This window comes from Mus caroli, unplaced genomic scaffold (genome assembly GCF_978045245.1).
Source record: "Mus caroli unplaced genomic scaffold, Mus_caroli_1 scaffold_6, whole genome shotgun sequence".
NCBI classification, from domain to species: domain Eukaryota; kingdom Metazoa; phylum Chordata; class Mammalia; order Rodentia; family Muridae; genus Mus; species Mus caroli.
Genome location: NW_028227261.1, coordinates 141,522,078 through 141,666,256, shown reverse-complemented (window position 1 = coordinate 141,666,256; position 144,179 = coordinate 141,522,078). Strand labels below are relative to the sequence as shown.

The 144,179-nt window shown below is 36.8% G+C and overlaps 1 protein-coding gene across 2 annotated transcripts; it reads left to right on the top strand.

Moving 5' to 3' along the window:
- Nucleotides 1-58,174: 58,174 nt before the first annotated feature.
- Nucleotides 58,175-117,351, top strand: Triqk (triple QxxK/R motif containing). 2 transcript variants are annotated; one of them, XM_021161347.3, is made up of 5 exons: nucleotides 58,175-58,299; nucleotides 69,390-69,539; nucleotides 99,323-99,401; nucleotides 110,694-110,779; nucleotides 116,275-117,351. In XM_021161347.3, the coding sequence occupies exons 3-5, from the start codon at nucleotides 99,341-99,343 to the stop codon at nucleotides 116,386-116,388; spliced, it is 261 nt and encodes an 86-aa protein (XP_021017006.1). In that variant the 5' UTR covers nucleotides 58,175-58,299; nucleotides 69,390-69,539; nucleotides 99,323-99,340; the 3' UTR covers nucleotides 116,389-117,351. The 2 variants fall into 2 exon arrangements, with proteins under 2 accessions (XP_021017006.1, XP_021017005.1); XM_021161346.3 differs by having other exon boundaries at nucleotides 99,320-99,401.
- The last annotated feature ends 26,828 nt before the right edge of the window (nucleotides 117,352-144,179 follow it).

Sequence of the window (144,179 nt, the reverse complement as noted above, 5' to 3'; positions counted from 1 at the left end):
ACCTTACTAAACTAATACTTACAGAATTAATAGAGACCAGTAGGATAACATTTCTTATAATACAATCATTTCAGACAAAACAGCACACAAACTGAAAAGGGACTTCAGAGTGATTAGGAGAGGGGTTTTTTGTTTGTTTGTTTGTTGACAGGGTTTCTCTGTGTAGCCTTGGCTGTCCTGGAACTCATACTGTAGACCAGGCTGGCCTCGAACTCAGAAATCCCCCTGCCTCTGCCTCCCAAGTGCTGGGATTAAAGGCGTGAGTCACCACGCCCAGCTGAAGGAGAGGTTTTAATCCATCTGTAAACAGGTTTTTCTTGTGAACTCCACTAACAACACACATGCACAAAGAATTTGTTTTTAATTTGTACAATTTAGTACACAGACATCTTTGTTCTGTTTCTCCTTTTTGCCATAAAATATAAAGATCTCAAAGCAAATATTAACGCCATGACTAGAAATGTAACCAGTGTTCAATCTCCTCTCCACTCTTGGGTTAGGACGGTGACCTAACAACAATTGCCAGCAAAGCTCACCACAGAATAGATTCTCTCTTTAAAAAAAAAAGATTTATTTATTATTATAGATAATACAGTGTACTTGGATAAGTAGACTGTAGCTGTCTTCAAACACACCAGAAGAGGGTTCAGATCTCATTACAGATGGTTGTGAGCCACCATGTTGCCGGAATTTTGAACTTGCGACGTTCAGAAGAGCAGTCAGTATTCTTAACTGCTGAGCCCTCTCTCCAGCTCCAGAATATAGTTTCTTGTGAGACACATTCTAAGGTTCTATGGGTGCCATGTTATATTATATTGCCCTGGGTCTAATATCTACTCTATTAAGTACTTCCCTTTGTGCTTCCTTTCATGAACACATGTTAAGTTTCAGTCTTATTCATGAAATAGGCAAACCAAAGAGAAACTATAATACAGAGTAATATGGTGAGCAGTGGAAATAATTATAAAGGAATTGTAGTATCCCAAAAAAGGGGAACTTAATCTCAATTTTGATGTCAAGACAGGTCTGCAAGAAATGAGCAACATTAAACAAGGGTCCAAAAAACAAATGCGTTACCCAGTCAAAGTAGAAGGGTAGAAGGGTAAAGGTTTTAGGCAATGATATAATTCAAAGGACAAAGTAAAGAAGAACATGAATCACTAGGAGAACCAAAATTAACTCAGAGTCACGGCACGGCCAAGCATAAAAGTAGAAAAATAGCAAGGAATAGGTTTAGCCAGCTACTCAGTAAAAAACAAGTTCATCTAGAATTTTGGTCTTTCAAAGGCAATTAAAAGACATGGAAAATAATTAACATACAAGTTGTATAGGCAAATGTTCAACTGTCCAGCTATCACTGGTAGATCTCCTATTGGGATAATAGGTTGGGAAATCAGGTTGCAAAAGATGTAGAAATAGAATAAGTTCTTCAGGGACAGAAACAGTGTGAAGTGGGAATCAACATTAGAAGGGCTGTAGCCGCAGGTTTGGGCACAGCACTGAGCCATATGAATGGGGCTGTATTTAGGAAACGGCTATATAAAGAATATGCAGTCTCAGTCACCCCTTCTCCCATTATCATTGTTCCTAATCACTTCTTGACACTTTTGAAAAACATGTCAGACAGTCATTAAAGTTAGACCATGTTACTATATAAACCAAGTTGGTAACAAACATAGTCAGGCCAAAGCCCTAATCCCACAACAACTCCTGGGTCTTTTTCTCCTTTATAGCTGTTCTTCAGGTCTGACTCAGGGGCCACTATGGCTTTGGTCATTCAAAGGTTATCTTTCCCTCCAGAACAATGCATAATGTGTTTTGTCTGATAGTTAATTATTTCTCACATGCTTCTGAGGCCTCCTGTAGAGGCCTCTTCTGTGTCTTACCCCAGCCCAGCAGCCCGTACAGAGTAAATTTCAATGAATGTTTGTTTGTTAGATCATTTAAAAAAAAATGATTTCTAAAGCCTCATTTTATAGGAAGCACAATGTAGAATAAGCATTGGAGAAACTAGGTTTGTTAATCACACTGGCCTATTCTCTTCAACAGAAGGAAAAGAATGCCTGCTCCCCTGGAATGCCAGAGTCAGAAGTGGTCAGTCAGTTCTGTGACTCTTTGCTATTCTTCCAGGAGCCAGCCTCCACCCCGATTCTCACAATATCTTTAGTGTCGTTTTAGGGCCTGATTCTGCAGTAAATAGAACACATCTCTGTAAAAGAGGCCCCATGGACATTACATCCTCCACCAATAGAATCTATTTTTCCTCTAGGCCTACCCTGAGCTCTATTTATTAGCTAATAGAATTCATTTTTATTTTAACAGTTCTGAGTCATGAATCTTAGTATGCTTAAACATCTAAAAGAGTAAATCAGGAGGCTGGTCCCTGGAGTAAGTGACCCAGTGTTCTCAAAGATGCCACTGTCTCCATTCTGTCAGTGTCATTCTTTACCTTTCCTGGATTATGTCTCCCTGCTTTCCATGTAGTGATGCTTGCATGTAGGGGTGTGTGTGTGTGTGTGTGTGTGTGTGTGTGTGTATACAATGCCAGTTGCAGTGAAGATGCCAATTTTTAATTTTTGGTTTTGTTTTGTTTTGTTTTTCCACTTAGAATCCTGGAAAACACTGCATTTTAGCTGCTTGAAATTGTGATGTTTACAAGTCTGCCAGAAAGTCCCACAGGTGTGAGAAAGTTGCCCCTTGGGTTTCTTCAGGAAGGGAAGGCTGTGAGGGGCAGGAGGTCCTGCAAGGTTCCTACTTGCACTTCAGCTCAAGCATGTATCTCTTAACTTACATTTTTATTTCTCTGAAAGAAAAAACTGGGCAGGGTATCATCGGAACCTAAATTGAAGCTGCCTTTCTCACTGAGTGATAGAAATATTGCAATCTGAACAGGATAAAGTTGAAGCATCACGTATGACTGTGGCAGAAAATTCAGAATTTGAGCCCAGCAATGCTGCTTGCCAACTGCCTTAGTCTCTCTGGGATGCTGCAACAAAGTGTCACCACTTCTGTGGCTTACAGAGCCAGTGCTTCCAGCTCTGAAGGGTGAGAGGTAACAGAAAGAGTGACTGGCAGTGCTGGAGGGGGCTGCTTTCTGATTGGTGGAGGGCATCTCCTTGTACTTTCAAATGGCAGGAGGGTGAGACTGCCCTCCTCCTCATTCTTTGTAATGGTGCCCCCCCGCGCCCCCCACCCAGGCTTCCCCTGTATGACCTAGTCATCTCTCAAATTCCCTCCCTGCTAAAAGGTTCACCTTGGAGGTTAGATGCCTGCATTTGAATTTTTGCTGTAAACAAACCTTCATATCATAGCCTCAGACAAGTAACCCATGGAAAACAAATAAAATAAAACAAAATCAACCTCTTGGGCCTCAGATTCCTAATACATGATGAGATTATGAAAGGATTTGTCGAAGTAATTACATACCACAGTGGCTGGTATATGATTAATAAAATTATGCCATGTTTGTGATTTTTATTAAATAGGTATATGTTATAAGCTCATTGCAAAAATAACAGTAACTGATAAGTTAAATGAAATATATAGCAATCTCTGGCAGCAAATGCCTTTTAAACACTTGCAATGACTTGGGTGGTAAGACATAAATACAGAACCTCTAGACTCCATACCAGAAAGATCAATGCTAGTGTTCTCTCTTAACAAACACTTGTGTTTGGTATTAGGTAAATAGCTTTATAACATCAACTGAAACTAGTAACTCACAGTTAAGAAGTCAGGGAGGGCTTCTACTTATGTTTAATTTACATTTCGTGTCATTGCAAACAATTAGTTCTATGCTGCACATTCTTCCTGCAGAACTGCAGTGTTTGCTTAAGGATTCCTGAAAATGAATCAAAATTCCTTGGAGAACTTAGATTTCAGAAAAGCAATATTGAAAGATTTAGAAACTTCAAATCCATGCTCTTTCTTCTGGACTTACAGTTTCTGTTCATTTTAATAAAGAATGCCTATTTTTTTTTCTTGCAACACTGAATTGGTTTTGTCACTCTGGCAGAACCCTTCAGCAGTTTCATCAAGGAACATTCATTTAGCATCATCTTTCAAGGCTTAGTGATGCTTCAAATATCATATTGAAAAGTGAATGTATTTAAAGAAATAACTTTGATATTTTGAATGTAACCTGCATATAACGTTTCATCTTTCCAAGGAGAGAAAAATGTCTACAAATTTATTGAGTTTATATACACTAGTAATAAAATTGGTATAATTAAGCTTTAATCATATAATTAAGTTTTAATTGGTATAATTAAGTCATTTTTACACAAATTTGAAAACCCTTGTATGAGGCATCAAAATGTTTTTTAATAGTGTTGTTTTGAAAGAATTTATTGAGGGCAATATTTGACATGTAAAATGTATTAGTCCCATTAGACATTTAAAACAAAAAGCAAAAATGAATGGCTATTTTTTCTATAATGCATGTGTTTTCCTTGATTATTAATTATTAAAATGTCCAGATAAATTCAGGGCTTGTGTCAATGTTGAATTCAAGTATATCTAACAAGCTGAGTCAGGTAATATTGCTCTCATATTGCTCAAAATTGACTATGACAAACAGATGCTTGTGTTTCTAATGGCAAATTTTACTTGTATATCAAATGTTAAAATGTCAAGGGGTGTCTTAATGGCAAAACACCCAACAGATCAGGCTCTGGGGAGAAAGATTTATTTTGGCCCATGGTTTCAGGGGGCCCAGTCCATATGGGAGGGAATGCATATCTGAGTTCTGGAGTTTCTTTCCTACAGTGGACCAAGGATCAGTAGATGCCTAGGCTCTGGACCAAGGACTAGGAGATGCCCATGTTACAGACAGGTCTATAGCTTCCAATGTGATCTTAGTGCTCTGTTCTGTCTAGGCCCACCTCCTAAAGGCCCATTCCCCTAAAACCTGTTCAACAAGTGATCAAACAATGAGCTTGTGAGGGACATTCCAGATTCAAATATTAACTTAAAAATGTACAATTTTAACATATCAACAACACTGGAATAAATGTAGAAAATAAATAAAAATATTAACAATTCTTATGCCTCATAAATACTCAATCAGAACCATGCATATAACCACAGACTGTATTAGCCACTCACTGGGATTATCTCCTGAGAAAACAGAACATGATCCTGCCTTCTAGAATCCAATATTCTAGTGTCAACAAGAGAAAAGTGATAATATAAACATTACCTGTAATAATCAGAGGAAGGGAAAATAAACAAATAAATAAGTGGCAAATTGCACTTTATAAAACAGAAATTAATTCCAAGTGAATTAAACAATTAAATTTTGTAAAGAGTTTTAAGAGAATAGGTAGAAACTACAAGTGAACATTGCTTTGAATATGTATAAAAGAAAAATTAAAATTCTCAAATAAAATGATCAGCACATTATGTTTTGTACATATTAGTAACCTGTCTACTAAAATTGATGAAGTAAAACCACAACTGGCGACATCACTCTTTCGAAAATACTCAGAATTGAAATATAAAAAACACATTGACAGAAAAGATTTAGTGAATGTATAAATAACTACTAGTATAACAAATTAATGCCTACTTTGTTAACCATGTAACGAAGTTAACTTTCTCTTAACTAGTATGAAAAGTTAAATAACTTTAGATCCAGAAAAAATTCTTAAAAGTGAACACTCTGGCAGGGACATGGTAAGATTAGCAGTTTTACTTGAGAAAGAAGTATGAATCAGGGGCCTCTGAGGTGGTCAGAAGGTAAAGGCACTTGCTGCCAAGCCTGATGATGAGAGTTTGACACCTAAGACCCTAAAATGAAAGGATAACTGGCTCCGCCTAAGTTGTTACTAGACTTCTACATGTACAGCATGGCTTGCATCCATGTATACACAGACAGAGTAGGGAGCAGAGGAAGGGACAGAGAAACATAGTTTTTAAAACATTTAAATATGTAATTAGTTAGGAGTCAGTATCTTTAACTTTATGAAAAAAGTTACTGGGGCTGGAGAGATGGCTCAGTGGATAAGAGCACTTGTTCATCCACCACAAGGCTGATGATGTCACATCTCCAGAACCCACACAAAAAGCTGGTTTTAGCCATCAACATACCTGTGTTCACTGGCCATTAGCCTACTGCAAGACTAATCAGAGACCCTGTGTCAAGAGAAAAAGGCAAAGACAGACGCAGCGGACACCCTTTGTTCTTCTTTGGCCTCTGCACATGCCAGCAACCGTGCACTCACACACAGTCATGAATACACACCACATCACACTTCCAGGCACACACAAACACAAAGTTATCTGTGAAAGTTGTGGAAGAGCCTCATTTTTATTTTCTCACTAAGACTATTGGAAGAGTACAGTGACACCAAGACTCACCATGGTGAGATCGGAAGAAAGCTGATCAAAATTCAGACACATTATAGCAGAGTTAGAATGTTCTTAGTGATATTAATTATCTTAATCCATTTTGACTAATATCTTTATTTATTGTTTGAAAATTCCACGCAAGTATACATTGTCTCTTGTTCTTATCCATCAACTTTCGGCCCATCCAACTCCCCTTGGTATCACCAACTCACTTTCCTCTGGAGTTCATTTCATTTAAAAAATGTAATCACTATTTCTATCATTATTATTAGCCCACTGAGTCCAATTAGAGCTGACTACATGAGGATGAGTGTGAGTTACCAACTGGGGCTTGGACAATCTACCTGCAGCCACAGTCCTAGGAAGAGGAACTCCTCCAGCTGCCGTCAAGTGCCAACTGGTCTTCAGTTAGGTTGTGACTTTGGATTCCTACCTCCTCCCTGCAACTGGCTGGCCTCTGTGAGACTAGGCCTATTCAGGGCCATTCTGACACAGACGTTAAAGAGACCTGTTAGAATTCAGCTCTCTTGTCTCCCTTAAACTTTAGAAATTTGTGGGAAGGTTTCAAGCAGTTTTGCTTGGTTTTGAGTTGAAGACACACAGAGAAAGCTGCTTTTAGGTGGGATTGAAAAAGGAAGAGAGAAGAGAGGGAGAGAGGGTTACTGGGATAAACCACTTATTTCTATTTTAAATGTTTTATTTAAGTTCTTTATTAATCTCATAATGTAGCAGCATCATTGGTATTTTATCAGATTATTTTCTGATTAGGATTTAATTTAAACATGGCAACCTCACTGAATTCTTAATTTGTTTTCTCTGTGTTAAAATGTTGAAAAGAGCCCTCTTCCAATTGTTTGTCTTTCTTTTTCACATTGAAGGAAAAAAAAAAAACTTTGTTTTGCTTTAGGATTAACAAGGATTGATCTGGTAACTAAACAAAAGACAATCCAAATGTGCCCAAGAACAAATATAACTTTGAAATCAAGCATTGGTTTGTGTAGAGCTTAAATATGGAAAGCCATAAATAAAAGTTCAGTCTAATACACTCCCTACAAAACAAAAGCAAAACAAACAAACACCCATAGCACAACAGGAGTTAAAGCAATAAACTCAGGTTTGAATCAGAAATAATGCAGCTGAGAAAAGAGAAAGATATTAGCATGGAACCAGGCTCATTTCTGAATAAAACATGGAACTGTGGGAATAGAGTGTTGCCCAGTAGAATGGGGACCAATGGAGATGAAATTACCGTGAGGGACACTGAAGGAAGGGCAATTCTATCTAAAGTAAATGCAAAGGATTCTTGCTGAAGGTAGGTGGGAACATCACATATATTCTGGGAGGTGCTCACAGATGAACAATCTAAAGAGCTATTATGGATGGTGGAATATGGGGAATAATGGGATTTGAAGCAGTTAGGCCTAGGAAGAGGGTCAGGAGCCTCAGACAACCTTCCTCAATCACACAGTGTGCCAAAGTCTGTGTTTGTACAATGGAACCTTTCTAGGTCAGTGCTACAGGATGCTTGTGCCCTAACAGGGTCTCTCTGCACAGAACAAAGTTGGTTCTTTGCAACCCGTTCTTGGTCTAAAGTTTCAGAGAAGGTAAATGATACTATAGCTAGGACACTGCTTCTGTACCTTTCTTCCTGTAACTAGTGGAACATCTGAGATTACTTACATGGTTGCCTTACTTTAGGAAAAATACCAAGTTTTTAGTTCCTGGACCCCTGTTCTAATCAGTCAGGGAAAGTCTGCAATGGCAAACAGCACGGCAGCTAAGGTAGCCCTAACTACAGACAATGGTTAGAGTTGTCCTTCGCAGTTCTCTACCAATCACTGCACATATTCTCTAGGTCACTCACATTTCTCATCCAGGGTTCATATTTTCCAATAGCTCCCAGCAGCAACTTCTAGTGTTCAGAGGAAATGCCTATTCTTGAAGGGCAAGAGTTTCTATCTACTTATTCTCAGTACCAGAAATAATCAGTACCCAGGAACACTGTTAGAGCTACTGAATGAATGGGTAAAGTCATGTGTAAAATCAAAACAACAAATCAACCAACCAGGACCTCCACCCCCACTCCCACCCCCCGCCCTCAGAGCTCCCAGGGACTAAACTGCCAACCAAAGAGTACACATGGAGGGACCCGTGGCTCCAGATTTATATGTAGCAGAGGATGGCTTTGTCAGGCATCAATGGGAGGGGAAGCCCTTGTTTCTGTGGAGACTTAATGCCCCAGTGTAGGGGAATGCTAGGGTGGTGAGGCAGGAGGTAAGGTGGGTGGGTGGGGGAGCACCCTCATAGAAGCAGTGGGGGGTGGGGGTGGGATAGGGACCTTCTGGAGCAGAAACTGAGAAAGGGATAACATTTAAAATGTAAATACATAAAATACCCAATTTATTTAAAAAAAGAAAAAAGAAGCTTACTAGACATTATAATTTAATAAATTTTATATCCCATTTAAAACAAACAAAAAACAACAACAACAAAACATGCGTGTCTCACAGAATGTCTGGAGCAGTTACTAGGGATGGAAGTTAGCTGGCAAAAGAGGAAGACAAGCTGACCAATGGGTAGCAAATAGTTAGGTTAATATACATTCTAGGGGTGGGATGACCCCAGTCAAAAAAGCACGAAGAAAGGATTTTGAATGTTTCTTTTAAATCATAAAAATGATAACAATTTGAAGAAATATGTTTAACTTGATTTAAATGGAACACAATTATACATACCCTGAGGTGGAACACATCAACATACATAATGGGTTTTGGTTTTGTTCTTGCTTTTGTTTTGCACCAGTTAGAGTTAATTTAAAAACTTCTCTGACTGCAGCACCTTGTTAGGGATTTGCTGAGACACAGAGGTCAGGCTTCTCTCTTTACCATAAGGGGTAAACGGATAGATAGGTGAATGGATGGATGAGAGAGAAAAATCAATCTTTCTTATTGTCATTAAAGATTTCCAACTTGATTTTTAAATAGTTTTAACTACACATTGCATTATTACTGTTGATTTGTTTTAGGAAGTCAATAAAAAATAATAGACCTCAGATAAGTATAGAAATGTACAGGACTTTTAAAATACATTATCTTTGGTTCATTTTAATAGCAAAATGAAGGAATAGTTTATATGTCATAATTGGTTATTTTTAAGTATAGTCTACAGAATGATAGACAAATCAGACCAGAATCATAAACTTTTCAGGAAGTATGTTCAGTTTACCGAGCTCCTCTGACAACTATTAGTCTATTCAAATCACTGGTGTGAGATAAGTCTGTGCTCACCATGTCACTGAAAGCTTAATGTCTCTCTTGCAGATGTGCATGCAGAGTCCATGGCAAATATTTCACTTAAGCTCACAGTTTTCTTAGCAGGCTCCATTTAAGTTGTTCCTCATTTAAAGTTTATCTAAAAGACACATTCTGAGAAGCCTCTTCCTCGTGCAGGAATTTTTCTGTCCTGTTTACATAGGCATCATAGAGTGATGTTCTTGATACAGATTGGTTCAGTTGGAAAGAGCTTTGCCAAAGAAAGCAGACAGGCAGCTGTTTGTACAGTGCATAATTTTTTTTTGTTGTTAAATATGGCTGCACCTGTGTAAACATATACTTTATTTCCAAGAAGTTCCCTGCAGCTGCAGAGACTTTCAGACCTAGTCCAAGTAGTTATTTTTATTAAACCACATAATGCATTTAATAGCTTTTGGTCAGTTGTCAAATTTCAAAAATTATATGAGAAGGCTCATTTATTTTAATACAAACCTTTTATTGTATTTTTCTACAATCTTAATATGAGGTTGAATTTACTTCCTGTTTATGCTTCATAGTGCCTTAATTATACAAGTTAGATTTAATTAGCCAAAATGCTGTCATGAACAGAAAGTGACACAAAAAACTGTAGGGTTCCTTTCTCCTTCCTTCCTTCCTTCCTTCATTCATTCATTCATTCACTCATTTTCTTTCTTTCTCCCCAAAGCATAGTCAAGAAATGTAGTACTTGTCCCCATGCTTATGTAGCAAGCACTGTAGATGGAGCCACTACGCCTTCCATCATTTATATTTTTGTTATTGTGCTGAACACCTTTGTGAAAGGCTTCCTAAAATATCTGGCTTACAAATGCTTTCTTCTTCCATAATATAGGGCATTATTTCTTTTACCTGTTTTTTTTAGTCTCACTCATTGGTTTTGTTTTGTTCCCAATGGCTTTTTCATTTCCTAAATTCTTGTTGTTATTTTCATATTTGGATAATCAATATCACTTATTCTAATTTTTGGAGACTGGCTTAGAAGATAAAAATTCTATTTAATCTTTTACATCATTTCTATAGATTCATCATGACCCTCTTTTTTTTTTTTTTTTGAGTTGAAGGATGCCATGATTTCATTTCTGTTGCTTAACTAAAATATCCTGATAAAAGGAACTTAAGGAAGGAAAGGTTTATTTGAGCTCACAGTTTCATATAGCCAGCCATACTGGGAGACAAATCAAAATAGCAGGAACTGAAGAGAACTTGTCATATTACATACAAAACCAAGAACACAGAGCAATGAGCATGCATACATCCCACTGTGTAACTTGTTTTCTCTACTCTTATATAGTTTAAGATCCTCTCTCTACAGACTGGTACCACCAACAGTTGACTCTCCATTTGAATTAATGAAACCAAGGTAATCCCCAATGACAAGCCCAGAGGCTCATCTCCCAGATGATTCTAACATAAGTCAAGTTGACAATTAGCAGTATCTATAACAGGATTGTGTATCCTTTCTTTATCTTGTGCTGTCCCCAAGTCTCAGATATTTTCTCTAGGGTGCTGCTTTGCAGTATTCAAAGTTAAATATCTTTTCCACATCAAGCAGTGCCAACTCTGAGTCACGAATCTCTTCATGCATAGTCCCCTGAAGTTCATGTTCAGTATTTTCAGGGATGCTCAAAGAATACCAGTTGAAGGTGATAAGGAAGATGTAGTGGGCTGGAAGCCCATATGCAATAATTGTTGCATGTCCTATGGTTGAATATGTCCCAGAAGACTTAATGAAATGCCTCATGATGTAATTAGCAAGGTGGCAAGTAGATATTACAGTCTTATGTTGACTCTCCTGTCCTAGTCTCTATCAGACTCCAACTCTTTCACCATTATTAGCTCTTTTTGTATTGTGCAGCCATGGATCCCTTCAGTATTTTTAGTGTGAGACAGGAAGGTTGTCCCTTAGGGAACTGTGGAAACTGTACACTCACTACTCTCTTAACTTTCTTCGTGGGAGAAATATCAGGACCATGTGGTCTCTACTGGCTTTGAGCTGTTCTGCCTTTGGGTAGAGGTGACATGGGGCAAATAAAACTGTTCCTTTCAATACATGTGTTCATGGAAATGTTTTCTCTGGGACTAATCAGGATCCTAAAAATTGCTTTTACCTATGGTGATTGTCAGAGTTGATGTTTCCGTGGAGGAGGAAAGGTGAGGCATAGAAATGCCTATTCAGCTGTTTTGCTGACACATAACCTTCATATGTTCCATCTGTCCACACCCGTTTAAACTTTCCATCATCATCTTCAAAGATACTGAAAAGTATGCTTTTAGATCTGTATATAAAGTCAGTAGAATGCTAAAGAGTTACATCTAATCAAACAAAAGAATGTCCCTAAAATACTCTTTGTTTTTGTTATCTCCTTGAAGTCAGATGTTTTTATAGACTTCAATTAAATAACAAATCATTAGCAGGTCAGATGTAGACACAAATGCATAATTTAGTTGTTTTCTACGGACATAGACATGATTGAGATTGAATACAATGGAAAATGGTTATTCTCCACTGTGTTTATCTTTGCTTGCTTAGGGAAGTATAGTAATCTTGTCATGCACTTATAATTACTTAAAATAGTACAAAGTTAGTAGATTAATAGCAATAAATAGTATTTTAAAGTAGTAAGCAAATATTTATGAAATTAATAGCAATTATTAATAAGTACAACCACATTGAGAATCCATATGGTTTTAAGAATCTATGACAAGTTTTTTTTTTTTTTTTTTTGGTTTTTTCGAGACAGGGTTTCTCTGTGTAGCCCTGGCTGTCCTGGAACTCACTTTGTAGACCAGGCTGGCCTCGAACTCAGAAATCCGCCTGCCTCTGCCTCCTGAGTGCTGGGATTAAAGGCGTTTTAAGAGCATTTTTTTTTCAGAATAAGAATCTGAGAACTGCTGTTTTTCTACTTTAAAGAAACAGAAATATTTGAAGGGAAATAATATTGTTTTAAGTTTTAAAGACTTATGTTTATCTTTTATGTATGGAGGTTTTGTCTGTGAATATGTGTACCGTGTGTAGTGCCTGTGGAGACCAGAAGAGGGCACTGTGTCATATGGATATGGAGTTACAGGTAGTTGTGGGCCTCCATCAAGGTGCTGGGAACTCAATCTGAGTCCTCTGTAAACGCAACAAATACATTTAACGACTGACCACCTCTTTTACAAATAAAAGTATAGGAGCTAAGAACATATGCTAAGAGGTGAATCAAGTCATACATGAGGTCATCATTTATATACCTCAAATCTCATTTTCATAATAGATTTTCCTTTTTAAAACTGCATGGCTAAGATTACATGCTACTTTCATGGAAGCTTAACTAAGCAGTAATCCCGGACAACTGTGTCTCTGATATAGACATTACTCTTTATATTACCAAGAGTGTTAAAAAGAATACCTAATACAAATTAGCCTCTGCTTATCCTAACATTTCATTCAGTTTACAATTTATGGAGTTAAACTGTGTTAAACCAAAGTTCAGTTAGTGAATTACTCTCTCAAGACTGGAGAGGGAGATTTCTTGCCTCTCAAAATAACAGAAAATCTTTGGCATAAAATCTCTATGTTTATGTGATCTTTACATTATTTTTAATGTTTTAACATAGCTTTTATATTCACTTCTATATCCCACTGTTAGCGTGATCAACAACTTTGTTCTTAGGCACAGAGTATAACAAGGAAATTCCTGAGAGGATAATACATGGTCATTCATAAATGATTACGAGTGAAAATGCGCTCTTGGCTGTTGGGATAGGGAAATCGGCACTGGCTCTGAGTGAGTGTGCATTTCTCTGTTATTTCTTGGCTTTATAATAAGCTCAAATTCAGATTTTCCAATAGGAACACTGTCTCAGCCTGTGTGGGGGTCAAGTAAAACCTTTCTACGCTGAGAGCATGTTCCATATGTCTAAGTGTGATACTCAGCATCTTGCCTGGTGATGCTCACATCATTTCCCACGTTAGCCTTTTCCACATTGATTACAGTTCACATGAACTCATACAAGCAGCTTTTCAATATTCCCTCTGTGATTATGCTCCCTCTTTATTTCCAGATGTTCTTACATCTCCTCAGTGTCTCCTGTTAGTTTTCATTTCTATAAACTCATATCTGCAGAATAGAGTGGAGCTCTCCGTCCAGAATGGGCTGAGAATAGTTCTCAAAATACAGAAATATGATTCTTAGTTCTGTATTATTTAAATTTACTTTTCTTCATCTCTAAAGTTTTATTTTAATGTGAAATGGTTTACTATTGTTAAATACGTGTGGGTATCTTATAAGTACATATTGATATGTTGTGAATATATCTAAATAACTCAGTTTATTTTAATTATTCGATTATATTTCCTATGTTTCCTTTAAAATGTCATCTTGTATTTTTTTGCAGTCTTCTCAAACCTCAATTTGATTCACTAGACATCAAGCACTTATTGTTTCTAAGTGTTATATTCAATGTTAAGCATTTTCATAAGTTTTTCACATTGAAAATGGCTGGAAACAGCCGGGCATGGTAGCTCACGCCTTTAATCCCAGCACTTGGGAGGCAGAGGCAGGTGGTTTTCTGAGTTCGAGGCCAGCCTGGTCTACAGAGTGAGTTCTAGGACAGCCAGGGCTATACAGAGAAACCCTGTCTTGAAAAACCAAAACCAAAACCAAAACCAAACAAACAAAAAATAGAAAATGGCTGGAAGCAAACTTGGTTGAAATTCAAGTGAAAATGATCAAAAATGCACAAACCTAGAAGTCAAGGCTTTTTTCCCACCAGTGTTAACACTGGTAACTTTGGTGTGATTTTTCTATGCAACCAATAACTTTTTTTTTTTTTTTGGCTTTAGAAATTGCCTGGATTTTTTTTTTTTTCTTTTCTGCCACTCACCTTAAGCATAAAGAACCAATCACAAATGGCCGTACATCCAGTGTGCATTTTTCCTGGCTCTGAAAGTCTTTGGACTACTGGTAAAAGTGGCCTAAAATTTGTGTTCTTCTAAAAGAAATTTAGATCTCTAGTACCTTTCATGTTATCATAGATTTACTAAGCATATTACCTAAGTATTCATAGTGGTGTAGCTATGACATGATAGAGTGTAGTGTAACTTCAAAGGAGATATGATACAATTTTTGCTTTATTTAATGTAGGAAATGTTAAGCAAGACATTAAAGAATTATTAGAGATTGTAAAGCAATCTTGGTATTACTGAGTAGCACGTCTATACGTTATAATGTAGCCCCAATCCTTATCTGTCACATTTGTTAAAACAGGCTGGAATTATTATTATTTAGATAATATATGTCATTTGGAATTTATTTATTTTTGTTCTTTGTATTGCTCATTTATATAGTTTTCCTCTCTCTTACATGTTTTGAGGTTATAATGCATTTATGAAGATTGTAGACAAAGCTGCATTAAAAAATTGTACTATATAGTAATTTTCAAAGAATGAACATAAAACACAAAATAATCATAATTATTCCAAAATAGACCCAGAATGCTTAGCATAATTTTGCTGCAAACAAATAGTTGTTATTACAATTAAGCTTGAAAACATTTGAGAGTGCACTCTCCCCCAATGACTGTCATTAATCCCTTTACCCCAATATCATGTAGAAGAAAACCAATACCCAAGTGGTGTGGAGGTGTGTGTGCTCGGCCCAAATATTACTTGTAGCCTCCCATATCACATCTTCTTCAAGACCAGGCTCTAAATTAGTAATAGGGAATAATAATAATACTCTCAGGGTTTGTATAGTACAATTGTTTTCGATGGATTCTTCATCATCTTTAACAATAAAGTTATTGGACATTCAGTTTATAGTAAAATGCAGTTTCACTTTATTTATGATTTCACAATTATAAAGGTATGTCTCTGAGCTCATATTTTGGAATTTTTAAACGTGTCCTTAATCAAATTTATTGCTCTCTGGATGTTTCAGCCACTTGATTTTGAGTATATAAACCAGAACTTTTTTTATGCATAGAATCATGTAGCTAAACATCCAAATACATTGCTCACCCATGCATAGTGATTAATTTTTTATTGAGCAAAGCCTTAAAATATAAAGCATTAGTTGATTATGTGTAACCAAATGATGTTAGATGTCCACGGGCAATTATCATAAAATATTAATGCAAGTTTATCTCACGAAAAAGATAAAAATATACAGCCACATGCTTTTTGATTCAGTTCCTTGATTTTTTGCACATTAAAAATGTATATCAGAGCTTCCAACTCAATTGCTTCAAATATGAAGTTACTTTATTTTTGAGAAACTCTAAGTTTGCTGAAGTGCATTTGAGATAGTAGGAGTCACACAAAGTTCCTATGGTTATGCTTGCTGAAAGCTAAGGCCAACTCATGTTCCTTTCTTTAATAATACATTTAGAATCCTTATTAGAAAATGTGCTACAGTGTAGCACTCAGAGATAAACTATGTTGCAGTAGTCTCTTGAAAAGAAGATAGAAATAAGTTGCTTAATAAAGTCTAAATCATTCCTTAGGTTAGCTAATAGAAGCACCCGTGGTTATAAAATTAATCAGTCCCTGCTATTACAGCAAATTGGTGGAGATTGTATTGACACATCTTCATCTGCATGTCTCATCAGAGGTGTCCGTGCCATTTAGCTATGAAACCCTGGAGGCTTCCTCTGCACAGAATCTTATAACACTTCAATTAAGGGACACCAAGCTGCCAGGCAGACAGCAGCACATTTATTTCTTGATGACTCCTTAAGTTGTGCCACAGGCCTATCATTAAGAGAATATTTTTCACAGCAGGTTGCAAAGATCCTCGTGCCATTAAAAGGAATTGAAAAAGCATCAATTTGTTGTTCCCACCTAACACAGATATTTTTCATTGCTGGAACAGCCATTAAAAACAATCTGTTTTATTGCATTCTGAAAAGATCACATGAAGTACACATAATGATTTATTTTAAGGATGACATTAGGATTAAAACCACTGTGAAAATGTAGTCTTTGGAATAAATATTTAGGAAAACAAAGTTTAAAATACGCTTTTCTTTTTTACACCAAATTACGAGGAGACATCTATTGATACCTTGAATGACTTTGAAGGTGCCGTGAAAGAATAGCTTTTTGAAAAGGATGGGGGCCATTGGAAAACATGTCTCAGAAAAATGCAGGCCTTGAAACTGCCAATGGAAATTCTTTGAAAATTAGTAATATAGAGTAATATAGAGTTCTCAGGGACCTAATGGCGCAAGTGCTTCTTGGCGGGAACTGTGTGGGGATCTTTTGGAGGGCGGAGTTCAATGTCATTAATACATTGTAAAATTCTGACTTAAGAACTAATTTTCAGTCAGTATGGTAGCAGAAAGCACTCATCTCTAGTCATTTGGTTATACCAAGGCAGCTAGAAACTTTAGAACCCATACACCATTGTGGGAGACATTCCAATTTCCTTTGAAGCATTGCTCAATACCATACTTGGTCATGATTGAACAAAATGAGGAAAAACATACTTTGGTGTCTTCTTTCTCTTCTTGTTTATGAAACTTGAGATGTTTTTAGCAAAGTTTTTAAAGGAAAAGAAAGGAGTAGTTCATCATTCTAGTCAGAGCTAGCCAGAATTTTCAGGTTATTTTCTAGACAAAAGCAATTACAAAGCAGAAACAGCTTAATAAAGATGCATTTTATTCTGCCTTTGTATTATAAATGTGCACACCCCCCAGGTTGTATCAAAAAGAGTCCCTATAATGGTATTAGTCTGAGACTTGCCAGCTCTTGGAGGTGAGAGTCCAGAGAACATGGACAATAAGACTCAGTGAATCCTGTGGTGTGCCACTTCAGCCTGTGTCATCCTCCTTAGGTTAGTGGGTCAGTGGCTGACAGTGCTTTGCTGACGTCCTTTCTGCAGGCTATCTTTTTTTCCCCATTTTTTTATTAGGTATTTAGCTCATTTACATTTCCAATGCTATACCAAAAGTCCACCATACCCCTCCCCCACTCCCCTACCCACCCACTCCTCCTTTTTGGCCCTGGGGTTCCCCTGTACTGGGGCATATAAAGTTTGCAAGTCCAATGGGCCTCTCTTTCAAGTGATGGCCTATTAGGCCATCTTTTGATACATATGCAGCTAGAGACAAGAGCTCCAGGGTACTGGTTAGTTCATATTGTTGTTTCACCTATAGGGTTGCAGTTCCCTTTAGTTCCTTGGGTGCTTTCTCTAGCTCCTCCATTGGGGGCCCTGTGATCCATTCAATAGCTGACTGTGAGCGTCCACTTCTGTGTTTGCTAGGCCCTGGCATAGTCTCACAAGAGACAGCTATATCTGGGTCCTTTCAGCAAAATCTTGCTAGTGTATGCAATGGTGTCAACGTTTGGAAGCTGATCATGGGATGGATCTCTGGATGGCAATCACTAGATGGTCCATCCTTTCGTCACACTTCCAAATTTTGTCTCCGTAACTCCTTCCATGGGTGTTTTGTTCCCTATTCTAAGAAGGGGCAAAGTGTCCACACTTTGGTCTTCGTTCTCTTCAGTTTAATGTGTTTATCTGCAGGCTATCTTAAGCAGGAGCCACTCCTTATGACCTTATGACCCAGGCCATTCCTTTCTTCTAGAAACAGTCCACACTCAGAGACTGGTCCATGGAATGGGAGCCACATCATCCCTGTTCTCTTGCTGCTGCAGGAGAACTCTGAAAGGCCCTCTCAGCTGTGGTTAAGCTCTTTGTGATGAATGCCACACAATACAAAGCTTCCCTTCATCCAGAACAACTCCTGTAGCCGTAATCTGATGTTGACCTATTCAGCATAGTAACACACCGCAATAAACTTCCTACATGTACTTCTCCATGTCAAGTCCAGTCTCAAAGAATAGGCTTGAGATCATGACACCTCCCTAAGGTGGAAGGCTTGATTTGTTATTCCTGAAAGGGATAATAGAGACTTATGCTGCTATGAGAAGATGGTACCAAAAATATAGGTAGACCCAAGGAAAATCCTTTGTTGGATGTATGTTCTCATCACAAATAGAATTTCCCTTTGCTTTCTGAATGTGTCTGGATTGTGGTTGGGTAAGATCCTGGGGTTTGAAAAAATATCTTGAGGGCTGGAAAGGGTGTAAGAGGAGCCTAGGATTGTGCATGGAACTGCCCACCTCACCGTAGTTACAACTGAGATCACAGGTAGGTTTAGGAGATGCGACCTTGGACAGAGAAGAATTGTAACAGAGTTACCTAACTAAAGGTCTGGAATTATTTGTTTTGAGAGAGCCGTGATAGATTTAATCAGGACTGATTTAGCGTGTACTGTGCAACTAAACATGTGATAAAGCTTATGTTCATGGAATGGATCTATTCTCTCCATAGATGGTTCCCTTCCTCCACCTTCTTCCATCTTATTGTCTTGTTAACTCTTTTAGAAATAATGGAACATTATTAACTTGGCAATTTAAACTCTCTGATCCTCAATTTTCTCATGGGTAATGAGGGGATAAGAATTTATTTCACAGGATCATTTTTCCATCATTTCCATTAATTCATTCACTCATTAAACAAATATCTTTTGATCCTTCTGTCAGCGAACCTTCTATGTTGGTCCCCACTGTACTAAAAATGGGGCTATGAATTTAATGGACAGTAAAAAGAAATTTAAAAACTGAAAAATCTAAACTAATAAAAAAGAATCATGTACCCTTTATATAATAAACCAGGTGACAGACAAGCCATTAAACACATAACAATGCAAGTACATGTGACACAAAATGTTTCTTCAGTGCCAGAGAGGAGAAAGACAATTTCTACCCTTCACAGGGATTTGTATGAAGACCAGTGTGTCTGTAAAGGCTTGAAGGAAGTGCTGATATTATGGAAATGCTCATCTGAGAAGTCAATGGCAGTGGAAAGATCTCACTGCGATAAAATCCCAACTGCGTGCGCCTGAGGCTGAGGCAGTAGAATCACACATCAAGACCTATTTGGACAACTTAGTGAGGTCTTGTTTCAAACTAGAAAAGGGGAGTGTAGGGGCTGGGCATATACGTGATAGAACCAGTATCAAGCCCTAGTTCATTCTTTAAGCACTGTGAGAAAAAGAAGGACAAACAGGATAAGGAAGGAAGAGGGGAGCTATAATGTATTCTTAAATAAAAGGGGGAATGGATAGAAAACAATAGTGAGGGAGAGAAGCCAGAGAAAGGAGAGCTGGACCCAGACCATATAGAGATGCTCAGACCATGGAAGTCAGTAGAGCTAAGGAACAAAAGAAGTCAGCCAACAGATATTCCAAAAGGTAAGGGATCTGACATCTGGTCACCTATATGTGATTTGATGAACCTGGTATTCTGGAAAAGGAAATGAGGTCAGAATTTTGTAGGAAAGCATTGACTTCAAGAAACAGCCCAAGTGCTGAACTGCCTCAGTATCTGCATGGAGCTGGTAGAATTTGGGGGCATTTCTCTTGACCTCTTGTCTCTTGTGTGTCTTACTCCTCTTCTTTCACTTCCTTTCTCCCTCTATCCTATTAAGTGTTAGCATGTCTTAAGGAAACCATTAAGTGACAAAAATCACAGTGTTCATAAATGAGTCCATCAAACATAGTTTGTTGTGCTCCTAGAAAAGTTGTGCTTTCTAGATAGACAAAGGGAGTTCCCAAGCTGTTCTGCTAGGTTTTATGGGGCAACAGAAAGGAATCCTTGTGCTCATGGTGTTGGTGGAGGAGAAGGAAGAGAGATTGAAGGTCACTTGACAGATAAAATTATATATAAAGAGAGGTCAACGGTGTTGGGTGACCAAGAAGGGTGAGTTACAGGTGGAATGACAGTGATTTCTGAAAGGGAAGTTTGAATACCAGGGTATCAGTCTAAGAAATGAATATGTTCACTTTTAAAGAGGTATAATAGAGTCCTTTCTTGATAGAAAAAGGAAAAGATGAAAAAATAAATATTATGACTGATAATATTGGTAAGTAAAATACCTAGACAAGTATTTACATACAGCAAACCTTAAGTAGCATAAAATTATTACAACCCAAAAAATTATGAAAACATTTCTTTGAAATGTTTTAAGCAAAACATATTATTGAAAATATAGATGTGAAGAAATAAAACAGAAATAAAGAAATTTATAATATATAGAATTACCACCCCAATTTTTCATAAAAACAACAAAGAACATATTTACTTCTGGCTATTGTATCTGAACTTATTAAAAATTATCTCACTAGAGTTTTTTTTTTTCCTTTTGGATTTATTGACATACAAATTAGCAAATGTGTTATGTGTGTATTTTGGCCACTTTGATGTATGTTCCCCAGACCATCATACTCTGGGACAAGGCTGTTATCCACTAATTCCCTGGGGCTCCCTTTGAAGTTGGCATCTGTCCACAATCCCATCCACACATAAGCACTGAAGGACTTTCTTTGGTAATGAATTAGTTCAAATTTTCTAGAAATTTCTATGAACAGAATAATACAACAAAATTCTGGCTTCTTTCACTCAGTGTGATTATCTTGTGATTCATAATTTTGTTTCATGTATCATTACATAGTTTTATGTTTTGCTGGATTGTATTACATGATATGAGTACATCACAAATTGTTCCATTCACCTATTAATGGACACGCAGGTCATTTCCACAGTCTATCTATTACCAACAAGGCTGTTATCACTATCAATATACACATTAAATATAAATATACATTAAATTATCTGGTAAACACTTCAGCATGGAATGACCAGATGGCATAGCAAGTTTATAATTATCATTACATAAATTTCCAAAATGTTTCCCAAAATGGTTATACTGTGTTACATTTCATCCATTGTTTTAGATAAACATTTCACACAATAGCCTTGTCAAAGATAAAATCTACATGCAATAAAAGTGTTCCTGTAAAGAAACCAAGGTTGAGAGATATCAAGTAAACTGCTGTGTCCATGGGAAAGTAGAAGATCTCGGTAGGACCCAAGTGTGTGTATTGTTGAGTTGGAGGACCTTGTCAGAAGGCTCCTGGGAAAGCTCTTAGGGCTGGATGCTTGTGCTACCTCTCGCTCTGAGTCTATATGATTCTTATTTATGGATTTGCTGACGTTTCCTTGACTTGGATAAATGAATAGAATGGGAAATTATTTTAGTTCAGGAGATGGCTCATTGGTTGTACAAGGTCAAGGCAAAGCTTTCTAAGCTTGACTGGATTTCAAACCATGACGTGGTATTGATTGGTGAAGAGATATTCAAGACCCTGTGATAAACTAACAGTCTCCTTAATTTAAGAGAGTAGCTCTAATTCAGATGAAGTGCTACTTAAATTTGTAACCATATCCTCGATTTCATTGGTTTAATGGCTTTTTTACTTTCACTGTTGATTTTGTTTCAAGGAACAGATAAAGATTCAAGGACTGGCAGGAGGAAAAACAGCTGGAGAAGGAAGAGGCTAAGGCACCTGGCGGAGGTTAATGGATGAAAGTGCTCTCTCTTTGTTTCCATTTTTAATAAGACAAACACATTATGTAAAATTTAAAATGTGAGAACTGTACATAGATGTGGAGACACAGCCTGCAAGAGGCACTTGTGGTTTTTGATGCTACTGTTGGCACTGTTTCTTCTAACTACTGACCGGCACTTTGGTTTCTATTATGATTGCTTCCAATGCTTGCAGTAGCCCGAGACAGGGCAGAAACAATGTTAAAATCACTGCATCTGTCTTAGCGTAGCGTGTCAGCAACACAGCTCCAGCAAACCTAAGACCATTTGCTCTCCAGAGAAGAACTGAAAGGCACCATGGTAGACACTATTTAGGTGTTAGTATGTAGGGCTGCAAGTGGTCACCACAAGGTCACCATTTCTCATTCTTTTTATCACCAGCAGCTGCCATAGTCTCCTAAGGAGTCACAAATGAAAACACTAGTCAAAGTTTTTTAAAAAGGCTAATAGTGTAAGACCAGTCCCTGCAATACTTGGGAGATTATTGTGACAAATTATCATCCATTGTTTACTTTAAAGTAAAATTTCATTGTGCATCTTATATTTTTACCTGGCAATGTTCATGCTAATGCCCTCTCCTCTTCCCTGTTGATATCCCTCATCTCTGTAGAAGCAAATTGTAATATCAAAGCTTACAGAAGTAGGACAGTACGTTCAAAGTGAGCCACCAGAGACGGACAAACTGCAGTGAGTTCTTTCAAACAAGGTTACAGTGTACTCCATTTACAGAAACATAGCTCCAGTATTTAGAGAAGTTACTGTAACCAATGCCCCAAAATCATGCTGCGGCAACTATCTTTGGGAGGAAAAAACTTAAGTAATTAGAAAGGACAACACTCAACATAATGAATACACTAATAGTTCACAACCAATGTTCTTGTTCTGATGCTGTATTTTAGCTGCTGTAAGGGTATTGTAATAGCCCTACCACAACACAGCATAATAACTGGTGATGCAGTAGTAATAATTATTATTAAATATTCATTGCTTAGAAATAAACCAAGTAGAAGATATGAAGCCTGTCTGTTATTTTAAAATGTGAATGGCTAAATATATATTTTGAGGTTCTAAACATTTTCTTTATTTATTTTTGAGATTTTTGTTTGGCTCACTCTTGAATGTCATATAGTTATACTATTACTGATATACAGGGTAATAATTCAGTTCATGTCTAAAAATGTCGGTTGATCAAGTTAGAACAATTAGAAATTCTCTCACCTTAAACATTGATCACGTCTTTGTGTTGGGAAGCTTCCAAAGACTTAATGTTCACTTCAGAGTTGTTTCCAAATCACCACAAACTACAATGACATTTCAGTTTTCTAATCATAGCTGAAAACATTTGTGAAATTATTATGAATAGATTAATATAAATATAAGGATATTTGACGAAAGGAGAATAGAGGGATGCTTGCTATATAAAATATAGTGGGTGTACTGGCTAGTTTTGTGTCAACTTGACACAGGCTGGAGTTATCCCAGAAAAAGGAGCTTCAGTTGGGGAAATGAGATCCAACTGCAAGGCATTTTCTCAATTAGTGATCAATCAGGAAGGTCCCCTTATGGGTGGTGCCATCTCTGGGCTGGTAGTCTTGGTTCTATAAGAGAGCAGGCTGAGCAAGCCAGTAAAGAACATCCCTCCATGGCCTCTGCATCAGCTCCTGCTCCCTGATCTGCTTGAGTTCCAGTCCTGACTTCCTTGGTGATGAACAGCAGTATGGAAGTGTAAGCCAAATAAACCCTTCCCACCCCAACCTGCTTCTTGGCCATGATGTTTGTGCAGGAATAGAAACCCTGACTAAGACAGTGGGAAATAGACTTAAATATATCAGTTTTCCAGAATTCATTGTTAAATGCAGTGCAGTACCAGTAGAATTTCAAGAAGTGTGTGGGCACACATGTAAATGACTTTGTAAATGTAATAAAAAAAAAACCCTCACATGACTGAGATCAGTCAATGTCTTTTTTCTGTTTTATTCAATTACACTTTGCATTTAAAGAAAATCAGGACTCACTTTCTTTTAAAACATCACCATTCACTCTAATTGTAACCCATCCACCTGGTGTTCAAATGTCCAAGTGTTTCATAAATGTAAAAATAATTTTATAGTTTTCAAATTCAAATACGGTCCATGTATTTTAATTGATACGAAGTCTATTTTCCCACCACCTATGTTCCCTGTAATTTACTGAAGACACTAAGTTATCTCTCTAGTAGCATTTCTCATGGTCCAGAGTTACTAGTTGCATGTAATACTGTTTTCCAATTTCTCTGCCTTTTGATTTTTTTGTACATTAGTAATTTAAATAGAAGCTGCCAAGACTAAGTTAATTTTTCTTTATTTCTTATGGAGAAGGTATTTTTCTAGACTCTTCCATTTAGAGGCACACGATGTCTCATCTTTCTTTGGTAGCCATGAGTGTACAGTCTATAGTCAATGCATAATATAGATAGCAAAATAGCAATAACTCTAATAATGTAATAGGAATATTTCATCATTAGTGGAATGAGGTCTAAAAAGCAACATTCTTTCATCTGCTATTTAATCATCAGCCATGCAGTTTATCTAGAATGGCATCAAGAATGTGTCATTACCTTCACTAATGTAAATGTGACAAGTACAAACTCCTCCTCCTGGATATGAAGACTTAGTTTGAAACCTAGTAACTAATGTAGTAGATATAAAATAAGGGTCATCACAGAAAATTTGCATCAAAATTAAATTATAATAGAAACATTTAGTGTAATGGTGATAAACGTAATTAGTTACAATGAAGAGACATCTTTTTCTTCTCATGCTTCTCTGATCTTTCTGTATTTCACACATTTGGAGTGTCCTCTTCAATATTTGGATTTCTTTAAAAGTTGAGTGTTAAACTTTTACAAATTGGTGTTTTTATATTATTTTCCTATCATTCATTCCATTTCATATTGTAGCTGAGTAATAGTCCAATGGACTAGCTCCATTAATGACAAAGCAGATATCAGAGGGGACAGTTTTTATGACTAGGGAGTGCGACTTCTAATGAATACAGTATAAGAAGGTATCTGTATATAGGGATACTACAGAGATGTCCGTGCTGTCAGATTATGAAATAAAATGGGTGCTAAAACCACTAGTTATTCATTGGAAAACCCTTAAAATGGAATATTGTCTTACTGCATTAAAAAAAATCCAGGTTTAATTCCCAGCACACATAAGGCAACTGACAACTGTCTCTAATTCCAGTCCCAGGAAGTTCAGTGCCATCTTCTGGCGTCTATGGACACCAGGCACATACATGGGACACAGATATGCATATTGGTAAAACACACATACACATAACAATAAAATAAAATTTAAAAGCTACATGTTAAAACCGATATAAAGACAAACAATTATAGGCATGAAGCCTAAAAGAATTCTTTATAATAAAAATGTGATTACTATGATTTTTCCCAACTTTGTTCCATAAATTTTCTAAGTTACTTGCTTTAAAAGCAGGATCCTTGTGATTGACATTGTTATCTAAATATTCAGCATTTTTTTTTGTTTACTGAGCACCTATGTTGTATCAAGCATTGTTATAGGCACTGACATTCTAGTCATGAAAATATTTAGTTTTAATAGTACTCATATAAGAGAAAAAGGAATCACATACAATATAGTGTGTCTGGTTTTCTGAGAGGCTATCATTGAAAGGATCTGGAATTGAGTGGTGGAGCGATATATTTTAGGGAGACTGCCAAAAAAGGAAAGGCCTTTGGATGGGAACAAAACTAGCGTAAAGACCCGAGGTGAGGGAAGAGTCAAGCAATGCCGTTAGCAAAAGCGAATTCTCTGCATTTGTTATTAATGTACTCACCACAGGTTAGCACTATGTCAGTTTTAAACTCTAAAATGAAGGGCAATATGCAACCCTGAAAAAAAATAGATGTTTTAAAAATTCACACTCTGGCAAAAGGATGTTTCAAAAAAGAAGGAGGAGGAGGAGAAGGAGGAGGAGGGGGAGGAGGAGGCGGGGGAGGAGGAGGAGGAGGAGGAGAAGAGCTAGATATAGGTTTTAGTAATTCCTCACAATCTTCAGTCTTCTCTACCTCTGGATTGCCAATTCTTTCAGCTTTGAGTCACAGAAAAGTAGAGATCCCTTACAGATATACACAATTTTTATTCCCATAATATCTTTTTCTAGAGTATAATGTAAGAGATCTGATATTTTGATTAGTGTGTGTCATCTTTGTTTGTTTTTAATGAAGAGTGTTTATTTTGGATACATAGCACAATAACTGATTTTTGAACACCTTTCCCCTGAAATCCCTTTCTTCTCTAGATAAAACCTTAATGAACATTAGGTCTAGATAAATATTAGCAGAAAGCATATAGATTCTATGAAACATTTTAAACTGTTAGAGTAAGTGTATTTGAATGTTTGTGAGGACATTTAAGTTATAATAAATAATTTAAGGGTTGGCTTCTATAATTTTTCAGGTGACCCAAACACACTCTCCAACATCCCTGTCTATTTCTGTGCTCTGTCATCAGTAACTGTTGCACAAACTCACTGCATGGCCCCTGCCATACTACCTACATGTATAAGTTGTTTTGAGTCACTCTGTGTTTCTGAGTTTCTAAAGGCCAGCAGATGATAAAAACTGAACACCTCTTATCCACCAAAGTATATGATGTGAGCACATCAAAAGAAAGGACAATGAAGCCCTAATTTATGAAAATATGTCAAATTGACAAAACAAATTGTATAGAATGACTATATAAGACATCTTAATTACAAAGTACATCAAAAATCACCAGGAATCACTGGGCTACTTACACTTTATCTTCTGCATATCCAGTCACTTTTTAATTTACTACGCCATTCTCTCTCTATTCAATAAGGACTTGTTAAACATCAGATGTCATAATGATCTGTTATCAAGGAAAAATTTCAAAGCATAAGCATTGGTAGATAATGTAGAAATCTAAACTACTGTGGTATAATTTGATGGTTACAGTGTTAACTGTGTAACTCCTTTGTTTAGGAAAGTGGTGAGGAAGGCCTAAAACTTAATTTGAACTTGAGCGAGCCAGTGACTGAGAGAGAGAGAGAGAGAGAGAGAGAGAGAGAGAGAGAGAGAGAGAGAGAGAGAGAGAAATTGATTCAGCAAAAGCATCCTGAGAGCATTTTCCTTTGCGTTTCAATGACAATTCTAGTGTTACTAAATTAGAGCTCTAAGCTGAGAATATAAATTGTTCACAAGCATCACATAGATGATCATGCATTTCCTCTAATTCCATCATTAATTATAGCAGAGCAGTTGGAGTCACCACCTCTTTTGGCCATTCCCAGAAATGCTCACCTCCTCCCTTCTTAGCCAGTGGGTTTTCCAGGAATAAGCAATGACATAATCTGAACCATGTAACAATAGTATCAAAGCGTGAGGCCATTCCTGGAAATACAACATTCAGAGATTGAATGTTCAGAACCTGAACTGGGCAAATAGTTCACTTCATATGCTTGAGATGCCTCCTCCCAGGTTATCTTTCAAAACGGAGACATCATTTCTGTAGGGAACACTCTCGGACTTCCAGAAAGAAGATATAGTCAACTGGTTTATAAGATGCTGTTGATTTCTGCAGCAATTTCCTTCCGAAGAGTAGATGAGCATCAATAAAAGCTCATTCATGCTGAACTTTTGGTAATCGACTCACAAGGAACTTCAATGTAATTTGTTTTTACATAAGGCAGGGTCATAAAATGCATCATTTTTCTTAGCCAGTTCATACTTGGAAGATTTATCATTAAGAGGTTTTATTCAAGGCCAGGCACTTAAAAAAAAAATCTGAGCATTTCTTTCCCACTCCAGCAGAATCTTCCTGGTAAAGAACTGAAGTGCCTCAAATACCCTAGTAAATTATATTTTCTCATTTGGAACATTGTAATAGATTTCTCTACAGAGTGATTTATCATACAACAATTAGGAACCCAAGGGAATTAGATGACCATTTTAAATTTTATCAGCTTGTTTCAATAAACTGTTAATGTGACCCTAATGTTTGGGAAGCACTTTGATATAATCAGATTTCGGTTGTTCAATCTACTGACATTAATGGCTACCTCATTAATCATGGCACTCTCGCTGAGACCTTGGAAGCTGAGCTAAGTTCAGTGCACCAATTCTTACGATAATAAAAACAGGCAATTTTCGGCAGGGAAATATTCGTACTGTAACTACAAAATGGGTTTTGTTATTCCATAGGCACTAGCAGGGGTGACTGAAGCTCAAAAAACAACGATTAAGATGCCCTTAGACACAATTCCCAAAGTAGACATTTAAGTCAAGCTCTCCTTTGATCATTACTTAGTGGTGATTTTTATTATTTAAAAGTATAGATCTATATGACAAGATCTAAAATGGGCCAAATGATGAATACATAATAAATGTCTGTCTCCCAAGCCCTGGTTGAATTTGATGCTTTTGTGCAAATCCTGCAGAGACAAAATGTGTCCTTCTGTTTAGACACTCACAGCTAACACTCAGCACTCTGTCTTGAAGGAAGCACGGAAACTCAATTTATAAGTTTTTGTAAAATTGTGTGTAAATGTAGAGGTTGATTTTAGGACTTCTGATTTTTTCTTTCATTTTGATGACAGACAAATCTTTTAAATGTCAACAGAGCTGAGAGATGCAGTAAATATTGTTTTTATAGAAGTTTCACTAACTTTCCCACAAGGATTACTGGCAAAGAACAACTGTCAAATATATGTCATGACAGCTCCTAAAGTTATGGTTTTATTTTATTAATGTTTCTTGTTACATTTATTAGAATAGGTACCTATTGGAAGAAGTTTATAAAGCCTAGTGTGGTTAGCTGAAAAGAAACAAAAATCAGAAGTCTTCAAGTCAGCCTGAAATGCTCTGTGCTTTAAAACGATCATTTGCAGGTTCAAGGAACTCTCATCATGCAATGTGTGGTTTATTTTCTGGATTGATATTATTTTCAAAGATTAAACTGTAGGAAATGGAGCCATAAAATGGAGTGTAAAATTTATAAACATAGAAACAAGGCTTTCTCCCCCAAAATAATATTTTTAAAATGTAATATGCCTTAACTGCCAATCACATCTTAGTTTTCTTCTTATTTATGATATGTTATCTGAGTGCACATTCCAGGCAGACAATTTTATCAGAACTCTGAGTCAATTGCAAATACTCCAGCACAAAGAACTTCTCATATTGACATGGAATTGCATGTTATATGATGGCGCTGACTGATCCACTCATTCATTAATATCTGTTGAGTACTTTATGCTTATAAATGTTATATATTCTAGAATTTGTATTATTAAAATGATGATAAACTAATTTAATAAACTTTGTGATTGAAAATAAATTATATGTATTTTACTTCGTGTTTGGTAATCTATGACCATATGTTTGTTAAATAAGTAAATGTGTCCATAGGCTAACAAATTATGCAGAATATGAAAATATAGGCAAGTACAGTCCTCAATTGAAGACTCTGCTGTTTCAGGACAAACTATTTGTAGAGGAAAATTTATTTTAGGAAAGCAAAAATAATGCTTGTGTTGCTTTATAACCTGATAAGAAGCATAGCTGGATTCATTGTGTGTCAAGTTGTAACTGTTAACCACCCTCTAAAAATGTTGCTCTTCCTACTTGAAAACTATGGAAATCATGGAAAAACACTGTGTAGGTGTTCTTCAAGGAGGAACTCAATTGACTGACAGACCCAGCTACTGTCCTTGACAGCACACAGCCACTGGTTGTCCAGGGCCACTCTTTCCCCAAGTGGTTTCTAGTACAGGTATTGATCAGATGTTACAAAAGTCAGGATGCCTCTGAAGGGCAGTTTGGGCTGAGGGTCTCTACTGAACCCACCAGAGCATTCTTAGACCGGTGCTGCAGAGAAATACTCTTCCTGCATTGTACCTTCCTCCTCCTTTCAACACATAGATTTGTCCTGGGGTCTGAAGGCTGTTTTTCCAAGCTTCCCCCTTTTTCCTCCTCAAGTTTCCTTCTCATAGATTTTAACTGTGACCTTTATATCTTAGACATCTGCAAACACATATCTTCAAGCTCATATATGTTTGGTTTCTGTGGGCATGAGATATGTTCAATGGAAGCAACTCACAACTATCACAAACCAGTGCTGGCATATATTAGACAAGTTTTAATTTTGTTTGGCTTCAACTTAGAGATTGGTGATAAGTAGGAATGCCTTAGAACTATGTACCCATTTGATGGCCCTGGATTCTACCTTAGATTATATAATATAAACCATAGAGATGCAGTTTTATATATTTTGATTATTAGCCCTCTGCCAGATGTAGGGTTAATGAAGATCTTTTCTCAACCTGTAGGTTGCTGTTTTGTCCTATTGACAATGCCCTTTGCCCTACGGAAGCTTTTCAGTTTCATGAGTACCAATTGTTGATCTTAGAATCAGAGCCATTGGTGTTCTGTACAGGAAATTGTCTCCTGTTCTAATGCATTCAGCAAAATTGCTGGATATAAAATTAACTGAAAGAAATTAGTAACCCTCCTTCATACAAGTGATAAACAGCCACATAAAGAATTTATGGAAACAACACCTTTCACAATAACCAAAAATAATATAAAATATCTTGGTGTGACACTAACCAAGCAAGTGAAAGATCTGTGTGACAAGAACTTCAAGTCCCTGAAAAAAGAAACTGAAACTTGATTTTTGACAAAGAAGGCAATATCATACAAAGGAAAAATGTATCTTCAACTAATGAGGCTGGTTTAACGGGATGTTTGCATGTAGAAGAATGCTAACTCATCTATATTTATCACTTTGCACAGAACTCAAGTCCAAGTAGATCAAGCACCTCAACACAAAACTGTATACACTAAATCTAATAGAAGAGAAAAATGGGAACTAGCCTTGAATGCATTGTTACAGGACCATCAAACTCCTTCACCTTATATTTGGCTAATTTCTACTACATTACTCTTCTCTGATTATTCCTTTTGTTTAATTCGTACAGTGATCTCCAAATCATTTCTTTGATCATGAATTGTCCCCTGTAAAACAAATAATATCTACAAACAGACATTTTTCATATTTAAGGATATAGATATTCAACCTCTCTTTCCTGCAGGGACTTTTAGACTTTTTACCTTAAAGTTTGAAAGCTGCCATTCAGATTAATGCATTCTTTTGGATCTCAGACTAAATTTACACCCCCACATGCTGTAGGAAGGTATTTACGGACCTTACTCCATATGGTGTCTTTTTTCAACTGTGACAGAACCTTCTATGAATGACAGTAGACATTACATATCTGAAACTGCCACCAAAGTTCTTCTAGGGAGACAATTGCCTTTGTTTAGCAAAATACTTTGATAAGTCTTTTATAGAGTAGCATCTGAGACTCTCAAGTCATGGGCTTTGACATCACATTTGAAAGTGACAAGTAACATGCTCTGCCAAAGAAATGTATAAAACTAGAGAGTTTGACAAGTATGCAGGAGAAAGTTGGGAGAAAGAAGAGGCAGACAAGAGTCAAGCAACAGAGATGGGTAGAAGCCAAAAGGAATGATATTTACCAGAATAATTTCAACCACTTGGTATAATTACATAGGGCTTTCATTAAGGAGTGTCATCTATATGCTACAGATACTTTATTTTATTGAATTATTTTCAATTTTTCAAACACTTGGTATAATTACATAGAAATCCCATTTAGGGAGTGTAATCTATATGCTACAGATACTTCAGTTTATTGAATTACTTTCATTTTTTTAATCCCCTAGGATCAGATAGGTTTTTACTTTATTAACAAAGTAAATAAGATTAAGACATCCCATCTATGTATTTATACTTAGAAATACGTGCTAATTGGCATGTTTCTAATTAATATATACTAGTAAGTAGGGGACTATGTTAGGTGGATGGAGGTGTCATTTCAGCTTCAGGAATCATGTTTATCTGCTCTATGCTTGTGAAGGAAGTGTCGTGTTGTCGTGTGTGTGTGTGTGTGTGTGTGTGTGTGTGTGTATGTGTGTGTATGTGTGTGTGTGTTTCAAAAGGAAATAAGTTCTAATAAGTCAAACTCTTTCAATAAAGCCACTGCTGAAGAAGTCAGAAATCTTGGCTTTTCTACTTCTCTGTCTTATAATAGGCTCAAAGTGGGTGGATAACCAACGAGAACTGTACACCTTCCCATGTGTCATTGTTACTTTAGGCACCTTTCATAGCTACTCACAGGACTTGGAACAGTGCTTTGAATTTCAAATGTCTTCTTCTGTGCTTGATGTGCCTAATTATGTCAGCACCAGCTGGAAGGAGATATTGACAAGACAGTTCAACACGGCTATGTTCCCTACATAATTCAAATTCAGTGGCAGGCTTCCACCTCCGTCTCCTGCTTCCACCTTCATCAGCATGAAGTCGAGCAAACATAGTTCTCCATATTAAGTGCACACAGAAAAGAAAGAGCACACAGGCAAGCTCTGCTATGTTTTCCATTCCTCAGTATCAAAGGTCACTAGTATCAAAAGCATCATCAAAATTAAAGTCTGTAATAGCCACAGGAAGTGCATGTTATTGTCCATTTCAAATGGTGTTTTGATAGCTTATTAGCTTGGCCCTCTGATAGCAAATTTTGATTGTTTTTTCTCCTCCCTAGAATGAAACAGTGAACTATTCTATCTTTCGTTGTCATCTTTGGAGCATAATGGCCTCCTAAGTCCAAGAGTGGCTTTAAAAGTTGTATTTCCTGGAAGCAGTTAGTTGCTATCTTAGAATAGCAATTTTAGTTCTTTAAACCAAGGTTATTTACGTATTTTCCATGTGTGGCTTAGCACACATTTAAAGGATGCCCACTAGACTGCTGATCCCGGGGACACAAGGAACAGGAGACACAGATTTACTCCTCTAGAATGCCCTACTACTGAAGGACACTGACAAGCACATAAATAGGTTGAGAGGTATACTATGACAACAAAAAGACAGGCAGGAATTTCTATAATACAAGGGTATCAGCTTGGAGAGCAACCTATTCTTATACCGGGGCATTCAGCTTTTCTTTTTACCTTTTTTTTTTAAATAAAATTTACTCACAAACACACATAAACACACACATGGACACACATACACACAATCACACACACAAACATACACAGATGCACATACACAATATCACATGTATATGTCAAGCAAAAGCATCACTTTATAGTCTAGCATATGGATATATAGTTATCTAGAGGATATACCTTCCTATTATATAGATATAGTATATCATTTTAGTAGCTAGTAGAAGATTATCAAAATCTACAGGTGAAACTGCTTTATATGATTTGTCTATATATATTAAATCTATATATTTAAGAGTGAGAAGATATATCTCTTTTCTTATCTATAAATCTGTAAGTCAAAGCACATTGTTTTGTTTATGTGTTTAGATATTCTATAGCCTTTAAATTTTGTAATGTAAATAAATGAAACAATGAGTTTGCTTTTAAGATATATCTATTATAAAAAAGACAATGTGAAGTCAGTATAAGATGACCAAGGATCTTCATCCCCATGTAAGTCCTTAAAATGTAGACTATTTCTGAACATATACTCAGATATGTCCAAAGATTGGGTACAGGAATCAAGTAACGAAGAAAGAGATCTCACACAGAATACCAAGGATTTCCCAGTACTAAAGCATTATTACTGTGATTTTTCTCATCATTGAAATAGGTCCAGCAACAAAATACTTATGTGAGGTACTCAATTTAAGCCCCACATTTTAAAAATTTTGTGTTATTTTTGATTAGAGACTCATCTGAGTCACCAGGGAAATGAGCTATTTTCAGCAAGAATAGGGATGCATGGATGTCAAGCACTGTGGTTGGTAGGATGCAGCCTTTGTCAGTTCACACACTACCACATTTCACTTCATTGCTGCCTGCTTCAGCTGCCAGGACCCTTCCTCCTCAGCCTCCATATCTACCTGGAGGCTTCGTTTGTATGTTGTCACTTCTGTTTCCAACCAGGACCACTGAATGTGTACCTATTCATTCTTGACCAGGGGTTCTTTGATTAGATCAAGATGTCCCTGTTGCTAGAGGCAGGGCATTATTGTGCTACCTAAGAAGTCTTCTGTTATCCTGAAGTGAAGTGCCCACCCAATTAAATTCCAGGGATACAGATAGTGGGTCATGCATTGGATATGACTATCCATGGTTGAAATGCAGCTGTTTGGATCCTTTTGCATGAGACTTAATGAATTACTATCATGTGCTTCTAATCCTTGTTCAGTGAATGAGAGGGAGCGTCTGTCATTTTCTGAGCAAGTACTCTTTGGTCAAGAAAAAGGCATTGATCTCAAAATGCTTCTACTTTTCTAAGCAGCAGGTATAAAAGATGAATTTCATAGTAAATACATTATCTTCTGAACAAACTCAAGTAAAAATACCAAATAATAGTCAATGTATAACATTGCTTATGAAATAAAAACAAGGCTCGAGTCTCTAGGAATATCCATCATGATGCTCTATCAATATGGAATGAAACAATAATTACTTGCTTCTCCAACTTAATTTAGACGAAGTTAAAAGGCATGCACTCAAATCAATTGTTTAGTTTTCCTTTTGTTTGTTGTTACTAATGTGTTTAGCATTAACATACTCACGATTTTGACTGGACATAACATACATATGTGAAGACCCCAGGGCCTGGACCACCAACGAAAGAATACACATGGAACAACCCATGGTGCTGGCCACATATGTGGCAGAGGATGGCTTTGTTGGACATCAGTAGGAGGACAGGCCCTTGGGGCATGAGGGTGTTTGATGACCTAGTGTAGGGAAATGCCAGAGCAGGAGGACAGGAGCGGGTGAGTGGGGGATCCCCCTCATAGAAGCAGGGGATGGGGAATGGGATAGGGAGTTCTGAAAGAGAGACCCAGAAAGGGGAAAACATTTGAAATGTAAATAAAGAAAATATCCAATAAAAAATAATAACCCATTTGCCAGCATTTGTCTACTTACCATGTGAAAAATATTCTCCTATATTAACTATTGTATTCACTTAGTGAGGCTGTGATGCTGGACTTCAAATGTAGGGCCTCCAGTATGCTAGAAATGGTTTCTACCAGTGAGCTAAACCACCAACAAAGGTTAACTTACCCCGTGTTGTAAACCAATAACTAGCTGCTATTAATTAGGTTCATATATAAATGAGGAAACTGGTGTAGAAAGGTTAAAATACTTAGATCAATATCTGCTTTATCAAGTGTTGAGGCCAGGACTTTGTTACAACCTGACTGAATTCAGAGCCTCTCTGCATCACAGGGTCACACTGTATTTGAGAAAGCAACGCTTAAAGGGACAGGTCACTTTGACTTTGAGGGATGTTTTGCTTATCTGCATGATCTTACTGAGGGATTTTTTTTTTCTTTTTGGCGCTTCAGTATCTCAGTGATCAGAAATTCAGCAAGTAGAAAAGAAGCTAATTAAAAGCAGAAAACACTTAGGGAAGTTAATCCTGAAGACTGATTTAGAAGAAGATAGGCTTGCTCTCCCAGTGTGCTTCCTATCTTTGTTATTGCCTGGCTATACATTGTCTTTGTTTTTAGAAACATCATCTCTTATGCACATCAACACAACTGTCGCATTTGGTCTTAGTACTGTTTAACTCTATGTTCCACAAGTTAATATAAGACAGCTGAATTATGTTATTAATAAACATGAAATAATTAATTAAATTAACATATCTATCTTCATAACTGTACAAATTTACAGTATTGAGGATCTTAAAATATACTTATATAATATATAATAATCATTATTATCACAATTATGCATTAATGTTGTATATGCATATTTACAAATATGTGTTGGTACATATATTCATGTGTGCCTATTCTGACAGAGGCCCCAGACTGTCATCAGGAATCTTACTTTATTATATCCTACCTTACTCATTTTGAGGCAGGGTATCGAAACTCCAATGCAAGTTTGCCAATATAGCCATTCACGCTAGCCAGCTTACTCTGAGGATCCCTGTCTCTGCCTTCTGAGCATTGGAAGTACTGGTGGCCTGTCATGAGTGCCAGACATTTACATGGGAGATGGGAGTTCTAAACTCCAATCTTATGTTGCATAGCAATTGCTTTCTCCACTGAGTTTTCTCTACAGCTCTAAAACAGAAACTACTGACTATAGCTCTCATGATCTGCAGTAGATATTAAAAACTTAATCCTGCCAAGATGAAAAATTGTGCTCTGTCCAACATTTCCCTGTTTCTTTTCTCTCCATCCTACTGCCCATATCCTGGTAACCACCATTCTACTCTACATGAATTTGACATTTTAAGATTTTATAAATAAATAAATAAATAAATAAATAAATAAATAAATAAATTATTATTATTATAAATGAGTATATATACATATTATTTATATTGATAGATGATAGATAATATATCTAAGATAGTTAGATGATAGATAAATATATGAGAGATAGATGATAGATAATAGATAGGTAGATAGATAGATAGATAGATAGATAGATAGATAGTAGTGTTTGTCATTTTGTGTCTGTCTTATCTCATTTAGCAAATGGTCTTCAAAGTCACTTGTGTTAGAAATGATAGTTCCCTGGAGAGTCCATCCTTTCGTCTCTGTAACTCCTTTCATGGGTATCCATCCCATAATCAGCCACCAAACCCAGACAGTATTGCATATGCCAGAAAGATTTTGCTGAAGGGACCCTGTTATATCTGTCTCATATGAGGCTATGCCAGTGCCTGTTAAATACAGAAGTGGATGCTCACAGTCATCTATAAGATGGAACACAGGGCCCCCAATGGAGAAGCTAGAGAAAGCACCCAAGGAGCGGAAGGGGTCTGAAACCCTATGGGAGGAACAACAATATGAACTGACCAGTACCCCCAGAGCTCATGTCTCTAGCTGCATATGTAGTAGAAGATGGCCTAGTCGGTCATCACTGGGAAGAGAGGCCCCTTGGTATTGCAAACTTATATGCCCCAGTACAGGGGAACGCCAAGGCCAAGAAGCAGGAGTGGGTGGGTAGGGGAGCAGGGCAGAGGGAGGGTATAGGGAACTTTCGGGATAGAATTTGAAATGTATATAAAGAAAATATCTAATAAAAATAAATTTAAAAAAAGAAATGATGCCGGGCGTGGTGGCGCACGCCTTTAATCCCAGCACTCGGGAGGCAGAGGCAGGCGGATTTCTGAGTTCGAGGCCAGCCTGGTCTACAAAGTGAGTTCCAGGACAGCCAAGGCTACACAGAGAAACCCTGTCTCGAAAAACCAAAAAAAAAAAAAAAAAAAAAAGAAATGATAGTTCCCTTTTAAAATGCTGAATAGTATTCCAGAGTATATGTAAACTACACTTGCTTTACTCATAAGAAATAAGATAATGGGGTAATACATATGTTTGAGTACCTACTATATGCCAACTCCTATTTTTGGTGCTTGGGATATCTTGTCAACCTTTTAGAGGAGAAATAATGGCTTCCCACTCCTGTTGTTTCCTCCTAATGGAAATGAGTTCCATTAACAGAGCAAGGCAGTGCCCCCAGTACCTTGGTTCTATTTTGAGAGCAAGTAGTTTTTGTTGGGGAGAAGCACCTGAATATTCAGTACTTGTGCTTGTCCTAGTCTTCAAAAATCTGTTTCCTGGAAATGCAGACATTGCTCCCCAACAACACAATATTCAGTGGACAGGAAGCAGCTTTGACCCTGCACAGATGGCCTGTGTGAGCCCAGAGCTGTGGGGACCCAGTGTCCTTTCAATAGCCAGAAGTCTATTTTGCCATACTCCTGCGGTACAGCTCAACTTAGATCTGATCATAATCATGGGCAGACTGTGATATCCTGTCGTATATTTTTAATTTGATGGCTTGTTAAACTGAAGTCTGGAGTCCCTGTGGGGTCTTCCCTGTACTGCAAATCCGGTTTCAAAAAGAAAGGTTCTTGGCCTGTGTATTTCTTCACATTTATGATTAAGCATAAAGCAGCATTGTTTAATATGTCATTTAAAGATTATATAAATGTACCACATATTTATTATTCTGTAGCCAATTTCCACTGAAGTTTTTATTAAATTGTGTTTATACTAGTTTGTAAACAGCAAGTTTATCTTTAAATACTGCATGATATTAACCAGAGGAATACGTTTTTAAAGGCTTTATCATTCCTCTTTTGGTGGAATCTTTTTGTGTCTTAAGTCTTTCTTGGCTTAGGGCACTTACTCTCCTGGCAAAACCATGCCCAGCTCTGGGATTTTGCATGTGTTACTTCTGCAAGGCACACTCTCTTTGCCAACCTCTTTATGTTCCACCCACATTCCCAGTACCCAAGGCCAGCCTCGTTCCAGGATTTAGGTTACAGCCTAGTCATTCTCCCTTTGTCCCACCTTCTCTGATTGTCATTGTAGAGATCCTTCCCAACATGGCCGAGAAGACTGATAGTCCAAAAAGAGGACAGACCAAAATTTGAAAAGACTTGACTAAGTTCTACGCAGAGGCAATATTTGAGACATCCAACTGGTAAAGCTTTTGTACAGGATTTCAACACAATTAAAATTCAAAGCAGACACATGGTTGATAGATTAGTTTTGTGCATCTAATGGTCCCCTTTCTACCTGCTACAGTGAATAATTTCTCATTAGAATAATAAGTGGTTACTGACTTAAGACTCCTTATGAAATAAATACTGGAGAACATGTATATCTTCTTTTGAATTAGCAAGTCGACATTCATTTTAAAATTCAGGGGCACTATTTTACAAAATGTACTTTGTTTATTGTAATAACCATTGTAGCTTAAATTATTTATGAAGAGCTCTTATACTATATTTTATAATTGCACAAGTTGAGCCTGTGATGATATTCTTGTCTAACAAATTTTTTCTCACAAGTAGTGAGGATCATCAGTTTTGTGTGAGGGCTTTAAAAATTAGCAGAAGAATTAACAAACAGAAGCCCACAATCACAATGCTGAGTTCAATCCTGAAACAAAATACACATAATCTATTATACTCCAATCTTTGCTTTATTTCCTTATTTTACACTGAGAAAAATATGAGGAAATTTTATTTCTAATACACAAGGTGTTTTGTGGGTAACAGTCACAGAGTTACTGAGACTAAGCTGTGAAAATGTCTCCTGCTTTGTGAACTGTCCAGGCCCCATAATGTTTCCAGTAGGGACAGTCTGAAACCTTCATAAAACATTCATATTACTTGGAGAGGGAAAATAAAGGCAAAGAAAAACCTCCTTTAATAAAACATTTGCCCCTGTTACATTATAATGCTTTAGAATTTTATTTATTCAGCATCACATGCAATGTATTTGAATGATACGTGCACTTTACACAGAATGAGAGCATGCCAGGATTATTATTTTGTAAAGAAAAAGTTTCCCACACAATAAGGTGAAGAGTTTGGTAGAAACTTGCACAACTCTCCTCTATTCAGAGTGTATTTGTATGCTTTTAGTAGTTTGGACTTAAGGTTTCTTTTTTTAAACCAATAAGAAGCAGAAGAAGCTTATGTTTATATAACATTTTGACTAAGGGCCTATTGTGATTAAAAATGTGAAATAAAGAATATAATGAATTTTTGAAAAACATTCTTGCTGCATAGCCACAAAGAAAGTTTACTTATTAATATTTACTATGATTATATTAACACAGAACTTGAATTAAAGACATGTTAGAATTATAAAGGGATTTTAGTGCATTAAAAAGACTCTAAGTAAATTATAATGTTTTAAGTCACCAAAGGATAAAAATATGCATTCACAAATGAATGTGTAATTTCACAAATTCTAACAAAATATTACTTGTAACTTGCTTTTCCAAAAGATTGTTAACATTCTGATCATCTTAAAAGGTGCAACAGTATGCAATCAATGTTTATATATCTTTAGTAAAATATGCCACTCTTCTAAAGGATATGTGGAAATGTTGAGCATGTATGTTCTTCTCTACAAGTAAATAACACATTATATGGCTACATTATGACCAGATTATATCTATTAGTTACTGCTGTGCACCATGTAAATCTCTAGATTCCCCTGGGAAATGAGAAAATCATTTCAGACTTCAATAACTAACAATCAGTTATTGCTCTGGGCAATAATAAAGCTGAATGCAATTACCTAAAGTGAAGTTAGCAGTGTAACAAATGAAATACAGAGGGTTCTCTCTCTCTCTCTCTCTCTCTCTCTCTCTCTCTCTCTCTCTCTCTCTCTCTCTCTCTCTCTCTCTCTTAAAATAAATGTAGCATCTCCTCGCCCCATGTTACTATGTATTGTGATAGGGTCTCTCAAACAGCTCATTGTTAGGATGGCCTATTTGGGGTTTGAAATATATGTGATTACTGTTTCTAAAGTTACTTTTTATGGCACCATTGTCTTGGTTGGAATTCAGAAACATCAGCAATAACAAATAGTAACAACAGTAAAGAAAATATCATACTAGTAAGACCCACAAGCTGTGAAATATAAAATATTTGTTTGAAAGACTTACACGATGGAGTTATGTTGAAAAAATTATTCTCCTTAATGATCATGATAGGTTTTTGCTAGTGTTTATTCATATAGCAAAAAGGCCTGCATAAAAACAATGGTACTGTAACTATTAAGAGTTAGTTAGGATAGGCTTAACTGTGTCCATTACTTTGTGTTGTAAAAAGTATTTGCTGGAATGAAGAGTGAGGAAGAGTTAATGAGCAAGAAGTGCTAATTCACAAGCTTTGCTCTTGGAATTGCTTTTTGGTGACATTATTTACTTACCTAAAACTGCTTTCCAATCCATTATTTGCATATATTTTCTATTTGTTACAACAGAATGCAATTTTCCTGAAATGGATTTCCCAGTAGACAGTTAATCCTGCTGTTTCTTGGTTTGTTTAACCATTTCTTAGAAATGCAGTCGTATTTTAGCATTGCTACTCCCCCAAAAAGTGGCTTTTCTGGCAATTAGGATGTTAGCATCTATTAGATGGTGAAAATGGCCTTTCCTTAGCTCTGTATTCAAATAGCTCTGCCAAAATATTTTTCATGTTCTTTACTCTTTTCTGTTTATAATGAATTCTTGGAAGTTGGAAGCTAACATCTGCTTTCTGAAGCCACCCTCTCTCTTCCTCTGCAGAGGCACATCCTGATTTATTACTGTCCAGTTGTTTATTAAAGTTAGGCTGCTAGCAATTATTATTGTTTAAGAAAATGGATTGTTTCGTAGAAAAAAAGCATGCAGGAAAACTGCATGAATAATATTACTCAGGGTTGTGTAAAATCCACATCTACAAACACTGTGAGCGTGTGCTTCCCTACAGAGTTTTATACTATAGTTCTATTGTATGTTGAGTGGTTGGAGGGAGCTCCTGTTTCACAGACCACACTGTTGGGAAATGAAATTCATGCACCAGTGTAAAATCATTATTGGGTTTTCTTCCTTGCTTAATTTTTTTGTTTTGTTTATTTCATTCTAATTGGTCTTTTGTCTTTCCCACCTCCCTTTCTGCCCTTCCTTCAGTTACTGACAACACACTCTGCCATAATTATTATGTTATGTCGAATTTCTACTTTTCAGGATAAGCAAAGGAGACATATATACTCATCATGATTATGTTTATTTGTTGTTGTTTTGTTTGTAATGCTAGCACTAAACTTGGGGCGTTATGCATGCTGGTCATTATTTTATAACTGGACTACATCACCAGACCAGACAATTACTTTCTACATTGAATGAGAGGGTCAAACCAAATATTTAAAACATTCCTTATTAAAGTCTCATAAAATGTTTTCCTATTTATTGGCGATCTTTGAAAATGGACTATTATGCATAGTGTATATTATTCTTCCCTCTAACCTCCACAGAGAGCTCAAACTTACTTAATAATTAAGTCTGAAAACTCTATGCCAGAGAACACTGTGAATACTTAGCAAAGTTACTTTGATTGCTCACTCTTGTGCAAAATGTAATATTTCTTACATTCTCCTTCACAACACACACACACACCAAGGACACTGGTGGCTTTCAGACTTCATGTGCATCTGAATTGTTCAGAATGTCTAGGCAAGCACAGAATTCTGAGTTCACATGTTCATATTTCTCTAATTCAACAGATTCAGGGAAAAATGTAGCAATTCCATTTTTAACATGTTCTCAGATGCCATCATCTTTGGATTAAAGACCCATGCAGTAAGAACTGCAGCACTCAGGAACATGTTGTAGCCTGTGCTTTGGGGGGCGGGGTTGATAAATCAACTCTACTGGCACATGCTATTAACATTAAGTTCAACATGAAGCTAGTTCTTCTGTGTCAAATGGTGATCTGTCCCTGCTGTCCTGCTCCTGTCTTTGTGTAAGTCTCCGAGTATTTGAAAAGTCTGGAATATATCTGAATATTGTATTAAAATTGAAGATTATAACAACAAAAGGGAGTAATAACCTAGCCCCCCCCTTTATTTGGTCATTTGTTTAGTTGAATTTTTTTTAGGCATCAGAGTGTGACAGACTATGTATGGCACTAGATATTAATAAATACACTATAAAACTCACCATACTGAAACCACATATTTTGCTGTGATGGCACCTACCTTTGCCTTCTCCAGTTGATATACTGATGAGACCAGAACACTTAAAAACGTGGGATTCCCAATCCTTAACACAGACAATTCCTAGGCCTTTTTCTGGGTTTAAGATATTGTCTAGTACAAGGAAAAGAGGGAAAGATAGTTATGTTCAATATGAAAAGCAAAACTGGAGAGGAAAAACTGTTGCCCACTAAATAGTCTTTGATTCAAGACTTACAAAGGGATAATTGATTCAATCGTGAGGCCTGCGTTCCTCCATATTGCGATGCTTCTTCTAAGTTTTCTCTGTTTGGCTTTTGCTGTTCCCCCATTTCCTTTCTTGCCTTGTCATTCAGTACTAGATATTCTTCATGACATCTCTATATTCTTTGTCCAGTTTATGAATATATGGTTCCCCCTTCTGACTCTTGACCATCTGCATCTGTCATTCCATGTCAGACCCCGCATTCACCTTTGACAGGAGAAGGCAAGTGAATTAGGACAGGAGTTTGGATTTAGGCAGGGCTCCAACACCATCCATGCTTACTAGCTGCATTGCTAGAATCCTGTTTTCCAGCTTGCTTATTCCTCAGTTTGTTTACCTATAAAGCAAGGGCCATTCTCACTTTCCAGTTATGTGTTGATAGCTGTGTGGAAGGACAACCATGAACCAACACACAGTGTTTGGCACCCAGTAAAGGCTTGACCGACTATATCCTTATTATTCTTCCCTTCAAATTTTAAGTTTTTAACATGTTTATTATTTATTTATTTGGGTTCCTTTTGAGATGTCCCCAAAGATGATGTTGAGAAATTTACAAAATATTTTCCAGAAATATGACCTGTGAAACCATGGAGATTCCCTAATCAATGCTAGGTTTCTTAAATCCCTGTTCTGCTTTTTAGTACAGGAATGTGAAGTCCTATGTTTCAGAGTGTGCTTGTGTTGAGAACATCACAGCTATGGTACAGACCAAGAGAAACTGACTCAGTGGAATGAATCTGATTCTGAGATCTTAAGACTGAGGAAAATTTCCTGCCAGGAGCTGAATGAGACATTCTTCATCTTAGTCACTGATGAAGCTTAGCATTTCCTGATCATGGGGAGGAACAAAGGAAAAGAAAGGAAAGGGAAGGGAAGGGAAGGGAAGGGAAGGGAAGGGAAGGGAAGGGAAGGGAAGGGAAGGGAAGGGAAGGGAAGGAAAGGAAAGGAAGGGAAAGGAAAGGAAAGGAAAGGAAAGGAAAGGAAAGGAAAGGAAAGGAAAGGAAAGGAAAGGAAAGGAAAGGAAGGGAGGGGCCCTGAAAGGGATCAGGATGTGCTAGTAACATCCAACAGTGTTTTGCTCTATTGAATTTAGAACTGAATATATTGCTGGACAGACAACAAAATCAGGTGCTTAAGAGCTTAAGACCTTCAAAAGGATTCCACAGTACAGACAAAGCTCAAAAAAAAAAATTGCAAAAACCAAGACAGGCCTGCTGTGCATGTGTATGAAGTGATGCTATTGTGCCCCACTTCTTTCTGTGAGTCTCAGAGCACACACAGGTGTGATAACACTGTACCTCAACATTAGTGAAGATTATGGAAATAAAAACTATTGTTTCCAATAGAGCACATTCTGAAGAAGAATCCTGGTATCCAGCATTCTTTGGTGGACCTTTTCTTACCATCTTTTTGTTGATATCTATTGAGTTCTTTCATGTTTTCTCTCTCTGGATCCAGTTTTAAGGAGCTTGAAGACCAGCATCCTTAACTGTCATGATTGCAGATATTAAATTGAGAAATTTCCTTATTTTCTTTAAAATCAATACTAACCCCACATTTACTAACCCCACAACCTGCCTGAGACCCAGAGACAAAAAAGAAGGCGAGCTTGCGACTGGGCAGGCAATCTGCTGATGATAGCTGTGTGGGTCTAGCAGTTATGGGCATGAGTGGAGGGTATAAAGGCACTCTTCACTATCACAATAAATGACTCTGTTTCTGCTTCTCATCGGGCTCCCAGAATCAGTGTCATTGATTCTGTGATTCTTACCCTATACCCTACAGACCATCTTGGTGGAAGAAGGCTAGAGCAACATATATGAATAATAAAGAGAATGCAGTTCTATGCAAAATGGTAAATTCATGCATGTGTAAATACATGGAGATCTTTGTGCAGTATGTGAAACATGTTCTATTTATTCTTTACACTCTTGGTAAATATAGATTCATTAATCGTAATTGGATACAGGAGAATATGACCAATTTTAAAGATGCAATATGCTAAAGAATATACACTAAAATGCCAGAATAATATAAAATTGCAAAATATTTCTGTACTAACTATAATCCCTTATTCATTATAATTAGTGGTTCTAAGGTATTTATGAAAATAAAACTATAATTACATTCTAATAGGCAAAATGCCACATTGAACATGATGTGCTAAACAAAACTGAAAGTTCTACTAACAGGAAATATTATAGAATTAAAATCTTTTTAAAATATTGATAACATGATATAAAAATAAAGTACCACTAATCTAAATTTAATAAGGCAGTAGGACATTAAATAATAAAAATGTAATAATAAATTCTAAATTGGACATATACTCTTTGGAGAGAAAAATCAGGTACATGCCCTCATGAAAGCAAAAATACTTGCGATTTGAATATGAACATGGAAATAATCAAAGATATGAAAACAATGAAAAATTATAATTAAAAAAGTTATAACTCTTGGTATGAAACTGAATGTTAGCAGAATTATGGGTCTTTATTAGTGTCATCCCAAGAAGTATAACACATGAGTAGATCATAAGAGAAATTTGAAATCATAATATCAAATAGCTCCTCTCAGAGCTGGCTGCTGCTCCCCCGTATAGCAGCTTTCCAGCCAGGAGTGGGCCACTCAGCAAGGCACAACCCTGAGGGTTAAGGAGGTACAGTGTGTGATTTCTCTGACTACAATGAAATGCAGGTGCTAGTGTTAACCAGAGGTCCTTTGATGTCTGCCTGTTTCTATACATAAAACCATAGAAGTACGTATATATACATGACTATTGCTATTGAAAAAGATCTTATCTTAATGCTATCTAAAGAACTGGCAAGGAAAGAGTTAAAACATTATTAAAGTACTAAATTTTGATTATGTTAAGATAAATGTAAAATTGAATGACATGCACTGACTTAACTTACAAAACGAAACTAATGAAATATGAGTTAGATTGAGTTAATAGAAATAGCAGTCATGCTTCTGTGAGACAAAGGACATAGTCAATGAAACAAATCCACAGCCTACAGATTGGGAAAAATCTTCACTAACCTCACATCTGATAGAGGGCTGATATCCAAAATATATAAAGAACTCAAGAAGTTAATCACCAAAAAAACCAAACAACCCAATCAAAAAATGGGGTATAGAACTACACCAAGAATTCACAACTGAGGAATCTCGAATGGATGAGACGCACCTAAAGAAATGTTCAGAGTCCTTAGTGATCAGAGTGGCTAAGATCAAAACCTCAGGTGACAACCATGTGGGAGAGGATGTGGAGAAAGAGGAACACTCCTCCATTACTGGTGGGATTGCAAACTAGTGCAACCACTATAGAAATCAATCTGAAGGTTCCTCAGAAAATTGGAAATAGATCTACCTGAAGACCCAGCTGTACTACTCTTGAAAATACACCCAAAAGATGGCCACAGGGGCACATGTTCTACTATGTTCATAGTGGCCTTATTTGTGATAGTCAGAAGCTGGAAACAACCTAGATGTCCCATGACAGAAGAATGGATAGAGAAAATGTGGTTCATTTACACAATGGAATACTACTAAGCTATTAAAAACAAAGACATCCTGAGTTTTTCAGGCAAATGGATGGAGCCAGAAAATATCATCCTGAGTGAGGTAACTCAGACCCAAAAGGACATGCATGGTGTGTACTCACTAATAAGTGGATATTAGCGAAAAGAAAAGAAAAGAAAAGAAAAGAAAAGAAAAGAAAAGAAAAGAAAAGAAACAAACATACAAACAAAATGGTGCAGAATACCCAAGGTACAGTCCACAGAACTGAAAAGGAAATCTCAACAAGCTGAATTGCCCAAGTGAGGACCGCTCAGTCCTACTTTGGAGAGAGAAGAAAGCACCCACAAGTGGGGAGAGAGGGAGGGACCTGGGAGGGAAAGTGGGCAGGTTGGGGGATTATTGGGGGGCGGGGAGAACGTGATCTGGTATTAGGTGAGGGAAAAGGACTGAAGCCCTGAGAGCCATCAGAAAGAATGTAAACAGGCAACCTCAGGAAATAGTAGGTTGGGGGATCCTCCAGAATGCACCAGAGACCTGGGAGGTGAGAGACTCCCAGGACTCAAAGGGACCTTAGATAAAATGCCCAACTTTAGGGAGAGGGAACTTACAGAGCCCACTTCCAGCAGGAGGACAGGACATCAAATGACAGATGGGGTTGCCATCCCACAGTCACATCTCTGACCCATAGTTGTTCCTGTCTGAAAGAATTACAAGGATGGAAATGGAGAGGAGCCTGAGGAAAAGGAGGTCCAGAGACAGAACCAAAGTGGGATCAAGCTCAAGGGGAGGTTTCAAGGCCTGACACTATTACTGAGGTTATAGAGAGCTCACAAAAAGAGACCTATCATGACTGCTCTCTGAAAGCCCCAACAAGCAGCTGAAAGAGTGCTTGTTATGCAGCTTGTGATGCAGATATTTGCAACAAACCAATGGACAGAAGCAGCTGAACCCTGTTGTTGAATTAGGGAAGGCTGAAAGAAGCTGAGAAGGGTGATCCTGTAGGAAGACCAGCAGTCTCAATTAATCTAGACCCCAGAGATCTCAAGCACTGGACCACCAAACAGACAGCATACACCAGCTAGTATGAGGTTACCCAACACACATACAGTAGAGGACTTATGGGTCTGTGTTCAATCAGAGATGATGCACCTAACCATCAAGAGACTGGAGGCCCCAGAGAGTTTAGAGGTCAGGTGGGATGGGCATGGGGGCATTCACGTTGAGACAGGGTGGGGTGGGGAGGAAGTGTGGGATGTGGAGCAGACAGAGGGTGGATGTAGGTGTGGGAATGGAATATGGTGTGTAAAAAATAAATTAAAAATAAAATGAAATTTAAAGAAATAAAGGGTAAGACTCCAATTTGTGAAATTAGGAACAAAACAGAGAATCATTCTGTGACTTTATTATCAGCTCACTTGCAAAAATGGCCAAGACTTTCCACATTTTATTTTTATTATTCACACTTAAAATACAAAACATCCCCCACATTTTATTTTATTTTATTGTTTATTTATTTATTTATTTATTTAGGCTTTTTTTTTTTTTACATCATAGTCTCTAGATGTGAATATTATGAGGTCAGAGAGTTTTCTATGTTTTGGTCTTTGCTACATCCTGTAGGCTTTGACTAACTCCTGGAGAAAGAATTAGCTAGGCCAAATACATAGAGAAGTAAAGTAATTTATTCTATGCTGCTTTTGAAGTAATATTCAATACAGCATGACTAGGGTTGGGAGAGACAAAGTTACTTGATGATTATTACATATATCAAGGAGCCTAAGAGTTTTAACTGAAAATACTCAAACTACTCAAGTTAATGAGTAGTTGCTAAAGAGTTGAACACTTTTCCCCAGGACTTTGAGTCGAAAGGGATACAGTATCTCCACAGTGTTAGCTGCATTGGTTCATGAGTCCTTGCTCCCAAGATCCTCAGAGTTCTGCTCTGTCCTATTTTTGCTTTCCGTTGTTGTGATAAAAATAAAACACTGACCAAAAGCATCTTTAGAGGAAGAGCTTATTTGGCTTACACCTTACAGATGATCATAGAGAGCAGCCAAGGCACTAAACCCAGCTATACCACTCCTGGTTATATACCCAAAAGATGATCTAACATATAACAAGGACACATGCTCCACTATGTTCATAGCAGCCTTATTTATAATAGCCAGAAGCTGGAAACAACCCAGATGTCCTTCAACAGAGGAATGGATACAGAAAATGTGGTACATTTATAGAATGGAATACTACTCAGCCATTAAAAACGATGAATTCATGAAATTCTTAGGCAAATGGATGCATCTGGAGGATATCATCCAGAGTGAGGTAACACAATCACAAAAGAACTCACCTGATATGCACTCACTGATAAGTAGATATTAGCCCAAAAGCTCAGAATACCCAAAATACAACACACAGACCACATGAAACTCAAGAAGAAAGACCAAAGTCTGGATGTTTCAGTCCTTCTTAAAAAGGTAACAAAATACTCACAGAAGGAAATACGGAGACAAAGTGTGTCAAGTAGAGAATGAAGGACAGGCCATCCAGAGAGTGCCCCACCTGGGGATCCATCCCATATACAATCAGCAAACCTAGACACTATTGTGAATGCCAAGAAATGCTGACAGAAGCCTGATATAGCTATCTCCTGAGAGGCTCTGCCAGAGCCTGGCAAATACAGAGGTGGATGCTCAGAGCCAACCATTGGACTGAGCATGGGGTAGCTAATGGAGGAGTTAGAGAAAGGACTGAAGGAGCTGAAGGGATTTGCAACCCCATAGGAAGAACAACGCTATCAACCAACCAGACCCCCTAGTGCTCCCAGGGACTAAACACCAACCAAAGAATACCCATGGAGGGATCCATGGCTCCAGCTGCATCTGAAGCAGAGGATGGTCTTGTCTTGCATCAATGGGAGGAGAGGCCAATGGTCCTGTGAAGGCTTGATGCCCCAGAGTTGGGAAATGCCAGGGCGGAGAGGCAGGAGTGGGTGGGGGAACACCCTCATAGAAGCAGGAGGATGGGCATGGGATAGTGGGTTTCCAGGGGGAAAACACTGTGACCCAGCACCACCTGCCCAGAATAAGCATCATCCACAGCAGTTTAGGTCCTCCAACATCAATCATTTATCAAGAAAATACTCTAAAACCTGCTCATAGGCCAATCTGATGGAGGCAGTTCTTCAAGTGAAGCTCCCTCTTCCCAGGTGTCTAGAGTTTGGGTCCAGTTTATAAAATTTAGCTAGCAAAACCTCCTTCACGGGTTTTAATTCTGTGAAATCTCCAGTGAATAAACACACATACATGCACACACACACACACACACACACACACACACACACACACACACATAATACATACGTATATATGCATACCTACATTTTATTTTGAATCAAAATCAAATTTTTTTGTCACTTGTTATCAACAGATTCTATTTGGTACAAGAAATAAAAAATGTTTATTTTTTACATTTTAACTTAAACACCAACGATAGAAATTTATCTTGGCAAGTCTTGTCATACAAAACATCATGCAGACACAAACATAAAACACAGCAAAAAAAGAGCATCACTGCAAAAATAGCATCCATATTAGTATGTAATTGACTGAATACTTAGAGCAACAGATGTTCTGGTTAATTTAATTTTTTTTATAAATTGACAAACAAGAGAAGAAGCTCCCAACATTTGAGAAAAATCTTTATGAACTGTGTTGCTTCACTTCCTTGTATCAAAGAACAATGAGCACACTACACTGGTTGTTGGTGATTCCAGGTTTCTGTCTCTATCTTACCCAGTTCTGACCAGTGCTGAACAGCACAATAACCATTTTCTATTTTTAAATTACATCCTATAATCTCAGGTATTGAATTTCCGATGATTCCTGAAAATCACTAATATGATGGTTAGTCTTGATTATCAGCTCGATTGATTTGGAATTCTCTAGGAGACACATTCTGGGCTTTGAGCCTATTCCTGAGGAGGAACAAGAGCATAGGCTCAAAGGAGTGTCATGGTGTCCTAGAGGGCTATCCTGGAATGAATGAAAATGAGCAACACAACCTGACACCTCAGTTAGAGACATTATTGTTAGTATGCTTCCTCTGCCACGGTAGACCATATCCTTTCAAAATAGTTAGCACAAACACACCTTTCATTAAGAAGCATTCATGGGTATTTTATTTCAGTGGCAAAAAAAGTGATTAATGCAGAAAATTGGTATTAGGAATGGAGCTGTGGCTTTAATAAAGTGTTAACAAATAGAATCTATAGGCCCTTGACATTGGTTGCAACGATTAGCTAGAGACATTCTAGAATCTATAAACAAAATTTCTGAGTTCGAGGCCAGCCTGGTCCATAAAGTGAGTTCCAGGACAGCCAGGGCTATACAGAGAAACCCTGCCTCAAAACAAACAAACAAACAAACATACAAAAAACCAAAACAAACAAACAAACAAAAAGTTTTAATGCAGTTTGATGGGAGTTTGGGGACTCAAACCTCTCTCATACATTGTAGTCTTTTTCTTTCATAATTATTGTTCCATATATGTATATATGCAAAAATATATAAAAATATAATTTTCTAAGTCTATTTTTGTGGTTTGTGTGTATGTGTCTTCAGGACTGAGCATTGAAGGAAAAAATAACAGGGCTAACTCAAGAGAGAGGCCTCTTCCTTTGGTTGTCATTAGTCCTTGTATTTCTTTGTCTATGGTGAGACCCAGAAAAACTTTTCCTTTTCCACATTAACATGTCCATTGGTATTGCCATTTTTCCAGTGTTACTTATGCAGCCTTTTCTAGGAGAGGCAGTTTCACAGCAGACTTCCCCAATATTCTGGCTCTTGCAGTCTTTCTGTCCTTTCTTCTGCTATGCTCCCTGAGGCATAGATACATGAGCTCTGATGCAGATGTACTCATTAGGACTTGACTCCTCATGATATGGGACAAATGTTTCAATTATTAAGTTATTGAATTCATAGATTATCCTATAACTATAACTTCTCTGTGTTTCTTTGTTGGAGCTATGATATTTATTTACAGTTTTAAAAATCTAAATATTTTATAGCAAATATATTTTTGAGTTGTCAATGATATTTTAGTTTATTTTCTGTGCTCTAAGGGGATTGATACTACAAGTGAAGGCTGCTTACTAAGATGATCCCATGTAAACTGGAGGGGATAGCCATATGGCCAGTTGCAGCAACTGTAAGGTACAAAGACAAGATTATAAAAATCAAAAGAATATGACTCCTGCAAAATCTCATGATTTCTCAGTTATTGGATCTGAACATACTGAGGCCATTGAAATATTAAGGAAAGAATATAATTGTCCAAATTTTAGAATGATCAATAACTTCAAACAGCAGGGAATAAATAAAAAAATGTAAAGAAGTATGTACAGAACTTGGAAACAAATTTTACTAAATAGAGATTCTGAAAATAACACACATACACACACACACACACTCACACCACTAGTATTGAAAAACTTAGTGAAATAAATGAAAAGTGCAAAATAAAGCATTTTCAATTAACAAAGTCAAGTACAAGGGTGAATACTAATGATTAAAGACAAGCCTGTGGGCTTTTTACACCTAGATTTTGAGAAAGCTCTAGACTGATTTCCAGAGTGCTATCACTAGTTTACACTGTCCCCAATAGTCCCTACACCTATGCCAGAATCTTTTGTTAATTGTGTTCCTAATTATAGTCATTCTGACTTGGGTGAGATGGAATCCTAAAGTGCTTTTAGTAAAATAGAAGTAGAGAGGAATGATATTTGGAAACATTTCAAACATGGTGAGCGAAGGGGAATGGAGAAATTAGGATGTGGAAAAGCCTTAACCAAAACAAAGGGAATATAATAAAAAGATATACAAAAACATACAATCTTACAACCTAGTAAAATATAATTAAATAGGATGGGTTAATATGAGTGACAAAAGGGCTGCAGGGGGATACTCTTGGTTAAAGGCTTAAGTGAGGATAAGAGACAAGGGTAGGGGAGACCAGGACAGAGGGGTCAAGTTAAACAAAGCTAAGGAAATATGAGTGAGCCTTGTGGAAGTCCACTAGTTTGCAAGCTAATTAAAAGCATAATATTAAGAATGAAATTTGATCAGAAATACCCTGCACCAGTGAATAATACTGGTCCCAGAAGCCATAAATAGTTGATGAAAATTTCAGTGCTTACAAGTTATTGATCAGGAAGAAACAACATAGATTATTTCCATTTCTCCTGGGTGGCTAACATAACTGGTAAGACTCCATTGATGAAGTCATTACCAAGTTTGGTTTCAGAACAGTGGGAAATTTAGCTCTAAGTGACTGGAAAAGCTTCTTCCAAGTTTCATAGTGTGTCAGTGTTATACAAGCTGCTGGGGGCAGGGGGTGGAGTTACTTATAAATTGTCTTACCTTGCACTGGACCCCACATGCTATACAACACCTGGTGACCTGTGCCTACTGGTGCAGTTGTGTACGATTGTTATCAAGTCAACCATTTTCTGACTGGATTAGATGCATGCTCTATAAATGATATTTCATGTCCGGTACTGTGAACTTGTTCCAAATCTCGTACTTCATGCCTAGGGAGATCACAGTTCTTGCGCCTGTCAATGTTTCTCTAAATGGTTATGTTGACCAGTTGCCTACCTTTTATCAACGCTTTCTTTATTGTTCATGCATACTTATAAGAGCTGAGCACTTAATGGCTTTCCAGCTTACTGTTCTAAATAATTACACAATCCTCCTCAAACAACAGGGTCAGGAACATCTCAATCATAACTAGTACCACCTGGAAAACCAACGAAGGAAGGAAAGGATTGATTTGGCTTAGGGTTTACAGTTCACCAACAAGGAAAGGCAAATAGTACTGAGAATAAAAATATTTAAATCATGACTAGAACATTTCTAATTTTGAAAAAATTATAAATCCTTGTAAGAAATGAAACAGATTCAAAACACAAAGGCAAGAAAAAATTTAGTGCTATTTCATGATGTGCTCAAAGGGAAAAACCAGAGTGAGCAGAGAAGGAAGATTCAGTAGTTACGAAGGAACAGGTATATTGTCAGAAATACACAAGGCAGGAGGAAATTGGGCATAATCTTGAATATTCTGATACAAACCAGCACCTGGATTTTATGCTCAACCACAATATCCTTGAAAGAATGAAAGGTAAAACGAAAATTAATTACAACAGGCAAAATGGTTTAAAAAAACCACAGCTGTAGACAAGCACAATATCAAATGTGCAAGGAAGCTCATGAAGCAGAAGACAAATACTATTTCATGATGTAATGTGTACCTACAGAAAGTAATCACGGGAACTGTGAGTGAGTAATATCAGGGTGAATAGACAAGATTAAGTTTTAAGGTTTTAAAGATCTCTTTAAGACAGAAGTTCTCAACCTGTAGGTACAAAGCCCTTGGGGGCATCAAACAACCTTTACACAGGGGTCACTTAAGACCATTTTAAAAACGCAGATACCTACCTTTGACTCATAACAGCAGCAAACTTACAGTTATAAAGTAGCAATGAAAATTATCTTATGGCTGGGGCTCAGCACAACGTGAAGAACTTTATTAAAGGCCGCGACATTAGGAAGGTTGGAATCCTTGGCTTTAAGGGAAGACCCCACAAGAAATAATCACAAGCCTTATTCAAGTGATGGCACATCTAAAAGCAAAATGCATGAAATATCACAGGCTAAAGATATGTCATGGACTGTGTGAAGTTTATCTCATTATGTATGAAATTATATATATATTACTCGGATAAGTACTGGCAGGTTAAATGTAAAGACTGTAACCATGTGTCAACCATTAAATTTTATTCTTGTTAAACCAGTAAAAGAAAAAGATTTGAGTTATAAGAATATTCCTTAATAGAACACAAAGGAGAACAAAATTACAAAGATCTGAGAGAAAAAAAAATAGCAAGAAAGCATTCAGAAAACTAAGTCATATAATGAAGTGCATTAATGGGAAGAGCCCAATCACATGGCTAATGATGTCCCATTAGATTGAAAGCAAAAAATATGTTATTTATAAACACCTTAGATATGTAGACACAGGTTGGTTAAAGTAAAATTGGAAATTTAAATAATTCAACAGTGTGCACAGGAAGGCAGAGCATGGTGTGCTGTTTCATGCCTGTCATATTTGTACTTGTTGAGGCTGAGGTAGGAAGATCTCCATGAATTTTGTGCCAACTTATGCTCTATGAGTTCCAGGTCAACCTGGGCTATAGTATGGGAACCTATTTCAAAAATATAAAAAAGAACAAAGGAACAAAATAATGAAAGACACTAGACATAATTATTGTAATAACAAAATTTTGCTTCACAGTAGATAATATCAGAAATAAAGAACCCTTCATAATGTACATCTGGATGTTTTCAGGTTCGGGTTTCTGAGACAGTCTTATTATGTCTTCTCTGCTGCCCTAGTACTCACTACCCAGCCTGTGCTGACTGTAGGGATTGGCCTTTATAGCCTCATGTATTATTTACATGCTTTGTCCCCAGCTGAGCAGTCAGGGAAGGAATTGGAGATGCAGCCTTGTTGGAGGTGGTATGCCACTAGGGTTGGGCTTTGGCATTTCAAAAGCCCATGCCATGGCCAGGGAAAGCCCAGGCTTCCAGTTTCACTGTTTGTATCTATGTGTCTGTGTCCCTGTGTCTGTGTCTTTTGTCTGTCTCTTTTGGCTCTGGCTCTCTGTCCCTATCTCTCTGTGTCTCTGTTTCTTTGTGTCTCTGTCTTTCTCTGTCTCTATCTGTCTGTCTGTCTGTCTGTCTGTCTGTATCTGTCTGTCTCTTTCTCTCTCTGTCTCTCTCTGTTTTGGTGTGTGTGTATGTATGTGTGCTGCTGCCTGAGAATCAGAATGCAAAGCTCTCAGTTACTTCTCTAACATCATGCCTTCCTGCACGTTGCCATGTTCCCAGCCATGATAATAACAGACAAAACCTCTGAACTATAGGCCAATCCCAATTAAATACTTTCCTTTATAAGAGTTGCCTTAGTCACGGTGCCATTTCACAGCAATAAAACATTAACTAAGACGCTCACCTAGAAATTTCAGGGATTCTTCTGCCTTGGTTTTCTACCTGCTGAGAACATGAGCAGTGCCTTTCAATGTATATATTGCCTGTCTCTAAAATGTTATTTATTTGGCAGTTTGGATGTTGGTAGCATATATATATATATATATATATATATATATATATATATGTATATATATATATACATATATATATATATACATATATGCATACCTTATATATATGCACACCTTGTATATATACATACACATATACACATATATGCACACCTTATATATATATGCACACCTTGTATATATATATATACATACATATATACACATATGCATACCATATATATATATATGTATACATATATATGCATACCTTGTATCTATGCAAGAATTACAAGGGTTGGAGCAGAAATATACAAAATAAGTAACAGAGGTCTAGATAGACAGGAACAAACTCTTCTACTCAAAATGTAGGAAGTATTAAGTTAGTTGGAGACAATATTTTTAGCACAATTATTTTAAAAGCTACTTTGTAAGGCTACTTTGTAGTAGTTATTATACACTCTAAAGTGGCCAGTGCCACTTCATATAGCATTAAATGCTTATGCAATAATGTAACCTAACCAAGCTCATCTCCTAAGGATATTCACAGTAAGAAATTCAGCGGCAGATTCTCATTATTTGCTGTTCTTTGCTTATAGAGCACAGTGTTTTCTACTGGATGTGTGACAAAATAGAAAGGTGCAGAGTTCCAGCAATCAGAATAAATGACTCAAACATCTGCAGCTATACATATGTGGAGCATACAGCTGTGTTTATTTCAAAGATAACACATTTACATGCCTACAATACATTTACTTAAATGTATATTTTATGCATGTGAGAAATTCAAACAAGGGCATTTTCTCTATGTGAATATGCATTTGAAAAACGACTCACATCTATTCTCCACATTTATTTAAAGCTAACAGTATTTATTTATACAATATACTTATTACTACACAATCATAACTCTTTCAGAATAAAACATTTTTAAAAGATTAAAGAAACTTAAATGGGAGCATAGGTCACACACAATCAAGAAATCTTTGGGCTGGAGTTATTCATAGTTCAAGCTCTAAGAAGAATTTGGAAGTTCAGCAAGATTAGAATATAAAGTCATTTGCCACAAAATATATTCCTTCTATTCCAGTAATTTTTTCACAACATGGTGTCCATTTTATTTGAACAAGGAAGCATATATGTTAGGGCTTCACTATTTCCTCCCTCCTCCAAGCAACACACATATACAATCCTCATTAAGAACATTTATTTAATGTCATTGAATTCTATCTTTGTTTCGTTTTAAAGATCCTGAATACCAGAAAATGATCTAGCAGTACAGAAAATAAAATCACATTTTGGGTTTCATTTCTCAATAAGATATCATGGGAGACTTCAGAGATATCTATTTATATGTGCCTACATTCTTTTTGTATGATGTTTTGCCTTTTACAAACTTTTGTAACACTTGAAGGGGTATTATTATTTTAATATTTCTTTTTTTTTTAATTGAAAATAGATTCTTCTGTCATGCAGTACATCTCAACCACAGCTTCCCCTTCCTTCCTTAGATCTCTTCCTCCATTTCTTCTTCAGAAAAGAGCAGGCCTCTGAGAGACAACAGCCAAACTGGAAAAAACAATATACAGTAACACAAGGTGAAATCTCTTATATTAAGGTTGGACAAAGAAACCCAATAGGAGGAAAATAATTTTAAAAGCAGGCAGAAGAGTGAGAGACATGCTGGCTCCCACTGTGTGGAGTCTCAGGAGAACACAGTAACAGTTATAACAAATACAGGGGGCCTGGCATGGACCCATGCCGCAGGTCCTATGCTCGCCACACAGACTAACTGTGAACCTATGTGAGGCCTGCTTAACTGATTTGGTGGGCCATGTTCTCCCAGAGTCCTCCATCCCCTCTGACTCCGACTGTCTGGGTTTTAAATTTAGTTTATGTCAGTATAAAGAGAATCACTCTTTGTTCAGTGGTATGTTCATTTATTAAATAAACTCACCTGCTTCTAGTCTGGAAGCAGACTATGGATAATAATAATACTTCCCAGGAGGTTTTGTCGGGATTATAAAAGCATAATTTAGAGAGCAGACGGTGATCAAAAACATTCCAAATGTTAAATACCTCAATATTGTCTGTACCTGTTTTACAGATGCGAAAACTAAGTTCCCGAAACAGGCCTGCAATCACAGTCGTTTGTCACCTTTCAGCAATTGCTTTCCCTAAATTGACTCTCTTGTTAAAAGTTAAAAATAAAAGTATCTTATTCATTTTCTTTTTATCCTACCCCAAGTCCTGCCCCTTGAATCTCTTTGAATGTGTTTCACTGTTGGAATGTTTTCCTAAGGATATGACTAGATTTAGGTGTTTGCGTGTAAAAGGTGGAAGTGGTCACTCATTAAAATAACTTTTGGTTTTCGTTTTATGTTTGTGAAGAGAAGTCAGGCTCCTTTCTGTTAATGTCTGCATCCTATGAAGTACTGAAGCTCTAAAGAGTAGAAATGATGGACCTAAGAGCGCGCACAGTCCTGGAGGCTCGCAGGGAAGGCCTAGCCAATCAGAGTGCAGACTGAGGGCTGGCCCCGCCCCTCCTCGTCTGGCCCTCCTGGAGTAGGGGTGTGCGGCTCCACGTCCCGCCCCTGCCTCTGAGTGACAGCAGCGTGGACAGCTGCCCACCCGGCCGGACCCGCAGTTGGGCCGCCCTCGCTGGGCAATGCTGAGGTGTGTTTCCGGCGAGGGCTTGGGGGTTCGGGGTCACAGTTCTCTGGATGCGGGCCCAGGGCTGGAATCGCGCTTTCCCAGCTCTCTCAGCCCCGTGGAGACTGTAGATCTGGCCTGGGGAACAGCCCCAGGCGCTGGGCCTGAGCATCCGGAGGCTCCTCCAGGGAATCCGGGCTCCGAGCCCAGCAGGGAGACCTCCTTTTCGACTGTTTTGGCTTCTCCGGCCCAGAGAGAATGGCCAGACTGGGGTGGGCGTGGCCGCCTGGGTTGCCGAGCAACGCGGGGTGCGCCCTGCCAGCGTGTCCTAGAGCTCCAGGACATTGCTGAAACTCTCAGTCCCACCCACTTCCCCAGGTTTACCCTAGGCTGGGGATTAATTAGCTTGCTGTGCTGTCCACTAATTTGAGAGGCCTCCTTGTAGTTACAGGTGACTAGTTTCTACTAATCCTGTTCAGGCCGCCGCCTCCTCCTGTGTTTTAACTTTGATTACTCTTTCCTGTTTCCCTTTTATGGGAACAGTCTTGTAAGCCAAAATATTTGTAGAGTTGCTTTATTGGTTGGTGGTAGTGGTGAAGTGGGGTTACTTTTTCTGATGTTTAGTGAATCCCTGAACCCAAACGATGTTGTATGTGGATATGCTCTGTCATATGCTGTCTTTCACTTGACCTAATGAACTTCCTCTGGAAGTTGCAGCTCTTTACAGCAAGGTCTTTCATATGTGATTTTCCTTGCAGTCTATTGTGAAGTATGTTAAACTTCTAAGCACTTACTATTGAGTCCATATTTAATGATCAACTACAAGATAACACAGATAACTACTGCAAATATCTTCTTCCCTCATATCTTTTGGCCCCACATGATTCAGAAGAACAAACATTCTATAAGAAAGAAAACACAAACAAGAAGGGAGTTGGCTTTAATTTTCCATGCCAGGGTGCCAGTGTAAATCCTCAGGAAGAGAGCTTCACTTGGCCTGATGTTAACAGTGGCCCTCAGTAAGGAAGCCCCTTAGTTTTCCTTAGTTGAGGAAAACTTCCTCAACTTAGTTTCCTTAGTTGAGAACCCTCAACCATCTCATCTATAAAGTTCTCAATCTAGTATCTATCCTAGCAGGATTGATTTAAAAGTATAATTACAATAGTGATGTGCAGTAATCCAAAATGTTATTGGTTATAATGTTCGTTTGTTTTTATCTTAGAGTATTTTTAAATGATCTTGACTTTCCTCATTTCTTTGGCTAGTAGAGAGGTGAGGATTACGGCCATCCATCTTTCCTCTACTAATCCAGTGTTGTTACGGCTTCGGTAGCACACAAAGGGCCTTGCACAGTTTATCTGCCCTTAGTATCGGTCCCCCACCACCCAAGAATACACAGAGAAGGGGTTGTGGTTTTGTAGGGGCTCTTGGGGAGATCAGGAAATGTTCGTGTTAAATCTAATAATTTCCAGTTTTCAATGTCACCATTTTGAGATGCCAGAGAAAGCTTTGAGTAATCCTGTAGATTGGGCAGCATTTAAATAGGAAGTGGAAGCTTTATCGAGACCACCATTTTCCTTTAATTTAGGACACAATAATTACTTCCCCCCATGTCTCACTAAGGAAAACTTAGAGCAGAGTTTTTGTTTTGTTTTTTAGTTTATTTTTTAACTCTTTCTTTCAAATAGCCTTTAACCCCATTTCACTATCAAAAATAAGGTCATTACAATCTATCTCATTTTTACTAGTAATCACTAGAAACATCGAATGTTGAATAACTTATTACTTTGTTTCAATATAAGCCCTTGATCATGTCTATGAAAGAGTAGTCAGGAGAAGAAAATGTAGTGCTATAGGACAGTGTTAAATTGTACTTTGAGATAAATGTTAAATGTGTAAAATTTCTTCTGCATCAGTCCTCATCTTGGACAAATTAACAAAGAGAGCCTTATTATGTTAAGTTCATGCAACTGTAAAATCATTACCTGATTCTTTCTTACAGCTCACGTTTTAATGTACAGAGGCTAAAAAATATCCTGGTTGCTTTCAGTTTCTGGTAGTTGTAACCCTGTCTTTTCCTGCAATGCCCCAGTTCCTGAAAAATGACTCGGAGGCTTATTATTTAATAATAGATGCCTAGGTCTGAAGCTTTTAAGAGTTGTATAAACTAGCCAACTATCTCTTAACTCAATTATCCTGTTGATACTATTCTATGTCTGTTACATGGCTGGTTACCTCTCTTCAGTTTTGTCTGACTTTCTCAGAGATGGTCAGGAGGCAAATTCCCTGCCTGACTCCCTCTGAGTGGAAGTCCCGCCTTCTAATCCTCTCTCAGCAAGTTGGCCATTAGATTTTTATTGACAGGCAATTCTTCCACACACTACACAAGAGATTTTCTCTACATGTAGCTCTTTTCCCAATTTCATTTTTAAATAGAAGATTTTAAATAGAGTTTGTTATTTACTTTGCTCAAATAACCCACAGAAGTTGGTACCAGTTGTAGACATGCCACCACTGGAGAGACGAAGCATTAGAATAGGAAGAATCTGTTTCTTTTGTAGTAAGGGTCGAGTGTACAAAACAGCCTGGTCTTAGAACGACTCGGCCCTTCTTTACTGGCCTCTCTGTTTCTATTAGAGAAACTGGGTAAAGAAAGACTAGACTTGGCATCTCAAGGACATAAACATTTTAAGGTTCAATAATAGATTTTTGTTTCTTGTCTTGAGTTTGAAAACAGTGCCTAAACATCAGTTTTTCAATTAACAAACTGACTAGGGGTTAGCACTTTTGATCAGATACCAAAATGACTGTTGGTTCTCCCTACCCCCTTTTCTTCTTCTTCTTCTCCTTTCTTTTCTTGTCAAGATAGGGAAAATGACTTTTATTCATAGTTATCTAAAGAAACAAACCTGGAATAACAGGTAAACATTAAAAGATGCTTCATTAGAATGCCATACAGGATGGATCTGGGTTATCCAACAGTGACTGGTTCCCAATGGAAAGCCAAGAACTTTTTTTGTTTGTTTGTTTTGTTTTGTTTAGCTCTTGAAACTGGATGACACAGCAGTTCCAATCTTGTGCTGGAATCCCAAGGACTCCTAAAAGCTACTAATCTTCAGTCTGTGTTGGAATCCTGAAGATGTAGATTCTAACACCAGTGAAGGAATCCTTCAGCCCCAGAATAGATGAACTTGCCAGCAAGAGTGAGGGAAAACTAGGCAAAGCTTACTGTTTTCATTTCATTGTATGTGGCCTGCTGCCAGAAGATGTGGAGCAGATTTAAGGGTCATCCCACATCAAATGATCCCATCAAGAAAATCCTTCACACAATCCCAGGCTGCTTAGGTTTTAGTTGATTCCAGGTGTAGTTAAATTAACAACTAAGTTGGTTATCACAGTGACATTATAGAATGTTGGTCATAAATACTTTCACTGATGTTACCACCCAGACTCCCACAAATATGCATATGCACATCATAACCTCTATTCCCTTTCCCAGAAACTAGACCTTAATCACCTTGTGAACAAATACTCAGATTTCACAATAGATCCACTTACTCAGACTTACCATTTTGCATCATCCATGCTAGCTTCACTGGAGAGATGAAGACTGATGGAATCCAGTCACTGGTTAGATACACTTTCATATTAATTTTCTTGGTGCTGACAAAGTAGCAACTTAAGGATGGAAGGTTTATTCTGAATTAGTGTTCTAGAAGTAGTCTAAGATGGTAGGGAAGGCATGGAGACAGGAACATGGATCTGCTGGGAATATTGCATCAACAGTCAGGAAGAAGTAAACAATACAGCTTAGGCTCATCTGACTTTCTCCTTTTTATGCAACCCAAGACCCAGCCCAGGGAATAGCATTACCTCCTTTTAGACTAGGTTTTTCCACTTCAACATAGTGATAATAATCTCTCACAGACATGCAAAAAGGATTATTTCCTAGATGATTGTAGGTTCAATCAAGTTGATAATTGATATAACTATCATATTCTCTCATTTAGAAGCTGCAAGTGAATGGGATTGTAGGCCAAGACTGTTAACCTAGCACTCTGGTTTCTTAAAATGAGTGACATTCCTTGGTCTTTTGAAGTATGTCATAGCATTTTTACATCATTACAATGATGTAAAGCAGCTACTTTTGAGACTATGGATTGGGTAACAGGGAGATCTGTCAGCTGAAGGAAGAATAGTCTTTTCTTACTGAAATGCTGAGTGCCCCATTGGAAAGTATACATCTGTGAGTGTTTCTCTGTGTCAAAGCATGAAGTGAGGTCATCTTTCCCCCAGACTTTATGAATATATGCATGTTTTAACATCAACAGTTTGTGCCTCTATGAAGGTCTGAAACATACTGTTTAGAATATAGTATTATGCACTCCCTCAGTATACCTAAAATGATGCTAATAGAAAATAGTGACACAATTTATTCATATTTTATTTCCTTAAGAAGTCTGTTAAACAAATAAGAATAATTTAGTCCTATAACTAATTCTTTTACTAACCTCTTAATATTTTTATATGGTAGAAATGCTAGGTGTTTTTGAAGGAGGAGAGTAATTTTACCTCATAAATCTGAATACTATAAAAAGGTAAACATTCTTTATGCAGTGATATAACAAACCACTGTGTTGAGTCACAGGTAAGAGAGTGTCACATAAAGTGAATGTTCTTGTCATCACCATGTCTTTTAAGTTATGGAAACTGCAATAAGAATAAAGAAACCTGCTTCTTTTATAATTTCCACAGTCACTGCAAAAGTAGCAGGCCAGTTAGGACTGAAGCCAAAATTTTAACTATGACAAAAGATAGATGACTCAATCTAGAAAACACTTGATTTTATATAAAAATGCCTCTGGTAGATTTTTAATACTATTTTAAATATAGTCTACACATGGCAAGATCCTAATTAGAGATTATAGCTTATATCCTGATTGAGCGGGACATACACTAGACTTCGGGAAGCTTTAGATTTGACTCTGTGTCCTTTACAGTGATCGCTTTCAGTCTGTGAGCAGTACCAGAACAGATTACTGAATTCTGAATCTGTCTTTTCTCTGCTTCTAGGTTTACCCTTCTCTCGTTTCATTCCACTCCTCAAATCTGTTTCCTTCAAATGTGGGGAATGCTGGATTATATAGAAGTTTTTATGTACTAAAATATTCTGGACAATAAAGAGTTTGACAGTGAAACCAAGTGGAAGAAAATACCCCATCAAATCAAAGAAATTAGCAAAGAAGCCAGAGGCATGCCTCAAGTCAAAGAAGACCAACGCAGGGAGACATTTGAAGCTAATGCATTCATAGTGCATCCATCGCCTCTGTGTTTAGAACGCCATCCAAAAAGGACAGACAGTAATAGAGTGATAGCAGAGAGATAGTAGCAAAGATAAAAGATGTTATGAAATTTAAAAAAAATATAAAAACATTAAGTATTTTTTATAAAATGTAACTTTAATATCTCATACTTCTATTTGGAGTTTGGCATGTGCCACACTGGAAATGACCGTGTTATCAGGGCTGTAATGATTGCGAAACCTCCAGTAGACAATCTTGGTTTCTGTTCCTTTTGCAGGTCTTATGGCTACCCACATTCCTATGCTTATCGCTCTCTTCTCTCACCTACTAGGTCAGCAACATTGCATGTATCTGGCTGGTCTTTTGCAGTGCATCTCCTAATGGTAGCAAAGATCCTTCAGTAAATTATATGAGGTTCTGGGAACCAGAATTTGAATATTTTTGGGCCAGGCAATATAATACTATCTCTGATATCCATAAGCCAGTAGTTCACAATGTTTTATTCTTATTCAAATATATATTACACTATTGAATTAATTTTTTCTTTATTACAGGTGCTGTCCATTTTAAACTAGATTGAATCAAAGTATTTAGAATAGCATACACAGACAATTTCATGTTCATGGCTCACGTCTTATAATTAATACCTTACCAGGTTGATTTTTTTCCTTCCCAAAATAAAAAAAAAGTAGCTAGAGTCTTATATACATATAGTAGCAGATTGCTCAAATCCTAAAATACAAAACACAAGGAAATATACATGAAGTTCCCAAACGATTGCTTTGCTGGTTTTGTGGAATTAGACAGTTCATGAAACAGATGAGAAACCATAAACTTTCCTGAAGATACCTTCTTTATTTTCATGTGAAATATGATTATAAATTAAAACTGTTTTTTTGAGTGATCATATCTTACATATCTTACATCTAAAAAGATGCCTTTTGCATTTCTGGGTTTTCTTTTTCCTTGTAAAATGTCGTCCTCTCTTGGCCTGAATGATAAATGTTGATGTAGAGGACTAATGTTGCCTTTCCATCCAGGGGATCCAGATTTGCTCCAAATGTCTATCAATATTTTATTTGCCTCAGCATCTTCTTGCTCTTCAAGGAACTGTGCTGCCAACACCAGAAAAGTCTACTTTTCTTTACATTTCAAAATTGTGATTTTATTTTATTTTATTTTATAGGAATTGATCAACATTTCCATAGAGATTCTAGACTTTGCTTTTGAAAGGCAACAATAAGTTACTATCCTGATATTATAAATATTTGGCCATTGTATTTTAAAACTAAGTGACTATAAAGGTAAATGTGCAGTATTTAATAAGTGAAATGCATATTATCAAAGGTTTGTCTGGGTGGAACAGGTAAATTATACAGATTAAGTGTAAAATTAAATGAAGTCTTAAGAATATCCACGAAACCAAGATTGGTAAGTCTAGGAGGAAGCTTGGATTTCGGTAAAAGGGATAGAGTTGTGAAGCGGTTGAAGTTTGTAACAGGGGTAACTTTTACTTAGAAAATAGGAAGCGGTTCAGCAGCCAGGGAAGTCTATTTGTAATATTGCTGAAACTGGGACCATAGAGTCCTCATGGCCAAGTGAAAGGGCTGGTATATGCTATGCAGAAACCATCTGAATCATTTAGCAGAGGATGCACTGTAGGATGTACAGTAAGTAAAGGATCAGATTAGCACTTTAGTAACTCCCAACCTTTCACAGTATCCCCCTGCCCCCAATTCTGTTATCACATAAATGAAAGTAAGCATGAGCAATTCTGACTCTAGTTGTTTTTATATTCTTCTTTAAAGTATTGTATGTAAATAGTTTCTTAGCCACCCTAGGAACACATGGAGTATATAAAATTATGTCACATGTAAATGTATGGGCTAAATAAGTCAAATCACTCAAAAGTTAGAAGATGAAGTTACTTATAAGGTACAGAAGGTAATATTTTCTGGTCTTCATAGGCATATCAATTTAGACAGAACATGATACATAATCATATGTTTGCCTTCTGTGATACCTTTAAGTACGTCACATGGAAGTCCATCAAAGCTTAAGATGGTTTAGTTAGAGGCCACTTGGATCTGTATATATTTTATAGTTTAGATGTAGATAATGCAATCTCTAAACTAACGCTTATCATTTTTGATGAAATTAATATTTCAGTGCCCACAGAGAACTTGACTATCTGCTTTTAGTTTAATATTGGCTCAGTCGCTAATGAAATCATTTTCTGGATAATAACATATTATTTATACATGCGCTGGTATTCATAGCTCATCTTATAAAGAGTCCTTCCTCCTTTTCACAGATAACATGTCAGTCCGTAGCTCAGAACATGTAGGTCCCTGTAAAGAGTGAACTCTACAGATAGATTTTAATGCAGATTCCTGTCCTTTTCACTCTCAAGGTAGCGTGCCCAAGTAGGTCACTTTCCGAATCCCAAGGGAAGCATTTCTTCAGTTACAGCTAATTGTATGTATTCCAGAGGGATGTGAAGACAAGTTCTGACCACACAGCTGGTTACATAGTCACAGTGCTTGCCATGCTAGCTGCCATTTAACAAATGCCAACTCCTCGAGATTATCACTTGTTTCATCATCATTTATAAGGGGCCAGGACCTGTTATTTACATTTTGAAAATTCATTCGTTCTGTTAAATGACCATCTCTAGAGCTGTATGTAAGCTGTGGTTGAGGTGTCAGCAAGGGCTGACCTGTTGGTGGGTGCTTGTACCCTCGGTGGGGGTAACCTTTCTCCACTGTGGATCTTCCCTTTACTTCAGAAATCTCAATTACACAACACTGAGGGATAGACATGTTACCTTTATAATCTAACCCCCCCCCCCAGGGAACATGTGACCCCGAGATTTTTAGATAAGGACACAGAGTAGATCATTATCCTACTTTTATTTTAAATTCCATATTGCGATGCATAGTTCATGAGCGTAAGATCTGACATGTTAAAAATGGTCCTATTGGGTAGGTTCAGAATGTTTACAGACTCGTGCAACCATCAACACTGTCTGAATTTGAAATAGTTTTACACTTCGGCAAGAACTTTTTTCTCCATTAAAAATCACAATTTATCTCTTTCACCTCAACAGCATAATTGTTTTAGTCTCACTATTGATTTTTTCCCATTCTGAATTTTTCCTGTGAAGAGAACAATAGCACTGACCCATTCAGTGAGTAATTCCACTTGCTCTTTTTTACTTATCTTTATTTCTAGGACCATACATGTAGTAATGTGCATTAGCATTTGATGAGATTTTCTGACCAATAACCAGGTATGTGGCCTTGATTTTTCAGTCAGTTCATTGTGGGTTGGTTCCCTTTGAGGCTATTAGAATAAGTCCGTTCTGAAGACGCGCATGCACACATGTACATTTTGTATGCCAAGCCTTTCCCTTCTCAAGAGCGTGCACTTACTAGCAGAGGTGTTGGTCATATGCAGTTCTTTGTGTAATTTTTGGGGAGTAGTCGCTGACTCTCTAAAGTGTGAATTCACACTTTCACTTTGCTAACCAACTCACAAGGGTTCGAATCTCTCCACTGGCATCTTCCTCCACTGGAAGTGTTTTTCTTTTGATTAGTCAACCATGCAGAGGTGAAAGTGCCGAGCCTCTGTTCTGAATTTCCACAACAAATAATGTATGTGCTTGTTGGAAATTTGAAAAGCCTTAGGAAAGATGTCATTTCTAATTCGTTAATCATTGGAAAATTGGACTAATGATTTTTTACGTTGTTGAATAGCAAGAGTCTTTCATATAATCTCAGTACAAAACTTGTATCCATTACCTGACTTGTAAATGCTTTCTCCCATTGTGTGGGTCATCTTTGAACTGTTTTTATTCTTTGGAGCATATATTATAATATCCTGGCTTCAGTCTCTGAGAAACTGTTATGTAGCTCAAAGTCATTTGAGTCACACAGTTTTGAAGAGTATTATAATACTAGCCCTGACATAGGATTGGGATTATTTTGTTTTTGTTGTTATCTTTAGGCAGTAGTATGAGATAAGCATTAAGCTTTACTCTATAAAAAGCCATTTTTCATAATATGACTCGACTTTAATTTTCATCTGTACGTATGGATGGCCTCGAGGCTGGATAGATGGTTCAGCAATTAAGAGTGCTTTGGTTGCTTATAGCTTCCCCAGTTCCAGGGGATCTGCAGCTCCCTTCCAGCTTCCACAGACAACTGCACTCACGTATGTGTGCATGAGTATGTAAGTGTGTGTATGCCCTCCCCTATGCCTTCCCCACCCCCATGTTAGCACGTACACATACCATTTTTAAAAAGTAGTTCCTAAGATTGTAAGATATTTGTATTTATCATATTAGAATTAAAAATATCCTCAAATATATGAATTTTAATTTTCAGTTTCTACTATTAGAAAGCAGTTTGGAGTCATATAAATTTGATTCTCATCTACACAAGAATAATTTCAGTGTAAACTAGAAAAAAGTTCAGAATTTGGTGTATAATGTGTAATATATCTTACTCTTATGTTCAGTGAAAATGTGTATAATTTACATATAGACAGTTATTTTCCATTATTACTGTTAATAAACTGTTTAGGACATAATATGCACTTTAAAGTTTTTCATTAGGTACTATTATTGCTTTGTAAGTTTGTGAGATACAAATTGAAATAGCTAAAAGTAATTTGAAATTTGTCTCTTATACTCAAGAACCACTACCACAGTGGTTCTTAACCTGTGGGTCATGACCTCTTTTGGTACTTGTGTATCAGATATTCTGCATATCAGATAGTTATACTGCAACTCATAGAATTAGCAAAATCACAGTTATGAAGTAGCAGCAAAATATTTTATGGTGGGGAAGTCACCGCAACATGAGGGACTGTATTAAAGGATATGTTAAGAAAGTTGGGAACCATTGCTCTAGAATAAACTAGACCATCTCCCACTACTTTTCAGATGACCTTTGCACATATATTAAGTCAAGAAAATTGTTGTAATGCTTTCCTCTAAGGGACCTTCTCCTAGCCATTAGTATGGTTTTGTGCCTTATAAAGATGCATTATCTTCCAAATATACTTTGGCAGTTAAATCTGTTTTGGGTTGAAAATATTTATGTTGAATAAGTAAGTAAACAAACAAATCAATATTAAATTATTTGTTAAATAATATTGTACTACTGTGTACTGACTTGCCCCACATTTATCTTGTTGTCTATTGATACTTAGTACATTACTGTAGGTGGCTACATTATATTTGGTAATTACTTATTGGTTTTAGTCAGCATTACAATATGCTAATTAATCAATAGTTAGAAAACCAGGAATCATAGAATGAAACAAAAGAAACCCTATAAAGTTTAAAATGCTCTTTTTTTTCTATTGTTTCATTTTCATTTTTAAATTACTTTTGCTCCTCTATGTGTGTGTGTTCACATTTGTGGTTGTATGTAATGTAAGGTGGGTATATCAGGAGGCCCAGGGCTGACATCAGGGATCTTCCTCAGTTATATTCACATTATATATTAAGGTAGGGTCAGGTACTAGAGCCTAAAATTTACACCTTTCGGTAGTTGAGCTAGCCAGCTTGCTTTAGACGTATTCCATCTCAGCTTCCCAAGCACTGAGATTTTTGGTGGTTCCTTGCTCCTTGCCTGCCTGATCATGCAATCTGGAAGCCTGAACTCTGGTCCTTACATTTGCCCAACAAACTCTTTATCAACAGATCTGTCTCTAGCCCCTCACTGTGTTTTGTTTTTAGTCAATGCAGTAACTGAAAATCTTCCATTTTAATTTGTCCATATATCTCATTTTAAATTACAGTAAGAAAAATCAACCAAGAGTGTAATTTTTGGCAAGGAGTTGAATTTGCCAGGAATGCTGCAGAGCTTCTGAGACTTGCTTCGGGAAACATCTCTTGTTTTGGCCGCTTTCCAGAGTTTCGACTTGGCAGCCTCAAGGACACAGCGTAAGGTGTGTTTCCTTGATTGAATGCTTGGAAAACGGTGTTTTGATTTGTGGTTTGTTTCCTTGTACTTTGTTTTTCTTGGTTTGAATTGTTTGCTTCTGGCAGTGAACTTGGGCTCTGAACATGGCTTTTTGTTACAGAGGGCACTATCATAATAAGAAAATGTTTTACATGTTTTTATGTGTAATTTAGACATATCAAAGTAAATCAAGCAAAATTCATAAGCTGCAGATTTTATCTGGCTTATTTGTTAAATAACACTGTACTAATGTGTTCTTACTTGTTACCACATTTAACATATAATCTCTTGATACCTAGTACATTATTATGGCTTAGTACATTATAATATTTAGTAATTACTTATTGGTTATAGTCAATGTTGCAATATGTTAATTAGTGAACATAATCATAGCTATTCAGTGTTACATTTACTATTTTTTTGTTTTTTGTTTTTTAATTTATTGACACATGGCTTCAAAAGAGTAGTAGGAAGGAAATAAAGCATAAAGTCTCTTGCTTGGCTGATGACATCTTTCCTTTCTCAGTCCCCATTCACAGTCCCCCAAAGGCTCTCTAGTCACTCCTGCTGAAAGCCGAGGCACTGAAAACAAAGCCCGGCCCCTTGCTTTGTTTCTCAGTTTATCTCTGCTCTTGTACACATTTGTTTGTTCCAGGCTTAGAACACAGTTCTTTGAGCATTCCAGGCTTCCCCCATATCAGCAACCTTGTGCTTGCTGTTCTGTTTTGTCTTATTCCTTTTGCACTGTATTAAAATGTCACCATTTATCTGTACCATAAAGGTCACTTTTCAGTCAGAAGGTCTGCCATGAACACAAAGTATTGCTCTCTATATTGTAGTATCCATCCATATTTAATAAGTAGTATATTTTATACTTATTTTGCTTATTTTGGTCATCACTAGCAAGGTTACAATATACAACAGTGGTTTTATTCTGAAATGCACCACGCAGGCTCTTTCATTTGAGCCCTTGGTGCTTTGCAGGGAGTCTGGAGAGCCTCTGGTCATTGAGGTTTGTTGGAAGGAGTAGCTCAGGGGGCCGGAGCACATAGGTCAGCCCTGCTTCCTCTCTTGTCTTTTGTTCCTGATCCATGGAGGTGTAAGCAAGCAGCTTCATGCTCCTGCTGTCAGACTGTGTCTCCCATACCTCAGGGCTGCAAGGGACTGGACCTTTAATAGTGAATCAAGATAAACTCATTCTACCTTACACTGTTTCTTTTGCAGGTATTTGGTCACTGCAGGAAGAGTGAATCATCAAGCATATGATGGCTCTGTTTTTGCTCAGTCTCCACTAGCTAGCATAGCCAGAGAGCTCATATCTCAATGTCGTAAAACCACAAAGGTTTATTTCTTATATAGTCGCCATACCCAAAATTCATTCATAGGAAAGCTTAAGACCCCCAACACCAAAGGCTTCACCTGAACCCACTTCCACCATCACTTCAACAGTGAGAGAGAAGAGTAGCTTCTTGGGCTTTGTGTTTAGTTTCATTAGATAAAGCACATAGCTTACTTTCAAATGCAGGAGTGATGATTACAGCATTTCCTCCACCAGGACAAAGGATGGAGAAGAGTTGTCATGTTCATAGCTGCCAAAGCTGTCTGCTAGTGTGTGAGTGTGTGTGTGAGTATGTGTGTGTGTGTTTGTGTGTTTGTGTGTCTGTGTGGTATATGTATGTGTTGTGTGTGTGTGTGTGTGTATGGTATATATGCATGTGTCTCTGTGTGTGTGGTGTATGTATGTGTCTGTGGGTGTGTATGTCTATGTGGTGTATGTATGTGTTGTGTTGTGTGTATATGTGTTGTATGTATGTGTTGTGGTGTGTGTGTGTGTGTAGGGGAGCGGTGCACATGTGCCAGGATATACAGAGAACTCAGAGAACAAACCACAGAAGTTAGTTGTCTTTTACTATGCATGTCCTGGGGGTGGAGCCAGGTCCTAAGGCATGATGGCCCTGTCTGTTTCCATTAAGCCATCTCAACTTACCCCTTCCTCTTGCTTTGAAGGAAGAACATTTGATTTAGTTTCTAAAATCTTATTCCAAGAAAGAGAGAACATGAACACAATCAGTAAACTATTCTGTGATTTGATAAATTCAGGAATATGTACAACTCAAAATAGTTAGAGCATAGTGTGTGTGTGTCTGTGTGTATTTAGCCTGGGAAACAAAGCCATATGTTCAGACTAGAATGAAGGTAGATGGAGATTTTGAGAGACTGGGAGTGGGTGTGATGATGAAATGACATGGGAGACAGCAGATTAGAGGGACAGAATTGCATCACAGTATCAGGCATTTAGTAAACTTGATTGCACACTTTACTGCAAAAAATTGTCAAGAAGCTCATTATCTGCATATTGTTACCAGTTCAAAAAAAATTTGAAAACATATCCCTTAAAATGATTGTGTTGTTTCTATGAAAATGACTCATGAGATATAATCTCACTTATGGACAAAAATATTGGATAGCATGATAAGAAAATTTATTTCTTTTTCTTTTTTTAATTAAATATTTTCTTTATTTACACTTCAAATGTTATCCCCTTTCCCGGTTTCCCCCATTCTATTCCCCCTCCCCCTGTTTACCAACCCATGCACTCCCGCTTCCTTGTCCTGATATTCCCCTACACTGGGGCATTGAGCCTTCTTAGGACCAAGGGCCTCTCCTCCCTTTGATGTCCAACAAGGCCATCCTCTGCTACATATGCAGCTGGAGCCATGGGTCCTTCCATGTATACTCTTTTGTTTGTGGTTTAGTCCCTGGGAACTCTGAGGATACTGGTTGGTTAGTATTGTTGTTCCTCCTAAGGGGCTGCAAGCACCTTCAACTCCTTGGGTCCTTTCTCTAGCTCCTCCATTGGGGACCCTGTGCTCAGTCCAATGGTTGGCTGAGGTCCACCTCTGTATTTGTCAGGCACTGGCAGAGCCTCTCAGGAGACAGCTTTATCAGGCTCCTGTCAACAACACTGTCTGCAATAGTGTCTGGGTGAGACAAACTAAAGAGCAGGCTCTGAAGAAAATGCCATCCAGAGACTGCCCCATCTGGGGATCCATCCTGTATACAGTCATATAAGAAAATTTCTTAATAGAAGAAAACTTTCTGAAACTTAAGTAATTATGTAGTACTTTCTTTCGTTTTTTTTTTTTTTTAACCATGTTCATTGCAGCTTTATTCGTAATAGCCAGAAACTGAAAGCAATCCAGATGCCCCTCAACTGAAGAATGGATTAACAATTTACATTTACACGATGGAGTATTACTCAGCTGTTAAAAATAAATTACATGAAATTGGCAGGCAAACGGATGCAACTAAAACAACCATCCTGAGTGAGGTGGCCCAGACTCAGAAATACAAATATGGCGCTGTGGATTCACTTACAAGTGGGTATTAGCTGTTTAGTGCATGATAATCAAGGCGCAATCCACAGATGCAGAGAGGTTAAGTAAAGAGGAGGGCTGGGGGGGGGAGGGGAGCATAGACCTCCCTGAGAAGGGGAAATAGAATAAATTCTATAGGTGGACTGGGGATGTGTGGGGATGGGTGCAGGCAGGAAGAAACAGTAGTGATGAGAAAGACAGCTGGGATGGGGGAGCATACTGAGAAAATCTAGTGCAGTGGAAACTTCCTGGAGCCTCTATGTGTGATCTAATGAGGACTCCTAGTAACGGAGAATATGGAGTCTGAATTGGCCATCCTTTGTAGTCAGACAAGGCTTCCAGTGGTGGAACTGGTGTCCTCCATTCCTATGTAGCACTTTCTAGCAGCATTTTCGATCAGTTTTAGGATCACAGCAACATAAAGAGAAGGATCTGGAGATTTCCCACGTATCTCCTGTTCCAGCACACATGTAACCTTACCTGTGATCCACATCCCCCTATAGTGGTACATGTGCTTGTCTAAGGTGTCCCAGTAGTGCGTCATCTCTCTCAGCTCACAGCTCTGGGGACTCCACTGATGGCTCTGCAAATTCTATGGGTTTGAATCTATGCATACAGACTTGTGTCCACCAGAATATATTCACCACTCTGCAAGTCTCCTGTATCTTCAGCTCCCCTGGGGCTTGCACCTCCAGGACATGACATAATATTTTGCCTTTCCTCCTGACTGTCTTATAGTTGGAGTGTTATTATGTGAAGAACACATTGAAATATGCACTTTCTGATTGTGTTTCTAGTTTTGAGTATTTTTCATTAGCTCAATTACTGGCTGGTGATTTTTTTGGTAATTTTCGCAGTTCCTTATGCTATGTATTTAACCCCTTTCTGTGGAGATTCTCACTCATTCTTTAGGCAGTCTGTTCACTCTGCTGATAGTTTCTTTGTTGTACAGCTTTTAAATTTCACATATGCCTTAGGGTTACTTTCTGTGTATTTGAACTCTTTTGAAAGAAAGTCTGTCCTACCTTTATATCTTGGAGGTTTTTTTCCTCCAGCAGTTTTGGGGCTTAGAATCCTATACTGGTCTTTGGTTGACTGGGAGTTGATTTTTGTGCAGGATTAAAGACAAGTATCTCATGTCTTCTGCATTTGGGTATGTCCAAGTTTTCTTAGTTTTATTTATAGATAAAGCTCTCTCTCTCTCTCTCTCTCTCTCTCTCTCTCTCTCTCTCTCTCTCTCTCTGTGTGTGTGTGTGTGTGTGTATACACACACACACACACACACACATATATATATATATATATATATACATATATATATATATATATATGAGACAAGTTGGCAAGAATTAAATGCCTAAGTATCAGGAAAATGAAAAGTAAAATTGCCTTGAGAATCCATTTAACTCCTTTCACAATGTAACCATCAGCAAACACCACTGCCTGCTAGTGAGAATGGGGGGTCAGAGGAACCTTTACACACTGTTGGCGTGCTTAGAATTGGTATAGAAGCTATGCCAGTCAATATGGAGCTATGGAGCTTTCTTAAAGTGTTAAAAGTAGATATATCATCTTATCCAGTTGTACCCCTCCTGTGGACATACTCAAAGGGTGCAGTCCTACCCTAGACACTTATACATCTGCACTTACTTCCCAGGTTTTCATATTAGCTAATAGAGCCAATATAGATGTCTATGAACAGATGGGTGGATATGGAATGTATGGTAGATCTATATGTTGTAATTTTATTCATTTATAAAGAAAAATTAAGTCATGACATTTGTAGGAAACCATATGGAACTGGCAGTTATCTTGTTAAATAAAACTAATGAAACCCAAAGAAACAAACATAACGTGTTTTCTCTCATATGTAGGAGGTCAGAGTAAGGGGAGGGGGATGATTTAGGAAGGGCAATAAGAACAAAGTGTGCATGAAATGGCTGTGTTGAAACCTATTCACTTGGTGTGCTAATTAAACATAATAAAAAGAACAGTAGCTTTTTCACTAATTTCATTCACCAAGTAGGTGAAGTTTTGGTTCAGTTGTGTTGGGTTTGGTTGTGTTTTTCTTTTGTCATATTATATTCCTTTATGTGGAAGTATCATAGTTTTAAAACTCAATTATTAATGGATATATCGGTTCCTTCTAAGTGTTAGCCATTATGTGCAGGGTTTTATGTGAATGAATATCTTCAGCTCCTTTCGGCAAATACCACATTGCTGGTTCTATGGTAAGCATGTGATTTGTAAGAGTGTGCCCAACAGTCTTCCAGAGTGACTCATTTCTGACCTCATAACACCAATGAAAGTTTCTGTTAAATTACCAGAAATGTGGCTCCTCCATGGGAGAAGCTGTTCTCCCTCGCAGCAGTCATCAGTCGCCTAGGGTTCCTTGTCCAGGAATGTGCCCCCATGAGATTTCCCCCTGCCATTGTAGAGTTTACTGATATTACCATTGTTCAGATCTTGTTTACATAGTCGTTTCTATGAGAACCTGTTCAACAGAAGACTTCCTGGTGTTCTGGCTCTTACAATCCTTAAGCTACCCCTCTGCAAAGTTCCCTGAATCATAGATGCAAGAGTTGTAATATAGATCTATCCATTGGTCTGGGTTTCCCCATGATCTGTAGATCTCTCCATTGTTCCTACTTGGAGTTGTCTGTATTAATCTCAATTTGGTGGTGGTGACCTGAAGTTAGTTATTTCCTTCTTCTTATCCTAAGTGTACCTTCGGATTGGCTGACTCCTCTATTATCAGATAGGTGCTAGTTAACTAGTCTCTTGTGTTAGTAGAACTTGTGAAGAATAGGTGCTCTGGCATATTTCAAAATAGAACCTTTGCAACCCACCTCCAGGAGTCTGGCCATCTTTCTTTTGTATTTACTCTAAAACCAAATTAATCTCCTTGAACTGAAACTCACAAGCATTCACACAATGTGCTTAAAGATGGAGTGCACTGGTTTTCAGTCTTGCAATTCTTCTACTTTCCTCCAAGCAGTTTCAGTATTACTATAGTAATATTCCTGTCTGTTGAGCTGGTCTAGCATACTACTCTGAACTTTGTGTTTATTTGACCATTATATATTAATCTTTTTAGTACTTGGTGAGTTATTAATAACTGCAGTTTATGGACTTAATTATTGAAGTAGCAGTGTTCTTATATAATGAAAAATTGAAATATTAAATCCCAATGACATTGACAAAAATGAAAAAAATTAAGGGCAAAAGAGAAAAAGAAGTCCTTAAGAAGTGCTGTGCTTTCCTAAGCGAGTCTCCCTTGCAAATTTTTCATTTGCAAGTGGCTATCAATTGGAAATAACTTCTGGTTTAAAGAAGGGTTCTCTGTTTCTCCTTTCAGCTCAAGGACCCCATATGGGTACAGACCTGTGCATGTCCTGCACATGTTAGCTCAGTTTCTTTGAGTACTCTGTGCATCATCTGCCCTGCTGTGTTTAAAGGTCTCTGTGGTGGCCTCTTGTATATGGCTTCCTGAGCCTTGAGAAGGGATTTGATGAGGGCTGAGTCTTCCAAGGACTCTCATTCTCTACATATTGTCTGGCTATGGGTCTCTTTATCTGTTCCCATCTGCTGTAGGAGGAAGCATCTCTGATGATGGCTGAACAAGACCCTGATCTATGGAAAGAGCAGAATGTCATTAGCAGTCCTTTCTCCCTGTGTTACTTTAGTAGAACAGTAGTATTTGGTTTTATGCCAGGTCCCTGTTTTATCTAGTTCTGTTCTTAAGGACAGGCCACATGCCCAGCACAAGATGGACCACAGAAAATGAACTCAACAGCATCTTTGGAGGATCCTTGTCTTATAATGCCATACAAGGGCTTTTTCTTGTAAATTTCATAATTATTTATTTGTAAATCTCTCTCTCTCTTTTACCCTTCAAGTCCTCTGTGTATATATTATGGGTTCTGGCTTTGCATTTCTATGCCATTCTTGAGGCAAATGGGTCTCTGCTTCTATGTTTCTTGTGCCTTTCCTTGGGCTCATTCCCTTCTGTTTGGTTTTCTATCCTACTTTGATGTGTTTGTTTTTGCTTTCTCTTATTATATTTTATTATTATCCCATAGAAGCCTGTTTGTTCTCTAATAAGAGACAGAAAGAGGGTAGATCCAGATGGGATGGGACATGGGAAGGAACTGGGAGACGTAGAGGGAGGGTAAACAATAGTCAATATTTATGATGTGAAAAAGTCTATCTTTAATTTGAAAAAAAGAAAAAAGAGAAAAGTACTGTGCCATGAGAAGTAAAGGCAGGCTTCCTGCCTAGGACAGAGTCTGTGTTAATAGAAAGTCCCAGTCTGTTGAGGACTTTATTTCTGTGCTATGTTAGATAATGTGCAAGTTTTTTAAATGAACTCTGATAACTTTGGAAAAAGTAGCAGTAACAAAAGTGAAGCAAAATAAAAATAAATCTGATATATTAAAAATAAGTTATCTAACCAGAGACTATAACAGTACATGGAAAACTTGGAAGGTCACTTTTCCCTTGGCTGATTTATGTAATTTTTTCATGGAATAAGAATTATTTATTTTCATGAAATCTATTTTGTTTGTTTTTGTGATGTGAGCTACGAAAGGAAGTATAAAGGCTATGGTTGGGAATAATCCAGAGACTTTTTACTGCATTCATTTTTATATGCTTTATTGGAAAGGGATGTCCTGGTTTCTGTTTTCATAGTTTTCCATCTTTAGAAAGAGGCAGATGGTATGAAAACTGGACTCCCTTATTTAAAGAGAATGTTGATATTTATAACCAAGCTTATCTACAGCAAAATTTGTTTTTTTTTTGGGGGGGGGGGCGGTTTGCAGCTGTTCCAGGTTGGAAAAATATTATATTAAAGTCCTGACTTGCTGTTCTTTCCACATTTAGGGGGAAATTTTCAGAATGTGAAAAAGTACTGTTTAATTTTAAACGTGAATGTGATGTAAACTGTGAGGTTTCTGTCTAAATGTGAATTCTCTGTTTGTGTGCTGTGATATTACTCTTTTTGTTTCTCTGGTCTATTTCCTCGATACATCACACTTGAGAAATAATTTCCTCATCATTTTCTACATATATCATCAAAGCATTCTAGGAAATTCTGTGGACTTTTTCAGAGTTAGATTATATCATTTACAAGCCATCTTTTTCACTGGGAAATTAACTTTGTTTCTCTTTAGAGTTACTTAAAATAAGTATATTTCTTTTTATCTTTGCGGTTTGCTTTTATTTTTTAATTATAAATGATACTGTTTTATCTTTGGACAAACCCTAGATACCATTGCTTATAATCTGGTTGAGAATTAACTGCATTTTATACTCTAACAATACACAGAGCTGTCTCAATGGGCACATGCCATTAAAAACTAAATTTCCATGCCTACATATACATATTATCTGTGAACATAGGAATGTCTGTGTATATACCAGTACATATATACTATTACATGAAGAATGGTTTTGTAACTAATATAATGTGAATACATATGTTGATTATTGATATATGTAGCTATATGCTTCTCAAATGAAAGTATACTCCACTACTTATGTGGGGATTATTTTTCAGAGAATGAAAGATTATACAAATCATGGTAATGACTAAAATTCATTTTTCCTTTTTTAATTTTGAAATGAGATTTTACTTAAATTTTTCTGTCCCTTCTCTGGCTCCAGTTAGTTTCACTATTCATTTGGAAATCCTGCAAGTCAGGATATTACTTAAATCTGCAAAACCGATAATATTTAGAAGCCATAGTTTCATTATCTCCTGAGACATTTCCTCCTGTGTTATGGATAAACCCTGCAAACATCAGTCCTCAGCTCAGGAAGTGGAGGGTCATTCCTTACCTCTGTAGTCAGAACCTCGAGTGCCTTGCTTTATCAGTTCAGGCAGTTCTATATCTTAGATGATGCTCTCATTCCTCTATACAAAGTTCATGGTTTCAAGCAGAAAGAGAAGAATGCAAGTCCCAGTGAGTGTGTTGTTTGTCTGCTGTGTACTGCTCTTACTTTCCTGTGATTCTGTATTGAACAGATATTCTTTATCTGTATAAGTATTTATTTTGTGAGATTAGAAAAATCTAAATGAAATTTTCAAAATTGCAAAAGCAGATAATACCATTGCCCTCATATTATATATATTTTGGAGGCAGGACAGATTTTAGGTCAAAGGTTATGTGGCTGGCTTGTTGTCCCTGTTTCTTTTTTGGTATCCTGCAGTGAACCTTCCTATAACAATAGAGTAGAATGTAGGGGTAAGGCACCATGTAGATACCAGCTTAACTTTTTCATGTTCAGTGAGATATGTGGGTGTTATCCTTGGGAATGGGGTCAGAAACTATCTATCTTTGCAACATCCTGGGTTGCTTTGGGATTTAAATGGGACCTTCTTGGTCAACAGCTCAACTGAATGAAACCCAGTCCCATCACTGGAATCCTCACCAGACCACAGAAAAAGCCATTGAAACTCCATATCTTCAATTACTAGGACTATTTATTAGAATTACCTTCATATATTCTAGGAAGTTTCCACTATACTAAGTTTGCACACCATCACCAAAGCATCCTCCATACCCCACAAACTGACCTCCCCACCTCTTCCAGTCCCCACCCACCCCGTCTACCTGTAAAATCTACTCAATCTCCCCTTCTAAGGGGGATCCATGAGCTCCCTTGTCCTTTTTACCTAACTCCTCGGGGTCTATGGATTATAGCTTGGTTATCACTTACTTAATGCCTAATGTCCACTATAAGTGAGTAGATACCATATTTGTCTTTCTGGGTACCCCACTCAGGATGAATTCTTTCAGTTCCACTCCTTTGCCTGTAGATTTCAGGATGTCCTTTTTTGTCCTTTTTAAACAGCTGACTAGCACTGCATTGTGTAAAGCACATGCTTATTAAAGGACAAGGCTGGGCAGACACTGTGTCTTACGATATCACTATAGGAGTAACAGCATAAAAAGATTGAAATAAAATATACTTATGAACTATACTAATAGAACTGGTTTCATGGGAGGCAGCCTTTATTCCATGAGACCCAGTTTGTATTTCCTGATGACTAATATTATAATATAATTTGGCTTTAGTATTAAGATTATTTTATAAGCATCACTTTTGTTTTTAAATGTGTAAATTACTTTTCCCCTTTTTTTATTGAATTCAGAAAACATTTTGAATTCCTGTGCTTGCAGCTTCTCATTTTTGAACATTAGCTATTGTTATTCTGTTAGTTTACTGAGGCAAATAGCAAACTATTGATAATCTCTTTTGCAAATATCCCATACAGCCCAGCGCAGATGTCAGACATTTGCCTTTTTGGTAGATTGGATCATCACTGACCTGACTAGCGATGTAGACTTTCTCATATTTACTTGGACTTTTAAATTTCTATAACTGACTCTTTGACCAAGATTTAATATGTTGATGGGACTGGATCAGTCCCACAAGGATAATATCCGTCTTTTAACATCATCTGATGTGGGAACTTCATTGGAGCTTGATATGCCTTGTGCTATTTACACATAGCATAACCACAGACTCTCCTCATAGCTATGAGATTTACCCATGCACAAAGTGAGGATGAGGAGGCAATTAAACTACACATAATGTAGACAACACATAACAGTAAATTTTTAAGAAGAAATTGTTTACTTAAATTTTTAATTTTAAAAAATTTTCTACATGAATATCGTATTTACATTACTTCCATTCCTTTTCCCCTCCCCTCAACTTCTCTACTGTACCCCAAGCCCCATTCAAATCCATGACTTATTTATTATTGTTATATGTTATATATCATAATCCATCTATAATATATAACAAATATATTTTATACTGTATATATACAATGCATATTATATGATATGTGACATCTATACACACATATAGATATTTAATATAGCATCCATTAAGTCTATTTAGTGTTGTCCATATGTGTATGTATTTAGGGTTAAACATTTGTGATTGCATAATCTATCAGGGGACTCACCCCTGGATTCTCTCAGTGGTGATTCATTGCATATATCTAGCTATTCACCTATGGGTGGTACCTTAGAATATTTTCTCCATCCGAATTGGCATGTCAACTGGAGTCATTGTCCTAGTCTTGTTTAAGCAGCCTTTTGTTGAAATTTCAAGGGTGTAGCTTTCTTGTCATATCTAAATGACACAGTCTTGCATCTCGCTTTTACAATCTTTCTACCCCCTATTGCATGAGGATATTTTGTGAGCTTTAGAGGTAGGGGTGGGATTGCAGATGTATCAGGTGGAGTTGGGCATCTTACTGTTGGTTGTTCTCTGCACTTTTGACCAGTTGTAGATTTCTTTTTTTTTCTTTCTGTTACTTTTCTTTTTTTTTAAATTAGGTATTTTCTTCATTTACATTTCCAATGCTATCCCAAAAGTCCCCCATACAGTCCCCACACCACTCCCTTACCCACCCACTCCCACTTCTTGGCCCTGGCGTTCCCCTGTAATGAGGCATATAAGGTTTGCAAGACCAATGGGCCTCTCTTTCCACTGATGGCCGACTAGGCCCCTTCTTAGAATTGGGAACAAAACACCAATGGAAGGAGTTACAGAGACAAAGTTTGGAGCTGAGATGAAAGGATGGACCATCTAGAGACTGCCATACCCGGGGATCCATCCCATAATCAGCCTCCAAACGCTGACACCATTGCATACACTAGCAAGATTTTGCTGAAAGGACCCTGATATAGTTGTCTCTTGTGAGACTATGCCAGGGCCTAGCCAACACAGAAGAGGATGCTCACAGTCAGCTATTGAATGGATCACAGGGCCCTCAATGGAGGAGCTAGAGAAAGTACCCAAGGAGCTAAAGGGATCTGTAGATTTCTTTAATAGTCTCTATTTGCTGTCCAAAACAAACAAAAACAAACAAACAAAAAAATCAAACCAACCAACCAAACAAACAAAATCTTTTTTGATGAGGCATGAGAGCTATACCTGTGTGTGGATATAAAGATACACATTTAGAATGCAGTCAGAAATCATGCTGGATTTGGAAAGTGGCAATAGTATTTTTACCTCTAGAATCCAGGATGTAATTATAAATGTGGCTTTTATTTCTTCAGATGAAGGGATGAGATGAGAGCCATACCCAAACTGAACCAGTACATGGCTTGCCCTGAGCCCAGAACATTTTATTTTCTGTTCTAACTATTAAAAGCCTAGGCCTGGAAGCTTCTAGCTTCCATACAATTTAATCTTCTAGAATGACTGATTCAACCTGGCTTCACTCAGCTTCTGACTGAATTGCTCTGTTGGATTCACACTAACTTTGGCAGTATAGTCTAGACTTCTAGCTTCTCATCCTCTGGTTCATTCTGTTTTCACCCATGTCTAGCTTATTCTCTCTACAACCTGTCTCTGTAAAACTGTCCCAATAATTGCTATATGTACACCACACACCTTTTTTCTCTCTGGCTTCTCTTAAATAGTCTATTTTTGTGTGTGCTTTTCTCCTGTGAGTCGAGCATATTCATTCTCTAACTCATTCTGTCAGATCTTCCTTAGATTCATCACTTTGTCTGCCCTGCCCCCAACTAATCATTTTCAAGCACAGCTGCTTCCTTCTATATTTTATCCTTACCTTCAATGCCAGGGATTAAAGGTATATCCAGTTAGAATATGCTATAATCCAGAGAGTGTCTGCATTCTGCCTAGATTTTATAGACCTAGAAGATCTTTGGGTATGACTCCTTGCAGAACAGCCATGTTGTTGAATTAAAATTCCTATATACCAGGACCTTTCCAGCCATTGATAGTTGGCTGAATCTACAGTACCAGGCATGAACCCTCAAGATAAACAAGGCACTATTATACAAATAGGAAAGTCTTGCTGGACTGGTCATTGATGTGGTCCATAGACTTTATATCTAGTTATGTCTATTGATTATTTTCTTTCCTTGGTATCTTGTATAGCATCTCTGGGTATTTTTAGACATAGTTCCCAGGATTTAGCCTTCCAGGTAAGTTCCATCAAGATTCTTCCAAGTTCTGTGTCTACAGTGTGGAATCTAAAGGCTTACTTTAAATCTGGGGTTTAATCAAGGACAACAGCAGTTGTCCACATTGTTTTGGGAGTCTCTAAGATAACCCTGGCCATACCAAGAACTTTTAATTCAACAAGTATTCCATTCATTGTAAAGTTTATGTCAACTTTACTAACCACATTTTGTACTCTGTTTTGTTTGTTTGTCTTTGTTTTGGAATTCTAGGGATAGAACCCAGACCCTAGTCCTAAGCCTTTATACCGTTGTATACATATACATAGAAAACAAAATAGGCAAGACTAACCGATTTTATAGGTAGGGTCTACTCTGCACTCAAGTGAAGATAAGTGCTATAAAAATCTATTTAATATGAAATAAGTGGTTTTGAAACACACAGACAGAAATAACATTTCCAAACTCATTTCTTGGGGCTAACACAATTTTGAAATAAAATCAGGATGAGCACATTATAAGAATAAATGCAGTCTAGTTTCCTATGTTTTCGAAAAATTCTCTTTTTTGTCTGTTTTAGTCATCTCTTTGATATCTTGTTTCATAACAATTTTTTAACTTAGTGTTTTACCTGTAATTTGAGAGATCATACTTCTGGTGTGTTTTTTTATAGTTCATTCTTTAACTGTTTGGTTTGCCTAAGTTTCTTTTATTTTCTTAAAATTTTAGCCTCATTCCTTTTAAACGGACTAGCCTCTAACTAACTGTGTGTGTGTGTGTGTGTGTGTGTGTGTGTGTGTGTGTGTGGTATATGTATAGTGTTTGTATTCTAGTGTATAAGGCATATTTTCACAAAATGACCATTTATATAAATTCCTGGTTGTTTCTGCCATAATTTTTAGACATTTTGCAGATTAGCATCTATTGTACTCAAAATGGCTAAAATTTGAAGTCACTTTCATCTGGATAATATATTTCAAATATATATTTACCATATTTTCCTTTCTGAGAGCTATCTTATTTCCATTTTTTTAAACTAGATATTTCAAAAATGTCCAGTATTACTATGAATCAATTTTGTGAAGTCTCCTTAAGTGAAAGTGTACTGAAGCTTTGATAAAATATAAAGGTTAGAGTAAGATACGGAGGCAGGAACTGATGACAAAGTAGACTTTCCAATGGTCTTGCTCATATATTTTATCTGATCAGACCTTTTTCTCTATGATATACTTCCACAATAATTTAATCATGAATTTTAGTATTCTTTTTCTTGTTTTCTGGTATAGTTATATTAGTGATACCACAGTGCTTCACCTTGTTAATTTTTTCATATTATTTTCCCAGTATTATGAGCTCAGTATTTATTATTGCATTTTTCTAGTATAATTTGGTAGCTTTTAAGTGTAATTTGCCTCATGGTTTGTAAATATAAAATTTAATAGTGCAATCTGTTTGAAAACTACCACTTTGAGAAATTCTTACATTAGTGAATTGGTAATTACGGTATCACATGGGACATTCATATAATGAATACTTTTAATGTAACTTCTGTCCAATTGAATGCATACTAGTTGTTTTATACTTTTAACACCTACTTACTAATAAAGCTGTTCTTAAATATGTACTGCAGGATTACCCAGTTATGAGAGACTAAGTAACCACAGAGGACATGCTAGGGCTCACTTGAGCTACCTGATTCCTCCTCAACACTTAGATTATCTTTACTTCATATCTTCCATTTGTTTTAGGAAATGTATTATAATATTATATATTAGTATTATTAGACTTTTCTAATATGAAAAAATATGGTTTTAGGAATTAAAATAATAATTCTCAGCCTAGTCATGGGTTCATGCATATCATATTTAAAAATTGTACAAATGAGGTTAGGAATATTTTATTAAGAAAATTTGTCAGGCCATATATTCCTTTATTGAACAGGAAAGACTAATCTAAGGCCTTCTACCTTCTTGTGTGGGTGTTCACACATTATTCCATATTTGTCAAAGAACAAACAATGAATCTCTTTTGGAAATTAGCCATGTACATAACTCTGTTTCAGTTTATTATCCTTGGAGTTGTTAGAAATGCAGAGAATGGAAAAAGACACATCTGTGTTTTCTATATGTTCAGTGTAACCCTGGCTGTCTTCTTCTAGAATAGTGTTCTGACATTTCGAGGCCTGATAATCTGAAGTAGATGGTATACATTGAAATGAGTAGCAATGAACACAGTTACTGCTGTCATTAAAAATAAATATGAGAAGCTCAGTGTATAAGCTCATCTATATATTTGTTTTCTAGCCCAAAGTATAAAAATCATGTTTTAAGGATCTTAGATTCTAATAGATAAACTGATAATTCACAATAAACATCTTGAATTTTAGTAATTTGATATATGTATTTTCTAATTTATACTTATGTACATACCATATAATTATTAAATTCATAGTTTTTATTGAAAATATATTTTTATACAATATATCCTGATTATAGTTATCCCACCTCCTCCCAGATCCTTACCACCAAACCAAATCCATATCCTTCTTGGTCTTTGTCATTACAAAACAAATAGTCATTTATTAAAAAAAAATAAAGCAATAAGATAAAATAAAATAAAAATAAAACAAATCTGAAAAGGAAAGAACCAACAAATGTAAAAACAAACATAAAAACAAAGCCAAGGAAAAATATAAGAAACACATATAGATGTAGGGACAAACACATTGACACCCATTGACATCCCTAAAGACACAAAATCAGAAACCATAATATATAAGCGGAATACCTGTAGGGTAAGAAATAGAAAAAGCAACAAGAACAGACAAAGCATTATGTGACAAAACAATATATCGTCATCAGCAGCAGCAGCATAATCCTCCATTATTACCACTAAGTTTGTTTTCTGTTGACCGTCTAATTGCTGGGCATGAAGCCTGGCCTTAAGGGTTGTTTGTATGCAAAGTGAGACACTGTTAGAGAAAGGTAAAGCTAGTTTTTCATTTGCCAGTGATAATCACTTGGAAATAGTTACTGGGCTAGGGGTGGGGGTGGGGGTTGTATCGACTTCCACTCTTTGCACTGAAAGCTCGTCAGGCCCAGACCTGTGAAAGGCTCTGTGAGTTCATATTTACATTGATCCTTCTGTGTTTAGAAGGCTTTATTTCCTTGGCATCCTCCATCCCTTCGGACTCTTAAAATCTTTCTACATGCTCTTCTCCAGGGTCGCTTGAGCCTTAAGGGAAACATCCCATTTAGGACTAATGACTCCAGTTTTTCTCACATTGTCCAATGTGGGTGTCTGTATTGATTCCCATCTACTGTAGGAGGAAGCTTTGCTGGTGACAGCTGAGCAGCTCCCTGGTCTATGAGTGTAGCAGAATGTTGTTAGGAGTCACTTTGCTTCCTTGTGCCTTCAGTATGTGGTTTTCTTCTAATGAAAGTGCCTGTCTGGTGTTGAGTTCATGGCTACCTGAGCAATGTTGGGAATTACTTCAATCTCATGGAGATGGAATGCTAATCAAATAAGATATGGGTCGGTTACTCCCTCAAGCTTTATGCCATCATTGCTCTAGAACATCTTGTAGACAATTGTCCATTGTAGACCAAAGGGTTTGCAGCTAGGCTGGTGTTTACCTTTGTTCTTTGGTAGCATGCAGAGTACTTTCCAGTACCATGGAGCTCTTACAGTGGCACAGCTAGTACACTGAGAAGGGGATTTAGTATAAAGTAGGTCTTTTGGGCCCCATGGGTTTTAGCTTTCTGGTTCTGGTCAAATGTTTTCCTGACTATGCCCTGTGATCCTGCACCTCTCGTTCCCGTTTCCATGCATTAGCCATGATGCACTATATTCTTTTAACCCATGAGCCAAAGTAAACCCTTGATCTCTTGAGTGTCTGCTTTGAAGCACTTTATCCAGTGAGCAAGGTAACTGCCATCTGAGCTGTGTGTTTAAGCCTGGCGTTTGATGCCTTCATTGGACATAAGCATGTATCTTATGTCAACACACAAAAAATCTTGATAAAAGAGAACTGGGCCCCTTAGAAAGTGGCAGCTTCTAGGATAATAAATAAGGAAGTGCTTTAAAAGGATGACAATTTCTCATCTGGACACAAAACACCTTGAAGGAAGAATCTGACACTGGGTAGTATGATCATCAAGATAATAAAAATGAACTCTAACTGGGTGAATAAAACAGTCTTCTGTGACTGTATACTGATAAACATGTAAATGAAAAGGAGAACATTATGTGTTCATTTCCACCTAATAAATGTAGGCGGAGGAAATTAAATCAGCATCTTTTGGCAGCTGTCAAATTTTAATTCAGTACAAGTAGATTCTGGACTTGTAGCTTCAAATTTCTTGAGAAGCAAAATGAAGTTGACACAGTTTTGAAGATTATTATAAATTATTATGAATAAAAAGATGAAAATTCTTAGTTCACAGTGATGATACAAGGATGTCTCTAGATGTCCTGAAATGGTCAGGTCTTTTTGCTTGTCTTGATGTAATGGAGCCCCCTTTCAATCTTGAAAGTGGATTGCTTATAAGGTAAATTGTGTGGTTGGTCTTTCTATAGGTTTCCGTTTATAGGATTATTTTCTGGAGCTGATAGATAAGCATATGCTTATGACAGTCTTCATATCTTATACAGTAGTCAAGTGCTCATTTTTTTCATATCTTTTTAAATAAGATCCTTAATAACTGAGCCTTTTACTGCCCAAACTTTGCATAGAAAAGAAATTGCAAGATCAAATTATAGATAATTTTAAAAGTTAGACAAGGACCAAAATAGGTAATATGGCATATCCAAGCTCTTCTAGAGACTATGAGATAGATACATGTTAAGACTAAGAAATTCTTCAAGTAGAGTTTCAAACTCTGCAAGTATCAAAAACTGGAATTTTTTCAGGTTTGCTTAAATGTACATGCAGGAATAATAAGGAAAAACGAAGATTTAGCATTACTTTCATTAGTAAACGTCATTAAAAGTCATGATTCTAATAGATTTAGAGTCTATTACCACATTTCAGTTACATGGGAAAACTATTTAGAAATTCATTGTTAAGTGTATTTCCTTAGTCTTTGCCTTAGAGAAATGTATTCAAAACTTCTTAAAAGAATTTATTGCCAGGCAGTGGTGGCACATACCTTTAATCCCAGCACTTGGGAGGCAGAGGCAGGCGGATTTCTGAGTTCGAGGCCAGCCTGGTCTACAGAATGAGTTTCAGGACAGCTACACAGAGAAACTCTGTCTCGAAAAAACAAAAACAAACAAACAAATAAACAAACAAAAAATATTTATGTTTTTAGTTTTCAGGATGTCTTTGTGAACATGAGAGTGCAGTGCCTATCTAGAAGAGGGAGTCAGATCCCATTGGTATAGTGTGTATAAGCTGTTGTGAGTTGCCTGGCATGGGTACTGGAAACTGAACTCCAGTTCTCAGCAAGAACAGTATAGACTCTAACGTGCTGAGCTATCTTTCCTGCACCCATTGAAAACATTTAATCATCATGATTCTCTAATATTATGTTAGACCTAAAATGTAAAGTTCACATAGAATCATGATAAATGGCTATGTCTGCTCTTTTGGGATATTGCTTTTTTTTCTTTTTTATTCTTTCTTTTCTTTTTAATTGAATATTTTATTTATTTACATTTCAAATGTTATTCCATTTCCCAGTTTCCCCTCTGCAATTCACCACTCTCATACCACCTATCCTTGCTTCTATGAGGATGGCCCCCACTCCCACCTCACCACCCTGGCATTCCCCTACACTGGGGCATCAAGCCTTCACAGGACCAAGGGCCATCCTCTGCTACATATGTAGCTTGAGCCATTGTTGGTTGCTCCATGTGTACTCTTTGGTTGGTGGTTTAGTCCCTGGGAGCTCTTGGGTTCTGGCTGGTTGATAGTGTTGTTCTTCCTATGGGTTTGAAACCCCTTCAGCTCCTTCAGTCCTTTCTCTAACTCCTTTGGGGACCCAGTGCTCAGTCCAATGGTTGACTGCGAGCATCGAAGAAAAGCAATTAAATTGAGGCATCCCACTTTGTAGATTGTGGTTCTTTACAGTGGGCAAAGTAAAGGAACAGATGCTTCAATCCACTGGCCCCATCACACCCACAATCTGGAATGAACACTTACTTACATGTATTCTGCTGACTCTCTCTGCACAATACTACCAAGATCCCTGCAGAAAATGGTCTTACCCACAGAGGGTGGACCCTCTCTATCAGCTGTTGTAATCAAGAAACCCCCACAAGCATGCCCAGAGATTATCTCTCAGATAATTCCAGCCTTTGTCAAATTACAACTACCACTTACCATTACCTCTGCTTACTCAGGGATTATGGAAAAAGAAAACATCATCTGAGATGGCCATATCTATGGCTTATTACTTTCCTTTCTCCTTTGGAACCAGTTTTGGTACCTGCTGAATAAAGTGAGGATGTCATTATCTACATAATAATTTAGACAAACTTTGGTTTCATAGAAATCTTTTAAGGAAACTTAAAAGAAGGATACATATGGGGAACTCAAGGTTTGAGGGTGTAGATATAGCTCTGGTTTCAATTACTTTTTATCTTGTAAGAGCAAACAAATTGGACTGTGTTCTTTAGTGGTCAGGGTGGATATTACCCCACCTTGCTTAACTTTAGTATCTACTTTAGTTACTTTTCTATTGATATGAACAGACCTTATGACCAGGGGAACTTATGGAAGAGAGCATTTACTTTGAGAGCTCATAGTTTTCAAGTCAATGGCCATTATGGTGGGTGGCATGTCAACAGGTAGGCAGATATGGCTCTGCAGTAATAATTAAGAGCATACTTCTTGATCTACAGGTATGAGGCAGAGGGCTAAGTGGGAATGGAGTGGCCTTTTGAAACCTCAAAGCCTATACCCAGTAACACAGCTCCCCAACAAGGCCATGCTTCCTAATCCTTCCCAAACAGTTCACCAACTGGAAACTAAGTATTCAAATAAATGGACTAGGGGGGTCTCAGTCAAACCACAACCATATCCTTGACTATTACAATATATAGGCTTGCTTCTCATTCTATTGGACTCATTAAGCATTTATATTCAGTGGGCCAAATTATTTACCCCATTGATTTTATAAGATAATTGTACAAGTTTGTTTATTTTACATTTTAAAGTGTGTGTCTTCTGCCTTCAGCACTACAGCAAAACCAAGATATACATTTTTATTTTTGATTTTATATTATTAGGACCTTTAGAACTAAAAAAATATATTTGAATTATGTTTTCAAATATGTGTTTGACTGCATGTATGCCTGTAGATGCTTAATGCTGATGCTGGAGAAGGGCAGGAAAGGGTTTGTGATGCAGGAACTAGAGTTATAGGTGACTGTGAGCTTCTGCGTGGTGCTAGAACTTTAATTCTAGTCATTGGAATAGCAGACAATGTCCCTAACCACTGAGCAATTTCTGTAGTCCCCTTTAGAAACTTGTTTAAAAGAAAAACTTATATGAAATGTAACTTTGTTTAAAAGAGAGTATAATTTGTTTGATTAAATTTTTTTTTACATTTTTAACTTCCAGAATTCCTTTTATTAGATCTCCATACACCTTTGAAAGCATGTTGTATGTGTGTTTGAGGAGGATGTATGAGCACAGGTGTCCCCACACACACACCCTTCCAGCAGCACATCTGATGAGGACCGGAGACCATCCAGTGTCTTTTTCTATCCGTCTTCACCTTATTTTTGAGCAAGGTTTTTCCTAAATTTGTGGCTTGCAATTTCAGTTAGGATAGCAGGCTAGCAATCTCCTGGGATCTGCCTGCTTCTGTCCGCCGTGCTGTGGGGTACAGGCTCATGTGGCCATGCTTGGCTTCTGTCCCCCGTGCTGTGGGGTGCAGGCTCGTGTGGCCATGCTTGGCTTCTGGGGTTGTGTTGGAAAATCGAATTTCAGACTGCTTTACAAGCACTTTTACTTACTGAACACTTTCCCCAGCCCAGTTAATGACTTTCATTTAATGACCACAAATTAATATGAGTCAAGTAGACAATTTGTATTTCAATAATGTATCTTCTTTGGAAATAAGTTAATTAAAGCTCAGTTTTTGTTTTCTCTAGTAAAACTATTGAACTGTGACAGTTACTTTCATGCTTTGGGAAATGGTCATTCATTAGAGATCGTCTCTCTTATATGGCACTTCAGACATGTGGTGCCTACTCCTACTATAGTTGGGCGATGTTTAGAATTATAAAAATTATTCCATGGGTCCCAGCTAATGTCACATCAACCTCCCTGAATGAAGAATGTTATTAATGGCACACAGAAGGCAACTTTGTCTATTTTGGGCAGTATAAATTTAATGTGTTGTTTTCAAGTACGTCACAACAGTCTGTGCATTAAAAGGCACCAAGAGGAAAGTAAGCAAAATATTTGTGGATATCTTTTGGTGGGTGCTGAAGGACTTCTGGTCTGAAGCAACCAATTCTGTTAGATTTTAGGAAAAGCAAGTCAGTTGCTTTCCCTCAGAGGTTACATACATTTTATCAGTTGGCTTTGTCACACTCCCCACTGTGACACCTAGTCCTTGTGGTTTTCTCCTATGTTACTTATTTCTGTTAGTAGTGTTGCCATCTGTCTACCACAATATTTTGCATGACCACTTACTTTTGTAAATTCTGGTAAGGAGTAGGTGTTTGTTGAATGTACTTAGCCATCTCGCAGCCTTGCTTAGTATTCTCTATGGAGAAGATGAGGTATTTTGATAAACCATTCTTGAAGTTTAGAATCAGTTTCTCTGCCTCCCGAACATATCTAGGCTGATTCTCAGTTCTAAAAAGCCAGCTCACAGGTATCATTTTATGTGTATGTGTGTATGTCCTGTTTGCTTGGTGGACTACCTTTGAAAGTTCCTTATTATCTCTTAAGTTTATTCGCTTCAAAATTCCCAGTCTATGGAATGGTAGTAAACATATATATTGAATTTGGTTTCCTCACTGCATAAAATCTTTTAATGAGTTCCTGCTGCATTCAGAAAGCCTATCAAAATTAAAAGCCTCAACAATCTAGTCATACTGCTCAAGCAGGCTGTCACCCACCAAGAAGGCTGAAGGATGTTACAGCCTGCTGTCAAGCATCATACTTTGCACATGATCACATGGAGAAGTATTTCTGTGAGCCTGATAAAGACGAAGCAGTGGTCAATGGGTTTGATGCTGACAAGTATTAGTTTGGAAGTCTAAAAGCAAAACAGCACTGACTCTCTGTAAGTCTTTGTTTCTGGGATTCTGATCTAGCAGGGATGGGGAGGTCCTGGGAACTTGGCTCTCTGTGGGTACTATGCGACTGATGAACAGATATTTTGACAATTGCCTACCTTGAGCCTCTACTCCTGCTTGGTGAACAGTGTCCCTGCCCCTTGAGACTAGAGACTTTCCTCTGTGGGGCTGACTTTTATCTAGCTAACCTTTCCCAGAAGGATTGGATTTCCCCATTCAACCTAGCCCCTAGATAACTCATGTAAGGTACCGGGATTCTGTGTAGTCTTGAGAGAAATCTAATTCAGGAAAGGACACAGTCCTTTTTCTCTTACTCCCTTTCTGGTAAGGCCCATCCAGTCCTATGTCCCCCTGTGGATACTCATGTCTCATGTACACTCCTGCTGTTTCACTGGTTTCTGGTGTATTTTTATATTCTTGAAATCCTTAGATCCTTGTGCAAGTTATTTGTTTTTTCATTTAACCAGATTCTCAGAAGAAACACCATTTCCAGTCTTTTTGTTCATTTGTGTAGGTTTTGGTTTTTGACATTATTTTAGTAACCTAGCTGGACCTCAAGACTGACCTTGGATTCCTGATATTCCTCCTCTCCCTCTGAAGTTCTGGAATTAAGGGCCATTGTGCCACTAAGCTTACCTATGAATTAATACATGGATAATCATCTTATTTCCACATTTCTACTACTTTGTTACTTATTTTTAAATAATGAATTAAACAAGAAAGAAAAGTCAACCAAAGACCCCCATTTTATTTCTTTAGTGCACGTAACTGTAATGCCTTTCAACGTTCTTGTTATTATCTGTGGACATCTCCATCCTTCCTTAGTCTCAATTCAGAGTCTCTGTCCAAGCGTGCATGTGGCTCTCTCTGTGCCTACTCTTATCTGTGGCCATATCCAGATTCCTTCACTATCTACATTTACAGTGGAAACTTTATCTTTTCTCTTAGTTACTTTATTTATTTGCCATATTATAGTCTTGCACATTGGCAACCTTCGAACAAAGTAGCCTCCATCTCAGTAATCATTCACTCTACAGTTTTCATTAAAGATTCTCAGTTCTATTTTATCCTAAAAAAAAAGTATATACCTTCTTCTAAGCACCTCACGGGACCTTCTCCAAAATTGACCATATAATTGGTCACAAAACAGGCCTCAACAGATACAAAAATATTGAAATTGTCCCATGCATCCTATCAGACTACCATGGACTAAGGCTGATCTTCAATAACAACATAAATAATGGAAAGCCAACATTCACGTGGAAACTGAACAACACTCTTCTCAATGATACCTTGGTCAAGGAAGGAATAAAGAAAGAAATTAAAGACTTTTTAGAGTTTAATGAAAATGAAGCCACAACATACCCAAACCTATGGGACACAATGAAAGCATTTCTAAGAGGGAAACTCATAGCTATGAGTGCCTCCAAAAAGAAACTAGAGAGTGCACACACTAGTATCTTGACAACACACCTAAATGCTCTAGAAAAAAAAAGGAAGAAAATTCACCCAAGAGGAGTAGACGGCAGGAAATAATCAAACTCAGGGGTGAAATCAACCAAATGGAAACAAGAAGAACTATTCAAAGAATTAACCTAAGTGGGAATAATGCATCCTCACTTGGATGACTTAAATATAACTTGATGTCTTATGAATTCTCATAGGTTAGTGTCTCTCTATTAGGAATGATGCTAAGATATTAATTTTTTATGTGGTAAAGAGTTACATATTTATTATTATTATTATTATTATTATTATTATTATTATTAGTTTTTCAAGACAAGGTTTCTCAGTGTATCTCTGGCTGTCCTGGAACTCACTTTGTAGACCAGGCTGGCCTCAAACTCAGAAATTTGCCTGCCTCTGCCTCCCAAGTGCTGGGATTAAAGGCATGTGCCACCACCGCCCGGGAAGTTCAATATTTTAATAACCTATGTTTTGATATGAATTTGAATGTCACAATCTGGATTTAATTTTTTTAGGGGAAGTAGAAAATATATAACAGCTTTGATTTGATTTTCCTACTTTTACACTTTGTCTTTTAAGGCTTTATAAAATGTTTTGAACACTATGAACATGACTAAATTTTTCAGACCTTCCCTAAATGGTACCATTAATAATCCAGACTTCTACTTCTAGAGAATGTGTGTGTGTGTGTGTGTGTGTATGTGTGTACACACACACACATATATATACATATATATGTATGTGTATATATATATATATATATATATATATATATATATATATATATATATATGTTCTTAGTTCTTATTTAGGGTTTCGTTGCTGTTAAGAGACAACATGAACAAGGTTAACTCTTATAAAGGAACACATTTACTTGGGACTGGCTTACAGTTTCAGAGGTTCATTCTATTATCATCACGGTGGAAAGTATGTCAGTGTGTAAGCAGACATGGTACGACAGGTTCTAAGAGTTCTACATCGAGATCAAAAGGCAGCCAGAAGAAGATTGTCTTTTGAAGGCAACCTAGAGTAGGCTCTCATTCCATACTGGATGGAGTTTGAGCATAGGAGCTCTAAGAGTCTGCCTTCACTGAGACATAGTTCCTTTAAGAAGGCCACACATCCTCCAATAAGGCCATACCTCCCAATAGTACCACTTTCAATGGGCCAAGCATGTCACACACACACACACACACACACACACACACACACACACACATATATATATATATATATATATATATATATATATGATGTCATTTCAATGTGATTGAGATATTAATCCTTTGCTTTTAAAGATTTCTTTTGTGTGAATGGAGGTGAAACCAGATATGCACATGTGAGTGTACACGCCCATGGAGGTCAGAGGCATCAGGTGTTGCAGCAGCTGGAGGTACAGGCAGCTGTGAACTGCACAACATGGGTGCTGGAAAGAAACTGGGGTCCTCTGCCACAGAATATGATCACTTGATCACTGAACCTTATCTCAGTCCAAGTAAATGACCCAAAATATGTTTAAACCTACATATAATACAAATTTCTGTTTAATTCAAGTTAGGAAGCCATATATAAACAATAATTACATCTTCATTTTTAAAACTTCTAGAGTGCAAAATTTTAATTAACTAACAAATTTAATTATGAATTATTTTAATATGTGGTCTATGTTTTGAATAACATTGGCATTTATTCTTTTTTAAATATGATATCAAGTTTCAAGAAGGATAAAAAGTTCTCTGATGATTTAATCTGAAATCATTCCTACAGCAAAATTCATAAATAATAAATAGCAGCTTATTAATCCATATTTTAGTTGAGCTGGGTCTCAGAGCAAGTTACCTCCTCGGGGAATGCAGTGTTCTTTATAAGAGAAGGTGATGAGACACAGTCTCTAAGGAATTAAATTGTGAATACAATCTTGGTATTGCACACGCTAATATAAATCTGTTATTCCATTTCCACATCTATCACAACACGTTTTAAATCATGGCTGATCTCATATGCAAATAGCTGTCTTATTAGAAATCGTGGCAGTATATGCCAGTGTCTCCCTGGATTTCTTGGGAGTTTGCTATCATGCCATCAAAGCAATAGAAATGAATGTTGATTACTGCAAAGCTTTGAAGAGCAAAACACAGTCAGAACATTTTATAGATTCTAGATGTCTGAAACACTGACAGTTTGTGCTATACAGATGAATGTGCATATCTTTAGGTCATTTTCAATAGAGTCAAAGCATTTATGAGTAAAGCAAAACACATTAAACCATTTTATGCTTGTTTTGCCTAACAAAATTTAGTCATGCTCAAAGTGGGTTTTAGGCTTTTAATTGCTTTTTACTCATCATCTGGCTAAATGTGGTTTGGCTTTAAAGAATAGAATATAATTATTTCAAACAAAATAAGAAAGTTGAATTTTTATAATTCTGATCAAGTATTATTAGCAATCACTAAAATAATTAGAAATAATAGTTAAAGCTAGCTTTTGTGTTTTATATAGATCTTTAAGATTCCTAAGATATTTATAATTTTATGTACAATAGTTTTATATATATATTATTTATAGTATGTTTATATGTGTAATACTTTCTTTTCTGTTTCCAGCCTACAGACACTTAGATTCCAACCATTTAGATTGGTTAACATTTTGTCATAATATTATTAAAAGCACATTTGGAAATTAATAAAGTTCAGTTTAAGATACTGTTTTTTATTACTACAAGTAATTAATTAATACATCATGGATCTCTTAGGTGTTCCTTTTGTTAGATGATGAGAATACAAGGGTAGTATAGGGACCAGGATGCAGGGCTGTGTGTGAACAGCCATTTGCTGCACAGACTTAGCAATTTCCTGTGCTTTGTGTGTTTATCTTAAGCGTATTCCATGAAGGAACAAAATTACATTGAAGAAATATTATTATCTTGTGTTTCTATTCATGCAAGCTAACTTCTCTCTTGAAATTGATATGTCTTCAAGCTCCACACAATTAAGATTAAAATAATGACTCCACTTTACTATTAATAAATGCAAACACTATGCAAAATAGAACTGCTATATGAATATATTATATCTATTGACATTATTTATGGCTTGTCTTGACAGAACTATTTTTAATGTTTTGATTTATAAAAAGTAAGACTATATAGGCTTTAGTAATATCTTAGTTTCATTTAGAAAACTATAGGTGTGTATCATCTTAGATGTAATAACTCTGTGTTTTGTTAGAGATAAAGACTTAATTTATTTGACTTTATCTTATCAGTAGATATTTTATATTCCTAGGTATTGTTATACCTATAATATATCTGAAGGTTATTATTATAAGAAAAAAAAGCTTTTAGATGAGTTTTCAGTTTTCTTATACATGAGTAGAAGTTATGTCCTTTTGCTGTGTTGATATCCTTATTGGCTGTTTCTGTGAGGATGCATAAAGAATGTAGTTTAACTTGAACCGACTTTGAAGTACTTGATATCTGAGAACCCTAATAAAACCCATTAGGAAAATTCTGTTTATTTAGAGCCTGAAAGAGCTCCCCTTTTATTAATCCAGTTCAAACCTGAGAGACTAGAACAGATTGTCCTATCTCAAATTCTGTCCTGAGCTCCTTAAGGTTTGCAGATTATGAAAGTTTCAGCCTACCCCTGCCCTTCCTAGTATCACCCATGGGGAGATTTTGTTTCTAACTAAATCATGATCATTTTAGAGAAACTCCTGTGTGTGTTTGTGTCTGTGACTACCTCCTTTGGATGTCTCCTCCTCCCATGACACTCTCAGCATCTTCAGAGAATAAGGACCACAGCCTGCTTTCATTCATGCAATCCTGTGCTTAAAATAGTATCTTCCTTAGGAAATAGTTTTCTCAGGTTTTGCCAGTCTTCATAACCACTTATAGGGAGTTCTATGTGCCTGTAATTTTGTGTGCCTATGTGTGTAATTTTGTCACATTTACTTTCCTAAATATAATTCCATTGGCTTTTTGTCTATTCTTTGGAACTTCTTTGGAACTTCTGGGCAGAAGTTCCTCTAATTTCTATTCAGAGATAACCTGAAATAATAGATTCAAGGCAAAGTAATTCCCATCCTCTGTGCCCCCTCTCTCCCCCATCTCCCCCTCTTCCTCTCCCCCCTCTCCCCCCTCTTCCCCCTCTCCCCCTTCCCCCCTCTCCTCTCTCCCCCCTCTCCTCTCTCCCCCATCTCCCTTCTCCCACCTCTCTCCTTTCTCTCTGTCTCCTTCCCTCTCTCTCTCCTCTTTCTCTTTTCTCCTTTTTCTCTCACATTCTCCTCTACTGTCTCTATATCCCTCTGTTTTCCATTTCTCTCTCCCTGCCCTCTCAGATGAGAAATATTAACTGACTTTCAAACTGATCTTCAATATTTTTTTCAGTTTTTTCTTCCAATCTGTTTTGTAGAAATTAGTTTTTCAAGCCTCTTAAACCTCAAGATCTTAGAACTCCTGTGCCTTTATATATTTCTACTTACTAATTTTTAATTAAAATATAATTATAGAACTTATCTACTTCCTTTCCACCCTTCCCTAGACACAGGCAGCAAATGACTGCTCAGGAAGGGGGAGTTAGCCTCTCCCAGGAATACGGCTCCTAATTGGTACCCAGTACAAAGAAGTCAGTCCTGAAATTATGAACACTCAGGTCACACTTAACAGACAAGGCAGACTATATTTATATATGTATGCATATATATTTTATTAACAATAATAAAGAAGGAAAGTCCTTTGTGGTTTTAGTCCTAAAGTGACTTCTTGCTTGACCATGTTTTTCACACATAATTACACCAGAAGGAGCAAGGTACAACTTCTGAGCACAGGTGTTTGCATTGTGTTCGTGAACATTTGTGACTATAGTAAATAGGACCCACAAATACTACCAATGCACAGAAGAATTAAATTCTTTTTTCAAGGATGGCAAGTTATTAAAAATACTTCCTCCACTCCTAGAAATGGGGCCTTCTAAATTTGTCTGAGGCTCATTTATATCCCGTTGCTTTAGGTAGAGGAGAGCAAAGATGGTCATGCCTGCGAGTTTTTCATACTTATGCTTGAAAATGATACATTCCAGTTCTTGTAATAACAACGTAATTACTATTTTAATTCAAGCTAAGCAGTATTGTCTAACAGTGAAAATAGGAAGTAAGTGTAGATTTGGTGAGAAGAGGATAGTTTTTGGTGCAGCAGTTAAATTTAATAAAAACAGAATGTGAGCACTGATTTGAGGATTAGATAGAGGAGCACATACTGCAAATGTGAGAATAATCACAGGGCGGTGCTCTCTGCTGCTGCATTACACGTCCACCCTGGCCACACTCGCGAGGCATTCTCAAACAAAATTGAAGCCAGTCAGTGCCATACTCTAGCCCCTCCATTCAGTGTAACACAGTGGGTAACTGCAGAGAAACTTGCATTACAGATGCTTCTCTAATATTCTGGTTTAATTGAGCTTAGTTCTTGATGAAATTAATGTGACCTAGAATAAATGAATAAGATTTTATCACTAGTAATTGTATAGCTGATAATTTACTTGAAGAGTTTTGTCTTCTTTTGTATATATTTAATTGAAGTGAAGTTGGCATCATTTTTACTCATTGCTTTAAAAATGATTTTAAGGAAATCTTTGGGAGGTTTTTTTTTTTAGATACTTTTTAAAAATGTGTTTCATTATAATGGTTGTCTTTCTTTTTAGCAGGTATTTTGGAGATCAAAGATGGGTAGAAAAGACTCTTCCAGTACAAAACTTCCTGTTGATCAGTACAGAAAGCAAATAGGTAAGCAATGAGCTTCTGCAGACAGAAGCTAAAACCAGGCGGTGTCGGTTAAAGACTCCATTTCCTAGAATGTACATGACTCACGTGTTCTCCCAAGAAGAAAGGAGTACCTTACAGGGCTTTAGGCGGAAGGCAAACATAAAACCGCTTCCTAGCAAAGGATATACTTCATGTGTTTGCTCTTTCAAGTGCTGTGGGAGTTTTATCAATTGAACATAAGCAAAATGAATATTGTTATTTTATAAATAGATGCTGTTTTACAGGACTTTACATATTATCATCTCATAATTTATCCCTTTATAGTCACCTAAATATTTACTTCTTTTGCCTCACGACGACACTGGTTTGTATTTTCAGAATACTTCATTAAAATTGCTAAATAAAGTATAAATGTCAATTCACATGTAGAACTGTGTTTAGAAAGAAAAGGAACTTCCCAGGAGTCATGAGTAAAGACTTACTAGAGACAAGATGCAAGGCTTTGTCAACTAAGGTTCCAAGCATACCCTCAGAGAGTAGGCAGAGCCCTTGGGGAATATGGCTATCTAGAGAGAATGTAGCACAACTAGGGAGAGCTGGAAGCAGCTTGCCCCTGAACACATGCTTGTGTTCTATGAGCACACAAACTATTTGCTCACAGAATGCTCATGCACTAGTCAGTGCACAAGGAAAAGCCTGAGATTTTAGAGAATTTGTAGCCGAGGAACAAATTATTTTTTTTAAGTGTAATAAAGTAGAAATCGGAAGTTAAACAAGCACTTCCTCTGATCAACACAACACTCTCTTCCTCTTCTCTATACCTTTGCCCATTCATATTTAAACAAAATTCAATGAAGCATTAGAACCTCTTTAAGTAATTGTAAAATAAAAAAGTGTCAATGGATTCAGATAAAATAAGTGAAATAACTGTTAAAAATTAATACACATTTTATAATACTCCCAAAACATGCACTACATAAATTTAAATAATTACAAAAACATACAAATTAAAAAACAAAAATAAGAATGCATAGGCCAATGAATAAATTTTTGTATTTTGTATTAGCCATATAAAATGTATATCTATTTATATATGCACACATACACATATCAATGTTATGTGGCTATTGCAAATCCAATTAAAGTATCAATTATTCCCCATTATTGCCTCTTTTGTATAAGATAAACCCACCTAAATCTACTCATCAATTTTCTGTTTAACATGACACAATATTATTAAATGTAGCCATGTTAGAGCTCTAGATGCCACAGCTTTGCACTTTTTGATTTGCATGTCCCCATTTCTGTCCTTCAGCTTGCTAAGAACCGAAGAGATCCATCTCTTCTTTTTTGAATCCTTTTCCTTTTGAGATTATACTGTAATTACTTCATTTCTTTCCTTTTGCTCCTCCCCAATTCCCTATTTCTCCCATTGCTCTAAGTTCAAAGCCTCCTTTTTTTTCATTTATAGTTGTTGTATACATATTACTTCTTAACTCAGTTGCCTCATGTTATCAGGCTGTGGGCTCTAGAATTAAGTAAGATTCTTTGGCAGAGGACAACTTGATAGGCCTCTATTCCATTTCAGATATTGTATTTGTTGATGAAACTTCATGGACGGGACCTCCACTCTCCGCTAGCTAGCATTCTAGTCTCTGAGCTATCCCCAAAATTGTCAGACAAGCTATACCACAACATTATAGGGCACGTCTTACCTGCAGATCCAAACACTTTCACATTCTTACCACAAATTAATTCCAAAGGCACCAAAACAAAGGATCAGATTCATCACAGCTATAACCCTTCTCCTGGTACCAATTTTCAGTTAGTTTCTATGATCACTGCTGGGACAAAATATCTGACAAATGCAACTTAAGAAAGGAGAGGTCCACCTTGCATGGTTCACAGGCTGTAGTCTAATATGTGAGAGAGGGTATATTGAAAGGGCTGAGAAGCAGTTGATCACATTGTTCCCACAGGCAGAAGCAAAGAGATGTGAACACTGCTCAAGTCTCCTCTTATTCAGGCAAAAAGCCCAGCCAATGGTTTGTGGACTCACAGTTCATTATAGGTATCCTCTCTTCAGCTAAACATTGTTGGAAATATCTTCACAGACAAACACAGAGGTATAATTTCATAGTACTTCCAAATCTAGGTGAGTTGGCAGTTTAAATTAATCTCAACAGCTGAAATTTGCTCAGTGTGAATGATATTTTGAGTGTAGTGTCAAATTTCATTCACCGTCTACTAATTTGTAGATGATCTGCACAACTGTTTTCTTATGAATATGAGATATTAATTTTGGGGTTTTTTTTGGTTTTTTTTTTGAGACAGGGTTTTTCTCTGTAGCCCTGGCTGGCCTGGAACTCACTTTGTAGACCAGGCTGGCCTCGAACTCAGAGATCTACCTGCCTCTGCCTCGAGATATTAATTTTTGCTTTGTATTGTCTTTGTTTAGCCTCAGAATATAAGTTAACTATCTTGGAGATGACGTGTTCTTTCTAATATATTTTGAAAGAGTTTATGAAGAAGGTTCTTTTCTAAATGTCTGGTAGAATTCATCTGTATAGGCATCTGGTACTAGGATGCCTTTCGTCAGGAAATTTCTGATCACTGATTCAATATCTTTATTTGTTTTTTGTCTCTTTAGGTTTTCTATTTATATTTGATTCCTTCTTGGTTCCACGACCTAAAAAAATGTTTCTAGGAATATACCCATATTTATATAAATACTTCCATTTCTTCTAGTTAATCAGTTTGTTGGCATACAATTTCCATGATAGCCTATTACAGTCTTTTATGTTTTAGTTTATACCCCCCCTCCTCATTTTGCTATTTGTTCACTTTCCTAAATCTAGAAGATTCCTACTCTCTTTTGTTAATGTTTTTCCTATTGCATTTTGGTCCATATATCATCTATCTAGTATTTATTATTCCCTTCATTCTACTAACTTTGCACTTAATTTATACTTACATAATTTTTGAGATACTTCGGGTTGTTTAGTTAAAATGATTCTTTTAATGCAGGTAGTTATTAGTTCAAACATCACTCCATACTATATCAGCCCCTTTGTAACTTTAACAAAACTAAGTTAAAGCCAGTAGTATGTGAAGAAGAAATGTTCAGGAGGCTACCCACTGGCTGGCATGTCACATGTGCCACCTTGATGCTTCTTAACATGCCATCAGGTGTGACGTTGAACCCAAGAGAAAGCCCAAGTCAGTCAGCTCAGTCTCTTTCTGCTCTTACAGTTGCCAGCCCTGTTATGTCCCATCCTGATGATCTGTATGACTCTAATTATTAGCAACATTTGGGCTGTGAATTACATTTCAGCAGGAATTTTGAAAAAGACATTCAAACTGTGGCACCTACTTTTGCTGCACACAATTAATTTGTTAATTTTCATGTCCCAAAATTGGTGATTATTTAAGTCAGTTATTTGCTTTCACATCATATTTGTGAATTTTCCCATGTGACTTGCTGATGTATAATTCCATTGTAAGCAGAAAAGATATGTTGACTGAGTTTAGTTTCCTTATGTTTGGTAAAATTTGTTGTTCCCTAGCATGTGATACATCCTGGAAAATGGAAGCATGCCCTCAAAACTGTGTAATCTTCTACTACAGAATTGGATAGTCTCTGTTCATCTATGAGATGTATTCTCTAAGTTAACTATTTCCATCTCAATGATCTATCCATAAAAAGCTGCATATTGTCAATAAATTATTTCTATTTATAGTGATCTTTTGAGTTTCATGATTTGTTTGTCTACCATTCTTTCCTCTATCTAGCTTTATTTATATCTATATCTATCTACTATATCTAACTATCCACTATATTTAACTATCTCCTATCTGTCTATCTATCTATCTATCTATCTATCTATCTATCTATCTATCTATCACATACATACAGATTTATGCATGCATATATATGTATGGTTTTATATGTACATACTTTAAGTTTAGTGCATACAAAGTATATCTTTTTAATCCACATGTTTCAAAGGTGATGGAGTCAACAAGTCAGAATGGAAAAATTGTCTCTGACCTTAACATATATTGGGTTTGTTTATTGTCACCCATTTTGTGAATAAACAGCATTGTGCAGGCTTTGTACTGCATTAGGGACTATAAGAAATGGAGAGGTGTTTTGAGGTCTGCATTTTAGCTGCATGCTAACAGCATTTGTAGACAGCATCTGAGTTTTCCTGGATATGAGCATCTACTGAAGGTCCTGGATCCATCCTCTGAAGACAAAGGAACATTTATAACTACTATATCCCTTTATTGAATTAACTTATGTATAATAACATTGTTACATTTTTAGCACAGATTTTATAGTTTGTTTTGGTCAGATGTAAGCCTAGTTATTTCTGTGCTTCCTAGCTGGCTAGCTGGCTCTGGTGTTCTCTCTCTTTCTGTCTCTCTCTGTGTGTGTCTCTCTGTGTCTCTCTACTCTGTCTCTCTCCCTCTTTCACTCTCCCCCCTCTCCTCTCACTCTTCAATATCTTTTCTGTTTCTGTAATGACACAGCCTATGTATCATTAAATCTAAAGTGATTCCCATCTTGAATGAATTTAATTGTGTCTTTTAAAATTCTGCTCAGCTATTTGTTTCTTTATTGGTACATTTAATCTGTTTACATTTAAAATAATTGTCAATAGAACATGAATTACTTTTGCCATTTTGTTGGTTTCTAATTTTTAAGTTTTTTCCTCCCGTGCTGTTTCTTTGCAATTTGATGATTCTTTAATGCTATAAAGTCTATATCTTTTCTGTATCTACTATTGATGTTGTTTCTAATTGCTCAAAAGCTTAGAGACATAATAGTCCAGCTAAGGCTGGTAACAACTGAAATTGCATACAAAGCTGGAAAGACTGTTTTCTGTATTATCAGGTTTTGCTAGATACTTTGTTCTGTGTAGTCAGTCTTGCTAACATCTTCTCTGCTGTTAAAAGAAAACTACTATCATACATTTAGATACAACACTGTTCATCTAATTATGATTTTAATATCTCTTATTATGTTTTACATATATATATATATATATATTGAAATTCCATTGTTTGAGAAAGAAAATTTAATTGCCCTAAAATAATGATATATTTTTATAAAACATTTCTATCCATTTTATTGCTTAATATGTCCAAATTAATACTTATTTTTGTTTCCCCATTTCTTTTTAGTGACTTAAAAGTATTTAAAAAGTTTTTTATTTGTTTATTTTCTGAGCCTTTTTGTACTTTAAAGTAGTATTCATAACTCCCTTCTAGCTTTTGTCTAATTCTCAATTATGTTTCTCATTCTTTTTTTAACCTGGATTTTGAAATTTTGATTTATATATATGTGTATATATATATATATATACACACACATATATAAAAATCAATATATATATACACATATATATACATATATATCTCAAAATGTTTACTTGCATAAACACATTTAATGTATTTCTGTAAATGGAGGTTTATTTTCCAGCTTAAATTTACATTGATTTAAAGTTAATGTTCTTTATTAGTTTGCTCCCTGTTCTACAGCTGTGTAATATTTGGACTACATTTTTTCTTTTATAAGTATTTAATTTCTTTCTTTTTACTTTTCTTTCTTCCTTTCTCTCTCTTTCTCTCTCTCTCTCTCTCTTTCTTTCTTTCTTTCTTGGGATTTTTATTTATTCTGTGTGTTTTTTTCTGTCACATTAGATTTACTGAAATGTAATGTTTATCGAGTTTTAAAATCATATTGAGTATTCTTATTTCTCATATGTTTGTATCTATTAAATTTTAATATTCTTAAAGCAGATGATCTTATTATTTGCATCTATACTGATGTTTACAGAAGGAACTTAATAAAGACTTGCTTATATATCTTCAATTTCTTACTTTTAGATTATAATTAAAATGTTTCCTCCTTCTTTTTCTCCCTGCCACCCGCTTCTCTCCCTCATTGCTGTTTTTCAAATTTATAATCTTTTTCATTAATTGTCATTACATGCACATATGTATATGTGTATGCATATAAATTTCTAAAAGTAACCTGCTCAGTCTAGGTTATGTTACTTGTATGTATGTTTTTAGTTCTGAGCATTATTATTGGAAGAGAAGTTGGTGAAGAAGACAGTGTCTTCTGCCTTCAGCACTTTTCTGTTACCTGCAGTGTTGTGTGAAGGACTGGGGTATCATGGGCTTTCAGGTTCCACTTTGGCATGTCTAATATTGGTGCCCCTGTCTGCTTAAACATTCTTAACTTAGAAACTTGCTAAAAGATATAGTTGATATAGTTACGGAACTTTTCTAGAATGTTTTATTTTCTCATGCTTAGTCATTTTTGTTTTATTTTCTTTTAGTACCATAAATCTTAGTGCTTATTTATTTGTATGATGTTAGTAGATGATGTGGCCTTTGCAATCTATGATAGCTGTCAGTATGTTCTGCCCACCACTGGAAATTGTTGTAATTCTCTCTATAATACCATGAATCTAAATATTTTGGCTTGAGTTTACATGTTTATGGCTTAGTTTACTGGGTTGCTTGCTATAATCCAGATGTCTGTGTAATTTAAAAAAAAATTCAAATTTTACTATTATATTACCTTTATCTTTTAGGAAGCACATGGTATCATTTTATGTGACCGACAACAGCTAAATTTGTATATTTTCATAGATCAATGTTTCTACTTGCTTCTTATTATGTAGTAATTTCACTAACTTGATTATTATTCTAAGTATACATTTTTAGGAGTATTTCTAAGTTGGTTTATCTTTAAGACATCAAAATGCAAATTGTTTGCTGATGTAGCCACTAGAGTTTTCTGTAGATACTCTGCAAAAGACTGTTGTGTTTTGGTTTTGTAATGAAATTTCTGTAGCTATATGGTGCATGTAATACAGTAAAAATCATATTCCAGCTCGTACCGCAGTTTGGAAATTATATGACAAATTGTCTTGGTCTTATATTTACTTGTGGTAGTATAAGAAAAGATTATAAAATATTTTTTACTTTTGAATAAGAGAGGAGGTATTTGAAGCAGTTGAAAATTATTCTAAAATGTTGAAGGCAAGATAAGTCTTTACTGTTGATTAGCAAATATTATTTGTCAGTGCTCTTGGCAAATAACTGCAAATAACTCATCTTCCAATAATTCATCTGAGTAATTAAATTTAGATTGCAAATTTTTCTTTTCAAATGTTTTGACTGTTATCTCCCTTCTTTTCTATTGTATCTTAATTGGTGTGGTCTATATAAATGGACAATAAATTATATATCTTTGTTATAGAGATCAGACAGCAAATAGAGCTTGGTATTCATCCCAGACAGAATTATGATGGAATGTATTTGAAAGATTAAAGCACTGAATTTACTTTTTTTTCTAATTAAAGGCAATTAAAGATTTGCAGACACAAATAAAAGACAATGAATTGAGGAATAAGTGTAGAAGCAGGTCCATTTGCAGGTGAAAGGCTGCGCCTTTGAAGCAGAACCAGCTGCACTCTCATCGCAAGAATAACAGTTTAGGAAGCTTTTCTGCATGGGCCTGTTTGATAGCATAATGGAGTTATAAGCAGCTTATGCAGCATTCAGAAAAGACAGAGCATTAATGCTGAAAGCAGTGGAGGCTGAGAAGAAGTAGCGCTGCCTCGTGATGATAGTGAGCATGGCCAGTGTGTGGAGCTGAGAGAAGAGCTGTGTGCTCCTGGAAAAATGACCAATTATAAAACAGTAACCAGATAGTCACATGAGCCTGAGCAACTATCTCACAAAGATGTGAATAGGGTAGAGCCAACAGCAATTGTCTGGTTTTTGTTTGTTTTTTATTAAACTAAGGAAATTCCTACTTAAGGCCTCGTAATATTAAGACATCTGCTACTTTAAATAAGAAGTAATTGCTTATATAGAGATGATATATTGATTTAGAGCCTCATATAAGTTACTGCATCCTTTGCTAAGACAATGAGATATGGGGAATGAATATTGAAAACTAGTTTGGTCCTAAAATGTGTGATTTTTACTGAAAACATTCTATGAATATGTTTTCAATATATATGTGTGATGTTAATTTAAATATTTGTTTCTTTTATGGAAAATGCTTGTTTTTAAACATATTTAATTTTACTGAATATATAAAACATATTTTTAGTAATTTTATTAATTTTTGACAATATCATGCAATATATTCTGATCACATGTACCTCCTTACCTCCTCTGAGATCTGCATTCTCCTTCCTTTTCTCCCTACCTATCCAACTTCCAGGTTTCTCTCTGTATCCACCATTCCGTCATCTCTGTACATTGACCAGTTGGGAGTTTTTATATTAATTGTCATCTACTACAAAAAGAAGCCTCTCTGATGACTGTTGACAGATATGCTGATCTATGGGTATATCCGTTTAACAGAATAATAGTATTGGCTTCATTCCAAATGCCTATAACCTAATTATTCATAGGTTCTTGGCTCCACTAACCATGCCAGATATGGCTTCTATCTAAAAGAACTGGTATTAGGTTCATTCAGAAAATTATTGGTGACTTCCATAACATTTATGCCACTATTCCATCAGTGGGTATATCTTTAAATATAAATAATGAAATTAAGACATTTGTAGAATGGAGCTGAAGATTATGTTAGCAGAATAAGTAACCTATACCCCAAAATGGGAAAATTTATGCTAACACATATATCAGTATGATTATCTTCATTGTCTTCAATTAACAGTTTATGTTTTCCCCTGTATATAACTTAAATAACTGTCTTGGAAATACTTGGGACATTTATTTGCATTTATTTACTGTTATAGGTGCTTGGAATTGAATCCAAGGCCTCATGGATGCTAAAAACATATGTAGTCACTATGTTATTCTATCCACTCCTATTGCTTTATTGGCATACCCAGAATCAAATGCAAGCTAAATACTGTACATTAAAAAAAAATCTAGGTTATCTAGTTTAGATAACTAAATACATGTACTCTTAATACAAGGGACTTCTGTGTATTACAGTTTTTCAGCCATTATGGGTAAAGGCTTCTGTCTTAATGCCATAGGAGTATCAATTTCGTATATATGTGAAGATCACATCTGAACTATAGCATTAGGGATGGGAAATCAGGAGGATTGTTGCCATGATTTCAAGAACAGCATGGTCTACTTAAGAAGAAAGACACTGTCATAAAATAAAATGTTCAAGTGTTTAAAGGTTCTTGTCCTTAATAGAAAAATATAGCCTGAGTTGGAAGACCTTAGATGAGGCTTTGTACATGTTGTCAATGCTAACTGCTTTGTGCAGTGTATGCTGTTGTGTGTCATGGACAGTAAGGTGAATAGGGACCTAATGTCAGATGTGCTGTTTGGAAATGTGCCAGCTGTATCGTTTTAATAACATCTACTGTAAATACACATTTAGATGTGTACATCCACCTCAGTGATAATCTAGAAGTTTGTTCTGTAAAAGATTACAGGTGGGAAAGTAACTTAACCAATGGTTTCATGGCACCTAAGCTGAAAGGTAAATTCTCACTGTTACATTGCCCCTGATACTGATCAGATGGGTGTTACAACAGAACATTATGTAAAATAATATACATGATTGATGAGTCATGTCGTCTGAAAGCATCATTCATACTTATTTTCTCTTTTTACCTTGGGATTGTTATAAATCATGTGGAAGGTGAATAGAAGTGTTGTCTTTCTGCTCATCTCTGAAATTTTCACATTTATTTTTAGATTTTCCTATGCTTGGTAACCCTGAGTGGAGAACTTTGTCGCCATGTTCATCATTCTGAACTGTCTATATTGCAGCAGGAATAATGACAAGAACTACTTGACTGAGGAGATGTGAAATCACAATGAACACTTGCCAAGTTTTTTTCCATCTCCTTTTTTTTCAGCAAAATTAAATGTTGCTAATTTAAAGTGGGTCAGAATCATGTTTTTCTGCAAATTATTTTTTCCTTGATTTAAATTTAGAACATTTGATATACATTTTTTTTTACAATTGACTCATTTCCAAGTCATTAAACCCCATCAACAAATAATAGTTATTAAGTTTCTGCTGTTAGATGCAAAGCGGGTGCATTGCAGCAGGGTGAGCCACACACTCGTCTTCCTGTAAGAACTAACACATGGCTCTGTAGCCAGAGAAGCACTTGTATGTGAGTAATGGACTCCACCGTAGAACTTCTCCTTCATTACTGTCCATTTACCTCACTCCTCTGCCATTTCTACTTCTAAAAATCTATATAAAGTTTAAAGGTGCTTTTGAATCATTAGCAGACACATTAAGCAGCAGATTTATCTCACATTAAATTTTTATGGTATACTTTAGTTTAGATCAACTGCTTTCAGATTCATTTGCATGTGAGGGGAATGAGGATATTTGGAGTGAGTCACAGCATCATTTAGATAAGGGAGATGCGCATGAGCTCTGGAAACGGACCAATGAGAGGAGAGGGGCTAAGTGGGTCTAGGCGAGCAGAGTGAGCTCAGAATCATGGGTTACAGCTTTTGGACTTAACATGATTCCCACTTATTTTCTTTAAGAGTGTTTTTAATAATACTTTTGTTGTAAAATCTATCCCTCCCACCCACCCAAAGCTGAGTAATGTTTCTTATTAGTAGGGTCACCAGATGGTATACCAAAACCAAAAATTGTATGACACTAACTCATTGTTGCTTGTTTCTTGGCTATGAAGTATGGTGAAGAAGATTGAGTGTCAATCTAAATGTCGCTGTTTTCTGCCATAGCTAGTCATGTCTAGGTGTGCTCTGGTGAAGGGAATGAAAATAAAGGATGTATTTTCTTGTAATGAATTTTGGTAATAGAAGGGCAATTGTTTATAGGTTCTACTTTTAGTCTCAGAAAAAAAAAAACAGCAAATATTTCTTAAACTAATCCTTTGAATATTGAAGATCCACAGTATAATAAATTTATCAGGAATTATTTTGAAATTTCTAAAACAAAGTTAACTTTACAAAATTATATGATAATATAATTATGTGTATATTATTTATCAGTGCTTTTATTTCCAAAAGGTGCACTTACTGTAAATATCTTAGTCTTTAAAAAATTAAAGTTGTAATTTTGCTTTGATATTCTTTGCACATCAAATCAAGATGTTTGTCTGCATCTTCCAAAATGAGTAAAAGGACATTGATTTGGAGTGACGTTTAAACTAATCTCAACTGTGAATAAGCGTGTAGTTCTCTGTCCATGTTTTACTTTATGCAAACATTCTTAGACATTTTATAGGTGACTGTGAATTTTACATTATACATAAACATAACTCACTGTCTGAAACTATTTTTTTCCAGGTAAACAGGATTATAAAAAAACCAAACCTATTTTACGAGCAACCAAATTAAAAGCAGAAGCAAAGAAAACAGCAATAGGCATAAAGGTATACTTCTGTTTCATAAATTTATAATTTGATGTGTGTATGCCTGTTCATTTTACACATTTTATACAACTGACTTAGTTGTGTAAAATTATTAGTTTTGAATTCTGGACATCTTAAGCTAGGAGAGATTTCAATATAGCATCAAAAATGAAGGGTTTGGAAATAATTTACTTACTTCAAAACATCTTTACCATCTTGACATTTTGAGGGCTCTCAAAAGGTATAGTTAAAGTATATAACATAAACAGTACATAGAAAATAAGTTATTCCTAAAGTTACTATTCTAGCTGTTATAATTATTGTTCAAACATCTCAGTCATGTCTGTGGGATTCATCAGATTCTTTAACTTTTAGTAAATTTCCCTACACCTTAGCTTATATTACTGTTGTAATATTGCTGTCTTTCTATTGTCTCTAGGACTCTGTATAATGAAATTCTAATGACATTCTCAAACTTGTCCTTTTGGCAAACCAGTGTTTATCTGCTTATGTGGGATAAATGCTACTGAGAATGATGTCAGCAGATCCTAGTTCACTGTGCTGACAAAGCCAAAGTCACTTTCACTATTATTCCCATCAAATGTTCACCAAGGATTTAGGATGAAGTAAGCTGGGCAGGAGAAGGCGTTTGGAACCAAAGCTACCAAGTGTGTAAAGTAAAAATGACCAATACAAATATTTTATTTAAAAATTAAACTGTTAAAAGGAGATTTGGGTTTTCATCTGGCAGATAAAAAATCAATTTTTCTAAGTTATAGCTTATAACAAATGCCACGGTATTACCAGCAAGCTGTAACAGCTGTTCAGCTGCCAGATGATCTATTTGGTTATCTTCCAGAACTTGCTATTATGATCATGAAGCACTGCCTTCCTCTTGCTTCTGATTGCTGATGTTGATCCAGCCTTACTGAGTGATGTGCTGTTTGCACAGCACAGTCTCCTCAGTTGCTGTTCTGATATAGGTTTTAATGATAAAATATTTTTTATTTAAAAGAAAAACTTCTTATTTTTTCAAATATACATGAAGTTGCATTCATTTGTAAAATACACTATGGTATGAATTTTTAAAAAGCAATGCTTAGCATTTATTTTCTGTTTGGTCCCATGGTGATTTGAATCTTATAGTAGGAACAATTTTAACATTGTCCCCAAAGGAAGCAGTTAATATTTGTTTTTTTGTTTCATAATATACTAGGCATTTTTAAAGGAAATGATAATGTAACAAAATATATTTCTAACATAGTTTAATGAATAGTTATATATTAAAATTTATGAAAGAATTCAGCCATTTATATATTTATATACCACATTTTTATACATATCCCTTATTTAGTTTGCTGTTATTCTTTTGGTTTGCTTAGAAGAAATTATTGTGTTCTGATTATAAGTTAAAGTCTAGTACACAGTACTATTAGCTAATTTGTGCTTTAAAAACTATGAAAAATGAATTTTTCTTATCTTTGTTTCACAATATAAAGTATGTACTGAAAGTATCTAATATAGATACATATTTTAATAATCTAACATATCATTCTGAGTGCTAAGTCTAGAGAATCAAAAACTATTATTTGCCTTGAATAAATATGTCTGAGGCCATTGCTGTGATAGGAAAAGTTTAAGAATCAGAACCATGAAGGTGTCTTGCATTTCAAATCTAGCATAGTGATTAGTTTGTCCTGTCAAACTTTGATTGCCTTGTCATTTTGGCATAGGATTTTAAATAACAGAGTTTCCTTCAGCAATTGTTTTTTAATGCTTTTTAATTTCCCTAGTGAGTGATTTTATCCATATTGATAATGTCAGAGAAGCAACCGAGGACTAATGAACATCAAACACGTTTGACTCTTACCCAGTTGATACGTGATGACCATAATGACATGTTACATTACTACTTTGCTACTTTTGAGTGAGTTATATCCACAGAAAAAATAAAGAGTTTCACAGAGTAGAAAAAGAACATCAATGGCTACCAAACTAAGCATATAATGAAAGGCCTGCGATCTCCCCCTTGTGACCCTCACCATTGCTGGGAGTGACCTGATTAAGCCTGAAAAGCTATGTTTGGAGATGGAGATTCTGAGTCACCTCACAGGTGTCCACAGAGCTGACGAGGACAGGGACAGCAAGAGAAAGCCTGGAGCTTGCCATGTCAAAGGCATCTGTGACTATTAAGTGGTTACAGACTTAAACTGTGTCTAGTTTAGATAAGAAGACTTCCCATGAATATTTGTCAGGGCCTTCCCTACTTCAGCTGACCTTGCATTGTGCAGCCATTGCAATTTGATACACAGTGCTCTTGGATTTGCTATGGAGTTAGTATTGTGGATATTCAGGACTGAAAGTCTTGAAATCATCACACACTTTTAAGATGCTTACTATCAAAGCCATATAGGTATTACTTGATCCAGTGTTTCTTAGAAATCTCTATAAGCTATTACAATGTTGTAGAATCTCTGGAAGGAGATGAATAAGACATGATTGTCTTGAAAAGAGTGTGCAGGATTCACCTCCATTGAATCACCATGTTACAAGTGTACTGAGCCTTGAGGTAGGAAGAGTTGGGAAGTGGGGCATTTACCTTGTAAAGTTTTTGGTGCCTTGTTGTAAATGTATGACTGAGTAATAGAAAACATTTTGGAGGAAAAGTAGTTTCAGCTTAATACATGAATGTGCCATATTAAGTAGAATTCACGTGTAATTTAAAAACCACTCTTACTTTTTATACTTCCTATACGTGACTCAGTATCTTAATTTAAGACATACAGAGGCTGAGCAGCACTGAAAGGGATTTCTATAGTCAATGTTCATACTTGGTTGTTTTTAAATAGAAGATTAATTTTTCCATCATTAAAATTAATTTTATATTTTTCTTTTACTAAAAATAATTTTTATATAGTATATTCTGATTATGGTTTCCCCTCCCACAAATCTTCTGAGCTCCTCCACACCTCCCTCCTGTCCAAACCCACACACTTTTGTCTCTTGCTAGTAGCCAAGTAATAATAATAACAATAATAATAATGAACAAACCAAACAAATTTTAATAGGGCCAAACTAATAAGGAGAAGAAAAATAGCCAAAGAAAAATCATGAGAAATAAACACATAAATGCGGAGACACATGTTGGTACATATCACTAAAATTCTTATAGAGTACACTTACCTGTGTTTCCAAAATGAAAAAGGAAACAAACCTTCGTTTGCTAATTTTAAAAGTCTATTAGAAAAACATAGTCATACAAAGGAGATAGGATAGAAAACTTAGCTTCTCCCCATAAATAAACTATTCAGTGTCAGGCAGATGCTGCCAGCATCCCTTTGGGATGAACAGCTTGAAATGTTGTTTGTTCTTTTTGTTATTTCGGGTTCAAATCTGAATAGCAGCCAAGACTTGTAAAGGGAGTCATATGCCGACAGGTGTCTAAGGTTATGGTCACAGCCTCCAGCATTCTCAAAGGTTAATTTTGAGATTTGATCATGGCATGGAATTTCAAAACAGTCACCCGCCATGGTTTGCGTCAGTGAAAATGCATTTTGGAGGAAACTGTGACATTGCCCACAGTGATCTTTAACTCATCTGCATGTCACAAACTGACCAGAGAGTGTTAAAGGATATGGGCCTTTCTATACATACTCTCTGCTTTCTGCAGTCAAGAGTCTTCTTAATACCTGTGAATATCCTGAGCTCATTTAATGAACAAATAGCAGGTTGCCTTAAGGAGAGTGGATGGAAAAGCAGTCATTAAGATTGATTACCAGTAAGATGAGAAATAAGGTCTTGAGTCAAGAATAAAAACATCATTCTTTCTTTGAGCTTATGTAAGCAATGGCTGCTGTTGATCAGTCCTGTTGTCCACTTTACAGAGCAGATGGGGTTGGTGGCTGTGACACTTGTTTATTACATCCTCTTAAAATTAGTAGCCATTCACCCAGATGGGCCTGGGAGCACAGCTGTGGACAGGAGAGGATCAATGAAACCTGTCTGATGCCTCTATGCCCTTTTGAGATGTCAAAGTGGTCCAGCTGTAACAATGAAAATTTCACTGTCATTTGACATTACAATGATGAATGATATTTTAAAAATCAAGTCACACAAAATTTGTTGACACAGGTTTTTTTTATTAATATTTATTTTCATAGTTTGGATATTTAAATAAATGTAATCAAGAAGCTGAAAATCTTTACATAATGTCTATTCATATTTTTATGTTCACTTGAAATTTCATGTTGAGTATACAGCCAATCTATTTTAATATTTTTAAAGTTTATTAGGTGGCACATGTTGAATTATTTATTTTACATTCACATGAAATGTAAAATATATTCATACAAATGCAAATGAATTGCTTCCCCATGAAACAAAGCAATATAAGCAGTGTGATACAAAGGTGGAAATCAGTAAGTATTCTAGAGCCTTCTGGGTCATGGACTGACTCTGTTCTTTCTTCCTGTGCAGTGAAAATAACATGCTAATAACGAGAAGGTTACTTTACAGCACACACACACACACTACTATTTTGAAGGAAATGTATTTTTATTGTATATTAAATTGTATCCATTATTTATTTAATACTAATGATTAATAAAATTAACATCAAAATACCAAAGGTAGCAAATAATCCCTGTCTTTTAAGCTAAAGTGAATCGCACTAGTTTATGTCTTAAGAGCTTAGTGTTCACTTTTGTTCCCCACTCTGTAATTTACAGATTTCAGGGTTCTAAAAAAGCAGAATGTTGGCACAAACCTACAATCCCTGAACTTGGGCTGCACTCTGAGGAAGGAAGAACAGGGGCTGGAGGGCACAGTCAGCCATTTACCAAGTTAGAGGTTAGCTTACCTTAAAAAATCAAAACAAAAAAGAAGGGTTTGGATGGGAGGAAGCAGAGAAAAAGAAAGACAAAGCTTAATAACAGTGAAAGCTTAATAAAGCAGTTGCTGAGTGTGGAAGTGAGCAGGAGGGATATAAGGACAGATGAGGGAAGGGGAGAGGGAAGAAAGATAGTCCATAATTCTATAATAATCTCAAAATAAGTGTGAATGATTATGCTTGTATAGCATCTATTTCTTAAAATCAATTATCATGGTCGTTTCTTCGCAATACACAATAGTGATAATTTGTAAAATATCTTCTGGTAAGTTACATCACTAATGAATAACATAATAGTTAAAATAACAGTTACATGTACTCATGTAACAACTGGACAATATAAGCACAAACTCCACTGATAGTACTTAAAATTTTGATGATAAAATTAAGAAAACATATTAAAACAATAAATTTAAACTTTACTCCTAGAAAAATCGTAATAGAAATGCCACACACACTTATGTGTTTGCTATTGCAGTACATCTTGTTGATGAAAAATAGATTACTGATTGATACGGATTGAGCTGACATTATCTATCCTACACCATGGAGTAAGTTGTATTGCTACTGTATGTGCTGAAGCCGACCTCTCTTCGTCAGCTCAAGTCTGCTGTGTTCTCTTCTCCAGGAAGTTGGCCTCATGCTTGCAGCTATCCTGGCCCTCCTACTGGCTTTCTATGCCTTCTTTTATCTCCGACTGTCCACGAATATTGACTCTGATCTGGACCTGGATGAAGATTAGCTAAACAACAATCAAAACAGGATAGGAAATAAGTCTGATAAGAGCATCTTTGGAGACAAACACATTGCCAATTTCCAAAACTAGAACAGTTAGAAAATGTGCTTCTTGCTACTGTCAGTTTGCAGAAATATCTTTGTGACTAGTGGCATAGGGCATCAAAAGAAGACCTTACCCAGCAATCTAGGACCATGTATACTACTTGATACTTTATAAATCTCTCTGCCCTGGCACATATCCTATTCATGGTACAGTTAAATAAGATGGTAATGTATTTTTTTCCAGATCTTGTTCCAGTGTACATGTATGACTCCATCGGTTACAAATCACTAAATCTATTATATCCTACGTATATTGTAAGAAAATACATATTGCCATTTGCAGAAGCATACTCAAAATCATATTGAGAATCCAAGAAGGAACAGAAAGCCATAAAAAATTGCTATTTAAAAGGAAGTGTGCTTTCTTTCCAGACATATTTCATGTCATTAGGGAGACTATCTGCACATACAGCCACAGTAATCTTTTCTTCCTTGCCAACTGTTAGTGCACATGTGCTGCGTCAGAAATGGCACCTGGATGACAGAAGCTCAAAGAGTCACATATGTCCCTAAAGTGGAGTTCCTCGTCTCCTGGGCTGCCTGAACTGATGTAAATAGAAAGTTCAGCGGATCTTGATTTTAATTAACTTATTAAACCATTAATATAAAGTTGGAATTCTATATTAATTATGTTGTTCTGGCTGCCTGCAGTATCAGTTTGCCCTCTTGTTAGGGAGCGGTGTAGCAATCTGCCATTTAATTGTGCAGGGTTTTTTACACTGCAGAATTAGCAGGAGTGTATGTACACAGAATTTTCTTGGTTTGTCTCTCACATTTGAGCATTACAAAGTTTTTTTTAATTGCATTTTGTCTCTTGTGAATTAATTATAACTCTGTAGAGAAAAATAAATAATAGAAAAATACATGTCACATGTTACTTTTATGTGTAGTATTTGTAAATATTTTATATGTGTTTTGTGGTTTAATGTAAAGACTATTCAATATTTTTATTAGTAATCAGAATTTTAACAAAATTGTACAGTACATGACCACACAAAGCTTAGAAAGTATATATAGTAAGTATATATATATATATATATGTATACGTATATATACTTATTAGCTCCTCTCTGATATAGAGATGCATAGAAAATGGCTATTTTGAAATAATTACAGGCTTTTAGAGTATACATTGACTTTATGAAATAATAAAAACAATTCTAATGTCATTTCAGCACTTGCCAAGGGATGGGGAACTCTAATAAATGCTGTAGGAGTAAATCAGGCTTTATAGCATAGTTTCTAAAAGAACAGATATTCTTTGGTGCTTTTGCAAAAAACCTCAGTATGTCAGTGTAGCATTTGTTCTGTAGAAATTTCTAAGTAGCATAATTTATTTCATCAGTGTGAAACAGCCAAAGGTTCCAATATCCTCACATATTATTTATGCCAAACATCTGAGGGCAAAATTTAGCCAGAGTTATTTGCTGGATTCTTCCTTTTGAACTCACAGACTCAAGAGAGGGAACACGAGCTCTTGCATACTCACCACAGAGGACCCATCCAAGTGGCATTTTTAGGAAAGGTTGCAGCATTTTATGCCATGTGGTATGTCTGTTCGCGAAGTGGGAGGCAAGGGACTATCCAAGCTGGCATTTTGGAACTGATGGGCCTTTTACTTTCCTGAGTGACATGCCACATGTCAAGAAATGCTGCTTTCTTCCAGCCTCATCACATTTACGTGAGCAATTTTCATTTCGTTATTTCCCTCCCATATGGTGTTAAAAACAGTCACATCCAATGAAGCATATTTCTGGTTTTCTGTTGTAACTGAAATGAGAGGACATGTAATAATTGCTTATCAGGACCTATCCAGGTGAGATAGTTCTGCAGGTTTCAGTGTTCCACATAGTCGTGTGTCTCCTGGAAATGTTTGACAAGTGGCTGTCCTGAGAGAAGCTCCACTATCCTGTTTTACTCATGAGATGTGCTCTGGGGAGAAACCGTTGTTTCTATGACAATAAATATCAGTTAAAATCCACTGTAATAATAAGCAAGTTTCACTACCTGAATTTATCCCTGTTCTGGGTCTGTTTGTTGAAGCTGGTTGATTTATGACATCCCCAGAGAACAAATCCCAGGCTAAAAGCTTTGATTTCAGCAAATAGCAGGTAAAGAGCGACAAGGATATTTTTTACACAATACTGTTTTCACAAATACAAATTTCATGAACTCACATTAACTGGAAGCAGCCAATCCACTAAACAGAAATACCATACTGAAAGTCTAGTTCGAGGCAGAAAGATATTAACTTCATGCTGTTTCAGGGGACCACATTTTTGATTAGTGGGTAGCATTTGTCATAAATGCGAGATTAGAGTCAAGTATAATGTTTAGACATGGCTACTCCTCCCATAATAGTACACACTGCCCAGAATGATCAAGACAAATATAGAAAAACATTATAATGATCTTTAAAGAACGTTGAAATCTGCTAACGTGCATTGTGGTATACATTTCCAACTAAGGGCACAGAGTTGTAGAGAGTTGTGAATGACATGAAAAGGTTACGATTTCACAGGCAAGTTTAGATAAAATCATTTAAATTTACTTGAGGAGAAATATTGTAAACATATAACATCATCTAATATTCTTTCTAAAAAAAAGGAAAAAGCCTATCTTAGTGCAACTATAAAGTAGTTGTTTTGCAGGTGCAAAATCTATCAAGAGTTTGTCTTTCAACTTCTCTATAAAGACTAATGGCACTTGTAACCCCAGTCAATGAGAGGGAGACCCTAAGAATATGGTGGTTTTTATTTTTGTCATTTCGGTTTGTGGTCCTCTGCTCTTGAATTGAAGTGCATGCAAGAATTTGGTTTAATTCATTTTACTTGACCCAGAGTGATTTTTCATTAAATGCTAAAAAGTTTAAATTTAATAAATAAATCTAAACACAATATAAGTCAACCCAGAATTTAGCACTTTTGGTTGTCTGGTGTATTGGAATATACAATATGTATAAACTCTATGTATAATATTTCTTGCAAATCTAAAGAACTGATACAAAGTCGATATGAAATAGGAACTGCGGTCTCTTTTAGGAGATCAGTGCATATTTATTTAAAAACATTCTTAGCATTTCACTTCAACTTACCATACATATTCACTTCAAATGAAAATAAAATTAAACTTTTATTACAATGTTTACGTGAATACTAAAGCACTCAGTTTTCTAGGCTCTAAAACTATACAGTCAATAATAATTCATCAGAGTGAATTGTACATTAGATAAGCTTCATAAATAAATGCTTAGAAATTAAACACGTTTCTATTTTAATGTACTATATCTGTAACATACTTCCAAGCCAGAGACTAGGAAGCTGATTCTTTATTCTCTCTCTAGCAACAGGGAGGCTTCTCTACACTTACCTGGGGCTTTTCAGGGGGCGGGGGCGGGGGCGGGGGCAGGGGCGGGGTGGGGGGACTTCCTACTTCTCTCCTAGCAGCGCTGCCTCTTCCTCTTAGCACTATACCAGTGTAGCCTGGATAGCAAGATGGTAGCTAGATGTTGTTCCACTGACACTGTATCTAGCATCATTACAACCCTCCATAAAAACAAAATTGTAGCAGATGAACCCAGCCCTCCAGAAACAGTCTCAGCATTTCCCTCAGCTGTAACTGCATAGGTAAGTACAAATGAGAGCTGGAGAGCTTTGTGCAGAAGTGCAGCACTGTGGACCAGTCCTAGTAGATCAGAGCATCACTTAAAACAATTGAACTGCAGCCCCCTTCTGCATAGTAACGCCTTGTTACACAATTTTTGTATCCTTAGCAACAGATATAGGATGCTTATTTCAAGAAAAATAAGTTACTTTGCACGCCAGAAGATTTTTGATGACAGTGCCCCCTCCTATTTTTCATTTTTAAAACAACAACCAAATTGGCGGGGAGGCAGCCAAATTTTGAGGTACCAGTGTTTCTCGAACAGATGTCGCACCATTATTTTTTAGCTAGTTTGGATGAATAAACATGTGAAACTGTGAAGTATTACATTTTAGATTTTTTCATTAAAAAAAGAGACAATCTGTTTACTGTCCTAATTGAGACAACAATCCTCGTGGTTGCCAGTTTTGGCAGTCATAACAATGAACTATAAATATTTGGACCAATCAAGTACATGGTGAGTATAAAGGCTATAGCATGTGTAAAGTTCTGTTGTCACGGGCAACCATCTTAGTATGTCTTATGCTTTTAACTTCAAATAAAATTGTTTGTGTGGAGCTAAACTTTCATGGTAAAGCTAAAAGAAGTGGATAGCAATATCTAATTTCATCCTAGTTTGTCAGCCTCTTCAGTGTACAGCTGTCTGTCTTCAGCCAACAATTTGCATCTGCACTTGCCTGGCGGACTGTGGAGGGCAGGTTCGCCATTGGGATGTGCCTGATGATAACAAAAATCTCCAAAGTAACTTTTACTCTCTCCTCCCTCCCTCCCTCCCTCCCTCCCTCCCTCCCTCCCTCCCTCCCTCCCTCCCTGTCTGCCTTTCTTTCTCTCTCTCTCTCTCTCTCTCTCTCTCTCTCTCTCTCTCTCTCTCTCTCTCTCTCTCTCTCTCTCTCTTTCTTTCCTTTTCTTTCTCTCATATTCATAAAACATGACACACATTTTAAGTTTGAAGTTGCATCAATTGGTTTATGGTTAACCAGAACAGAACATGGTCTCTATAACAGAAATGCAACAGAAAATGGTATCTATAATTTGTGCTGAAAAGACTAAAATAAAGGAGGCTATAACACTCATCTTCCCATGGTGTTTTACTTGGAACACCAAAATGGGACCCCTAGTTGGCTGTACAAGTTGCTGTTGTGGTAGTCCCAATCATTTGTGATCCGGGGAGATTTACTATTGCTGTTGCTATCATTTGTTATTGTAAGTTATATTGTTTTATATATTTGATGTATTTTGTCTATTGCAATCCCCTTTTTATTACTGAAATGAAACTTTTATCACAATTGACACAGTATTTTCGTTAAAATAATGAATTATGTTCCTCTACATTACCTGACATTTTCTGAAAGCAAGAGACAGTGCAATAAGATTTTATGTACATATGTAGGTATGCATATTATATATATGTGTGTGTATGTGTGTGCATGTAAGCCAGTATGTATGTATGTATGAATGTGTATATATTTATGTAAGTCAGTATGCATGTAAGTATGTGTGCTGTGAATTGGTTTATCTGAGACAGACTCATGTGACCCAGGTAGACCTAGGATGACCTTGACTTTCTGATACTACTGCCTTCACCTCCAGAGTACATGGATTACAGGATGAACCACCATGTTCAATTTAATATTCTTAATATACCAAAATGTTGGATGAGGTTTATATAACGTACTCCTTTAGAAAATAAATGATAATTGTTTCTTTGATTTACATGTATATGAAAATAATTCATAAGTTAGTAAATGTTATCTCAAATGTATTTTTTCTGTCAACTTAAATTATGGTACATATATATAACTTAGTAAATATGATGAATCTTCATTAAAAAGATACAAACTCTATACAAGAACATAAGGAAACTTTAATACAAAAGAAATTCCCATGGCTGTTCTAACATAACATCCATTATGTTAGTACAACTGAATCATCCATTCAGTTGTACTAACATAAGTATTCTTTCAAGTACAGAAAATTTTAACATATGAACTCTTAATATATTTTGAGGATAAAGAAATAATGTATAAACTATTAACATAGTTACATTATAGTACAATATAATATGTAGTCATAGGAAAAACAGGGCAGCAGGGAAAAAAGATGCCTTATGTAGTAAGAGATCTAAACATATATACTTATTTAATGAACAATATATAATAATAATGAAGAGATAGGTTATTAAATTATTTTAAAAATTGAGTATCCTTTACAAATATAAATATGCCTAAATACCATGTCTAATAATTAAATTAATTTCTGATCAAATTGTCAGTCCGTGAAAAATGAAATCATATAAGTTATGAGGAGAAGTCACAGACATCTTTAGAATCTTATGGTAGGAAATTATTTCTAGATGTTGACTTATGAGTTTCATAGTATAAATACCCTTAGACAGCCAGACATTAAATACAATCTAACATTGCATCCTTGACATTAATTAAGGATCTGAAGAAACAGTGCCGTTCACATACTGCTTGAAAGTGATCATGGAACATGTTTTCTTGAAGGCTTTTATACAGTGTACCTTAAAGCTTAAAGCCTCAAATACTGTACATAGTTCCTATATTCATTTCAAGATGACGCCAGTAGTGTACAAAAGACGCTAAGAATGTTAACCAAAGCAACTTTCATAATACCCAAAGGACTAAAAGCAATGCAAGTGCCTAGCACAAGAGCACAAATGAGCCATGTCTGCCAATAAAGTAAGCATGTTATCATCCTTAAAGTGATAAGTATTTAACTGAATAATGAGAGACTGAAAAGTTCTTTATAAAATTACATGGCATGGCATTGTTTTGTTTAAATGTGTGTGTCTCTGTAATATGTAATTAAAATGCATAGAAAAGGGGATGTTGATCTCTGTGTACAAGTTCATCTTGATTTACTTCACTGTTGTGAGCTGAATTCTTCATCTCTATTTTTCAGAGAGTAGAAAGAGGGAAGTGACTCATTGAGTTACTTAAAGGTTCAAACACCTACTGAGCATGTTTCCAATTGTTCATTGTCTTTCTTAACAGTTATTAAGTATCTATTAGGTATTAAGTATGTCTTGTCAGCCTTCACCTTTCCTCTGGAGAAGTACTGAGGGCTGGAATAGTTTTACTATTTTCACAGTGACAAAGTCATTTATTATTTACACACAACCTATCTATTGTTCTGAATTCCACTAACTGTGCTTTGTGTTCACAAGAAGGAAAAAAAAAAGGCCAATACTTATATGCTGGTATTTTTCAAAACCTAGTTTAATAAGTGTACTTAAATGCTTTAACCTCCCTTCTGTCCAAACAGAGGTAGTAGAAAGGAAAGGCTAATAGATCAAAGGAGGATATGAACCTGTTTAGATCCATTCACAAACACCATTCAAGAATCAGCAACGATAGTTTGACCCAGAAGAAACTATGAGGCTCTGTCAATCAGCCAGAGTCAGCAAGAAGCAGCAAGAAGCTTCAGGAACACCACCAGAAGTTCTTTGGTGCATTTCTCTATATGGAGTAACAACAAAGAATGATCAGCAATGAGTGGCAAGGTGAACCAATACCACACAACATTGCCTACTGTCTGTTGGGCTATACTTATACCCTTTCCAAACATCGCTTGTTCTCTCAGGCATCCTCTTTAGCAAAATATCACATGACCTTTTTCCAGGCAGCTTCCAGAAAAACACCACATGTCTGTTCTTAACAAAACATCCTCCCATGTGCCTGCTTCAGCAAAAACATCCTCTCACAAGTCAGTTTCCAGAAAATCATCACATGACACAACTTAGTCTACAAAGAAAGCAAAATATTCAAATAATTTTTTATTTTTCTACAAAAACAATTTTTATTAGATATTTTCTTCATTTGCATTTCAAATGCTATCCTGAAAGTCCCCCTGCCATGCTCCCCAACCCACCCACTCCCCCTTCCTGGCTCTGGCATTCCCCTGTACTGCACCATATAATCTTTGCAAGACCAAGGGCCTCTCCTCCCAATGAGGGCCAACTAGGCCATCTTCTGCTACATATGCTGCTAGAGACATGAGCTTTAGGGATACTGGTTAGTTCATATTGTTGTTCCTCTTATAGGGTTGCAGACCCCTTCAGCTCCTTAGGTACTTTAACTAGCTTCTGCATTGGGGGCCCTGTGTTCCATCCAATAAATGACTGTGAGCATCCACTTCTGTATTTGCCAGGCACTGGCAGAGCTTCACAAGAGACAGCTATATAAGGGTCCTGTCAGCAAAATCTTGCTGGCATATGCAATAGTGACTAGGTTTGGTGGTTGTTTAACTGGTGGATCCCCTGGTGGGGCAGTCTCTGGATGGTCCTTCCTTCTGTCTCAGCTCCAAACTGTAACTCCCACCATGGGTACTTTGTTCCCCATTCTAAGGAGGAAGGAAGTATCCACACTTTGGTATTCCTTCTTCTTAAGTATTATGTGTTTTGCAAATTGTATCTTGGGTATTCTAAGTTTCTAGGCTAATATCCACTTATCAGTGAGTGCATATCATGTGAGTTCTTTTGTGACTGGGTTACCTCACTCAGGATGATATCCTCCAGATCCATCCATTTGCCTAAGAACTTCATAAATTCATTGTCTTTAATTGCTGAGTAGTACACCATTGTGTAAATGTACCACATTTTCTGTATCCATTCTTCTGTAGAGGGACACCTGGGTTCTTTCCAGCTTCTGGATATTATAAATAAGGCTGTTATGAACATAGTGGAGCATGTGCCATTTTTACAAGTTGGAACATCTTTTCGGTGTGTGCCCAGGAAAGGTATTACTGGATCTTTTGGTAGAACTATGTCCAACTTTCTGAGGAACCCCTAGACTGATTTCCAGAGTGGTTGTACCAGCTTGCAATCACACCAGCAATGGAGGAGTGTTTGTCTTTCACCACATCCTGACCAGCATCTGCTGACACCTGAATTTTTGATCTTAGCCATTCTAACTAGTGTGAGATTGAATCTCAGGGTTGTTTTGATTTGCATTTCCCTGATGATTAAGGATGTTGGACATTTTTTCAGGTGCTTCTCAGCCATTCAGTATTCCTCAGTTGAGAATTCTTTGTTTAGCTCTGTACCCCATTTTAATAGGGTTATTTGATTTTTGGGGTCCAGCTTATTGAGTTCTTTGGATATATTGGATATAAGTCCCCTATTGGATTTAGGATTTGTAAATATCCTTTCCCTATCTGTTGGTGGCCTTTTTTTTATCTTATTGACAGTGTCTTTCACCTTAGAGAAACTTTGCAATTTAATGAGGTCCCATTTGTCAATTCTCAATCTTACAGCATAAGCCATTACTGTTCTGTTCAGGAATGTTTTCCCTATGCCCATATCTTCAAGGCTTTCCTCCACTTTCTGCTCTATAAGTTTTAGTGTCTCTTGTTTTATGTGGAGTTCCTTGATCCACTTAGACTTGAGCTTTGTATTAGAATGGATCAATTTGCATTGTTCTACATAATAACCACCAGTTGAGTCAGCACAATTTGTTGAAAATGATGTCTTTTTTCCACTGGATGATTTTAGCTCCTATGTCAAAGATCAAGTGACCATAGGTGTGTGGGTTATTTTCTGGGCCTTCAATTCTATTCCATTGATCTACCTGTTTTGTCGCTGGACCAATACCATGCAGTTTTTATCACAAATATCTGTAGTACAGCTTGAGGTCAGGCATGGTGATTCCACCAGAGGTTCTTTTATTGTTGAGAATAGTTTTTGCTATCCTAGGTTTTTTTTATTTTTCCAGATGAATTTGCAAATTGCCCTTTCTAATTCCTTGAAGAATTGAGTTGGAATTTTGATTGGGATTGCATTGAATCTGTAGATTGCTTTTGGCAAGATAGCCATTGTTACTACAATAATCCTGCAAATCTATGAGCATGGGAGATTTTTCCATCTTCTGAGATCTTTGATTTCTTTCTTCAGAGACTTAAGTTCTTATCATACAGATCTTTCATTTCCTTAGAGTGACACCAAGATATTTTATATTATTTGTGACTATTTTGAAGGGTGTTGTTTCCCTAATTTCTTTATCAGCCTGTTTATCCCTTGTGTAGAGAAAGGCCACCTATTTATTTGAGTTAATTTTATATCCAGCTACTGCACTGAAGCTGTTTATCAGGTTTAGGAATTTTCTGGTTGAATTTTTAGGGTCACTTATATATAGTATCCTATCATCTGCAAAAAGTGATATTTTGACTTCTTCCTTTCTAATTTGTATCCCCTTGATCTCCCTTTGTTGTCAGATTGCTCTGGCTAGGACTTCAAGTACTATATTGAATAGGTAGGGAGAAAGTGGGCCGCCTTGTCTAGTCCCTGATTGTAGTGGGATTGCTTCCAGAATCTCACCATTTACTTAGATGTTGGCAACTGGTTTGCTGTATATTGGTTTTATTAGGGTTATGTGTGGGCCTTGAATTCCTGATTGTTCCATGACTTTTATCATGAAGGGGTATTGGACTTTGACAAATGTTTCTCAGCATTAAGGAGATGATCATGTGATTTTTGTCTTTGAGTTTGATTATATAGTAGGTTATGTTGATGGATTTCTGTATATTAAACCATCCCTGCATGCCTGGGATGAAGTCTACTTGGTCATGATGGACAATCATTTTGATGTGTTCTTGGATTCAGTTTGCTAGGATTTTATTGAGTATTTTTGCATCGATATTCATAAGGGAAATTGGTCTGACGTTCTCTTTCTTTGTTGGATCTTTGTGTGGTTTAGGTATCAGAGTAATTGTGGCTTCATAAAATGAATTGAGTAGAGTACCTTCTGTTTTTATTTTGTGGAATGGTTTGAGGAGAGTTGGAATTAAGTCTCTTTGAAGGTCTGATAGAACTCTGCACTAAACCCATCTGGTCCCGGGCTTTTTTTGGTTGGGAGACTATTAATGACTGCTTCTATTTCTTTAGGGGAAATGGGACTGTTAAAATCATTAATCTGATCCTGATTTAACTTTGGTATTTGGTATCTGTCTAGGAAGTTGTCCATTTCGTTCAGGTTTTCCAGTTTTGTTGAGTAGGATCTTTTGTAGTAGGGTCTGATGATGTTTTGGATTTCCTCCGGTTCTGTTGTTATGTCTCCTTTTTTATTTCTGATTTTGTTAATTAGAATACTTTCCCTGTTCCCTCTAGTTAGTCTGGCTAAGGGTTTATCTATCTTGTTGATTTTCTCAAAGAACCAGCTCCAGCTTTTGTTGATTCTTTGTACTGTTCTCTTTGTTTCCACTTGGTTGATTTCAGCCCTGAGTTTGATTATTTCCTGCTTTCTACTCCTCTGGGGTGAGTTTGCTTCCTTTTGTTCCAGAACTTCTAGGTGTGCTGTCAGGCTGCTAGTGTGTGCTCTCTCTAGTTTCTTTTTGGAGGCACTCAGGGCTATGAGTTTTCTTCTTAGGACTACTTTCATTGTGTCCCATAAGTTTGGGAATGTTGTGGCTTCATTTTCATTAAACTCTAAAAAGTCTTTAATTTCTTTCTTTATTTCTACCTTGTCCAAGGTATCATTGAGTGAGTGTTGTTCAGTTTCCACGTGAATGTTGGCTTTCTATTATTTATGTTGTTATTGAAGATCAGCCTTAGTCCATGGTGATCTGATAGGATGCATGGGACAATTTCAATATTTTTGTATCTGTTGAGGCCTGTTTTGTGACAATTTTGTGGTCAATTTTGTAGGAGGTACGATGAGGTGCTGAGAAGAAGGTATATCCTTTTGTTTTAGGATAAAATGTGCTGTAGATATCTGTTAAATCCATTTGTTTCATAACTTCTGTTAGTGTCCATGTGTCTCTGTTTAGTTTCTGTTTCCAGTATCTGTCCATTGGTGAGAATGTGGCGTTGAAGTCTCCCACTATTATTCTGTGAGGTGCAATGTGTGCTTTGAGGTTTACCAAAATTTCTTTAATGAATGTGGCTGCCCTTGCATTTGGAGCATAGATATTTAGAACTGAGAGTTTATCTTGGTAGATTTTATCTTTGATGAGTATAAAGTGTCCCTCATTGTCTTTTTTGATAACTTTGCTTTAGAAGTCAATTTTATTAGATATTAGAAGGCTGGGAAGGTGCCCAGAGGTCTAGGTCTCATCTCTGCCTCCTGGCTGAGGATGAGGGCCTGAAGTGACCCTGTCCAAGAAGCTCTGTTGCTTCTGTGGCCTGAGTGTTCTCCTGCTTGGACTGTTTTCTAAGAGACCTGGGATGCAACATGGCGCTCTCACCTGAGACCTGGGGTCAGAGCCCTCTCTGGAGGACAGCTTTCCTCAGTGATCCTAAGATCCTGGGTGTACTAGGGCTCCTGTGGTGTGGATAATCCTCTGGGGACTGTGGGATTGTCTGCAGAGATCGAGCTCAAGGTGGTGCCTGGCTGATGCTGACCAGAACCAAATATTCAAGTATTAAAAGAAGAAAAGTCAAACGCTCTTATCTCATGAGAGTAATACTGACAGAAGCTGATGCTCTCATCAAACAGGAAAAGGGCAACATGAACAAAAGGGAAAGGTGCTGTGAGACTGGGTGGGAAAGTCGACAAGAGTCCCACGGAGTTTGGTGCCCAGTCCATTGCAGCTGCTCTCTGTAAACTATATGATTGGTGCTGAAGGCCTGGAAGGCTGTTAATGTCCTGCGGTGCTCACTAGTCTTTCCTTTCTCTGCCTTAAAATGATTATCTCCAGTTTAATCTGAGAAATCCCTATATTCATATCATTTAAGATGAATCCGCTCCCAGCATTCCCTGGGCTTCCTCACTCTCACCAAAAGCCAAGTGAGGCAACTCCTACTGAAATCTTTCATATAATCTATTCCACACTAGTTATCTATATTGTAACTGATTTTCTTGTTCAAACCTAAGGGGAAGAAAAACTCTTTGGGTTTTATTGCTGGCTCTATAGTTCTCAGCATTGCTTCTGGCCTATCTTTGACCAAGTATTACACTCCTCACACACCATTCCTGAAAATGGGCTCTCAAAAGTGGCATTGCGACTGCAGAGGTGAGGGGCAGGCCAGTCTTTATGTAACTGTCTATTCTGTGTATGTGGAGTCAGCATCAGTCACGACGTACATTTCCGAAGCAAAGCACTAGAAACAATAATAACCATAACCCCAACGACTGTTATGTGGAAATGAGAAAGCACAAGCTGACCCTTTCCAGAGCCTTTCTTTCATGAGAGGCATTTTGTTTAAGTATAGATTCTCCTAAATTTACATTAGTTGTTGAACTGGAACCCTGTACTAAAGATGACCCGTATGAGAACTGAGACACTGAGGGTCTCATGTAGAGAACATTGCTCTCCACATACCGAATGATAGCATAATTTTGCCTTGTGTTGTTTTATTAACAGAGGGGAATGGGGACTTTACAATATTTATTTTGTCAATTAAATAAGCTAATTTTATTCAAGAAGTTCTAGGCTGTAAGATTTTAATCCCTTAACATTTTCTTTAAATAGCTTTACATTCTGGTATTTCGATTTCTATTAAAATATTATTCACTATAAAGAATTTTTATGCATCCATAGCTTTAAAGCTGAATCCTGACTGGCAACTTGTTGACACTTAGAATCACCAGGGGAAGGAGCCTCTAAGGATTTTCGGATTAAGTTAATGATGGAGGGAAGACACCCCACACTGAAAGGTGTGAGGCCTTGAAAGGAGTAAATCAGCTGTGCGTAGGCACTTATCACCATTTCCTGACTCTAGATACAGTGGAACGAGCTTCCTTCTTCTGACAGGAACCCTTCCCTTCCCTGCTATGAGTATCTTCCGTGCTATGATAGGCTATAACCCCAGGATGGTATAAATCAAAATAACAATTGCTTTGTCAGGTTTTTGTTACAGGTATGAGATAAGTAACTTACACTGTAGCCAACTGATAAGTTTTAAAAACATCTGTTAGATTCTTAGCCAGCCTTTTGGAACTCCCTGTGTAAACTCTTTATGACTAATACACTATTTTATTTATTTTAATTTATTTATTTTAATTAGTGTCTAATTTTATTTATTTATTACTTAATATCAAATGATTCCTTCCCCAGCTTTGATCTTCTCACTAGTATCCCAGGAACAGCGTTGCATATATTGCCCCAGTGTTGTTACTGAGCAGCTGTCTGCTTTCTGTCCCAGTAGCCTGTGATAGTTCTGTGAAACATCCTGGACAATGTAAGATTAGGATTGCAGTCTGGCACACCAGACATCTGCCTATTCCGAGGTCCATACCTGAAAGATCTCCATGTAATTCCTTGGAGAGTAGAAGACCATGTGACCTGTACACTTTTCAATGACCACCCAATGGTTGTCCTCTTTCTCTGATGAGATCTAATCATTTTTAATATGATTCTAAAGTCAACAAGAGAAAAGTCTGCCTTAATACAATCCAAACCTAGCCCATAGAATGTGCTGTTTTTATTTATTTTGTCCATTTCATTAAAGAAGTCACATAAGTTTCTGCCTAAAAACTTTATGAGGTGTTTGTTTTTTGTTTTTTGGTTTCTGTTTTTTGTTTTTTTGTGTTTTTGTCAGAGTCATTCTTAGATATGTTTTAGTATTTATAGTGTCCTGGCCATTAAATGAATTTATTCATTGGCAATTTCACACATGTCTAGTGCATTCTGGTCACACTCATCCACCCACCTTTGTCCCCATCCCACACAGCTGCCCAGATAATCTCCTCTCCTCCCACCAAGTCCTCATCTATTTACATGTAACCATTTTAAAATTATTTTTACTACTGTGTAGAAAGACAAAGAGTTTCTGCATATCAATCACGTTGGCACAGTAGTATTAAACAATGTGTTAATTCTAATGTTCTAAGAAGTACTATAAAGGTTCAGATAAGCATGAGGCATTGAGTTCAAATAGAGGGTAAAGTTGTCCGTTTCCAGCTTTAGTACTTTTGATCTTTTCTTATCACCTTACACTGAAGGTACCTTCAGTACTCACTCAGTGTAAACTTTAACTTGGGTCTCTCAGACTTGTTTATGGAAGGGCCTGCAAGCCTTTACATAAGTGTTTTCTTATGAAGTCTAGTCCACTCAAAATTGGACATCCTATTTATTTGGGGGCTTCTTATACACTTTTTCTGCTTTTGTTTTTCTGTAACAGTTATTCTATCGAAAGTAGTCATGTTTTACTTATGCAAGCCTTTTATATCAGTCACCACCATGAAACTTGGATTGATAGCTAAACTGTTTTGTTTTGTTTTTGTTTTCTGGGGTTTTTTTGTTTTGTTTTGTTTTGTTTTGTTCTTCAAGACAGAGTTTCTCTGTGTAGCCCTGGCTGTCCTGGAACTCACTCTGTAGACCAGGCTGGCCTTGAACTGAGAAATCCACCTGCCTCTGCCTCCCAAGTGCGGGGATTAAAGGCATGTGTCACCACTGTCCAGTAGCTAAACTGTTTTGAACAAATAACTAGGTGATTAAAAATATTGATATTTATGTTGTATTACAAAATATTTTTTCTGATCTTATTTGATTTTACTGTTGATTCTGTAAAGATTTGCAAGTGTACAACCCTGTTTATTAAAAGGCATTAAGAATGATATCAGCATAATGTGAAACAGTAGTAGTAATACTGGTTATCCTTCCTTTTCCTTTATTCTCCTCTCATAGGATATATCCCAACCACAGCCTCCCCTCCCCCTTCCTCTCATTCCCTCTCATCCTCCCTCTCTCAGATCCACTGCTCCTTTGTTCCCTTCAGGAAAAAGTAGGATTCCCAGTGATATCAACTGAACATGGCATAACAGGATGCAATAAGACCAGGCACAAATTTTCATATTCAGTTTAACAAGGCAACAGTAGAAGGAAAAGGGTCCATAGTTGCTGCTTCAGTCTCCATGAGTCCATGTGAGCCCAACATAATTGATGCTATGGGTTTTCTTGGATTGTCCTTGTCCGCTCTGACTCCTACAATCCTTCATCCCTCCTCCTCTGCATGGTTCTGCCTAAACTTTGGGTGTGGGTCTCTGTATCTGCTAGATGAATCCTCTCTGGTGACAACTGGACTAGGCACTGATCTGTGAGTATTGCAGAATATCATTAGGTGCATCTGACAGGCAGGGCAGGTTGTGCATCAAAGCCTTTGTGTCTGGGTTGGTGTTCCAGTCCCAAAACTGAGAGCCTATCCTGGGTACAGAAGAAAGCTGGCTCATGCTCCCCATCCTCCATTACTAGGAGTCCTCACTAGGGTTATGTCTATAGGTTCCAGAGAATTTCCACTGCACTAGGTTTTCACATCACTTTCTAAAGCTTACTAATCTAGTCTCCTCTCCCAGTACTCTCTCCCTCCATTTCTCCCTCCCATGCCTGATCCCTCCTGTTCCCATCCTATCCAGCCCCTAGTACACCCACAAAATCTATTCCCTTTCTTCTTCCCATGGAAATCCATTAGTCCCTGCTAGACGTCTCAGCTTTATCTAACTTCTCTGGGTCTGTGGTTTGTATTATGAGAATCCTTTTATAACAGCTAATGTCCACATATAAGTGAGTATATATCATGTTTGCCTTTCCGGTTCTGGGTTGCCTCACAAAAGATGATTTTTTTCCAGTTATAAACTATTTGCTTGCAAGTTTCATGATTTCACTTCTTCTAACAGCTGAGTAATGCTCCATTGTGTAAATGAACCACGTTTTCTTTATCCATTCTTCTGTTGAGGAACATCTAGGTTTTTCACATATTATGGCTATTATGAATAAAGCCACTATAAACATAGTTGAGCAAGTGTCCTTGTGGTAAGATGAGCTGACTTTTGCTTATGTACTCAGAAGTAGTGTAGCTAGATTTTGGCATAGATTAATTCCCAATTTTCTGAGAAACCACCATACTGATCTCCATAATGGCTGTACAAACTTGCCCTCCCACCAGCAATAGAGAAGTGTTCCCTTCCTATTGTGGGCTGTCATTTGTGTTAATGGTCTTAGCTATCCTGACAAGTATAAGATGTAGTCATCTTTATAACAGTGCTGACTCATTCTATTACATCATGTAAAAGTTTAATGGAGTCAGTCTATCTATCTATGTGTCACCTATCGAATGTATCGGTCTCTATCATCTATCCATCCATCCATCCATCCATCCATCCATCCATCCATCCATCATCTGTCTGTCTATCGATATGTAATTTATCTATTATATCTACCTATCATCTGTCTGTCTGTATGTCTATCATCTATCTATGTTTTAATCTGTATCTATTATCATCTATTTTTCTATTTCTCTTATCTCTTTTCTATTCAGGCATCTTTTCTCCAAAATGACTGAACATGATTGTTTTTCCCTGAAATACATGAATTAAAGCCACTTACATTTTGCAAATGGCTGGTATTTGGAAATGGTTAGCTTCAGTTCTTCATGTTTTTCATGTTAGAAGTCCATGGACATTTGTGTCATGTAACATTTCTTCATTTGTTGATGCTTTGCTATTTAACAAGGTTGTATGAGTTCCTGCCCTGGCTAATATTAGTCTTCCCTCAGTGATGGGCTGTGATTAGAACATGCAAACCACATGAGCCCTTGCCTCTCTAAGTTGCTGTTGGATAGTATTTCATTACTGCAACACAAAGCAGACTAGGGAAAAACAGTGATGTTTTATCTCACTTTTATTATCTTGATTAATCAGCATTCCCCATTGAATTTTCACTGGAATTCATTATACCATGGATATGTTTTAACTTTCCTCTGAGATGGACTTAGCCATTTTTTTCCAGTTTGTGTGTGTGTGTGTTTACTCAATTATGCCTTTATTCCACTTTTGTTCTTTTTTAAAAAGATTTATTTATTTATTTAATGTATGTGATTACACTGTAACTGTCTTCAGACACACCAGAAAAGGGCATCAAATCCCCATTAAAGATGGTTGAAAGCTACCATGTGGTTACTGGGAATTGAACTCCGGACCTCTAGAAGAGCAGTCAGTGCTCTTACCCACTGAGCCATCTTTCCAGCCCTCCGATTTTATTCTTTTATTTACAATTTATTCTGCTTTATATCTACATTCATCTATCTACTTACCTACCTTCTTACAATGTATATATCTAATCATTAAATTCTTCTAAAGACATTAAATTAACATTATGATTATGTCCGTGACACTGTTTTAGACACTCTTCATTTGTTCTTTGATGTAGACAAGATATCACTTAAAGTATTTTCAATGTTTTATTCTGTTTGCTTTGTAAAGTGCTGTTGGTTAATTTTTTTATTCATTAGAAGAGTCAAGTACCTAGTGTAACAGTAGAAGACGGTATGAGGCCAGTCTTTATTGGGTACTACATGGGATTGGGCAAAGAATGGTACACCTCATTTCTTTGGCGTTTCTGGAAGATCCCTCACTCTTTCATCCTAACTTTATTTCTCATTTTTGCCACTTCAACAGTACCATCTTTGTCTCTCTTTCTGCTCTTTGGCACTATACTCCTCTTGTCTTCATCTGCCTCCCTCATTTTGTTTGATAGGTCTTATGTAGCCTAAGCTGGCATTACTGTGTATTCAAGAATGACTGATTGTTTTTATTCCTCCTGTGACCAAATTCTAAATGCTGTAATTTTAGACATACGCTACTCTGTTCAATCTATCAAACCCAGAGTTTCATCCATGCCAGGCAAGCACTCTAGCAACTGAACTTCTGGTTGCCAGTGTTAAAAAAATATCAAACATCACACTAAAGCTTCCACTATTTATCACTAGAGTCTGCGACTTGTGCCCATATCCCAGCTTTCCATCATACTACTGAGACTTTCCGGTGCACCTGCTGGCTCACAGTCATGTCAAGTTCATGTTGCAATGTGACATTATATATCAGATAATAAATTGAGATCTGTGGCATTTTCCTTTTCTCAGTAAAGCTACTATTCAGTCACTTCTAGTCTTACTTGTACTTTTTATGGTTTTAAAACAGGGTCTTAGTATGTAGTTCAAGCTGGCTTGGAAGTCATAACCTCTCTGCTTTTGCCGGCCTGGTGCTGGGATCACAAGTACCACTGCCCCTAGTTTACTCCTTTTTTATAGTATTGGTGTGACTGGGATGGAATTTAAGAGCAGATTCAGGTTAATTATTATTATCCTCCATCCCAGAATCACTGGAAACAGAAATTTAATTTGTCATTTTCCAAAAATAGCTATATATAATTAAATTACATTAAAATTTCCCCAAAAGGTTTGTTATGTCTTGAATTTTAAACTTTTTCACCGATTTGAATTGCTGCACTTACACTTTGAGAAAGGGGCCTTGTAGTCTGATTTTCATAATATTATTTTACATAATACCTTACATATAGCTTTCTCAGTAAATTACATATAAACACTATTAATGCTACAGGAGAACTATTCTATATAAAATTTATAATATATTTGTGTTATATTACATGCCCTTTTAAAAGTTTCTTAGATAAGTTCTGAAAAATATTTAATGAAAAAAATGCAATATATTGTAATTTCTTCAAAATAATCGTTACAGAAAATAATGCACATAAGTTCATACTCTCCTGATAAAGCTGGAAATAATAAAAACAAATTTTTTCAATTCATATTTTCTCAATTCTTTCTTAGCTAATAAAATAATAATAAAAATTAAAGCTCATGCATTTTATTCCTTATTGTGGTTTTGTGAAAATTAAAGCAGCGAACAATAGGAAAATATGATACATTATTTTAATCTCTCATATTTATTAATTCATTTAATTTAAATGCAAATTATATGTTTTAATAATCATAAATTGCCTGGCATCAGGTTGTTTCAAGTAATGAGCAGTGCGAGAGATGGTATTTTTTTGAAATTCTAATAAAGCATTCTCTGGAACCTTCTTCCTTTGTAAGCTTCACTGCCCATTGAAGTATCCTGCAATGTGCAGCTGAAGTGATTGACCCTGAGAAGGTGTTTACAGTGGGAACAGGAACCACCCTGGCTTCATTGCTCAATCTGAACACCAAGTTAAGAGGCAATTTCACATCAATCTGTGCAAAGATTTTACTTGTGATCATGAGCAAACAGAGAGAGGCCTTCTCTGCAGTAGGTGTCAGAAGTTATGTGATGGACACTAATGATGTCTGCTGCCTTTCATCATCTGTCAGAGACAAGTCACATCCTTTTCCACACCAACAGTTAAGAACATTTAATGAAACAAAACAGTGTTATTGAGCTCCAGGTTTCTTGTCTTCTTTGGTCCTAGAAATGAGGTTCTGGGTTCATTAAACTGTGGTTTATGGAGGTATACCACAATTAGGGTTTGTCTATTGAAGCAAAAATTATAATAAGATCCCAAGGCGAATCTTCAATGTATACTGACCATCCTGTCCCATCTCAAAAGTTTAGATAAATTCAGCAGATATGACAGGTTTAGATCATGCTCGTAGGTATATTTCTCTTTCTTTTAATAAGAAAAAATGAAGACAAATCATATTATACAAATAGAATCTGTGGTGTTATTTGATAATTTTTCTTTTGATATATGTCTTTACATATTTATACTTAACAAACTTACTTTACGTGCCTAAGAAGCATACATAGGCATGAATCTGCAATTTATTTGTTTCTTGTCCTCTGCCTGTCACTATAGGGATATCCAGAATATTTTTGTCTTAAACCAAAAATGTATAAATGTAGGCAGAAATAGGTGCATGATGTTGCTGTATTTCTTATTAATTCACTCTACAGATACTGGGTTTCTGTGAAGTGCAAGGCACTTTTTGTAGCTGGAACAGATTCTACACTAATGGGTTTACTGTCCTCACAGAGCCTTTTGGCTCCCAGTTTGCATTCTCAGAACCCCCTAACATTTGTCCAACTAGCACCTTCTCAACAAGGTGCACACAAATTGCTCTATTAAACTTTAACCTGATGCCCCATCCTTACCCTAAACCCTTGAATCTCTTGCTACAGCCATTTCTTCACCCTTTAACAATATCACTTTTGAGCATCATATGTACTTTAGTTATTAAGCATACTATTTCCAGTTTTCCCAACTTGACGTATGTGGGTTATTCTCATACTTCTGTTTATGGACTATATTGTTTTCTGCCTAATCAATAAAATATGTAAAGTGATGAAGCTAATACCTAGCTTAAGAATTTCAAAAATTTATATTGTACTTGTTAAGTTGACTAGAACACTCAAAGTTTGGGAAGACATCAAGGATGGAAATAAAAATCGAGAAGGTATAAAGAAGGAAATTTTATTTCTGAAAATTGGGATCCATCCCATGGGAAAACTGTAAAATGGAGAAGGGCTAAGGCAATTCAGACCTGTACATGTTAGACGAAAATCGGTAAGGTGAAGAAGCCTCAGAGAAGGAGGCTGAGGAGAACTGGCAACACAACTGGGACAAAAGCACATCTAGTATGCATCCTATGACCCAGTCAAGTGCAGCACCTCCACAAGGAAAAGCCACAGAAGTAGAGAGTGTTGAGTCATCTCCTTTCTGTCAATAATTAGATTGCAGCCTCTCGTTGGGATTTTCTGCCCTTTAAACTTACAGGGTTCCTTGTGAGCCACACAGCTGGCAGGAAAATGAATCGCAAAGACGCAAGAAGGAAAATTCAGTTCAACCCGACTTAGTAGGCGCTAGCTCAAAAGCCTCAAGAGTCTCACATCAGGTGGTTTATTGTTAAGTGCAGTTAAGCACAGTACAATTTAAGTCAAACAAACAAACAACAAAACAACAAAAACCAAACCAAAGCCAAAACCAAAACAAAACCTCTCTGGTACAATACAATATTGGGTGCACAAAGAGGCATAATTACCTCAAAGCCCAACTTAAAGTACATGTGACCATGAAGATGCATTCTATAGCTTAGGAGTCTAGGATCTGGTGTATTCTCTGACATAGCATGGAGGTCAGTAGTCTGTATAAAGTGCATGTGATGTCTCACCTAAGGATGGGTTTTAGTAATGGAGAGCTAAAGGTCTAGGGAGGGAGAGTCAGGGACAGACACTCTGGGGGATTTGGGGACAGTCTGGCTCTGTAGAGAGCAAAGGTCACCAGGTCTCTAAACAGTTTCCACCCCCAGTCTTGTCTGTAGAGAACAGATATTTATTACTTCATTGAGGAGAAAACCTTCTGGATTTAACATTCCTGGTTTCCCTAGTGATCTGTGGGCATGGGACCTTTGTGCTCACAACACAAGATAACATATTTGACTATGGTGGTAAAAATATTGCTAATTCTAATCTCATTACAAAGTATTGTAAGCCATATTTGTCTTTGGTGGTAAAAATATTTTATTGTTAATTTCAATATCATTACAGAGTATTATAATAACTTTAATTTTTTAAGTTAGTCACATAGATTATAATTCGTAAACTGCAGTATTATTCAGTAATTAATCGAAAATAATTTGAATAGTTAAGATGCACAAATTTCACTGTAGAAACCATTGATTGTAACTTTCCCACTCCTCTCTCTCAGGCTCATTTTTACCCTACCCCCATCCCATCTTTATTTAAACTGACTCACCTGGCAATGGTGGCTCACACCTTGAATCCCAGCACTCCGGGAGGCAGAAGCAGGAGATTTCTGAATTTGAGTCCAGCCTGGTCTACAGAGTGAGTTCCAGGACAGCCAGGACATTACAGAAAAACCCTGTCTTGAAAAACAAACAAACAAACAAACAAACAAACAAAATCAACTTTAAAAAGGGCTGGTGAGATGACTCAGCAGTTAAGAGCACTGACTGCTCTTCCAGATGTCCTGAGTTCAAATCCCAGCAACCACATGGTGGCTCACAACCATCTGTAAGTGTCTGTAAGACACTTCTGTATTGTCTGAAGACACGTACAGTAAACTTACATGTAATAATAAATAAATCTTTAAAAAACATTAAAAATACACTCACTTCTGAGCCCCGTTTTTTAATGGGGTTAGTTGATATTCTGGAGTCCACCTTCTTGAGTTCTTTATATATATTGGATATTAGTCCCATATCTGATTTAGGATAGGTAAAGATCCTTTCCCAATCTGTTAGTGGTCTTTTTGTCTTAATGACGGTGTCTTTTGCCTTGCAGAAGCTTTGCAATTTTATGAGGTCCCATTTATAGATTCTCAATCTTACAGCACAAGCCATTGCTGTTCTATTCAGGAATTTTTCCCCTGTATCCATATCTTAGAGGCTTTTCCCTACTTTCTCCTCTATAAGTTTCAGTGTCTCTGGTTTTATGTGGACTTCCTTAATCCACTTAGATTTGAGCTTAGTACAAGGAGATAGGAATGGATCCATTCCCATTCTTCTACATGATAACAGCCAGTTGTGCCAGCACCGTTTGTTGAAAATGCTGTCTTTTTTCCACTGGATGGTTTTTGCTCCCTTGTCAAAGATCAAGTGACCATAGGTGTGTGGGTTCTTCTCAGGGTCTTCAATTCTGTTCCATTGGTATACTTGTCTGTCACTATACCAGTACCATGCAGTTTTTATCACAATTGCTCTGTAGTACAGCTTTAGGTCAGGCATGGTGATTCCACCAGAGGTTCTTTTATCCTTGAGAAGAGATTTTGCTATCCTAGGTTTTTGTTATTCCAGATGAATTTGCAGATTGCTCTTTCTAATTCATTGAAGAATTGAGTTGGAATTTTGATGGGGATTGCATTGAATCTCTAGATTGATTTTGGCAAGATAGCCATTTTTACAATGTTGATCCTGCCAATCCATGAGCATGGGAGATCTTTCCATCTTCTGAGATCTTCTTTAATTTCTTTCTTCAGAGACTTGAAGTTCTTGTCATACAGATCTTTCACTTCCTTAGTTAGAGTCACACCAAGGTATTTTATATTGTTTGTGACTATTGAGAAGGGTGTTGTTTCCCTAATTTCTTTCTCAGCCTGTTTATCCTTTGTGTACACAAAGGCATTGACTTGTTTGAGTTAATTTTATATCCAGCTATTTCATTGAAGTTGTTTATCAGGCTTAGGAGTTCTCTGGTGGAATTTTTAGGTTCACTTATATATACTATCATATCATCTGCAAAAGTGATATTTTGACTTCTTCTTTTCCAATTTGTATCCCCTTGATCTCCTTTTGTTGTCAAATTGCTCTGGCTAGGACTTCAAGTACAATTTTGAATAGGTAGGGAGAGAGTCGACAGCCTTGCCTAGTCCCTGATTTTAGTGGGATTTCTTCCAGCTTCTCACCATTTACTTTGATGTTGGCTACTGGTTTGCTGTAGATTGCTTTTTATCTTGTTTAGGTATGGGCCTTGAATTCCTGATCTTTCCAAGACTTTTATCATGAATGGGTGTTGGATTTTGTCAAATGCTTTCTCAGCATCTAACGAGATGATCATGTGGTTTTTGTCTTTGAGTTTGTTTATATACTGGATTACGTTGATGGATTTCCATATATTGAACCATCCTTGCATCCCTGGGATGAAACCTACTTGGTCAGGATGGATGATTGTTTTTATGTGTTCTTGGATTCGGTTAGCGAGAACTTTATTAAGGATTTTTGCATCTATATTCATAAGGGAAATTGGCCTGAAGTTCTCTATCTTTGTTGGATCTTTTTGTGGTTTAGGTATCAGAGTAATTGTGGCTTCATAGAATGAGTTGGGTAGAGTAGCTTCTGTTTCTATTTTGTGGAATAATTTGTGAAGAACTGGGATTAGATCTTCTTTGAAGGTCTGATAGAACTCTACACTAAACCCATCTGGTCCTGGGCTCTTTTTGGTTGGGAGACTATTAATGACTGCTTCTATTTCTTTAGGGGATATAGGACTGTTTAGATCATTAACCTGATCTTGATTTAACTTTGGTACCTGGTATCTGTCTCGAAACTTGTCCATTTCAACCAGGTTCTCCAGTTTTGTTGAGTATAGCATTTTGTAGAAGGATCTGATGGTATTTTGGATTTCTTCAGGATCTGTTGTTATGTCTCCCTTTTCATTTCTGATTTTGTTAATTAGGATACTTTCCCTGTGCCCTCTAGTGAGTCTGGCTTCATTTTCATTTAACTCCAAAAAGTCCTTAATTTCTTTCTTTATTCCTTCCTTGACCCAGGTATCATTGAGAAGAATGTTGTTCAGTTTCCACGTGAATGTTGGCTTTCTATTATTTATCTTGTTATGAAAGATCAGCCTTAGTCCATGGTGATCTGATAGGATGCCTGGGACAATTTCAATATTTTTGTATATGTTGAGGCTTGGTTTGTGACCAATTATGGGGTCAATTTTGTAGAAGGTACCATGAGGTGCTGAGAAGAAGTTATATCCTTTTGTTTTAGGATAAAATGTTCTGTAGATATCTGTCAGATCCATTTGTTTCATAACTTCTGTTAGTTTCACTGTGTCCCTGTTTAGTTTCTGTTTCCATGATCTGTCCATTAGTGAAAGTGATGTGTTGAAGTCTCCCACTATTATTGTGTGAGGTGCAATGTGTGCTTTGAGCTTTACTAAAGTATCTTTAGTGAATGTAGCTGCCCTTGTATTTGGAGCATAGATATTCAGAATTGATAGTTCCTCTTGGAGGATTTTACCTTTGATGAGTATGAAGTGCACTTCCTTGTCTTTTTTGATGACTTTGGGTTGGAAGTCGATTTTATTTGATATTAGAATGGCTACTCCAGCTTGTTTCTTCAGACCATTTACTTGGAAAATTGTTTTCCAGCCTTTTATTCTGAGGTAGTGTCTATCTTTTTCTCTGAGATGAGTTTCCTGTAAGCAGCAAAATGTTGGGTCCTGTTTGTGTAGCCAGTCTGTTAGTTTATGTCTTTTTATTGGAGAGTTGAGTCCATTGAGAACTGAACAAAGAATTCTCACCTGAGGAATACCGAATGGCAGAGAAGCACCTGAAAAAATGTTCAACATCCTTAATCATCAGGGAAATGCAAATCAAAACAACCCTGAGATTCCACCTCACACCAGTCAGAATGGCTAAGATCAAAAATACAGGTGACAGCAGATGCTGGCGAGGATGTGGAGAAAGAGGAACACTCCTCCATTGTTGGTGGGATTGCAAGCTCGTACAACCACTCTGGAAATCAGTCTGGCGGTTCCTCAGAAAAATGGACATAGTACTACCAGAGGATTCAGCAATACCTCTCCTGGGCATATATCCAGAACATTTCCCAACCGGTAAGAAGGACACATGCTCCACTATGTTCATAGCAGCCCTATTTATAATAGCCAGAAGCTGGAAAGGACCCAGATGCCCCTCAACAGAGGAATGGATACAGAAATTATGGTACATTTACACAATGGAGTACTACTCAGCTATTAAAAAGAATGAATTTATGAAATTCCTAGCCAAATGGATGGACCTGGAGGGCATCATCTTGAGTGAGGTAACACAATCACAAAGGAACTCACACAATGTGTATTCACTGATAAGTGAATATTAGCCCAAAACTTAGGATACCCAAGATATAAGATTCAATTTGCTAAACGCATGAAACTCAAGAAGAATGAAGACCAAAGTGTGGACAATATGCCCCTTCTTAGAATTGGGAACAAAACACCCATGGAAGGAGTTACAGAGACAAAGTTTCGAGCTGTGATGAAAGGATGGACCATATAGAGACTGCCATATCCAGGGATCCTTCCCATAATCAGCTTCCAAATGCTGACACCATTGCATATACTAGCAAGATTTTGCTGAAAGGACCCAAATATAGCTCTCTCTTGTGAGACTATGCAGGGGCCTAGCAAACACAGGAGTGGATGCTCACAGTCAGCTACTGGATGTATCACAGGGCTCCCAATGGAAAAGCTAGAGAAAGTACCCAAGGAGCTAAAGGGAACTGCAACCCTATAGGTGGAACAACATGATGAACTAACCAGTACCCCGGAGCTCTTGTCTCTAGCTGCATATGTATCGAAAGATGGCCTAGTGGGCCATCACTGGAAAGAGAGGCCCATTGGACTTGCAAACTTTATAGGCCCCAAGATAGGGGAATGCCAGGGCCAAAAGAATGGGAATGGGTCGGTAGGGAAGTGGGGGGCGGTATGGGGGAATGTTGGGATAGCATTGGAAATGTAATTGAGGAAAATATGTAATAAAAAATATTAAAAATTAAAAAAAAAGAAAATTGGTCATAATACTATCGGAAGATCCAGCAATACCTCTCCTGGGCATATACCCAGAAGATGTCCCAACCGGTAAGAAGGACACATGCTCCACTATGTTCATAGCAGCCTTATTTATAATAGCCAGAAGCTGGAAAGAACCCAGATGACCCTCAACAGAGGAGTGGATACAGAAAATGTGGTACATTTACACAATTGAGTACTACTCAGCTATTAAAAGGAATGAATTTATGAAATTCCTAGGCAAATCAATGGACCTGGAGGGCATCATCCTGAGTGAGGTAACACAATCACAAAGGAACTCACACAATATGTACTCACTGATAAGTGGATATTAGCCCAAAAACTTAGGATACCCAAGATATAAGATACAATTTGCTAAACACATGAAACTCAAGAAGAACAAAGAACAAAGTGTGGACACTGTTCCACTTCTTAGATTTGGGAACAGAATATCCATGGAAGAAGTTACAGAAACAAAGTTTGGAGCTGTGACGAAAGGATGGACCATATAAAGACTGGCATATCCAGGGATCCATCCCATAATCAGCTTTCAAACGCTGACACCATTGCATACACTAGCTAGATTTTGCTGAAAGGACCCAGATATAGCTGTCTCTTGTGAGATTATGCCAGGGCCTAGCAAACACAGAAGTGGATGCTCACAGTCAGCTAGTGGATGGATCACAGGGCCCCCAATGGAGGAGCTAGAGAAAGTACCCAAGGAGCTAAAGGGATCTGCAACCCTATAGTTGGAACAACATGATGAACTAACCAGTACCCCGGAGCTCTTGTCTCTAGCTGCATATGTATCGAAAGATGGCCTAGTTGGCCATCACTGGAAAGAGAGGCCCATTGGACTTGCAAACTTTATATGCCCCAGTATAGGGGAACGCCAGGACCAAAAAGTGGGAGTGGGTGGGTAGGGGAGTAGGAGGGGAGGGTATGGGGGACTTTTGGGATAGGATTGGAAATGTAAATGAGGAAAATACTTAATAAAAAATATTTAAAAAAATAAAATAAAAAATAAACTCACTCTCATGTTCTA

Coding starts and splice junctions, on each gene's coding strand:
- Triqk (XM_021161347.3), top strand. CDS start 99,341: ATGGGTAGAAAAGACTCTTCCAGTACAAAACTTCCTGTTGATCAGTAC. Junction 99,402..110,693: donor TCAGTACAGAAAGCAAATAG/GTAAGCAATGAG, acceptor ATTTTTTTCCAG/GTAAACAGGATTATAAAAAA. Junction 110,780..116,274: donor AAACAGCAATAGGCATAAAG/GTATACTTCTGT, acceptor TCTCTTCTCCAG/GAAGTTGGCCTCATGCTTGC.